This window comes from Anopheles stephensi, chromosome 2, assembly GCF_013141755.1.
Source record: "Anopheles stephensi strain Indian chromosome 2, UCI_ANSTEP_V1.0, whole genome shotgun sequence".
Lineage (NCBI taxonomy): Eukaryota > Metazoa > Arthropoda > Insecta > Diptera > Culicidae > Anopheles > Anopheles stephensi.
This window is the reverse complement of record NC_050202.1, coordinates 43,255,972-43,378,818: the sequence shown is the minus strand read 5'-3', so window position 1 is coordinate 43,378,818 and position 122,847 is coordinate 43,255,972. Positions and strand designations below refer to the sequence as shown.

The window sequence follows — 122,847 nt, the reverse complement described above, 5'->3', positions numbered from 1 at the left end:
AACCGAACGAAACAAAAATTAGCTACGCGCGGCGACAAAAAGAATGCACTTTCCCACACACACGCCCAGCGTACAAACCGCACCGAGCAAACATTAAACATCGAAAGTCGCATATCGGAAGCACCTCATTAGCGTGTCGATACGAAACACGAATCGGGTTCACTTATTTGATGCCGTGCCTTACAAAAATGCCGAATTCGCGCCTCGACCGTGTTCGATTATCATTTGCTCTCGTTCGAGACAGGGTGTGCGTTGCGTGCGTTGCGTGTGTTTGTACGGTGTGGGTGGGTGGCTAGAGTGAGTTCCGTGCATGCATTTTCCGCTAGCTTCTTGCAACGGACAAGGACTCTCAGCATACAAAGCTGGCGGGTTCTCACTCGCCACGATTACTCATTTTCCCCAAACTGTACGGTGCGCACAGCACTCAAGTGCACTCATGAGTGGAGCACTAGTTGGGTCTGCACCTTCGCCAAACTCCATGTGGTTCTACCGTCTTACAGACCATACAGAGATCGATCAAAACGCATGTTACGGGCTAAATGATCAGGATCTCCGAACGCTCTCTCACTCTCTCCGGAAAATTTCGCGTGAGCGCGGGAAAGAATTTTCCCAAAGTCCGGCACGTTCTTCGGCTGTCGCAGCAAAGCATCGGCTGCGTAACACACTCACAATAACCGCTCGGCCAACAAAGTAGGCCAACCGAGGTAAAGTGCACGAGCACGAGCGAGGGAGAAAAAGCACATCCGCAGCACATCGTCGACACATTTTGCACAGCGAAACAAACGAGGCAGCAAAACTGGCGTGGAACAGAACCAACAGTTACTTCAACCCGCCAATGTATGGAGATGAAATGCGTGTAAGTATTGCCGAGCCGGCGGAAGAAGAGCTGTTGCTCCAATGTGGAGCACATCAATTTAGTGGATTAACCGTTTCGTTCCGTTTCGTTCCATTTCTGCTGCACGGCACACACCGGAGTAGGTGGCCATGGTCAGTAATGCTAAGCTTCCCGGAACGGTAGCTTCCTCTCTGTCTCTCTCTCTCTCTCTCTCTCTTTGGTTGGGGGTGTGGAGAAACACATTGCAGAGTACACATCGACCACCGACAGTGGATGCTAGAACGCATCCCCGCGCATGAAGGGATGCGCGCACGTGCTGGGCGGAAGTGCAAAATGAACGAAAAATTTAAAGCCAAAATATTTAACTCCACCAAGGGAGTAAAGCTTCTTTGCGCTGGGACGGTTGGATAGGCTTTGTTACCCCGGGTGCTATTAAACGATTGACCACTGCTAGTTGTTGGCAGATAGCCAACCAGTCACCGGACTGTTTCATTGTACGGTTATTCTGGCAAACCGCTACCCCTATCCGTAAATCTGTTGCCCTATCTATTGGCTGATCGTTAGGCGATCCGGGTGATATCGGTGGAATCAAATAGTTTACGAACTTTCCATCCAATATCAGAAGTATCTGTAGTAGTCCTACGTAAGTAGCTGATCCATTACGACGAATTATGCTTGTGAGACTTTACTTGGGCAGACTAAGGAAAGTCACCAGGACTTCAAAAAACTAAGCTATACCTTTGAACAATTTCCAATACTTTATTCATACTATCTTCACCATCGATAGGTGATCTCTTGCTATTATTTAATATTTTTTTTAATTTCGATCTGTTTAATTTTACAGAATGTTTAATTTTTTGTTTTTTTTTTTACAGAATTACAGAATACACCCGGATTAGGGTCAATATGAAGACGGTAAACCAAGCTATGAAACAATCGAGATAATCTGCGATGAAGTTTTCGTTCACGGTGCGAGGGAGGAAATGTTTTTCAAACTAAGTGAAGGAGTAACTATTTGTAAATTTGTTTTAAGCAAAACGACCACACCAGATTGAATAAAAAAATACTTTAGTTGTACTGGAGACATAGATTTAGATTTTTTTTTTCTTTAGTACTACAACGCTGAAAGGTCTCCATTAACGGCTTCCTGTGACTTGATTTTACCTGAGACGTGATGGTCAGTCGTGAAGATAGATGCTACATAAAATTGGAGTTCAAGAGAGACCTAATTCTTCACTCAACTGTTGGAATAAAAAACATTACTATAAGAACAGCAAACTCGTACATCGATGATGATACTGTTCGTTAACTAGACAATTGAATCCAATTTATTTTGTATCAACAAACTACCTCGGTTGTTATGCATGTAACGCACACCCAAACCATATCGATTTGCGAATATGGAGAGCTGCATTTTAGTGTAATACTCCTTTAATCATCCAGCATTGTATGCATAGGTACAACGCGATCTTAATCAACCGGCGTATTAAATTTCATCAGTATTAAATTTCAACTCTCTCAATACAAAACATCACCTGTTATCAAGGTACAATCTTAAAAGAAGCAAAACCGAACACACAAATCTTGTGCATTCGAACGAAACACTTCAATACACTCACATGGTCGGCGATCGCAAACAGCTGATAGATCTGCAGTGACCTTGTTTCTCGCCAGCACGCATGCGCTACACGGTTTACTCGCGTGCTTTAGTGAAGACAACGGTAGAAACGTTGGATTTTAGAACCGGTAAATTTAGACGGTACGCAAGATACTCAACGCGAGCAATAAGAACAACACCAGCAGACAGACAGTTTTAGATACTGGTGAGATGCTGGAAGTTTCGCTCATATCAAGAAATAACTCTTGTTGGGAAAGTCCCCAATGCGTACGTCATCGACGCGTCCGGTGCAGCAGATCCTTTTGAAACATGAATATCACGACGACCCTGTTTTATAGAGTGCATGGCGGTAGATTATGGTTTAACTCACCTGGGGAATGGTCAACTTTTGTGACTCACACGCTTTATGTCATAGTGATGAGCATTTTCAAAATATTGGTTCAAGTGAAATGACTCACAACACAACCATTCCCTTGATATTGCCACTGTTGGGTCTGCTTATAATTCTTTTTCAACACAGTGCGTAGACTACGGATTATCGAACATGTTCCACAATCTTTTAACAGCATTATCGATTCTTCATACTCTGCTCTACGGATGTTACCTGGCTGAAGTAATGCATACTATCAGCGACTTGAAAAGCTCATTACTTCATCAACATCGAAAGAGCTGCCATTTATGACTCTCTTAATTTGATTCCATTTCCATAACTTGATAATGAGTCCTGCGTATGGAGTGCCGGGCCTGATTGAATGTTGATCCCTAGTCCTGGCGTATTTCCGGACTGACACCACTGTAGGCCATTCTAGTTTCAAGTAAAAATATTATTTTACCTAACTCTTCACTCTTGCTTTATTAGTTGGATTAACTCTTGGTTCTTGTTTGGCATGTCTTAAAAGAACGAATCGGTACAATGCTAGATGCAGTTTCGCCGCCTGTCTTCATACGGCAGGACTGGGGATCGAATCCCTTCCGGGCCGTCACGCAGAACTGACTCTCCATCTACGGATAACATAAAGTCAAAGGAAGCCAAAAATGGCAGGCCCATACTTTTCGAGGTTGTAGTGCCAAAGAAGAAGAAGAGAATAATATAATCCACCATTTTCCGTCTATTCGATAAGGCCATATCCTTTTTGATTCCGTGGCCTGTCAATGATTGATACATTCAAAGGGGTTGTATCAGTACTTTTGATTATTGTGTTGAATAGCTTAATCACCAGCTCTGGTGAATCTAAATGTAAGCGATCAATCCAAAACTTTCTACTGAAAACTCCACAATATTTTTACAATAGACTTAGCATAGCAGCTAAAATCTTACAAACAATGCGGCAAAAATGTATAATTTTTGCTGCTTCTTCTTTTGACTTAACGACCTACTGGGACTTGGCGTTTCAGATATGATGTGATATTCACTTTTTTTACATGATCAAGACCTGCGTTACTATGACCAGTCTTCAAGAACATCAAATTCTTCAAATGTCTTTTTAGTTAGTTTTCCGATGGTTGGTTCACCAATCAACCAAACAACAGCACAACAAAACATAATTTTCCTTTCATTGATATGTGCATGTTATGCGAAACATTTTGGGACACAGGTACTCGCGATGAGAATGTTGAAGCATACTTGTTCTATGTGCAGTGAGACAAACAACAAACGGCGACCATTTTTAAAAGAATTAAAAATTTTATCTAGACCATACGAATAAGGTAGGTCTAAGCAAGTTTTTGGCTGTTAAAAAAAGTTAAATATACAAAAAGCGATTAGACTAATAGAAAATGAAGTAAAAAGTGTAGAGATGAAGGGAATGCTGTTTGTAGTGATTTGAAGCTTCTATTTTTTCGGACCGGTACGGAACAAGTTTCTTTTCTGAAAGGAACAAAACGAACCTAGCAGATTTGTTTCACTTCAAATTTGAAAATATTTTCTAAAAACTATAGTAAAGGTTACAAAAACACTTAAAGTTTAGTGATAACAGCACATTCTAAATAAGGGCATATAGCTTTTCCAAAAACCATTACACTTGCTTTGTTACTTTGGGCTAAGATTTTGCTTCAATCTGAGCAAGAGAAAAAAAGACAACAAAATATTGTGATTATATTTGAACTACGGAACGATATGCCTATTGCCAGTTTTTTCCAGGTGATGGAGTTTTTTCAGAGAATTCATTTATTCTTCCTCATTCACCATCAAGAATCGACTCTTTTAACAACTCTTTTGAGGGTAGTTATAATAAAACTCATCATAGACAGTTTAACATCTCTTTTGCGGTTGAAATCGCAAAGACCAGTTGATGTAATTCATTCATTTGCATCATTCATTCATTTTTACTGAATCACATGATTTGTGATGAGACGGGAACACTCACACACAAAATCTCTACACAATTTATACTAAATTTAAGCTTTAATATTATCCAGAATCCATTGCATGAAATATGAAACTCTCGAGCTAATGCCAGGAACACCCTGCGTACCACAGCGTGGCCCGGCCGAAATCACACCGTACTGCACAAATCGGAAATTATACTCCGGTACCTGCGCCTTCATCGGACCACCAGAATCACCCTCACAGTGCAGTGTGGCATTGCCAAAGCCGGCGCAAATTGCATAGCTGCTTAAACTACAGGACACGGGCGGGATGCGTGCCTGCAAAAGAATCGGGCTAACCTCCAGCCGTTCGGTCAGACCCCAGCCAGTAATCCAGTACAACGTAGGATCGAACCCCATCAGACTGCTGGTGAACGGAAGGCATACTGGTGAGACGTCACCGGAACTGAAGTCGATCGTTTGATTTAATCGCAGCAGACCAACGTCATGGCCGGAGCGTACGATGCGCGTGAAGTTTGGATGATGTATAGCATCCTCCACACCGTACCGTTGAATCGGTGCAGCACAAGTGTCCTCTTCGCAATCGGGGTCTGTGCGCGTGTCAAACTCACCTATTCGTACATATCGCCTGTAAGTACACGGCAAACAGGTTGTTAGTCACAGGCAAATGGTACAAAATACCATCACCACTTACATTCGCTCCATCTGACCATCGATACAGTGAGCCGCCGTTAGAACATAGCGAACGTTGATGATTGTACCAGCACATTCGGCACTCTCCGTACCGGACGTGTTGGACACATACACGATCATTGCCATCCAAGGATACTGGAAAAGGCGCGCCTGTTGGCCAAACGCGATCTTGTTAATGGTGCCCGCAAGACCACAGTTCGATCGGTCGAAGAATCGAATGTTGGGATGATTAACCATGCTCGGGGCGGCGGGGGCAGCAGTAGTAGGTGCCGTTGACGGAGGAGCAGCTGTAGTAGTAGTTTGTACGGCTGTAACATCACAGCAAACATGATACCCGGTGGCCTACAATAAATCGAACATTATTGATATATTGTATGATATTCTGGCTGTCGTTATCACTTACGCCTTCTGGAGTAGTACAAATCGATGCCCGGAGAAAGCGTGCCTCATCCGGCGTGGCTGTCGTACCGCGGGCAGATATTTGACGCAGTAACCTTGCCACCGGCCCACACTGCGCCAGCGGTACACAATATCCAGGCCGATTGATGACCGTGGAACACGCGGGAAGATCCTCTCCGGCCCTAATTCCAAACTCAATCTGCGGTGCTACAAAACAAAACACATAAACAGCAATTCCGACCGTACTGTACACTCTTCCTACACACTGTACAACAGCTGGTTCCCTTGTTGATAAGGCCACATGTCACCCAGGGGTCACTGGTGAGTTCTTTCACCGTGGACTTTTTGGATTTGGTTGTTTGTTTGTTTGTGGAACGAAAGAAAAAGATTACTTACGCTGCTTGATCCGTGTCCGAGCACAGCACAAATAATCCACCTGCTGTAGGTTCGTGTAGCACCAGTTCTGCCGAACGTACACATCCTGTTCCTCGGACTCAATGAAATCCAAGCAGCGTTCCGACTCCGTACACAGACCCTCGCGCCCGTCCTTTGTTTCACATTCTTTGCCAGCTTCCTGGTCGAAGATGAGCAGTGACTCGGTGCAGCACAGCTGCGACTGGTTGCCCACTGGATCGCATCCGATCGTGAACGCTTCCAGTTCGGACGCGATCGTTTCCGGGTTGTCGACCATGGCGCAGCGGGCCGGCGGTACACACTTCCCATCGTCTCCGAACGGCGTCACGCAGGATTGCCAGCTGACGCGTTTGGCCAGTTGTCGGGTGCCTGCGGTAATCGAGTTCGGATACCGATCCGGATCACAGCACACGAATAGCTGGCCCGACTGTTCGTAGCAGAAGTTGTCGCGCAACAGTTTATGCAGACGACGATCGTACCGCTTCTGTAGTACCATGCTGCGACCATACACCGCTGGACAGTCCTCGATGGGTGCACATTCTACGGGACATTCGAGTGCCTCGTTTGTGACTAGCTCCGTCCGTTGCTCGGAGGCCGTCTTCCCTGTACAGCATACGTGCAAGGTCTGCCGAATACATTGAGCTATTGACTAACCATTAAAGCAACCGAAGCCCATCATACTTACACCGTCCTTTCCGTAGCTGCATGCCCGTTCGCTCAGAAACGCTTCGAACGTATCAGCAGACCGGAATTGCAACCGTAGCAGGTGTTGTTTGATGGCCGGACATTTGGCCACCGGAACGCACCGTCCTTGCAGCGGTTTGGCGGAACGTGTCTGGCATGGTCGATCGCCGGCAGAGACATCCACACCACAGAACGCAACAACCACTAGTAGCACCTTCCCAAGAGGCGTCAACATCCTTCCCGTGCCGAAATGTACGAAGAATCAGTTCTTGGTTGTACGCAGTTCGACAACGCGGCTACGACTAATGCCGGCCGAAGAGCGAAACCCGAGGACAACAACGCTCACAACCCATAACCTTCAAGAACGCAGCGGATTATCGCTCGGCAGGCATCGGCAAACGATTGCGCACACGTCCAGCATACAATCTCTCTCTCGCTTCGACTTCCGCGGGTTGACACACGCCCGTGTGGAAGGAAGAAGATCGAATTTCAAGATGAACAACATTGCTTCACCCTTCCGACCGTCCCGTGCTGCATCCTCCAATAGTCCGGTCTGGTCAACAAAAGCAACATCCCCAGCAACTGAGGTGCTCAACCGGATCGGCTTCCTCTCTGATATTCGACTTTTTATGTCTGCGTCACGTCACTCTGTTCCGAACGAGTTGAACGAGGGTTTTGGATTTTCCATACACCCCCGGCATCGTGTTAAGAGCCCATAAGCCCATTCTGACGGCACTTTGCGACGTTCGCACGGTCGTATGGGTGGTGTACGATTCTTGGCTCGTGCTATCTCAGGAACGAGTTTCACGACTCTACCAAACCGGAACCCTTCGCCGAACATTGGTCTTAACGGTGAGCAACCTGTGTCGCGGACAGAAAAGCTTCTTTCCGATCGAAAACAACAGGTCGAACGATTGCTTTTAAAGAACAAAAGGAACATTTCTTCGCGTTGGCGTCGTGTTAAATAGAACGGCACACACGCTCGATGGTCGAGAACACTGCCAATCGGAATATTTACTCCTTAACTTTAACTGATTTTTCTACAGATAAATATCTCTTATCTCTTACTAGCGCATTAATCAATTACACTAAATACCAGCTACGTTCTGGATTTTGAAATGATTAATCGCACCCCGTCCGAATCTTTAATATTTAATAACCCTTTCCCCGTGGCAGGAAACGATGAGAATACCTAGGATCAAAACGATTAATTACTTGCTGTGGTGATTTGTTTACACAATTTCCATTATAAAAACGCTGCACCAGAGGCTTTTGTTCTTCCGTACTCAAGATGAAGCAAACGCATTGCGCTGTCTTGCTGCTGTTGCTGGATTGCGGATCTTTCGGAGCCAAAGCATCGCTCGATGCACTGCGCCACAGTGACTGTCACTCGAGCACGGTATCGATGGAAACACAAATCCTCGAGAATTATCTCACCAACCAGCACACCGTCACAGTGATAGAATCGAGCAACGAAATTCCGATCATGGCGCCATACTGTCTGCGCAATCCCGTGCCTTTGAACGCTTTCACTCTTCATCGGTAAGCGAAGCTGACGCGTGTCGCGTGTGTCATTTTCGTGATAACATTTTCTCGCGTGATTTTTTTCGACAGTTTTCAACTATTTGTCCAGCAATCGTTAAAGAAAAACACCCAGCAGTTGGAGTACCGCATGAACGAGTGCTTTGTCGGATCCGGTATCATTGAGGAGCTGCTAACGGAGCTTTTTCCCTATCTGTCGCAGTACAATCCGCGTGCAAAAGTGCTCCTTATTACGCAGGACATGGTTGATCGAGAGCTGGTCGAGCTTTTTCACGTCGCCTGGTACAAGTATCGACTGCTGCAGATTATTGTGCTTAATCGCCACGGTAACGACACTATAGAAAGCTGTGTGTTTAATCCATTCCGGAAGGAACTGTCGCCGGAGCTGCAAACTTTGCCAACGTTCAAATCCAATCTGCACTGCAACCTGCTGGTGGATGGCACCGAACTGGAATCGTACAACCGAGAGTTGAACCTTTTCATCAACGACAGAGTGTACAATCTGAATGGATATCCGCTTAACATTGCGATGCACGTCAGCAACGGTTCGACGTCGGCCTACGACTGCATACTGGGGTCGGTTAGCTTCACTGACATCGATCAGGAGATTCTGTCCATTATGCAAAAGCTCATGAACTTTAGCCTGGTTCTACACAAAAATGAACTGGAACTATCGATCGGATACATCCACCAGAATGGGACACCGGTGGGGACGCTTGGACTGATCGAAAACAATTTGATCGATCTGGCCGCTAACTCACGCATCATTCACAACTATGATACAAAGAATTTGCTCTACCTGCACTACATATCCACGGAGAAGCTGGTATTCATAACGCCACGAAACTTTTTCAAAAATCGAGACAAAACGCAGGTCTTTATCAACCCGTTTAGCGTGGCGTACATGCTCACGAACGTGCTGCTCTCGTTCGGTGTGCCGATGATTATATTCCTGCTCGAGTGCGCCGCCTACAGGCTGGACGTTCCACGTGAAACGCAACACTCGTCGTTTGGTACCAAAGTGCTCAATTTGGTGGGCATTATCTACAACGTGTCGGTGAAATTGCCCCGGGCGGCACGCAAGCGTTGGATTATTGTTGGCCTGCTGGTTTACAACATCGTATCGTATCCGATCTGGCAGGGCGTTACGATCCGCTACCTTCATCCGAGCAATCAGCAGGTGAACAACATCAACAGCCTGGAGCAGTTGGTTGAAACGGACCTCGAGCTCAAGGTGTCCCACTACCACGAGCATATGGTGCGGCACGAAGGACCCCACCTTCTAAATCCCGTCTACAGCGCGCTATCAAATCGGTTGTCGACGAAAAATACTTCCTCATTGCGCGATTCCATTGAGCAGATCATCATTCACCGCAATTCGGCGCTACTGATCGCGGACGAATATGTGCCCCTTGTGTTGGCTGGCAATTACAAGTGGATACCGGGGAAGCCGGATGGCATATGGCCGATTCAGAAGCCGATCTACGAGTTTTATAAATCGATGGCCGTCCCGAAGACTTCGCCGTTCGTTGGCACGTTTAATGCGATTGTGCTGCACTGTGTTGAGGCCGGTATGAACGATCGGTTCATGCATCAGCTTGAAACGGTGGTTCAGTTAATGAAAATTAGACGCATCCGGGAGCATCCTTCCGTACCGGATTACATCGTCTTCAATATGGAGCATTTGTTGCCGCTGTTCATTTTCTACTTTGCGATGCTCTTACTTTCGGGGGGAATTTTTATCGTTGAGCTTATCGCGAAGCGGATCGAACGTGCGCGCTCTCCTCCACACGTGGTACAGCGTGCCGAAGAGTATGTACCGTTTGATTTTACCCTTTGAATTTAAATTTTCGCTTATACTATCACTCACAATGGAACAATATTATTATTTTAAACATGAGCAAATCATGCTTTCGGACCCTAGAAATACGATTAGGAATGTTCGACATGCTTCATTGTCTTATCATTTTATGTATTTCACTCAGTAAATTTCCAATCGATTCTAGTCACTTGATTATCTACATGTCCGGCATATACAAAAATTTGAATAAATTTTACCGCAAAATACCCGCAATAATGTTTTGCTCAGCTTGCTAAATTACCTTTCCGGCCGTACTAAATGTGTATGTGCCGTGCCGACGATTTGCATGTAAACTTTGTTACTTTCAAACCTGATATGAGTTCTATTCACCAAATGTGTTGTTCGTTTATCTAATACAAATTGTACGAAGGATAAGACACTGCTCATCCTTCACTGGAAATTACGGTGATGCCGGGTCCGATTGAGCAATTACAACGTATGTTCCTAGGTTCCTAAAAAACAACAACAAAGTTCCTCTCATTCTAACATTATACACGACAGGCAGACCGATTGCATCGCATCCGCTGCCCAGCAGTTTACATTTTGGACTGTAAATTTCATTCTTTGTGCTTTCAGCGTAAATTGCGGAGGAGTAAACAAACAGTCTTTTGAGGTTTCACAAAGTCACATCACAAACCTTTCGCATCGTTTTGCCCCTCCTTGCTTGTTTTGTCTTCTTAGCCACACACAATTACATCGTATGTGCTTCAAACAAACGTTTGCTTTTGGTTAAACGTTTGTTTGCTTTTGGTATCGTCTGGATAGGTGTATTGGAACGATCAAGATCCTGCCGCGGTGCTAAACCGGTACAAAAATGTGCACCTCTTGTACTATGTTCTGCAGTTCCGCCATCGTATCGTAGGGGGCTTGTAGGGAAACCAACCGCACACCATTGTTGTTTGTAATCTCGATGTACGACCGTTTCTGGAAAACTTTTAGGCAGTTTCGTACAGTGTCGGTGGATATGCTTTCACCTGCAAGTGAACGAATGCGTCTGTTAGTAAGCATACAACACCCTGTGCGGCATATTAAAGCGTATACCAACCATATTTGCAGTCTCCTAGCTCTACGCGGGTACTAATCTCTTTGATGCACAGGCGAATAAATTCGGATTCCACTATAGAATTACCGTCCAGCAGCTGATGCAACGAGGACGCCACTGCCGAGTATGTGTTCGTAAACGGTGCCAGTACCGACTGTAGCACAAGCCGATCGCAGTGCTTTTCTGCTGGGAAGTGTATCCGCGTATCGTCCTCATCCATTCCAAATCGCCCGTGCGTGGTGGAATTGTGCTGATCATCGAAATAATCGTCCAACTCTTCATCGTCCACATCCAATCCGTCGCACTCCAAATTTCGTGCCAGTTTGCGCGCCATCATCTGTTCCTCGGTAAACTCCCGTTCCGGCTGCAACAGGATCTCCCGCAGGCAGAGTTCCTGCAGTGTGTTTTCAATCACCGTTTCTAGCTTCTGGCACGGTTTGCATAGGATGAACTCATACATCAGGAGCTCGGCAAACTCCATACACATTTCTAGCAACGCCCTTCGTCCGACCGTCACCTCTTCCACGTGATCGTGCCGATCGGTGTTTGCTTTGCGCTCCGTTTCACGCTTCAGTAACGTTGCACACGTAACCACGATCGATTCGAGCGCAAAGTGAGGTATGAGACAGTTCGAATAGTAGGAAAGCTCGATCACGTTCGGAATCATAACTACCGGTTTGATGAACAATTGCCCATTGCGCATTTCTTTGGACACTAGACCGGGGCCTAAGAGATCGGCTGCGTAGCGTATGACGTCGTCGGAAGAACCCGTGAACCCAAGATCACGGACTCCATTCAGCACGGCACGCAGTTCATCGAGTGCCTCCACCAGAATCGAAAGTGGCGCTCCGTCACGGAAACGGTTCAGCAGTAGGAACGCTAAAGCATTTGTCGTCATGACAGATGTGGCACGGGCACTGTCGTACACCACGTGGCGTGCAATGTTGTCGATCAGTTGCCGTTGGTCCTGTTCTTCCTGCACTACGTCCGTACCGAACAACGAGGATGAAGATGGTTTGTGTTGTAGCCGTCTGACAAAAAAAAAAAACGAATAACATTTCAAATGATCAATGAACAACAATCCACAGGCTGCAAATTTCAACGTACAGCTGCATTTCTACTTACCGCATCTCTGGGGTGTAATTGTGCGCGGTGTCGGATTTACGCAACGACTTGACCAACTCGCTTAGCGAGAACGGTTCATTGAAATCAATCCTCATCAGTCCGTATCGGGCCTTCAGCACCTTCATGATTGCCGATGCCGCCGAAGCAAAGCTTTCCGGAATTTTCTTCTGTCCCAGCTGCTCTCGCACAAAGTTACCGTCGACCAGCTTTTCGTAGTTGATTGACACCGGTACGATCAATGCGTCCGAGATACTTTTGTCATTGAATGCGTCCACAATCACTGAAAGAATGCCACTCTGCGCAAGGAGAGTAATAAAAGATTATATTTACTTTATAGTACGTTATTTAGTTGCGAGCCACATACAATGCTACAGTAAACATATCACTGCGAAACCTACCTTCGGCATGCAGGGTTTACCCGTACGGGTACGACCACCTTCGATAAAGAATTCGACATTATGCCCGGCCGTCAAACACTTCTGCAGATAGGTGTGCAAAATTGCTCGGTACACGTGATCCTTTTTACCGGTAAGCGGGTCGATCTTGCGCTTAATGAAGAACGCTCCATCATAACGCAGAATGCTACCAAACACGGGAATGCGAAGATTGTCCCCACCGGCTACCAGCGGACACTTGATATCGTTGTTCAACAGAATGAAGCTAACCATAATGTAGTCCAAATGACTGCGATGAAGCGGCAGAAAGATCAACGGAACGTCTGGGTGTTTTTCGATCGCACGTTTTATCATTTCCACCTGCGCCGGATGGGCGGCCACACCGGACATGAAGCAGGGCAGCAACTTATACAGCACCCAGGAGGTAATGCGCAACACAAGGTTCGAAATCTTTGAACGCATACCGATCAAGATCTATGGCAAAGGTGAAGGAAAAATAAGCATTTATAAGTAAAATTATATTCTAGGCGAATCTGACAATCCAATGACAACATTCACCTTTCCTGCTCTTCGTTCATGATTCCGTAGCATCGCACTGTAGTAGCTATCTTCGTCAAAGCTTTCATCATTCTCCGCAACTCCTAGCTCGGCACGTTTATCGTTGATGGATTCTTTTGCGGCCATATCCAGGGCCTCCTGCACACGCTCATCGGGCAACACGGCACCGGCTACCTGCGGGTACGAGAAACGGCGCACGCGCGTGGCCTGAGCTAGATGCGGACACCAAACACCCCAGTCGAAGGATCCGGGATTGTTGACACGAGCGTACTGCTCTCCAGCGTGGGTTGTTACGCGCAGAATGTCTATCGCATGGCGTCGCCGATCGTCCGCGTCGAGCTGAGGACGCTGTTGAGTAATAGTTGGCGGTGGTCGGCAGGTGAGAGGATTAAGGAAAGCAAAACAAACCACAGATTAGATTCGGTTTGGTGTAATGTGTGATAGGAATGAGGCATCGCGATGATAACACCCTTTGCGCACCCAAACGTGATCCAGTTGATAGATACGATGCTGGCATCCGCTGCCAGCACTTGCGTCGGTTCCAGAGCGGTTAGATAACGACCACCTTGAATTCCAGCTTCCCGACGCCCACATTGTGCATTTTTACACCATCTGGTACTACACGATCCGACAAGATTCTTCGATTCTTTTGACAAAACTGTTAAAATTCACTTCACATGTAAACGTCCATCAACATTACATTTTAACCAGAGAGTTAGGCTAGGTGACCCACAAATGAATAATTTTGACAACCTAGACTTACACACTCCCATCTGTTTCTAGGGGAAGTAAAAATAGAATTTTAACCCGTGACAATCGAGAGCAATGCGTTGACTGCCAGTGCAAACGTTCCCGAGGGGCGAATCGGCCTCAAATCTCTCAGTTTCTTGGACGATGACTATCATCATCATCATCACCGCCATCGTCGCACCTTAGAAGTGATCATCAAACAGTGAGATTGTGCGAGAGAAACGGTATCATGTAATGCGCGTATATCATTCAAGGGCGGAATGCGAGTGAGAACAGAGTCGCGTGAATGCTAGACGTGCTAAATGGTAAAAAAAACCTGTATGTAAATGCGTTTTACTCGTGCAGTTGTTTTATTTTACGGGCGTAGACAAAAGAGTAGTGAAAGTCAATTGTCGCAAATTTGGAGATAAATTACAAAGGATAGAAAAGCTCCAAACCTACCAAGATTCATAAACCGCATGCAGATAAATGTACAAATATATCTTAAGACTGAAGGAAAGATTGTTTTACATCCTAACTAATATTGCATCACTCAATCAATAGAAGATAAATTATATAATAATAAATAATATAATTCGAATAAATCTCGAATTTGTTGTATTAGTCATGGAACACACACAAAAATACATTGATTGTGCAAAGTTATCACACAGTCTAAAAAGGTGTTAATTTACAACAATCGAACTGGTGATGCCCTATACTGGTGATACGCGCGTATATGGTCCAGAAATGTAAGCGGATGAACGTAGGTGATAGATAGGCTTACAAACTAACTTACGCTTTCTGTCGGCGAGCAGTGTGGACATGCCATGCCAGGAATTGGTTTCAATTCCGGTTGCACGTGCGTTATCGGCATTTCCTTTATGTGGAAGAGACTTTGCTGTCGCACCTGCGGCGTCGCAACCGTGTTGACGAAACATAAATATGTCCAATTTGCAAATCAATCCAGCACGTACGTACGTTCGAATAGAAGATGATCGTAAACCGTTTTTCAGCGGGTGGGAGCAGCGGATGATTTACGTTTTAGTGTGAGCGTGTATTGTACATGTAATGTGCAAATATGCATCGTGGATCGTGTGTGTATCGACATCAATTCCGTGGGTACAAATGATGAAGGATTGCAATTTAAAACAAAATAAAAGTTGAAAATTAAGAAGAAAAAAAAAATAAACAAAATCATATATAAGAATAAAAAACATAGATTCCGGCACCATCGATAGTTTGAGAGGATTGGAAAAATATAAATTAAAATCAAGTTATTCACAACCAGTTTTCACAGCAGGAACATAAAAAAGCACATACATTGTTTCAATCGGATTAGTTACACTGCAGGAAACTGTTCCGAATCCTGTACATACCTGACGGTCAATGTCAGCATTTAACTCACGCTGCCGTCTTCCAGCCTCGCCGAAACGCTTAAGCATCGAATAGGTCGAAAATCCTCCATTTTGTTGGGTGTCCGTTCCCGGTGCAAACATGCTCGGTAACCGGAAGGAGCCGTATGCCTCCTGAACGCGGTTCGATATGATATCGACCATATCGATTGCTCTGTAACAATTGAAAGAGAAGATACTGGTATAATAACAAGCAAATATTATGTGTTTCACAATAAGCCCATTTAAGCGATTGTTTGAAATATATTAAAGATGACTCTGTTCTGAAAAAATAACGTAAAGGAAAGATAAGATGAGAAGTCTTATAATTATCCACATCTTAATTTCCAATTTTTTATTTAAAAATTGTGGATACAAAAAGTGTAGATTTTGTGCACAAGTTAGTCAGCTTTTCCACAGAATTGATTAGTAATATGTTATAGTTACTAATCAAAACTTCTAACATACAGCACAGGACGTGTTTCAAAGTTGAACATCAACCGCACTGTATCCTTCAAGACAAAACTGATTATCCAGTTTTGGGAAAACTATAAGACAAGGCAGCACGCAGTGTCTGGGCCTCTTGAAGTTGTAGTGTCAACAAAAAGAGCAAAAAAAAATTCTTACACGGTAGTGCCTATACATTCGATTTATGGAACTGGAGTTTAGGCTTTTTGTTTAAAAAAATTCCGACCATAAGTGCTTCAAAGAATAATTCTTTACAACCTGCAACGCAAATAGCAAACAGATAAAGGACAATTTACCCACTCCAACCAACAACAGCTGCCTGAAGTATCGATATTACCCACCACTTACCATGTAGGCTCAATGGGATGGGAAATAAGAATTATATGATCCTCTTTTTTATTTTTATACCACGGCCTAATCTTGGCAACATGAACTTTGCACAACAGGAGGATTAGCCAGCGCCCGTGCCACTCCACGGGTATTGATTGAACACTCAAGCCTATCACCCGCACTTGTACTTGGGTATCTCATCAACCAATGTCGATAAACGTCAGGCAAAATAAGTCACCATTAAATCAAAGTCCAAAGTCAACCAAATCGTGCCATTGAACTGTTATAGGATAATGACCTGCAGCAGTACCCTGTCGCCAGGACAATACAAAGCACGTACGCCAAAGATAAACGCAACTAATTAGAGTAAATCCACTCCCCCAAACCCACAAGTCAGGTCGATTATCAACCAACCTGATAATGTTCCCGGGAAGTGTCAAGGTCGAAGGGTTAAGATCAGACCAACGCGAATAGATGGATATTTTGGGGCAGACAATTTGATACTAGATAAGGGAGCTTTTTTCCGCGAATTCGAAGCACACCACCAAGATAAGTGCCCTTTGCTAAGCGGATCAATATTTTTACAATAACGAGCAACGAAAGGGTTGGTAGCAGCAAACAAATACTCCTCCTCCTCTCACAACGGCAAGACACAGTTAGGAAGGGGTGGCTGATACTGCAGGTACTGATACATTTACAAAATACTGCTCTAACCATTACCCCTGGTTGGACGCTGCCTGTTTGCTGCTATTGTTTGCAGAGCATGCCGAGCTGGGCGGGGCGGAGAAGCAAACGGTTGAAGATGCAATCAATCGTCAATCAATCGATTTTCCCTTACACAGTTATCAAAACTTCTAATCTAATCCCACAAAGTGTTGCAATTGAGTTTTTTTATATACTGTTTGGTCAACAACATACAAATAATCACACACTGATAAAGCCAACTTCCACTTGAGATCGCAGAAGAAACTTGTATAGAATTCATCCACCTCTTTCGATATGTTTTCGTTGGTTCAAAGACTGGTGGTGCTGGTTCACTCTGTACGCCTCGGAGAAAGAGTTAATTTAGCCCTACGCTACGGGAAGAAAACGCTAAGTATCAATTGCATTACTGGGTTCGCTTAGCTGATTCTCTATTGCCATCGGCGGCCTTGACACTCTATGTACGCAACGGTTGCACAAGTGCGCAATGGCACGTTACGAAAAATACAAACAGCACAAACAAACGACACTATCTTTGCAACGAATCATTCCACTGATCATCAGAGAAAAACGAGTTTAATTTTGCTGCGTAAGTTCAAACCGACAACTGTAAGTATATATGAACTTATTACAATGCAATCAAACACCGGTTTCGTTTCTCTACTGACGTTCGCTAAATTTTACATAATAAACACGTGCGCATACACTCACGCAACTTGCAATGCAGTTGGAAGATTGCATTTCACTTGTTCCGTTTGTGGTAATCGTATTTCCTAGTTTTGTAAAATAGCGGTGCTCTAAATATGAACGGTGACCGGTTGGTGTCATCCACTGCATGCCTCATTAATGAAATCGAGCTAGTATGTCAGCGTTAGGCGTTATGCAAATGGCCTACTACAGTGCCTTTACGGTTCCATTATTACATAAAGTAAATGCAGATTTAATCACCCAAAAAGCTTGAGGTTATTAGCATCCGGAAGTGTTTGCTACTAGAAACATTACAAATAGATATATTTTTTAAGACAATTTCGCATCAACAAAGAACGCCGAATGCAAATCTAACAACGCCGGTATTAAGCAGCTGTGACAACTGTAGAAAGACGCATGTCAACTGCACACGGTCTCGCCGCATCGTGGGAAATTCCATACTCTTAAGATGCAATTGAACAAAGGGTAAGTGATTGGATTTCTTTGATTATCTGCATTCTAGAATTCTTTTGTCTTTGATAACCGCATTGAAAGATATTGATCGTGTTAGTTTCATGTCCACTTTAAGAAAAGTTTTTTTCTAGATTCTCATCAGTATGTAATGAATATGTATGTCCTTGCTAGAACGATTTATTTGAAGGATTTAATGATTTAACCCAGACAGCACATCTACGGTAGATGCTCAGATTCGCTTATTTTATGGAATTTGGTTTGCTGATGAACAGTTTAGTGACCAAAACAAATTAAATTTATTCTGACACCCAAATTATTCCCCCTACAGTGCGCTCACATGACTTAGAAACGACACACATTTACAGTTTTCCAATAACAAAACCACCTGAACACATAGACACACTCAAAACGTCTTAGATGTCATATACACTTCTTCTCCATAAACGCATGCCAGCATAGCATCGTAATGTGTCGTACAATTGAAGCAATTGTGAGTGTTTAAATGTTTACATCGACGGCACACAAAACACGTATACAAATTGAAATCCATTTCGTGACGCGGTTAAGTGAGTTATTCAAATTCACAAACGCACATTGTCCCTTCCCCTGCGAACTGTGCTGAAGAGCTCTGATTAATCACACAGCCGAACCAGCTATCACAGTTTGGATCCAATGGTGGCAAATACCAGGATACCAAGCGTACGATCTTACGCTTCTTTGACACCACTAGAAGCTGGACAGATAGGTGGGAACAGCAACCGTACGCACGTAGCATTCGCTTGACTGAATCCAATGTCACCGTGGCCCTCACAGGGCTTCCGAATGCACGTCCCCCCCATTGATGTTACCTTCGGGTGTGTCGAATCAATGCGCACATTGCTTCCAAATACCGCGCTGGACGGGTTTACACTCACTCCCGTAAAACGAGGTTTCGTACTTGACACGTACCAATCGACTCGTACACTTCCGAAATTTAGCCACCTACAACCACCGACCGTAGCTGCGGTGTTTCTGTAACCATCATCTGCAAATCTTTCGTTCCTATAGCCAATCAATTTTGAAAAATCTGCAAGGTTTGCAATCGATCAATTGGAAGACATAGGCAATCGCTATCGGACAACCAATCGACCGATCGATCAGTTGATCGGATGAAAATCAAACGCAAGGAGCGGAAGAAAGCAAACTACACCACACACGGTGGCTGACACAAGATCCCCCCCCACACACACACACATACCACTCAGGCGAAGATTTTTCAAGCACCACGCAAAGTGGGTGCACTGAAAGGTCAATTCAGACTGTCAGAACAACTGTTGATAACGAGGATCAGTACATGGTTGAATCGTTCCGCCGATCTGGAGCGTGATCACCCAAAGCAAGGTCTCATAGTAAAGCAATTCCAGCACCACTGATCAACGCATGATGGCTACTAGGCTACACTCGGCCATACCACATCCTTACCGTTCTTTGTTGAAAAAGTATCCTATGATGCAAAGGAACAGCAACACTTCCAGAATTCCCAGCATTTTGATGTGCGTTTAAGGTTTACCGCATCCAGCAATACAAATCACACGGTTCTGTTTTCTAATCAATGATCGCGAACGAGCGCAGTTAGGCCTAACGCTTGTTGACCGATCACAAGGACGAATGTAAATGTCCTTGCATATCCTATATGCACTTTACTTTGATTTTGCTTTACAATGCTTACACACAATCAACGATCATCACTAGCTTATTACTTTGCATGTCCTGTGACCAGGACTCCAAAGTCTTAGCGAAGGCACCCGCACGAGCCCAATCTAGGCGCAAACAGAGTTCTCCCTTTTTCCTTTCACTTTTAGTCGCTACCATCCGAGCATGACGTCGACAGGCTTGCACTACAATGACAACGAACACGGTACAGCACTGTCTTTTTGGCACCGGTTCAAAGCAAATGAAACAAAACCCGTATACAGAAATACCACAGTGCCGAATCTGATACTCGCGGGTGCCGAACACCGCGTGATCACCGATGCTTGCTCATCAATGGATGCACTTCATCGAATCGATCCACCTTCGATACATCAATCGGCCACACTAGCAGCTTGTTCGAGAAACGGTATCATCAATGGTACAGATACAAATGGCCGTATTCTTTCTACTGGGTTACGCTTCTAAACTGGAACAAAGCTGCTTCCATCCAGCTCCACTTTCACCACGCGCAACACAATCAGGTATGCTCGGAGAGACCAAGAACACTGCCAAGACACGTACTGGCACGACCCGTCGACTCACGCGGACGGGAACGTATAATCACTAATCAAGAAAACCAACTATCTCTCCCCGGTCGCGCACGCTGATGCCATTCGTCTGACCATATCCGACGACGATAGGAGAAGCTATCGAGTGACTGCCGGCACCGAGCGCCGTTCGCGATGATTTTGTTCGTCCACAATCGCATTCGCACGGTCCCGTCACCTCACCACGCGACCACCACCCACCCTCTTGCCCAGAAGGTTTTGATTCTGAGGCTTTCAAGCGAAAGATTACACGCCATCGCACGCACACTCTCGAAGGAGACCCTGCAGCTTCACAGCACCCACCCTTCCCTCTCACAAACGGGGCGGGCAGGCGGGCCCGAACGACGAAGTTTTCGCGAGCCGTGCTATTCATTCGCCGTTGGCCAACACACAGCCAGCCCGCCAGACAGTCAGTACACAGCACCAGTATGCTCGGAACGTCGATCGGTGTGCGTTCCGGCGCTGTATTAGCGGGCAGGTTGACTGATAACCCCGTGCGCACATTGAATCAGCCGCGGCGGGTAGTTAGAGTACTCTGGGAGACAACGAACTGAGCAAGGGTGGTGCTATAGATGGGGTCAGGCAAGTGGAACTACGGCATGACACAATGTACTCCCAAGCTACTAATGCTACAGTACACTCAGCATCGCCTGGTTAGCGTCTTCGCTGTCGTCTTTGTTCGTATCTGTCACACACAACAACAAAACAGCAACAACACAACAATTCGATAAGGACAGATGGATGGAACGACGAGTTCCTCGTACCAAATGGAATCGGAAAATAACGAGTCAAGAAAAACCCAATTTACAGCCGACAAAAACCAAAAGGTATCATCTTTTCTCGTAACATTGGTGTAAATTTACACGTTACATATTTACATTTACATGCATATGTGCATGTATAAAGATCAGAATCAAGAATTACCCCGCTTGGGCAATAATGGACATCCAATGTGTAATGGATAGAGAAGGAACCGACCCGGTGACGATCGAATAGGAAGTGCAGCTTTGAGCCAGAAGGAAAACACATCGTAAATATTGTTGGCTACGTCTTTGTGCTGCGTACGCAAAAAGCTAAAAATCTCTGCAACGCTCAATTCGCTGGGACCAGAGTCTATGAGCGTGATGCTGACCAACCTCAACCGCTCGTATCGTGTCCTAGAGAATCGTTTGAGGTTGCGATAAAAACAAAAACTAAATGACTAGCTACAAATAAACATTATGCCTACATTATTATGTCTAAATTGAATTGTTCCGCATAATATTGTGCTATTTATAAACGTTGAAGCAGTGTTTAATATCAATCACAAAGAACAGCTGACTAATCGCCATACATCGTTTAGATATAGATAAATCTGCTCATCCTCCATAGTTTTACACATTCTAATCTAAAACAAACTGATTAGGAACAATGGATGATCGTTGTCATCCCAACGTGCGATAATTGTTATCAAAAAATGATTTGCCAAGCAACAGCCACTAATCCCGATCGGCAAACGTCTACAAACGACTGATTTAAATCACACCAAATCCACCAAATTCCCCCATACATCACTGAACCCCTAGGGGTTTGTGCTTATCATCGATGGCAAAGGCGCACACGCCCGCTGGATGTTCAAAGTTCAGATTGCCCTTTTGCCACAGCACCAGCCCGAGGTTCAAAAAGTCAGGACACATGGAGTTAGCTCATCCAACAACACCACACAAATCCCAAGATGGTCAAAGCTACCTTAACAATCAGTGTGATTAGATAACAGAAGCAAGAGTACTTAAAACGCAGGCCTAATCTAAACGCACACACACACGCAAGGAGACGGTGTTAATCGACTTAATAAAAGCTCCCGAAAAATAAAGCTGGAAACAAAAATTGAATGGAATCACCCAGATCAATCGACCGACATGCAAAAGCATTACATGTTTCGTCGCAAACTAAGGATTGACCTCCGGTCCAGCGGACAAGATAAGATTTCCGCAGTCCGCTGAATTGTCGTGACGTAAATAAGATCGCCACCCTATCGCCGCCCTGTAAACGGGACGGCGTGAACCGAAGGCTCGATCAGACGCGAACACGGTCAATTGATACGTTTGCCGGTCGGCCAGTCTGTCGGTCGGTTGGTTGGTCGGCCGTAACACGAATGGAGAACCGCACGACGCGTGCTTACTTACTGATACGCCATCGCAACGATTTTCGCGGTGGCGTGATGCTCGGAAGCACATGCATAATCGTTTGCCTGACCATGGTTTAGTGTGTGAATACGTCGCGTTTTGGCATTTGCTGTGTAAACAATTTCAACCGCTTTCCGATTCGGCACTGATGACGACGCCGATCCGGCTGTCGGTTGTGTGGTCGGAACGAACGATCACCGATCGTCAGTAGTAGTGTGTGGAGGAAGCTGACAATTTGTACCAGTTTAGCATTCGCGTAAGATTATTTACGGTCGGCAAAACCTACAATAAGAAAAGACTAGCTTTTTAACACAGTAACTATGGTAAAGTGTTATACTTGAGTTAAACTGATTATTCAACTAGCTTACTTGAACTGCGTGGCATTGACAAATTCAATTTTTATGTATTTTTTCACTATTTCTTACACAGTGTAAATGTTTTTTTTTTTTTTTTTTGCAAAATAACGTGTTTCAAATTTTCCGATCAGCCGGAAAGAAAGTTTTCTCTTACGGAAATTGTTGCACAAGTGCAAGTTGCATCTGAAGAGCATCGAGGATCGGATCAGTAAGTCGCTTCATAGACTCACCGCTTGTTCTGGCTTGTTTACATATACCACCAAGGACAACAGCCCAGAAATGCAATTGAATTGTTTTTAAGCCCGAAAATACTACTGCCGCAACAGTAAAACCATATGAATTTTATCAAACTTACCTTGCAAGAACAGTTTACGATTGTCGAAACCAAGCCACCTACTAACCAACTTTTGTTTTGTCGGTGAAAGTTTTTGTTCAGCTTGCCCGAGGGAATCAACGACACTGCCGTGTACCATATAATACACCGGACAAGCACATGCAATTTCACTGGTTATTGTTTCTCTTTTTAATTTATCCGAATTTCCTTTGGTTTGCCACGTTTTGGAATGCTGGCGTGCGGATATGTTTTCACCGAAATAATTACAAACAATTTTTAACGAAGCTGTCAAATCGCTCCGACATTCAACGAAGCAAACGTCAAACACCGGGTTGTTATTTGACGAATGTGTCAAATGCGAGGCATGCGCGAGGGTGAGTTGAAATGTTGCTTTTCTGTTAAATCTGCAATAATAAAGTTACAGTATAAAATATAGTAACGGATCTGGATTTAATTTTGAAAACGAATGTGCTACATCGAAACATTATACAAGAAATAACCGATACTATTACTTAATGTCCTTTGTACAATTTGTACCTAATTGACAGTGGTGAACAGTGGCATGGTTCACGTGGGCATCACCGGTAAGGGAAATCCTGTTGTTTCCCTCTAACATCACAATTAGCGGGTCCTCAACTGCCATTCCGCTTGATTTGAAGGTCCCTTCAAATATCTTGACCCACCACTGAATTGAAATAACATTTAAGTATAATTTGGATCAGCTTGTTTCAGTAAAATACCACATCATTCTTTATTCATATTTCTTTATGAACCTGCACTCTGAAAACTATCACTGCCCAGCTGTGCGTACACAAATTTTTTTATAGATCCTTCTCATATTCTGCAATAACATAGCGAATCTTTTTGATTGCCAGCTCGACTTCCTCATCGGTAATATTGGTATAGATTACAATTCGTGCGAATGCCCAATCGCGAGCACTCACCTTCACGGCTATACCCTGTCCGTCCGCATCAACTACACCCGCCTCCAGTTCTCCGGCCGTAACAATAGCCAAACGGTGCGCAAAATCGCTCGAATGGACCTTCTTACTGACGATCTGCACCATCAAAATGTTGGTATGCAGATTAGCTAAATCCACTTTGAAAATGGGGCTTCCTAGCTGGTCAATGGCCTCAGCGATGCGTCTCGTTCGAAGATGATCATCCTTCAGCTTGGGAACAATTTCATCTAACGCACATAATCCGGCGGCTGCCAGAAATCCTACCTGGCGCATGCCTCCTCCAAGCGCCTTACGTAAACGATGTGCCCTGGAAAAATATAAAATTGCTTTAGTATTAAAAAGCAGTTACCGGTTTTGGCATATCTTACGTACTCTTTGATAAATTCCTTCGTTCCGAGCAAAATTGACCCAACCGGACAGGCAAGTCCTTTACTTAGGCAGAAACACACGGAATCCACGTCGCGAACGACGCGTGAGACGGGCAGATTCAGGTATGCAGCCGCATTAAACACACGGGCTCCATCCATATGCACTTTGGCACCCTTTTCGCGGCAAATCGCAGCCAACTTCTCGAGCCAATCCAAGGGGATCACCTTGCCACCGCACATGTTGTGCGTGTTCTCAACCATGACGAGCACCGTGTCTGGTTCGTGAACATCGAAGCCACGAAATTTGCGAACCAACTCGTTCAAACAGAACGTTCCATCCGGATTGTTTTTGATTGTGTTTAACAGCACTCCGGCGATCTGTGCCGCACCGCCCTGCTCGTACAGAAATCCATGCGCGATATCTCCGATGATGGCTTCCGTGCCTCGGCGCGAGCAATGGACCATCACTAAAGATGAAAAAGATGCAATTGTAAATCGTATTGTAAATCTTGTTTATGGAGGAATAAACAAAATGTGGTGTGCCATTTGGTGATTTGTTTCAAATTTTTGCATTACTCCTTTCACTTTCATGTTGTCTTTACGTCGGTCAATGTCTTTCTGTTGAATCTTTTTTTCTTCCTATCGAATAAATTCCCAATTCAAATTTTTACCCAGTTTGATTATTAATTTTCCTTCGCATATTCAATAGGTTAATGAATCTAATTTCTGCTTTTCTGGTGCACCATCTTTTTTATGATCTTGAAGAATCCAGAAACACTATTTCGATAGCAATTTATCAAAATATGGTTATTATTGTCCACATCAAATCGACTGTTACCACGCACAATTTATCAATGTCTCATAATAAACAATCATATCAGAAGTCAGATTCCTTAATCATGTTTGATTGAAGCCAATAACAGTCAATGTCTTATCAAATGCTATGCAATCAGCACAAACACCTCAAGTATTATTTTCCACAAGAAAAGTATTATTTTCCAAAACCTACTTCAAAATACCACAAAATAAACTTATTTTTAATTGAATTAAATAAACTTTAACTAACCAAAAATACGACCTGGCTGTTCTATTAAAATGAAAAAAAAAAACTCTATCCAACCACACGATCAGACTTTCAAAGGGCATTGGTAATTTGCTTTCCCATAATTCACTTGAGCGTAGTTAAGGTAATCTAAAACTCACTCGCCAATAGATTCGCCATCGTGCCAGAGGGCGTAAACAGTGCCGCCTCTTTGCCGAACAATGCAGCCGATCTTTGCTCCAGCTTGCGCACGGTCGGATCTTCACCGTACACATCGTCGCCTACCACGGCGGTGAACATTGCGTGGCGCATGCTCGCTGTTGGCACGCTGACCGTATCAGACCGAAAGTCGACCACACGCACATGGTCCGCGGCCCCGTTATCACTGGTTGCGCTTTGCGAATACATGATGATGATGATGAGAGCGCACTTTTCCACCAGCACAACGTTCACCGACACTGGCACTTGCTAGACTGAACGAATCCGAACGAAAGCAGGTAACTTACGACTATTTACGATACGCAACGAGCGTACATCAGGAGCATAGCGCGAGTGCGAAATCTGTTCGGTAAACAGTGCTGATAAGTCATAACAAACATCTGATTGAGGTGCTGTTAAGCTCTGTGTGTTTTTTACTATTAATCTAGTGCTGCCCAACTCACTGAACTCCGATTGAAGATTTCAACTGGGCGCAATAAACAGTCCGATGGTGATACGATCGTATGCTGCAGAGCATCGTTGAGCATAAAAATATGTGTTGGCGGCGGATAAAAAGAGAGAGGATAGATTGGGTCTATCGAAATATTCAGTGTTTGATGTTGTTCGATACGATCATCAAAAGCACTGATGTTTAACGCTGTAGTAGCAATTTAAGTAGGGCTTATACAATTATTTTTCCCCCAATTAAAAATACACAATATTTGAGCGTTAATCACCATAACGTACAAATATAATTTTTAATTTTATCCTATTCTTATCCTATTAAAGTAAAATGCACAACATTCAAAAGTTAGTGAACATGCAATAAACTAAGGTTAGTTAAAATGTTTTCTACGAACTCAAAATCGAGCATTCATCGACACACAATTATCACCAAAAGAGATCACATTTAGTTGGGAAAACCCGCTGGCACCTTTGGGGTTTCCAGATCAGTAATCAGCTGTAGCCTTGGGATACAGCTTTCGCTTATTATAGTGTTCTTACATTGCTCTTATTTTTATGAATTCTTCAGTTTTAAACATACTTTTATTACACTAAATTCAATAAAATATTCACACAGCAAGAAGATTGATTATCACTATTCACGCGAGCATCATTGGCTGTATGTAAGTTTTTTTTTTGCTTCTTGCATTGTTTACTTTTTCGGTTAGATTCTGCCTTCAGCCTCTTGCTCTTGCTCAACGGTGGGTCTTCGGACGGGAGTGGGATTCACACGGACTCCCGACTTGAGAATCGACTTTTGGGGAAGGGATGAATTGGGATACACCGAAGCGATAAGTTGTTCTGACGGAAGGCAAGGTGGTCTAGACTTGAACCATCGATGCTTGCCAGTCTCATTGTGCTAGTCGTTGAGGAAACAAGTTTCGAGCCATCAAGGTTCAGTAATGATCAGCATGTATCACGCTGGTTTGTTTGCGCTGGTGCTAATAGCAATCGTTGGCGCATCGCAAAGTTGTGAGTTAATCAGAGCTGTGGCTTGAAGCAAAGTTAATTAACGCTACTCTACTGTTCCTCCGCAGCTAATCCTCAGGAATACGATGGACGATCAATGTTGCAAGATTTTCGAAACCGTTTTTTGACTTACGAGCATATTGAGATTGATGGTAAGTTTGGCTTGTGGTGCATAAAAGCGTGCATACTAAAAGCATTATTGACATCGCTGTTTCAGAATGTCCCTTGAAATACCTTCGAACGGTGTACTCCGATTTCTGCCATGTGGCTTTGGTCAAGAAAAATGCTTCCACCTGTCTGGGAGTGTTGGTGAACGATTATTATATTTTGTCGACGGCCGATTGTGTACCGGAGGACTGGAAGTCGGTACAAGTGCAGTTGCAGAACAACTTTGATCTTCCCATCGCTGATCGCATCGTCTACCCTGACTATAAGGCTCTGAAGATCAGCAGCGAAAATACACCGATTCTGCTAAGGATAAACGGGACAACCGAGTATGTATATGTTGCGAGTATTTATGTGCAACGTGATTGATTAGATAAATGAAGTTAACATAGCATTTGCACGATTCCAGTTACAAACTACCTAAAGAAAACACCGCCGCTTGTCTATGGCCAATGGACAATCTTATCTCTTACTCTAAAGTGCAGGATGTGGCGTACGGTATGGTTGAGAAGCAAGATCGACAAAAATCAGTTCTGTATAATTTAACAAATGTCTTGCTTTTAGATTCCACCCTGAAACACCTCATTCAAAACACTACCGTCTGTTCGGCATCGATGCAAGAAGTTTGCCTAAACAAAACCTTCACACAGTGGTGCGAAAGGGTAAGTCTTGTTGTGTTATCAGCAGTAACACGTTTTGGCATAACAGGCCAAAAAATTATCATCCTGTGTTCTTGTGTTTCAGAATCCAATCGGCAGTTTGCTGCAAATACGCGATCTGGACAAATATTCCATGCATCCGATGGTGGTGGGACTGTTTTGCAACGAACAGCAGCAGCTAGTACCGGTATCACGGTACGCCGACTGGATTCGCGACGTTATTGCTCGCGACCGAATTTTATTCGCAATCCCGGACGCAGGACTAGGTGAAAAGTGTATCACCAAAGATGATAAGGAAGGTGTTTGTCTGCGCATCGAAGCCTGCCCACGGGTTTTCAAGCAGCTGAAAAGTTCGGCTCGGCATCTAACCGGTCTGGAACAGTGCGGCTTCGATGGAGACCATCCCCTGAATTGCTGCACTACCGACGATATGCTGAAAAGTGAGGACAAACGAGCGAAACTTCAAAACATTACGCACGAAGTCGAACACTGCCACGAGCTGTACGACGTGTACAGAAGAACGACCAAGGAACAGCAGCTCCACTCGCAGTTGGCTTTGATACGCAGCGAAGAAGGCAAAGTGGAATGCGTCGGAACGCTCATTTCGAAGCAATTTGTTTTGACTGCGGCCCAGTGTGTGCTACGGTGAGTTACATGGGACCGATCCGTATTCAACAGCAGTAAGCACCGCTAACTACACTATTATTCCATCTCGTTTGTAGAATAACGTCAAAAACCAGTACCGTAAAAGTTGGAATTACCGCGTTCGATGAAAAAGCAATCCAAATACGTAATGTGGTGTCGACTGTGATTCACCCCATGTTTGACCACCATTCTAGCCACTACAACATTGCTCTGTTGGCACTGGAAGCACCGATTACGATTGCGGAGCACAGTGTACCGGCTTGCATGTGGCCGGAAAAGGATCGTATGCCTGCGAAGCTCATTTCGACCGGATACGACACTGTCTCAAACGCCATCACCGTAAACAACGTTACCCCACTGTACTACATCGACTGTCGGCTAAAGTACTACTCCAATCTGACACTGACAGAGGCGTGTGTACTGCCCGATGCGGACGTTGCACACTGTGACGAGGAACCATCGGCTTGTGCAGAATCTGGCACTGGACTGTACGGCACCGTGTACATGAGCTCGGACTGGAGACCGGTAAACTACGTAATCGGGATCTACAGTATCGGAGCACAGTGCGCTCAGAATCAACCTGCCATATACACCCGTGTCAGCGAGTACTATCCGTGGATAAAGGCTCAGCTCTACCTGATGGCACAGGATATGTGAAAGATTTCCAGAAACATTGTTATTCATAAATATAAGGCACAGCAAGCACTTGTGTTTCGGATTTTCTTAACTAGATGGGGGTCCTATGAATAAGAATATAATTCGAACGGGATTTGATACCGGTATGTAAAGCACATAAAAGAGGGATTAATTCGGACTGCCGGGCTGCCCAATGAGTTGATTTATTTAATTCAAATATTTAAACGAATTCAAATCAAATGAATTCATCTATCAACCAAAAAGTTTAATAGTCAGCGATTGTGTAGGCTTGCTTAATCATATAAAAACAAGAAAAGCAATCTGAAACCTACTTCAACAACTTTTGTCTCATACTTTTTGTCTCATTTACCTCCTTCAAGATCATACTGATCAACTAGACCGTACGCCATTCAACCCTGACCAGAGCCGGTCTCATAACTTGTTTGTTTTGATTATACTTCGCCATTCGTACGCGCCGCGTAAGGTGTACATTTTAATGCCCAGCACAAATCACGAATACCAGCATCCGAAAACAGACCTACACAATAAAAGACGCGATCGCGATGCGTTATGTTTACCATTCCGCTGATCAGTACATCAGAATATGTGCATTTGGCTGCCCACCAAACAGGCTGATAGTGTTTCTTAGCGATGTGTTTGTGAAGCATCGCGTACGGTGACGGTAAAACCCTCAACAGTAGGTATTTCCATGAGCAAGCATATTCTCCAGAGCAACAACAGGATCGAGGTAAAAATTTCATAAAAGCCTACGAGGGCGTTGGGACCATAACTATAACGAGTCTGGCAGTCGATCGCCGCTAACGTTGCCTGCTGCCGGAGAGGTCTCGGAGAAATCGCATCGATCACTAGTGTTCAAATAAAAGTGTGTCAGAATGGTTGGGATACGTTTTCTTTCAGTTGTGGTTTCAGTGGTTTGCTACATTCAGGCAGGTATGAAAAATTTAGCAAATAGTTGAAACGAGTTTTTTGTATGCGAATGACGATACCAAGCAAAGACATGTGACAATTTGATTTTTTTTGTATTCACAACAGTTTCCGCAACACTGTTTCCAAAAAATGTTCCCGAACTAGATTCTTTGGAGGAGCTGATGCCAAATATAGAACAAAGCATTAAAGGTAAAAAAAACATGACTCTTTTTTAATTTTAATTAAACTAACAGAGTAGTGTCTAAACTTAAAGTACACTAACAAAATTACTGTGCATGAGCTATACAGGCCCATTTTCGTAAGTAGCCACGAGTGACTATTTGAAGGAAGGCGTAAAGCCATGCTTTGTTGGATTTTCCTAGCGTATTTTTGTAAGATGTTTTATTTTCTTCCCTTGTACAGATTGCCCATTCGGCATTTACGGTCATGGAGGATACGCATTGGCCAGCTCAATATTCGTTGATCGTTACGTGGATAAAACGTTCAGCCATACCGTACGAGTACTGAACGATAGTGTGACTTGCGTTGGTCTGATTGTGGATGAAAATCACGTGCTAACAACATCGGATTGTGCTTCGTCGGAAGACGATAGCCTACCACAGATCAAACTTGCCAATGAAACTCTGGATGCAATAGCCACAGCTGAAAAATTCCCTCATCCAGAGTACAACGTTACTTTGCTTCGTCTTAACTCATCCATCGTGTAAGTCGTCGTGTCGTGTAATTGAAGCATTCCTGTTAACATTATGAAAATAATTTTTGTTTCTTTCCTTTCTTCCAGTATTACCAAACTAGCCGTACCTACATGCTTTTGGGACACTGATTTTATAGATGGTTTTGACAAAATTCAAACAATTGTCGTTGGTATGTATAGGACTCGGGTGTTTCCATTAGTGGAGTATGTATGTAGAACATAGTTTTGTTGTGATTTTCCTAGCTACAAATGGAAGTCTCGTTATGGAGGAAACGAAGTGCACGTTTAAAAATCGTTTGTTGTGCATGAATGAGCTTATTGTCAAGAGTTCGCTGCTGCAAACAAGAGCGATCGCTAATTACCGCATGCACCCGTTTGTCGTTACTTTTGGCATCGATGAGTCACTCTTTGCTTTACCTATCATGAAATATTTCCACTGGATGAAAACCATAATCAACCGAAACTTAAGCTCGTCTGGTAAGAATATGGGTGTTGGGGTGCGTTGTCATCGGAAGGCACCTCTTGATACAGAATTTATTTTACAGAATGTACCGCCAAGTATGAGGAATATCGCGACTACGAAGATTCTATGACTTCCAGAAGCGAAACACACGAACAGGTGCAATACTCCAAAAGCCGCTTAACGACCACCAACATCAACCAGTACAGGGCGCGTATCATTCCAAACGCTACGGAAACGGAATCCAAACGCCACTGTTACGGTTCACTTATTGCGCCGAAATTTATTCTCACCGCGGCCAACTGCTTGAAACAGTATGAGGTGTAAGTCTAAACGGTTTGCGTTCGCGTTTGGTGTTCATTGCTTGTCTACTACTGACAACGTCCTCTCTCACGCACCACAGTGACAGCTACCAGGTGGAAATGGCACAGAAAAACGTTTGGTATCCGGTGCGACAAAATCAACTGAAGGTCCGTACAGTAGCAAACAAAGTGCACTACCATCCAGAGTACGATGCAACGACACTGGCGAATGACATCGCTTTGCTAGAGCTGGTGAATCCCATCCCTGAGTAAGTTTCGCAGAACGATAGCGGAAGTTTAGTAATCCCAACTTACACACAATCTACCGTTCCAGGTTTAATGAAACCATTGTACCAGCGTGCATCTGGACTCGAGAAAAGTTACCAACGGACACGTTCCAAACCAATGGGTACGTACCGTTCAACGATTCGATTGAGGACGAAACTGTACGAACCAGCCAGCTTTATGCAACATCCGATGTGTACGGCGAGTGCATCGATAAGGCGTCCGAGAATCAGATTTGTGTCGGTTTCCCGACTGCGCTTGCACCCAACAGCTGTCACAATAGCGTTGGTTCCGCAATGTCACACGCGCTGTACACCTTTGGCCGTTACTTCGAGTATATTTTCGCGATCAACAGTAAAGGAGAAAACTGCGGTTTCAATAGACCGAGCGTGTTTACCAAGATAGCGCCATACGTACAGTGGATCGACAGTATCATTTTTGCAACCAAAGGTAATGCGGTTGGCGATGTGCAGTTTTTAATTTTACTCATGCTGATTGCGTCTGGCTTTTCGTTTTCTTTTTCTATTTAGTCCGGTACGAGGATGAGACCAAGTATTACGGAGATCGTTGCCAGGATGAAAACGGAACCAAAGGTACCTGTGTTACTCTTCGCAACTGTCCAAAACTCGATCAGGAAGCGAAACAAGGAAATGCGGTAACTCCTTCGTCTTCCTGTTCGTTTGGTAAGCAGAAGGAAATGGTGGTGTGCTGTTCGGACGAGAACGTGCTACGCGATGAATCTCACTGCGAGCAACTGGCACAAGTGATCGAGGAGATAGACAATTGTCCCCAGCTCTATCATGAGCATAGGAAAAATAAATCTCCATACGATGTGGATAACTTCCCGACCTATCCGTACTTGGTAAGTGCTGCTTGGCTGATTGTAAACACTTATATGCAACAATTTTTAATGCACACTCCTTACAGGCCCGTATTCATAGCAGTGGCGATCGTTCCTGCAATGGCACACTGATTGCTAAACAATTTGTTCTCACCACTGCTTCCTGCTTCGAAAGCCTAGCCCAGGACAAAATCTCTGTTGTCGTGGGTAACAGAACTCAACAAAAGCTAGCTGTGCAACGTACCTTCACCCATCCAGAGTTCAACAAAGTATCAACGGAGTTCAACTTGTTGCTGCTGAAACTAGAAACTGCAGTCACGATCAACAACGAAACCATTCCCGCCTGTTTGTGGAAAAACCAAACGCATACACCTTTGCGGCTGGAAGAAGTGTACGCTAATCCCAACTTTACGCATCAGCACAGTTTCCCAATGTTCAATGCAGAGTGCTCGAGGAAGTACCCGGAGTCTGCTGTTACCAGTCTGCAACTCTGTGTAGAACGCAATAGCAAGTACTATTATCCGTATGTCCTTGTCGCGAATGATGCCGGAAGTGTGCTTGTAAATCACGCTGCACAAGGAGTCAATGAGCTTCAAGTAACCTACCTCGTTGGGCTCTTCGGCTCGGGACATATGGTCACCAAAGCTGCCGATGATGAGGATGAACGCCCTTTAAAACAATGCTATCATGTGTACCAAAGGATCAGTGAACATTACAATTGGATCAAAAATGTTATCTCGGTCGAGATGCAGAATAATTGAGTTTTAGAATTTCGTAACTTAAACAGTGATTAACCAATGTAAACACAATGTTTTATTCTAATGTTCCCAAAATAAAACCATGTCGCACAATAGCTTCCAATAGCATTTTTAAAGCAATATTGCGTGCGACGCAAGCAGGATTAGCGTACTTCCGAATGCAGCTAACATGCCGACCGAATGGACCACCGTTCCACCACCGGGAGGCTTCTCAGTTGTTCCCTCGTACTCTTTCTCCACCAGCCAAGAGGTTATATGTTCCGAGTGCTTTTCAACCCACTGAATATTCTGGTTCGCTTGCACAAGGGCTGCATCTGCAGCTGCTCTTGCTGAGGTAGACAACGTAGCTCCATACTCGTCCACAATGTTTTTCAGCTGAAATGTAGGAAATTACAAAATAAATAACAGCTTCAAGATGTGCCGGCTTAAGATGTGAGCGATAACGTACCATTTCGTACTGCAGGCGAGAATTAATGCGATTACCCAATTCTGTGAAGATCGAGGTTACGGAGGTCAGCAAGTACGTGACGGTGGAAAAATGTTCGTGCATGTAGCGTAATGCGGTCAAGCGCGTTGTCGGGCTACCAGTGATTAGACCGAGGTAGATTTTATTCCTTTGCTCGGCAGTTATTGGCAGACCGGGGTAGTTGTACGACGTCAGCGCCAGGTAGTACTCCAAGTCGGTTTCATTCTGAGCACACCCAATGCTTGTGAGAAACCGGTTAACCATCTCCAACTGCTGAGGAGTCTTGGCGGATTGTACATATCGCTCGAATAAATCCCTCTGCACGTTGAGTGCTGCAACTGGATACTTGTGCAGCGCACAAAACACTGCAGGTTGCACTTCCTCAGGAATGGTGTACGTGGGATCTTCAACAGCTTTCGTGGCTAGGGCATTTGCATCAACCAAACATGTTTGCACCCCAGAATAGCATGCGAGATAAACGGTGTTCCCACGATGAAGTCTACTAATGTGATCCATCGGTCCAGTTAGTAAGATGTTTTCGTACATGCATCCAGTAATTGAACGAATAAAGCTTGCCAATCGTTCATACTGCATTGCCCCAGAGTACATTCTATCCAGGAACAGCAAAGCGTTGTAGGCTGTGCTCCATGGAATGTACTCCGTTTCTCGTTCGAGATATTGCATCAGTGATAGTGCCACATTGTAGCCGACCTCTCCTGCACGGGCTAGATTCGCCACATCGTCTACAAGTTGTGCTCGATTTATCACTGGAACAAGCTCATCGAAACGATCGCTATTCAACACCGTGATCAGCTTGTGCCAGCTCTCCTCGTCGTAGTTCACACGATAGTATCCCGTCTGCTGTTTGTTCACTACAAGCCACTCGATACCGCTCTCGATGGAAATGGTTGTGGTAGGCTCTGTCGGTGTCAACCAGAATGTTGGAGCCGTATCCTCGAAGGTGCTCGAGGAGGACACACTGGAAGCATAGTTCAGCGGAATGTAGAAAAGTTTATTTTCCGGTGCAGTCTCTACTTCGTTTGGCATCCAAAAGCGCTTCTGGGAAGCTGTCAGTGTACGCTTGGTACGATCGACTGTAACCGTTACGACGGGATAGCCCGGTGCGTTAGCCCAGCTTTCGAAGATCGCTTCTACACTAGCCGGAAGATCGACAGTGCGGAACTTTTCAATGCTTGTGTAGAGGTATTCTGGTTTGGTGGTGAGATAGCTCCGTGATCGTAAATAATCGTTGAGAGCCTGTCTGAAGGTATCGAATCCGATTACGTTCTGTATCATTCGTATAACCGAAGCACTCTTGGCATAGACCACGTAATCAAACAGATCGTTCAGAATTGCGGGATCCGTGGCGTAATAGCTCATCATTCGATTATGGGCGAAACAATCTTGGGATAGTGCCGAATGCACATTGTTCACGATGAATTGTTCCCAAAGATTCCAGCTGGGCTCAAGCTGTTAATGTCAAAAGGCATAAAATGTTAAAAATATAACTTATCTTGCAGCTGGACTATGCACCAGAAAAATACCTGCGATGTGACGTAATATTCGAAGTATCTGGCAAAGCCCTCGCTTAACCACAGGTATGTCCACCAGTCTGGAGTAACCTCGTTGCCGAACCACATGTGAGTTAGCTCATGCGTGATTAGATCAGCAATGTTTTGTTTTGTACGGGCCGTCGTTACACCTTCTTCGTAAATCAGATACTGCTCTCGGAACGTTATAAGGCCCCAGTTCTCCATGGCACCCATCGCGAAATCTGGTATAGCGATGAGATCTACCTTTGGCAGCTGGTATTGGTGACCGAATAATGTTTCCAGGGTTCGCAAAGACTTTCCAAGAAACTCCAACGCGTACTCCGTGTGGGATACCTTGTGTTCCTGGGTTGATAGAATTGTCACACTTTAGGAAAGCATTTTCTCTCATACCACATTACTTACTGCAGCAAAAATTCTGAACCGATCCGTCTCTTGCGATATCGTTTTGAAATCCGAGATGACAAACGCCAGCAAATACGTAGACATTTCAGGCGTAGTGTCAAAAGTTGTTTCCGTATAATCACCCACCGTGGTACTGGAATACAGTCAAATGTTTATGAGCTAATGCCTTACAGGAAAAAGTAAGAAGTTTCAATAGTTGCAAATTTGTCATGTGTACCTGTTATATACGGGCATGTTGGATAGAGCAGTATACTCGGGACGGTGTCTTATTCGTACCTTGAAGGTAGCCTTGTACGCTGGCTCATCGTAGCACGGGAATACACTTCGGGCGTATGTGGATTCAAAGTGAGTTGTTGCTAGATATCTACAATCAAAATTGAATAAATCAAATACATACAATTCCTTTGTGCAAGGAAGAGTCAACTCTATAGATTTTTTTCAATAATATTCTAGCAGATACGTATTACTCTTCTTATCTTACTCTGAGAACAGATTTTCAGAACTTGTTGCCATATTAAACATTTTCATTGAATCGTAATGCTCCAGTTTCTTAATTTAAATGCATGTTTGCTTGTTAGCTTACCTCGTTGTATTACCAATGACGTAGCTGCTTCTGTACAGCCCCTTCAATTCAGTACCAATACTGTTGAGAAAACTAATTTGAATCTTGTAGACCTCTCCTGTTTGCAGTCGTTCCCCAAATCCGAAATAAATTTGCTCAAATTGTTCCATGTGGATCAGGTTAGCAACTGGTAGATTGGTATCGTCCGGACGCGTCACCTTAACGCTGCTTTCCTCAATCACCAGTCCATCGCTGTGCAGATAGAAATGGTTCTGATCGCCAATGTAGCGAAACTTGATCTCCACAGTTCCGGAATACGAATAAAAATAGTAATTGGTGATGTCAAGGAACAAATCGTAGGAAATGGGTTCTGACACTCTTTGCAACAGGTAACGATTGTCATCATGCGAATCACGAGCAGTTGGAATCCTTTCCACGTCTACGGGAGCTGAACCGAGGCACGAAGGTAGCCAAACGGCCAGGAGAACGCACACCCACCGGGCTGCGCGATACATCTTTATGGAACTGCACCAAATTAAGGACTGCGCGAATACGAGCGGTAAGGCTACTTAACGCTCTATTAGTTGCCCATTTATTGACACAATAAAACACTCGTGTGCGGGTTAGATTAATCGATTGCCAATCAGGATCACAAAGCAATCATGCGATATGGACCCTATCTTCGAAGCGTCACTAGATAGCATGTTATCATCTCGTCACTGCTACGCCCATTGATAGCGCTATTGTTAAGAGAAACACATGTACAACCGTCGCAAAGGTACATGTACTACCATAAAACGCTTCCTTCGCTTGTACGATTGTTTGCCACTCGCAGCACACATTTAAAGCAATTAAAATTTTTAGTATGGCCATGTATTCTCTATATTTCAAAACGACAAAGTACACACCATCCTTCAACCTCCTTATTGCATCACTACATACTCCACCGCGAAACAATGATAATCCCGGCCACTGCAAGTAATCCAACTGTAGAAGAAGCAACTATCGCCCCATTATTGTCGTCTGAGCTTCCGCCATCAAAGTTAGCCTCTGTAAGCCATTTCGCAACCGCACCTGTATTTTTATCTATCCAGCGCAAGTTTTGTTCCGCCCGGTCGAGAGCACGCAAGCCAGCTTCTGCCGATGACAGTACCAGCGAGGTTAGATGGGTTTGTACGAGTTCATTAAGCTGTTAGAAAGAAGTAACAGGCGCTTTTATTAAACTGATCTGCAACGTATTTCTTACGCTAGAACCTACTTACCATATCATATTCCGTGGGAGAATTAATGCTAGCACCAACAGCATCAAACACTGGTTCCAACTTACGGTCCAACATATCGGACACCACATCAAACCGTGAGCTAATGTAGCGCAACGCTGATATTCGCGCAGTGGGACTACCTTTGATCAGGCTCGTTAGAATGCCATATTTCATGCTCTTCGTAATCGGAAGTGCTGGTGTATCTAATTCAATCATTTGCAGATAGAACTCTGTCATTGCCCGGTTGCGAGAGCACCCTAAACCGCCGATGAACATATCGATCAACTGTTGATATTGATCCGTCGCTTGCCAGAACTTGGATAAAAGCTCTATACCGTAGTCTCCCTCAACGGGTAATTCGTGCTTGTGCAACGCGCAAAACACTGCTGATTGTAGCTCTTTAGGCATGGTTAACGTATCTTCGCGAAGTGCTGCCTGTACCGTATCGGTTGCCATCTTCAAACACGCCGGTACACCAAAATAACATGCCAAATAGACGGAATTGTCGCGATGCAAACGATTCAGGTGAGTACCTTCAGCACCCATCGTATTGTTGAAGACGTGCGAGGTTATGGATCGTCCAAAGCTTTCAAAACGAATGTATTCCTTGTTGCTTGAAAACATCTGGTCAAGATGCAGCAATGCAGTGTACGCTGTACCCCATGGAACGAACTCCGTTTCTCGTTCGAGATATTGCATCAGTGATAGTGCCACATCGTAGCCGACCTCTCCTGCGCGGGCTAGATTCGCCACATCGTCTACAAGTTGTGCTCGATTTATCACTGGAACAAGCTCATCGAAACGATCGCTATTCAACACCGTGATCAGCTTGTGCCAGCTCTCCTCGTCGTAGTTCACACGATAGTATCCCGTCTGCTGTTTGTTCACTACAAGCCACTCGATACCGCTCTCGATGGAAATGGTTGTGGTAGGCTCTGTCGGTGTCAACCAGAATGTTGGAGCCGTATCCTCGAAGGTGCTCGAGGAGGACACACTGGAAGCATAGTTCAGCGGAATGTAGAAGAGCTTATTTTCCGGTGCAGCAACTACCTCGTTTGGCATCCAAAAGCGCTTCTGGGATGCTGTCAGTGTACGCTTGGTACGATCGACTGTCACCGTTACGACGGGATAGCCCGGTGCGTTAGCCCAGCTTTCGAAGATCGCTTCTACACTAGCCGGAAGATCGACTGTGCGGAACTTTTCAATGCTTGTGTAGAGATACTCTGGTCTGGTGGACAGATAGCTCCGTGATCGTAAATAATCGTTGATAGCCTGTCGGAAGGTATCGATCCCGATAACGCTCTGCATCATTCGTATAACCGAAGCACTCTTGTCATACACTACATAATCGTACAGCTCATTAAGGATTGCTGGATCTGTTGCGTAGTAATTCATCGCCCGGGCTGAACTGTGGCAATCTTTCGATAGTGCCGTATGTACATTGCTCAGAACAAATTGTTCCCAAAACATCCACGAAGGCTCTAGCTGTGATGTAATGTAGTACTCAAATAAATTGGCAAAGCCCTCATTTAACCAAACATAAGTCCACCATTCCGGTGTAACCTCGTTGCCGAACCACATGTGCACCAACTCATGTGTTATGACTGAAGCAATCCTTTGTTTTGCGAAGGCCGTTGTTACTTCTTCGCCTTCGTAGATTAAATAATCCTCCCGGAACGTTATCAGTCCCCAGTTCTCCATGGCGCCCATTGCGAAATCAGGAATGCCAACAAGATCTATTTTTGGCATCTTGTTCTGCCGACCGAAATGGGTTTCAAGCGCTCGAACTGCGCGCACCGCAAAGTCATGAGCATAAATCGTATCGTTTACCTTGTTTTCCTACAACGATCGAGGGTGAAAAAGGCAGTAGAATCGATTATTTTTATACCTGAAATAAAGTTTGTCTTTGTTTTCACCGTACGGGGGCAAACACTCGGAAAAGCTCCTGGTCGGAAGATAATGTTTTCATCTCGGACACGACAAATGCCACCAGGTAGGTCGACATGAGGGGTGTGGTGTCGAAGGTGGTTTCGCTGTATCCATCAAACTGCAAGCTGCAATCAAACGGATGCATTTAAATATGTGCGAGGCACGCCAACAATTTCTACTCATTTTTACCTGTTTGTTACCGGCATATTCGACAAAGCCGTATGGTGCGACAGATGTCGAATTTTGACATTAAATCTTGCTTTGTAGGCAGGTTCATCGTAGCAAGGGAACACGGACCGGGCGTAGGTAGCGGCCAAGAATGTCGTTGCTAGGTATCTGAAAAGATTAAATATGATGAATAAGAGGAATAGCCGGCCGTGTTATCAGGTGCACGAACAAAACGCTCCGAAAAATCTTGCATTATGTAGTTCCTATTGAAAAATTCTACAAGTAGGAAATATTGAACTTAACATTGATAAATCGATGCCCTAGTTTACTCACTTAGTTTCACTTCCCACCCAATAGCTGCTGCGGTAAATTCCTTTGAAAAAGTCCGTTTTGATCTGGCCAGTAAAACCTAAATGTACCTTATAGGATGCATCCGTTTCTAGCATTTCGTCTTCCTCAAAGTGCAGTTGCTCGAATTGCCGTGAGATGATTAACGATTTCAATGGAACTTCGGTTCCATCTACACGCGTTACACGAACACTCGTCTCATTTATCACCAAATTCACACTATTAAACGAAAAGCTTGACCCATTGCCGGTGTACTTAATAGTTATGTCGACTGTCCCACTATAACTGGTGAAACTATCATTCGTCATATCAAGATACAAGTCGTAGTACAGAGGCTCCGATACAGGAGGCAATCGATAGTCACTAGATCCTATGTCGGCTTCTTCATTGTTCAGCAAACTCAAGTGTTTATTTTCACGTAATGCACTAGCTGTTGCAAACAACCAAAAGAAATACAAGCGTACTTTGTGAACAAAACATGCTGTAACACTTGACCAGACGGTGTCTTACAATCTACTGGTAGCTCTTCGGAGCTTTTCACACATCGCTCGCGTCGTTTGTTGCAACTAAATTCTACTCCCAGCGGTGCTCGTTTATCTGGCTTACTAGCTGATTGTGATAGCAATTCACTTATCAACACGGTGGAGCCTGTTTCACCCATTAAGATTATCACCAGTGCCTCGTACAATCAGTACCAAGGCGATGGTTGTAATTTTAGATCATTAACACCTTGTTGAAGCAAACAAATAAAACGTAATGGAAGTCGATGGTGCAAACCTTTAGTTTGTGATATTTTAGCTATACATATTGTTTATACATTGTATATTGTATATACATAAGTATAACATTTAAGGAGAACACACTACTGATTTTAGCACATTATTCTTCTGCAGATATTGAAGATCTCCAGGAATTGTTTTAGGAGTTTCTTCTTCTTCTTCTTTGGCCTTACGACCATTTAGGTCATGCCTGCCATGTCTTGTTTACCAGACTTAATTGTACCTCGTAGTTGGATAGTCAGTCCTCACTACGGGGGAATGGTCCGGATTGGATTTGAACCCCGGTCCTGCCGTATGAAGTCCGGCGCCGTTGTCGCCATCCCCAAAGAAGCTTACGCCGTAGTGAAAGTATTATATGAGGGATAGTGGCAATAGTCATCAAGGAAAGCCGTGATCGTGATCATCACCATCGACCTCTTTTATCGATTATTTTTAAAGGCTTTGGATCCCTGAGACCTACTTCGCTTGTGGTGTATGCGAGTATGGCTTAACTATTTCGTGTATGGCTCGTGTAATTGTAAAACTATTGTGTTATGAATGTAAATCTCTCGGTACAGGTTGCTGATGCGTAAAAATCGGATGAGCCGGTTCTGCTGTTACTTGTCGGGGGATCTTATGATAGCTAGGTAGGTATCAAATAGTCAGGGGCTCGGTATATAGTCCGTAATACGATCCGTCGCGGACCGTAATGTCGACGCCACAGAATTGGCAAAGTGCACCACCGGTTCTATCGAGAAGGTAAGAGGGTGTCAAGTGGGTATGACCGAAACGAAGGCAGGAAAGAACTCTTTAGATATGGCTGGAATCAGGATCATCCCATGATGCGATGGTGTGTTTTATGGAACGTTCGTAAAGGTTATGCCAGGTGGTGTTCCAGTGTTGGGCGTTAGTGAAGCGGATGGCGTCTTGACGTGAGAGTGTGCTATGTAGTTCGGCTGGACAGACAACCTTCGTAGGCCAGTATGTCGATCGGCCCTTTTATTTCCGTCTTTTCTGGAATCAGCCGGAGTCCAACAGAAAACACTTGCAAGGAGCTTGATGTAGGCATCTTTACATCATCATCGATTTTCTCATATGCTCTATATGAGAAGGCAGATTAAAAATCATGTAAAGCTTAACGATTCTCGAAGTTTTAAAGTAACCATCAATAAATATGTAGAATTGTGTAATTTTTTAAGGTAGCTCTGACACAACATAGATCAGTATTTTGTTTCTTCGCCTTCTTTTTGTTAGATACTACAGTTTCTAAAGGTTTACGTTTTGGAGGACCTGTTGTTTCTGGCGTGCATGGCTTTATTTAACCCTAGCTGCATAGCTAGTTTTGACTGCAATAGCAATATGCTTTCGACTTCATTTTCTTCCAAATTCACAGAATTCACATAAACGTATCCGAGCATCGATTTGATCATAACTGTTTTCCTCCAAAACTTAAGTTTCAATTATTTTTCTCGCCATTGTGTGCCACTTACCTGAAACGTATTTCATCACATTGTCTTGAAATGCATCAGCCCTACACCTTCCACCATTAAACGCTGATTGTGATCCCGTAATAATGCTATTCACTGTAGAACCGTAGCCCCCACCTTCACATTCTAGCCCGCTAAATATCAGACAGTCAAACGTAGGCAACGTAAGTGATGCCTCCATGCATCCTGCCCGGTAAACTCATCCTCACATTAAATATGAACTGTCGAACGCTGCCGACGGTTACGATATTTACTACAGCTAATTACCATTTAGTGTTTAACCATACCATGACACCGGCAGCAAAGCTTCCCGTACCGGAGATGCTTACACTGTCCGTAACGTTCAACCTACATCGTGTGCCGCGAGATAACGCGCACCGCACTTTGCGCGACATTTGACAAGCTATGAATAAGTTGCCCGAGTCGAAAAGTCTCCAGTTGCGACCGATCATGTGTGCAAGTCGCACTGAGTGCTAGTGAATTTTAGTCATTTAGTCTTTCGAAACCCAGTCTAACTCCCAATTTTACTATTCGTCAGTAGTGTACCTCGCATTTAAAAATAATTTATGAATCATTTACCCTTCGTCATCTAGCTATTGAGCACAGTCACTATCTCAGTGCTGTGAGTGGTTTTTTGTTAAGGGGATTTACAAGTGTGTTACGCGCAAATCATCAATCAATTCATTTATAGATTGATTGACTTTACAAGGTAGATTGGTGCGCGTGTGAACGCAAAGTGAGTGAGTGCCCTTTTGTCATCTGAATCGGAGATCCTCTTAAATCCTTCGCCGTGACAAAATATATGCCCCACTATCAACATTATCTTCAGCTGATGCGACGAAGAGATTTAAAGCAACACATTACTGATTGTGAACTTGAGTTCACGAAGAAAATACAATTCTTATCTAGCTGGGAATAACCAACCAGTGTGTGTGTGTCCCATTCATTATAATTGATATTAGAAAACATCGCTCTACCAGTATTACAGTAATTTGATTCACTTTCATAAACTGATAATTCACATTTACTCACAGTGTTGACTGTTGAGCGATAAAATTTAGAAAATAATTTGTACACGCACCACTGGTACACGAATGATAAAAAGAAAACATCCCGAAATTCGTGCCGATAGCGTCAATGGTGTTGTATCCATTTGAAAGATAAAAGAATAGGATGTACATCGCGCGCACCAGGGCAGGGCATTCTCTGTTACTGTTACCAATGGTTGTAGACAATTCGTAGCGAGAGTAATAAGCACTTTAATGCATTTATAACGCCGATAAAGCTGCGCTCAAGATCAGTTCTTCACATTCTTGCGATTGTTGCATTAACGTCTGCTAGTAGCTATACTTTTTGAAGTTGAAGGCTCTATAAATGTGACAATTTGTGCCGGTTGATTTCCAGTAGAACAGCAACAACAGCCGGATTTGGGAGACGTTCGAACCTGTCAAGTGTACGTTGGAGTGTGTAATCGCAAAAAAACCGCTAGGTAACGAAGTGACTTGTTCGTAGTGACAGTGAAACTACGAATCATTTGTCATACAGCATCGTCAGAGTTCATCGCTCACCATCGGAAGATCAGCAAAGCATGTCCTAAAAGTGTTAACGCAAGTTTCACAGTAATTTCAAACGGATTATATTTATTTATACCAGATTCGTGATTCAGCATTACCAGCATGAGTATGAGTGTCGGGATCGTCCTCTTGGCGATCGGTCTAGCCAGCTTCCATGGCAATCTTAACGTGCATGGTACACCACTGCAACCGAAGCTGTTCGGTACGGATGAGCTCGAACCACGCGCTCAACTAGACCACTATCGGCTAAACGATGACGTGTGGCCCACTCACTACGATATCGAAATCAAGCCATACTTTGAGCCAGAGCTCGACAAGCAGGCGTTCACGTTCGATGGCAGCACGGCCATCACTGTCACCGCGACGAAAGAGAACGTTACGCAAATTAAATTGCACAAGGCAAATATGAACATTGTGTCTTGGAAAGTAATGCGCAAAAGCAACAGTATGTTGGTGCGCAACGGTAATGATACGTACGATGAGGAAACGCAAATACTTACTCTCCATCTTAACGAAACTTTGCTCAAAAATGTGGAGTATCTCATGGTATTCAATTACGTCGGTGTGATGGAGGAAAATATGCGAGGATTTTACCGCAGCTACTACTACGAGAATGGGGTGAAGGTGTGGCTTGGGTCGACACAGTTCGAGCAGACCGAAGCACGACGAGCGTTTCCGTGCTTTGACGAGCCCCGGTACAAGACTACGTTTCAGCTGAAGCTCGAGTACAGACATCTCGAATATGATGTGTTCTCAAACACGCCAATCCAGAGCAGCTCCGTTATTGGGTAAGGACTATGGACATTCGGGGGAATAGCTAGTATCATTTAATGTTTTACGGTTTGTTGCTACGTTTTTTTTATACTGTGCAGGAACAATCGCACACTGGCAACGTTTAGTATCACACCGCAAATGTCCAGCTATCTGCTTGCGTTCATCGTTGCACCGTACAATACCACCGGAGATAATCTCGTGCGTGTTCTATCGCGCCCCGAAGCCACCAATCAGACGGCTTACAGTGTCAGCAAGGGTACAGAGCTGCTGCAAGCACTGGGTAACTGGGTGCAATATCCATTTAACAATGTAACGGAAATTACGCACATGTACATGGCGGCCGTACCCGACTTTGCGGCCGGGGCGATGGAAAACTGGGGTTTGATCACCTACCGCGAGTCAAGCCTACTGTATGTACCGGAGGATGCTACCAGCCTGCAGCAGCAACGCATCGCCACGATCATTTCGCACGAGTTGGCTCACCAGTGGTTCGGAAATCTGGTCACTTGCGAATGGTGGGACGTGACGTGGCTTAATGAAGGCTTTGCCACCTACTTCGAGTACTTTGGCACAGCCTTGGTTGAGCCGACCTGGGAGCTGTATCAGCAGTTCGTGGTCGAGAAGCTTCACACTGCCCTACAGGCAGATAGCTCACTGTTCACGCATCCGATGACGCATCCCGTGTACACGCAATCACAAGCGAGCGCCATATTTGATAGCATATCCTACAACAAGGGTGGAGTAGTGCTGCGAATGTTGGAGCACTACATGACGAAGGAAGTGTTTCAAGCCGCTGTGAGAGAGTACGTGAAGGATCGTCAGGTCGCATCAGCACGACCGGAGCATCTTTTTGCGGTGCTAGATAAATACAATGTCAGTGCCAGTGCGCTAATGGAACCATGGACAACGCAGCCAGGATTTCCGCTCGTAACCGTTACAGGCAGTGAACACGGATTTTCCATCACCCAGCAACGATTCCTTTCCAATGGAACGACAAGCGAAGATAAACTGCTCTGGCCACTGCCAATCACCTATGCGACCAAAGTGGAAGAATTCGAAAACACCGAACCGACGATTGTTGCTAGCGAGTCGTACAACATTTCACTTGCCGATGCTTCCAACGTGCAGTACTTCGTACTGAACAACCAACAAGTGGGTTACTATCGAGTGCACTACGATGAAGCGTTGTGGGAGAAGATCGGCAATGCTCTACGCAGCAGAGGCTTCGGCGGCATACACGTGCTAAACCGTGCGCAAATCGTCGACGATTTATTCAATCTGGCCAGAGCGGATGTAATGGGCTATCGGCAAGCGCTGGACCTGTTGGAATATCTTCGCGAGGAAACAGAGTACGTACCGTGGATGGCTGCTGCCAACGGACTGGCTACACTGTCGCTAAGGGTTCATTCCGACGATGAGCATCTGTTTTCGGTAAGTGTGTGTGTACACTGTGCTTTGAGTCACTGTGGTACTGACAATCCAATAATCCTTGCGTTATCAATTTAAGCAACACGTTTTGGACATGTTTGGCAAAATCTACGAGTATGTGGGATTTCAAACCCCTGCCCCCCAGGAGCGCCGATTGCACACCTACTTGCGACGAGTGGTACTCGACTGGACCTGCCGATACGGACACGAGGACTGTACTAAGAATGCGTTGAAGGAATTTGAAGCATTACGTGCCAATTCGAGTGCTAAGTGAGTACAGTTTGAGTGTGAACGATGAGTAGGAGTAATTCCGTTCTAAATTTTGCATCGGTTTTCCCACCCTGTAGGATTCACCCCGATCTACGACAGGTAGTGTACTGTGAAGGTGTGCGCCGAGGATCGATCGAGCAGTTTGATTTTCTGCTAAATCTTTACCTTACGACCAATGTGGCTACGGAACAACAACTCACGCTCCAGGGAATGAGCTGCGCCACGGAGGAAGCAGTAGTTCATGTAAGGGAAACATCGTACGACTCCGTTTGAATGACAACCGTATTAACGCGTCCCTTTTAACTGTACAGAAATTTATGAACCTCACAAGTTCTTCGGATGTCCGAAGCCAGGACAAGAGTGCTGCGTTTGCAATGCTGCTGAACAATCAAGGCGCACTCGAACCTGCCACATCCTACCTCGTGGAAAACAGTGCACGTTGGGCTGAAGCGTAAGTACATGGAGATGAACTCGATCGAGCAAAGAATTGTCAACCGTGCGTTCGTTCGATATCTCTTTCCAGTCACGGAGGCTACGAATATGTCGCGATGGCGCTCGGTGGCATCCTTTCGCGAGTGAAGAATGAAACCGTGAAGGCCACTGTTGCCCAATTTGCAGAAGCAAACAAACAGATACTGGGGCCGGATGCGTTCGAGCTCATCAACAAAGGACTGGAGGAATTTGACAACAATCAACAGTTTACCATGAATCACCGGGATGAGATACTTGGCTTTCTCACGTTCAAAGCTGCCAGTGGCACATCGCGGACCGTTATCTTTAACTTTGTTATAGCGATGTGTTTGGCACTGGTGGCGTTTTGGTAGGTGGTGAAATGAAAACTGATTTTGCTTGGCGGTTGTAAGTCGATAAGCATTTATTGCTTTTGTTTTCGGGGTTTTTTTTGTTATCTATGATAAGAAACATAAAAATAGCGTAAGTCTTTATTCCCGTGAGAGATCACTGTAAGATCAGAAAATAAAAACCATTCTACTTCGAATACCATGCGTCTTCTGATAGTTTTTATGCAGCAACAGAAAAGCACCATGCGTCTCCTTCTGCAGGGTAAAGCTAGTGTGTCAGAGCCTGAAGTGGCCCTAGTCTATTTTTATCAACATGCCTTGATTCTCTCTCCCTCTCTCTCTCTCTTTCTTTCTCTGTCGTTCTCCCTTCAAGACACGATCTTAACGCAGTTCAATCAGTAATGTTGTAAGAAATCAATCAAACCAAATGTTCACACCGTGCTAAGGCTTGCCAACTTGTCGGCGCAAACTACGATCACCCGTTCCAGCAACGGGTGGGTGCAGTGTACATCAACAGAACAACCAATATATAAGTATCGAAACAATTCGGCAACCGGTCAACACCGACCACCTAGCGCATCTCCATTGAACTGAAGAGGCTTGGCGGGAAGCTTAACTGTTTTATTGGGGAATCGCCGCAAACGCGTTGTTTCGCAATGACAAGAGCTATCGATGGCACACTATCGTATAATGCTGATAAAGCATGTCATCTTGATTCGATTTTCTACCTGTTTATGGCACCGTTTTGGTTGTTTTTTTTTATTTTTCTACGGTTCTTCCCACCCAACCGCATCAGTTGTCCTTTCTTTCTATATAAATTGTTACAGATCCGCATTGTGGTCAGTTGCGGTCTAGCACTTGAAGCAACCTCATCAGGTAAGGCGTGTGGCGGCATATAAGAACCTCGCTCTAGCAATCATTTAGTATACGGTTTCTGCCAGAGATAAGTGTGCAAATATGCAGTTATGATAAATGTGTCCAGTGATCTGCGTTAACAGTGTTTTGATGCGAAAAAGCAAGAAGTTTCTCGCAACTGTGAATCCAAAAAATTATTTAAAAAATAAGAAAAGGAGTAAAATTTGTGTAACTTCGTTTTAAAATAGTTAAACAGCAAGTTCTGTCATATGATGATGCATCACGTGAGACTTGAAAGTGAGAGTGATTCATAGGGACGCTGACATTTGGTGGTATCTTGCTAGATGCAAAATGTTTTTACATTTTGCTGAACTCAAGAAACAATTTTATCCGCAGTTTACGAATAAAATATATGAATGTGATAGTATAATCAGTTCCTTATTCTATGGGCCAGAAAATCGTTATACTCTCAAGGACTTCTAAATTACGAATTTGAACAAACTGTTTCATGAATTATGCTCCTTTGTTATGAATAATCAAAACAAAATCTTGAAGAATTTCCAGCAAAATAAAGCTCGCATAATATAGAAAAATTTAGCTGAAAACAGAATTCACAGGAGGTTTATGTGCGTTTTTGTGTGTTGTATGTGATAAGACAGTCAACCGTTTGGCTCTACTCCGATTGGGATGTACCTAGCACGTACACTTATCAATCGGCTGTCTTTATTGCCCATTCATACAGATTAATGTATCATCATAAGTTGTAAAACATCTCGCTCTTATCTGTATGATGATGTATCGTTACAGCATGACATTGGCGGAAAAACTAGCGCTGGTGGCAATAGTCACCTGTGCCTGCGCGGCGGTATCACGCGCCAGTCCACTAGATCCGGAACGTTACTTTTTGGTGGAGGTCGAACCACGTGCCCAGCCGGAAGAATACCTGCTGAACGATGATGTGTGGCCCTCACATTACGACATCGAAATCAAACCGTATCTGGAACCCGAAGGCAACAAGGCACAGTTTACGTTCGATGGCAGTGCGAAGATAACGGTCAGCACCCAGAAGCAGGATGTGCGCCAGATTAAGCTGCACAAGGCGCGGATGGAGATCAGTGCTTGGAGCGTTACACGCAAATCGGACAACACTGTGATACCGACACAGCAGGAGATGTACGACGAGGAAACGGAAGTTTTAACGCTTCCCCTGACCACAGCCCTGGAGGTAAACGTGGAGTATGTGCTGTCGTTCACGTACGTCGGCAACATGGACGACGATATGCACGGATTCTACCGCAGCTACTACTGGCAAAACGAGGTGAAGGTGTGGATAGGATCGACACAGTTCCAGCAGACCCACGCACGCCGTGCTTTCCCGTGCTTCGATGAGCCTAAGTTTAAGGCCACCTTCCAGCTAAAGATCAACCACAAAACGCAGTACAATGTGTACTCTAACACACCAATTACGGGCAGCATGACCCCAGAGTACGTAACGTGGGCATGCAATGATTGTGCATTGATGTATTTTAATTTTATCGTTTCCTCTTTCTTTTACACTAACCTACACAGAGTCGGTCGTAGCCTAACGACGTTCGGCATTACTCCGACCATGTCGTCCTACCTGGTAGCATTCATCGTGGCACCCTACGACGTGAACGAACGCAGCGGTATGGGCATTCTTGCTCGCCCGCAGGCTAAGAACCAGACGGAGTACAGTTTGAGTGTGGGGATCGATCTGTTGAAAGCTCTCGGTGACTGGATCGATTATCCCTACACCAATGTGCCCGCCATGACGCGCATGTACATGGCCGCTGTGCCCGACTTTTCGGCCGGTGCCATGGAAAACTGGGGACTGCTCACGTACAGGGAAACGAACATTCTTTACCGTTCGGATGATTCAACCAGCATGCAACAGCAGCGTATTGCAGCCGTTATTTCGCACGAGATCGCTCACCAGTGGTTCGGCGATCTTGTCACTTGCGAGTGGTGGGACGTAACCTGGCTGAATGAGGGTTTCGCCCGCTACTATCAATACTTCGGTACGGCACTGGTCGAGACGGATTGGGACCTCGAGGACCAGTTCGTGGTAGAACAGCTCCAGGGTGTGATGCAGATGGACAGCTTGATGTCCACCCATCCTATGACGCATCCCGTTTACACACAGTCTCAGGTCAGCGGTATCTTCGACAACATTTCCTACAACAAGGGAGCGGTCACGCTGCGCATGATGGAGCACTATCTCGGCACGGTCAAGTTCCAGACCGCTCTGAGGGCGTACATTAAAGATCGTGCCTTTAAAACCACACGTCCCGCGGATCTGTTTAACGCGCTCAATCGGTACGATCCGAGTGCCAGCAGCTTTATGGAACCATGGACGGTCCAACCTGGCTACCCGCTGGTTACCGTCACCAGCCGTGACGGTGGATTCACTCTCACCCAAAAGCGCTTCCTCGTCAACGAACCGGATCACACCGATCAGTCGACCTGGCCCTTGCCAATTACCTATGCAACTGATGCGAATGGATTTTCCAATACGGTCCCTGTCATTCATGCCGACAGGGTGATGGAAGTGGATCTGCAAGGTGCAGCCGACGTTGAGTACTTCATTCTAAACAATCAGCAGGTGGGCTACTACCGTGTCAACTACGATGCCATCCTATGGGGAAAGATAAGCAAGGCGCTGCACAGCGAAGGATTCGGCGGCATTCATGTACTTAACCGTGCCCAGATTGTTGACGATCTTTTCAATTTGGCACGCGCAGACATTGTGCCGTACGGAACGGCACTGGAAATTCTGGAATATCTTAAGGATGAAACTGAATACGCACCATGGTTGGCGGCCATCAACGGGCTTACCACGCTGTCACGCAGGGTTCACGCCGACGATGAGAAACTGTTCGCGGTAAGATGACCGTTGAGTACTTCACGAGCACATTGAAACACTTTGTTGTTCTTTCTATCTGCTTCTAGCTGCACATCTTGGACATCTTTTCTAAGGCATACGACACTGTCAAATTCCAAGCGCCAAGCGCGACCGAACGACGAGTGTTCACGTACATGCGCCAGAATGTCCTGCAGTGGGCCTGCAACTATGGACATGACGAGTGCAGCAAAGCTGCGGTAGCCGAGTTCGACAGATACCACAAAAATCCATCCGTGAAGTATGATCGGCTTACTGAGTAAATTTAAGTAAACAGAGTTCTCTAACATATGTTTGGCCATTCTCTCTCTTTCTCTGCAGAGTACATCCCGATCTGCGTCAGGTAGTGTACTGCGAAGGAATTCGTAAAGGTTCTATGGAGCAGTTTGAATTCTTGTGGAACGAATATTTGACGACAAACATGGCGACGGAGCAGATTCTTATCCTGCAGGGTCTGAGCTGTGCTTCAACGAGCGAACTGATTACCGTAAGTACATATGGTGTCTGCTGATAAGCGTAAGTGACACTTGGTTGTATCGCATGTCAATCTAATACCTTTATTGCAGATTATGTTGGATGCCATCGTTTCGCCACACGTTCGTTCGCAAGATAAAAACAACGCTTACACGTACGTCATCAATAACCCGTACACGCTTCCATACGTTTCTCGCTACCTCCAACAGCACCATGCCATTTGGGCCACAGCGTAAGTATAGTTAACGAGAGGGTTTGTTGGTTCGATGCCATACCATAAGTTATTGGGACACTGACCATTTCTCTACTCAAACAGGTTCGGAAGCTACTCGAATGTTGCATCTGCCTTTAACAACCTTCTCACCCGTTTGAAGAGTGACAGTGAGCGGGATGCGATCAGTGCTTTCATCGAGACAAACAAGAATACTCTCGGTCAGTCGGCATACGATTCGATCAAGAACGGATTGGCGGACTACGAAAGCAACAAGCAGTTCACTCTCCGTAATCGCGGCGAGATCAGTGAGTTCCTGGACAAGAAGATCAATGGTGGTGCTGCCACGATGATTGCTAATGTGTCAATGATTGTTGGACTGTTGATGCTGGTTCTTGCACGTTGGTAATCCGTTGATGATGCAAACAGCTGAGCAAAACACTGCACAGTATCGTGGAAATATGCTTTATGTTTTTAGAATTACGTTAAACAACAATAAAGTATAATAAAACAACAGGAATAAATGGAAGACGTCCTGAAAAGGATAGAAACAGGAATATATGGAAAATTATAGCAAGCAAGGATCTCCTGGAATGTTAGATTGTTAAGATCACCAGCAAAGCTTGACTTATACGTCATGCAACACAAAGCTGGCTCAGGTATTTTGACAATTATCTTCTTTTTCTTCTATGGCGTTTCAATCTCTAGATGTTGAGGTCTTCAGTATCTGGATTCGTTGAATTAAGTTACCCGTATCGGAGCAGTCACTCCTGTGCATGGGAAAATGATCTGGGTCATTTTGATGAAATCACCAATCCACCCTCTCTCCTCCTCTAGATCATCCTCTATATGTTGTCTAAGGCCTTCGTAAAATTATATAAAGATGCTTTAAAAACCTTGAAGCGCAGCTACTGCCAAGTTTTCCTCAATCGTAGCTCAGTTAATCATACTATTGACAACAATAAGTAGTGAATTTATCAGTACCCTGCATTTAGAGACATCTTGAAGTGGCCTTTAGGTACTGAAATTCAATGAAAGCCCCAAGAATTTAGTTCAATAGGTTTTGGAGTTGTTGGGCCAAATGTTTGAGTGTTTCAGCTACTGTCGACTGCGCTGTTGACGATGTAACTCAATTTATGTCTCATGCTCTGAAAGAGTTAAGGCCCTGCTTGGAGTGGTCGTACCATTTCTATACTTATACTGCCAAGTAAGCTACCTTTCGTGAGTATCGTTCCCGAAGATGTACTAAAAACACGTTACAATTACAATACAGCCCACATTCTTTATCGACGCTACAATCTCGATACCTGGCAAAGTAGGATTCCTCGCGTACTTTGAAGCTTCGTAAAATCTAATTTTCCGGCATTCGTGACGTTATTACCTGCCGTCCATTGACGAATTATCAGTCTTAAAAACTATTAACCGGCTCAAACCTTTGTTCACCGAGAACTTCCGTGATACCGCCTTCCATTCTGAAGTGTTGTACTGCATCTGTTGCCCCTATCCTAGTTGCGATCTTTTGATAATCGATGAGGCTGAGTGTATGCTTGCTGGAAAACCTCGTGGCTGGTTCTGGTGTATTAAAAGGGAAACAAATCTAACGTGTCCAACTATCGCAGTATTTCATCGCTTTGTGCCAGTTCTTAGTTTTGTCGAGCTCCTGAAATAATAACCATTACTCGCAACAACATTGAGCTATCTCAGCGCTGCTCTAAACGAATTTGTAAGCCTTTGTCACAAGATGCACGACAATGGTCTACAGGTTGATGTTTGATTAATAATGTTCAATGTTTAACTAAAATGATCTGTAGAAATCTGGATACATGGGACATTTTCTTTTGGTTCACGTCCGTCGATCTCTGGAAGATAAAAAACGTAAGTAGAAAATGCAACCCTTTATGAATGGTCTCTGTAAGGTGTTAAACGACACACTGTGACTGAAAGTGATTGCTAAAAATCCAAGAAAAATATCCTTTAGAAAAACATGCATTTTCACCAGAAAATCATAATTAGATTAGGTTTTTCTTTTATCTGGACCATCATTCCTTTACATCACCGCCACATCCGAAATAAAGCAATAGACGATATCGTTCCAGTTTATTTTATCTTAAGTACGCTTATTAAAACTGCTTGCCACTAATTGTGTTACTTGCTTTTCGAACGTTCGGGCTGGAAATTTCGTTCGAGGCCAAAACACGTAGGGTACTTCAAATTTCATTCAACCAATTAACAATTGGCTGTGCGTTGCGGTTTAACCAGGCGATGTTCGACTCCGTCCATTCGATCGCTTGCTGTATCGTGCGGCCGCTGTCTTTTAAATGAATTTCGGCAAACTCCTTCAGCTAGAGAACGGAGTACAAATACCACAAATGAATGTTATTAATTAAGCGAATATAACAGTTGTATAGCTTGGTGTGCTTACTTCCAACAGCTCCGACTCGGTGTTGAACCGCTTGGTGCAGTACTTAAGAATAATGTTCAGATTCGACATCGAAGCACCGAAGCTGCAATTAGAAATATTAATTAGAATGGATTAGATAACAAAATAGCCGAACTGGCCGTACTAGCCGGTGCCTTACTAGCTCTTCATTTTAGGCCAATTGTTGCGCATGTAATCGAATGCAATAGGCTGACCGATGACGTTATCGGCCACGGATATAAACACCCGGAATGCGTCTTGCTTGCGGATACCGTACTCATCAGACATAGCGTTCTCTAGGTAACGGGCCAGTATCCAGGGCACGCGGGAGCAACCCATCGCGGAGAGCAGAATTTCCTTTTCGCTAGCGACCGTCGCCTTCTGAAATCGTTCCCACGCAAAGTCCCATTCCGTTTCATCGCCATACTTGATCGCTGTACAGTACACGGTGCTTTTCAGATTTGGCGATATTCTGGCGAGATATTTAAATAGAAACCAATGTAAATGGATCTGCAATCAGTTAGAAACAATACGTACGGATTGTTGATGTCCGGATTCGGTTGATGCATCCATTCGTAGAACTTCCTAAGGCAGTGATTCACGCAATCCTTATGCCCTAGGTGACATACCGCTTTAAGCACGCTTATTCGCTTGTAAACCATCAACAGTGGGCTGTCCCGATGATCCTCAAAACCGACCTCCCGGTAGATGTTTTCGAGCAGGTCCATCGAGTATTTCTGAACACGCAAATAGCTAGTTAGTTTTCAATCAAGCAAATCAAGCAAAGCAAAACAAAAATCATATACCTTAAAAAGTCCATAATTGCGTGTGCGTATTAGCATCGAGTCAATGTAGTTGAGCGCGGCAATAGCCGCCTTCCATGGCACGTAATCCGTCTCGTGGACGAGATACCTCGTAACGTTTAGGGCAACGGCATAGTCAAGATAGCCAGCGCGGGCCAAATTGAGCGCATCGTCGATCAGCTGAGCCCGATTCGAAGCAGCAATCGTTTTATACTTGCTCTTATCCTGCAGATGCTTTACGATCAACTGCCAGTTGCGTTCGTCGTAGTTCACTCGATAGTAACCTGTAGAACGATACACACTGTCAATTGTGACAGTTCTACATACTTTCTTCCATGCTTACCAGTTTGCTGTACATTTACGATCATCCAATCGTGACTGGGAATGTCATGATTGTTGATCACCAAAACTTCCTCCGCCTTCATCCAGATGGCTGGCTTAGTCTGCTGGAAATTACTGTCACCCAGGGTGGTGTAAGTAATTGGAATCCACCACAGAAACCGCTCACCCATCGGGACAGGATTGGACCCATTCGTGCCACTTCCGAAAGAGAACCGTTCCTGTCGAAACTCTATGCTGTCCGACTCGTAATCTCGCTGGACAAACACCACGGGGAATCCCGTCTGCAACGTCCACGTGTCCATGATCTCTTTAACCGATGTATGCTCATCGAAAATTCCACCTCGCCGTGCTTCGTTGGTAAGATATTCCCAGAGATCGTCCTGGCTAGCACTCTGATATTTTCTGTGCAAACAAGTGAAAGATTACAGCTGAAATTCTAGATAAGCCATACGTCTAACGAACTCACTTGTCGTTCAGGTAGTTGGTCAGTCCTTGTTTAAACACGTCCGTCGTGAGAAAATGATCCATCATGCGGATAATGGTAGCCCCCTTGCCATACGATATTTTGTCGAAAATTTCATGTATCTCTTCCGGGTTGTGGACCTCCACCGATATTTGATGCGAAGAGGATAGCGCATCGAGTGAAAACACATTGTGAAGCTCATTTACCACAAACTGCTCCATCGACTTCCAGGCCGGTTCCACTGCGTCCACACCGAGATATTCCATGTAGCTGGCGAAACCTTCGTTCAACCACAAATCGGTCCACCAGGAAGGAGTCACCAGATTGCCGAACCATTGATGTGCTACGATCACACACAAAAAGACAGAGTAATGTTGATTCAAACCAATTTTAGTCCTGAAAACAACGCTCACCTAGCTCGTGGGCAACGACCGTAATGACGTGCTGCTTATTGCTGATGGCGGAAACATTTTCCTCGTACAGCATTGCCGTCTCGCGGTATGTTATCAAGCCCCAGTTTTCCATTGCACCCGCACTAAAGTCTGGCAGCGCGATCATGTCCACCTTCGGCAGTGGGTAATCAATGTGGAAAAAGTCCTCAAGGAATTTCAGCAGCTTCGGTCCAACGCTCAGTGCATAACGTGCCGATCCGATGGCTTCGGCCCGAGCCCAAACGGCAAAGTTACCCGAGGTAAGGTTGTGATAGTCGCATACCACGAACGCCACCAGATACGTCGACATCGGGACGGACTGTTGGTAAACGTCCCAAACGTATCCTTGCAGTTCCGGCTCGCTGAAGGTGAGATGATCGTACACAACAAAGATAAAGATATTCGTCCAAACAAGCCTCACTTACCTAGCTTCATACGAACGCAACCGTGGCATATTGGACAGCGATATCATGTCCCTGGTGCGGGCGATACTGATATTAAATCGTGCCTTCAATGCTGGTTCATCGAAACACGGGAAGGCACGCCTTGCGTCCGTCGGTTGAAACTGTGTCGTCGCGATCCATCTGCAAATGACAGTGATGTCCAGAATGCATCAGCGTGCGTGGGATATTTTCAAGAGTTTACCATCAGAAAGATACCTTGTTTCATTGTTTGCAGTGTATGAACTCCGGTAGAATCCTTGCAAGTAATCGTTAAGGACACCTTCGTACGTGATCCGAACCCTATATTGATCGCCCTGTCGCAGTGTCGTCTTTAACACCAGGACATAAAACTGCTTGCTTGCCACTGTTATGTTGTGATCGGTTTCCACCATTTCCTCCAGCGTTTCAGCGTCATCTGTTACCGTAACTTCATTACCAGCTTCGGTATCGGAATCTCCCGGATGTATTTCTTTTCCGGTTACTCTTCGCTCTAGCGGAACACGCTCTACACTGGCACTGTGAATGTTGAGTGCGGCTACGTGCAGGGTCACGTTGTTGCAATTCTCGAGCACGTTGACTAGAATTTCCACCGTACCGAAGAAGGTAAAATTATCCTCCACCAGCCACGGTATCAGCCGTATGTCATATGCAACAGGTTCGATCGATCGTGGCAATCGTAAATCCTCCCGCACCGATGATGCAACCGTCCCGTCTCCGTGCTCCTCCGTTATCGCCGCACCTGTTGCATCGGTGTTCTGATTTTTCTGTACCTTCTTTTCCGATTCCGAATGGTTGGAAACATCCTCACCGGCCCTCGAATTGTTTGCGTGCTCCGACTCCCGACCGGCAGACGCCTCGATAAGCGTTTTGTGTGTCGAAGTTGTGGCCGTCTGTTCTGTGATGGGAGCATGCTGCTGGTGCTGGTGGTGGTGTGGTATCGAATGTTGATGTTCGCAGAGTGTTGTATGCTGGAGACTGGAGGCGTGATGTTCTTCGCACGATGCGAAATGATAGATAAGCAGCCCGGAGCCTAGCAGCAGACAGGAAAAAATGGCCACCGTTGCCAGCAGGGTCATTCGTGTAATTAGGTAGCCCCGGTTACTCTCCACCGTGGTACCGTCCAACTCCATCCCCAGGGATTCCCTGATTTGCATTTTACTATTATTGTTCATGGTGTCTCCCGCCGTTCGTCGAATGTCACCGGGTTCGTTGATGAACCTTAACTCCCCCACTTTACGGGCGCGCTTCTTGCCGGGTGGTTGGGTAAAAAAATTGGGGTCGGGTTTTATTTTCACTCCCAGTCTACAGTCTTTCGCCGATTATCTGTCGGGAATGAAATGTAAGGAAGGCGCTCGTCCCACGGAACGAGATGAGCGTTCTTTATTAATCTGGATTGTATCAATTTGAATCGATTAAAATTTACAGCGGAAATGTGGAACTGTTTTGTAGTGGTGTGCCTCAGAATATGTGGAGCTGTAGTCGTTTTAAGAGCGTTTGCGCTACCATCAGTGAGCACCATTTTAAAGCTTTTACGATACTGTACATCAAAGACAAAAATATGCACAAAAAATATTTATTAAAAAACAAATAGGCAGAATACGCACCGATGAAGCATAACACAATATTTTTTTAGGTATTCTATAATCCTTCATTAATATTCCTTAGAATAACATATTCTTTAGACCCTTTACAAGATCGGTCATGATCGGTTGTATAAAAAAAATCCCGAAATTCTGTTACTAAAAAAAAGGGAAATTACCGTTACATCCTATCTTCATCAAGACCCCGTTCTTTTTTCAATATTTAACCCCTATCACGTTCCGATACTGCACCACAATATTACCGCACATCCCTTAAACATCCCGTACATCCGGCTCGGCAATGCATCACACACATAATCCGATCAGATCGTTTCGCAAACGTTTTGATACTTTCTTTGTCTCAGTTGTCCTTTTTTTCTTCTATCTGCTATTCTTTGAAGCAAAGTTTTCACTGAACTCTGAAGGGGATACAGAAGCATATGTGAGATGAATGATCGTTTTTAAAATTGCGTTTCATGTCACATCTTGGAACAGACCGGAGGGACCGACAGGCAGACATGTCCTGTTGACTTCGGGAAAGCGATAGATTCGCGCAAAAGAGCAACCCAAGAAACTAACACTCAATTCCCATATGGTTGCCGCGGTGCTGTTGAAAGCCGGACTGGCGTTGGTCGTTTTTTTGTGCCCAATTTCGATCCGTAACAGCAACTGATCCATATGGTTTCGCATGTTGCTTTAAGATGATACTGGGATTATTGTGTGGATCCATTTCCGACGTTTGATCGTGTAACAGATCTTTTTAATTAATTAGACCTAAGCTATCGTAGAAACGTTAACATAAAAAACGCTTAATTAAGATTAAATTTCATCTATTTTGGCATTCATAAGATCTAGTGGGTTCGAGTTGTAGTTTGAAGCCTACGCACACACGCATAAAAAACACTCCAAATCAAATCCTATTAAGCGGCATGCATCCATCAATATATGGAACATAGCATGAAATCATTATGATTATTCACACTTTTGCTGATAATTAGCACAACCTATGGTTCACCGATCACGTCAGCGATAGCCGGACCAAGGCGAGGTTCGTCTTGCTCGCCCAAAAAATGGGGCACAAAAGTTAACAATACATCTGCGTTGTGCTGGCTACCTCCTGGCAGAGTATCCCGGGACCGTCATCATTTGCTACAGATGGAGTTGAACCGTGAAACGTTGATAACGTACGTCCGCTGTCACGTCTTGGGCGAAAGAAGGCGAGTATCAAACCATGCTGCTCGTCATAGGTTCACCCCGTGAATGGCGACAAGACAAACAAAATCCCAATGCTCTTCCTTCCGCCAATGCTGCCCACCTTTCCGGATGGCATGAATAGAAGGGATTCAGGGATGGCGTCTTCTTTTTACTCTCCATATTCGTACAAGTTTCCAGTATACGATTTGGCCCCAGATATACCATACGGGCGACAGTGCACTCTATCATCTTTTCTTCGATTGCGGGAAGCCGAATCGAAATTCTACACCGGATCTGTACCGATTTGGCCACCCGCACATCACATGAGCCGGGGACGGATTTTGCACCAACGATTGCAACCAACGTTGCAAACCATGGACTCATGTGTGCGTGTGTGAGCGAGCCTTTGACTGAGGTTCGATTACTGACGCAGGGCCACTCTGCTGGCATCGTAAAATATTTCCAGATTAAATTACCAGCCTTGTGTTCGGCGCTCTTCGGCTGTCATCCGGTTTGCGGAAGACTTTGGAAGAGATTGAGAGAAGTGAAAGAAGAAAAAAAACACATGCACACACAATTTGTGGCTCGATATCAACTAAGGCCGAGGAAGGAAGGAAGCACTTCAGGAGATGCAGTGGTTATTGAAGGAACAATCACGGCCTGCACATCGATGCAGAGCGTGGAAATGGTGGTAGCTACCAGTGGCAATTTAGAACTGTTTCAACTAAAACAACGCTCTTTGTTGCATGCTGGTTGTAGCTGCTGGGATACTGGGAGAGTTTTAAAGTCTGTATTGATATCTTCCTCTGGACGGAAAAGAGCAGGGTAGCTACTGAATGCCTGCAATTGAGTATTCTCGGAACGAAACAATTAGCCAGCATAATTACTAGCCAGCATGGCGCAGTACAATGCATTCCTTCGAGACGTTTAACGCCAAATAATGAGCCAGACGCACCATCGTGCACCGATTCAACAGGAAGCTACAATTTAAAATCCCAAAACCTTACCGGATGTGGCTGCGAACAGAAATAATTCTCATTCGCATTTTGTACGCTTGACTGATTTTTGTACCTTTGGCCTAGTCACACGTTTTGTTCCATTTTTCTAGCCATTGTAGAATACGGTCGCTCCCAACGGCTTCTCACTAAATATTTCAAACATTTAATTTTTAAACGCGTACTCACCATCCATTGTCCTCTGCGCTTTAAACAAGCTAAAACCGGCCGCTTCCTGGTCGGTACTACTCTCGCTTTTCTTTAATATTCTATCACGATTTTATGTGTCCCCGAGCTCCCGCCCCGTAGACGGTGCGATAAAGATTTGATGCTCGATTTCGGAAGTCTTTTCCCATCGCGGTCTATGCATAGCAGCCGGGTTCGGTAAAGGCAATTGTTATGCTAGACTCGTCCAAAAAACTCGCTCTCGCTCGGATGTGGCGTATTACCATTACAAAACGGAACGCAAGCTTACGCGGTGCGCCGGTCAAAGTTGATCCTCGGCGGGAGTTGACGTTTGTACGTATGGTGCCGGGGCTAACCGACTATAGCTAGCCACCTTAAAGGGTCCCAATTGATGATGATGATGGTGATGACGGTAATGATAAACGGGCAGAAAGGAACCGGGGGAAAATCATAACGTCAACGACAACGGCCCGCTAGCAACAATTGGCTCAAGAAAACAACACAATAGCTAAACAGATATCGTGGCGCTTGCCTCGTGGCGTCTTATGGTAGTGTCATGTTTGGATTCTTTTTTCCCTCTTTATCACTTTTTCTCTCTCTCTCGACACGCACACATACCTATACCTCCGGTTTAAATCTCTGTCCTATCCGCGTGTTACGTCGGTTAGTCGGCGACAATGTCATTGACCGCCGTACTGAAAGCCAATACACGAAGGCGTTAGAACTGGATTGGGCCTATGGTTGTCACACGCATTCGACAATTAATCCAATCCCATCCCAATCAGATTCGTTAACCCTACCCGCATACCAATGAAACGATTGGGCCGGATCAACGCATGGAGCGCCAGAGAACGTCAGAAAATGGTCGCAGCAAAACAATCGTTGCAATCGATGATTGAGATTCATTAAAACGTGTTGCCTGAGCATATTAAATGAAGGAGTAGCAGGTTGGTCAAATTCTGATATCGAACCAAAATTATTAGTGTTTTCCTTTTTGTATTGTTCAATGTCCAAACCCCACCCCAAAATTGTGCTCTCCTTAAAAAGTCCTTCTGTGCTTTCTCCTCGCCTTCTCCTTAAAGAGTCTTTCAGTGTTAGTTGAACGGTGTAGATTTTTTAGGTAATTCAAAATAATAATTAAGATGTATAGTCTACAAATAATAGAACTGATGATTACTAGATTAATACAACCGTGCTATAGATACAACTTTATTACGAACAATTTCCATTCGTTTATGTTTCTCTTTCACCTCAAGATTTAATTCAATTTCTAAATAGTTTCTCCGCGCGCTATACGGTGATCACTCAAGAACTCGAAATGCTCCTGATGGGCTGGTCGTTTCATGAGTAAAGTCCTTTTAGGTGGTCCACATGGACAGAAGAAGGTATGATATACCAAAACTGAGATGGAATGATGGTGTCGATGCGTCCGCCAGAAACGCCGGACCGAGGACTTCTGCAGCAGTCCAAAACCTCGAAGTGATTGTTGAGCCTGATAAGTAATAATTAAGTAATAGCTAGGGGGATTCATCCGAAGATTCTTCAAAGCTGCTAAGCAAAAGTAAAGACTAATGGATGATAACACGAATTCATCGATAATAAATCCTATTTAGATCAACGACTAATACGCATGGACACCCAGCAACACCAATTCCATAGCTGAAAGGATAAAATCAATTAAAGATAAAAACGTGAAGGATTCTTTAATTTTAAAAACGTGAAGGAGTTTGTTACCATTTACGCATGTATGCATTACGGTAAGCAATCGAGACTGGAGCAAAGTGTCAGACCAGCGCCCGAGGTGATCGTGCAGGAAGCATCAGATAAGAAGAAAGTATCTTTCACTTTATTTATTTTAGAGACGATTTTTTTCCCAAGATTTAATGTCTCCATAAACTTATCAACCTCTATTTTTTCACAAGGCATGGATGCAGTGAAATCTCGTCTTCTTCTTTCAAACTCTTCAACCTCGAGTGATCTCGACCTACCGCATTTTTGGTTTTCTGTGATTTGATTTTTCCGGAAAATCATCACCCTTGTGCGGACGGGGAGGCGCGATCTGGATAGGATTTGAAACCCGGTCCTGCCGTGTGAAGACCGGCTTCCCTATCGCCTCGGCAACCGAACCTTCTCATTGATCGTCCGGGATCAATAGGCTCGGAAATTCCTAAGAAACAAAACATAGGACTCTTAAACTTTTTCCATATCATATCCTAAACATTCCCTTAACATGTTATAGCAGTAAGCGGTGTCTAACTACTGAAACTAACGTAAGAAATCTTTTCCATGTTGCGGATGAATTTTTCTGCCGTTTTAAATGAGAGCAAATCAATATATAAATATCAATCAGCTGTCGTGCACTACTGAGGCTCTATAGCTCTTCAGCATTTCCTTACTTATATTTATTTTGTCGATCATTATTGAGCATTGAAAATATTTAATCAACAAACAACCGATTTGCATTAGATACACGTCTGGCTTGGGGCTATCCTCCACGCCAGGCCAGAACGTTCAGCTCTGAGAAAGGCAACTGCAACAGATACCGTACCCGACTGCGTACAGCATTGGTCGCCAGCATAATTTGAAGCAAAACACGTGCGCAACCGTTTCGAAGATAACTTTTCTTCCGATTAACAGCATACGGCAACAAAGCACCAGTGTGAAGCTCCTGGAAAGAAAAGCAATTATCTCATCCAATCAATGCGTCCGACGAAGAAAGACGCATACCGAATACAGTCGGATTCGCCCAATCGAAACCACATTATCCTTTCGATTATTGGATTAATGCTGAACATCCCCTTCACCAGCATAGCGTTATCAGATGTCATGCTAAACTCAACCCCAAAAAATCCCTCACGAAAGTTCCTATTCCATCCATGCGCCCTATTTCGATTGGTGTTTGTGCAAGGCGATTTTTATACCTCGCTATCGGATAAAATATTCATCGTCTTTCAAACTTTGAGATGTGTGCGGGAAAGCAAAGCTACATTCCCTACTAGCTAATCCGTGTGTGTGTGTGTGTGTGTGTGTAGCTGAGTGTATGTTACCGGTGCGACCTTGCCACACCGTGAGTGGCTGCCTCTAATGCAGTTTAACACTTGGAACGCTTGCAAAAGAACATTCATCGGGATGGATCGTCCGTCTCTTGCCTGCGATGGCATCACGTATCCGCTTGACGAATGCTGGCGGCGCTGATCGTTTGCAGCCATGCCATATGGCGTGTGAGGCTTCAAGTAACGTTCAAACATAATTGATTTATCAAATCAGGGTCGCGTGAAGAGCGAGCGAATTGCAACGGCTGCTAGAGCTTGTGTGAGCATCGATTACTTAGCATCCTTGTCGAGCAACTTTTCCCCATTCCCAAATACAAACAAACTTCGGATGCACGGGATTCGGGATCCATATCTACCGTATCTACCCCGACAGAGGAAGCAATCTTGGGGGAACAGGCTAGCGGTGAAAAAACTGATGGCGAAACGACAGATAACGCTGGTTGGATCTACTTTGTTTGCTATCGCACGCCTCCCAATCCACTCTTTCACTCTTCTTCCGGTGTTTCCTCGTGATTGGCTACAACCGCGATTACCAGCGAAGCATCCCCATGGAATCCGGGCAGGGGTGGAATTTAAGATCGCAGATTGGCACTAGAATTGATTCAAGGACAGCTACGCGCACGGAACCGCTTTTGTCTTGTGGGATTTAGTACTCGTTAGTACAAGCGCTCTTGGCGTATCATATGATCATATGATGTAGGGTGAACCGACACACGGACGCTACTCGCTCTACTACAAACAACTAATGACACACAAATGTTGCAAACCCAGTTGTTTACTCCACAGCACAAAGATGGGGAGCCGGAGATATCAGATTCACCGGTCCCGCAGGATGACATTAACGCCTTTTAATTAGCCACCTATTGATTGTTTGTTACAATTTTGACCAAACAGACAGACAGGTACGGTGCAAAAATGCACATTCGAGGCGAGACAATCGAGCCATAAGCCCCAACTGCAACTGTCGGATCGAACGATGCGCAATTGATCGATGGGCTGTTACGTTCTAGCGTTTATCGAATTTATTACACCTTTTGATACGGCCCTATCACCATCTGCGCGCTCGGTCGGATATAGGGTTCGGGGCGGTAAAGCTCGATATGGGAGGGTAAATGAACAGACGCTACATCTAGCATGAAGCCGCTAATTGACGAACAAGAGTCACCATCGATCTATCCATCATCCAATCCATCATCATGCACTATTTTTCTCCGGCTAGCGGACTACGGCCTGGGACAGGCCGTGCTTGGCTGGGAGGCTGTGCGTATTTAATATTCTCATCCACTTAAAATTAATATGTTGATGCCAAGGATGAAACTGTCGCTTCGGCCCTTCGCGCCATTCGAAACCTGGTCGAAACCTCCTTATCAAACGAAGTGCACAATATTCGTACTCACCTTCACCAGAGCAGCAAACGAGCAATTTTTCCACGCGCGTTTTCTTTTTCTACCCACGGTCACTAGAGCAATAGGTCAACTTAACGCTCAATCTTTGTAACATTAACGGTGCTCATGAAAATGCCCATAAATCACACATTTTATTCTGCCCCGTTCCGAACACCACGCTTCCATCGGCCGCAGCACGTTTGTACGAGTTAAAGTTTATTTATGCTATATTATGCAGCAAATCGTACGGACTACCACCGTTTGCCATCGGCTCACCGCGGCTTACTCGCTTACTGTGGGCATAACAAATTATTTAACATGTCACGACGAAACTGCCGTGGATTCACGAGAAACACAAAAAACCTCTGATATGGTGCCATCGGGTAGGTTAGATAGGTATCTCTCAAACCGTTTCGTGGTGAAGATTCCTGTCGCTTTTTTGTTTTGCTTTGGGTGGTTTGCTTTTATTTTGTTTTGCACGTTTGCTATTTTCGGCACATCGGGATTGATTCACTTGACTCGTTCTGCTACACTTTTGATCGGTTTCAGCAATGATGCTTGAGTTTAAAGAAAGTGCGTGTCTTTCCACGGTTCTGCACAGGTCAATAGGTGGGCAGACAGGCGACCGCGATTACTAGACCCGGTAATGCTCACACGCGCAAAGGCACACAGACACCACGTTTCGGTCGTTCGTGTTGTTTATTCGAACGTGCTCTATGCTCTACGAACGGCCAGGAGCAACTCGTACGAACCAGTCGGTTTGAATGCCAGCACGCAACTAATCCAATTCTCGCACCGCACATTCTGTACCAGCGGCGATGTACACAACATCAGCTCTCAGCAGCATGGATGGGTGCGAGATGTTTGGCGCGCTGTGAGAAGTTCACTGTTTGCATAGTGAGAAGCTTTGTTTGTTGTGTACATAAGAATACATGAGATGTAATGCTTATCATAATGATGAAATGAGTATAAAATTAAAGATTTATTGTTCAAAATTTAAACAATACGTAATAAGATGATTGATGCCGTTTTGTTGATGCATTTGCAAATTTTATCTTATACGGCTTATGGTTTATTCGATTTATTATCAAATCAACGAAAAAAGTAAATTGAAATGAATAGATTATTTTTAAAAAAATAAGCAATTTCACAAAATAGTAACTTCCAATCAACAATCCGGTGACACGGTGGTAAAGTCTATAGCGCCGACGGTTGAACACGGTAGAAACGGGGCTTGAACCCCATCCGGACCGTTTACTCCTAGTGAGTCCTGACTATCCAACTACAAGGGATCAAGAAGTCTAACAAGTAAGGAAGTTATTTAGATGGTTGGCAATGCCTAGCAGGCCGCTAATAAAAATATTTATTTTTTTATTTATTAATCATGACGGATCGATGCCGTATTGTCGGGCCGCTAAAAAATAAGTAGAAGAAATTTATTTCTATAAATTTCAGCCGATAATTGTTGGTATAAATCAGACGTGATTCTACTATCAAATGATGATGTTGATTCTACTAGCAAAGAAAGAAGCGTCATCAATTTGAAACAAGACAGGACCGGTATCGAATCCCATCTGACCAGTTTATTTAACATACTTCTTCTTCCTAGGCACTACAACCTCGAAAGGTCTCGGCCCGCCATTTCTGACTTACTGTGACATGATTTTACCCATAGCAAGGTAATCACAGCCTTCCGTAGTGGGAGGTGTTTTGAAAAGGATTTGATAATGTTAAATTAATTAGTATAAAAGCACATTTTGAAACCTTATGCGAATAAAATTGTCAATATAAAGCCAGAATGGTTCAACCCTCTAGGATTTAAAGCAACCCTGTACTAAAACCGTCTCTCCCCTCAGTGCTTCGATCGCACAATATAACAGTTGGTTTATTTAAATTTTGAATTTGAATGCCACCAGCGGTTGCAAACCATCTCGTCTCGTGTAATACAGAGACAGAGTAGAGGACTCTCTCTCCTACTCCTTTGAAGCATCGATGTTCCTATTTGGCAAATTATCCTATTTGTAAACAGTGATATTTTACTTTAATTAGGCAGAATGAACGGAGCCAAGGTTTTTCCGTCTTTCTCTTTTTTCTAAATTTCTTTTTTTATAATTTTTTTCTTTTGGTGGGTAGGTCAATTGAAGTAGTTCATCACAACATCTACTTTAATCGACTGTTGGAAGCAGATAGCGTTGTAATTGTTTTGAATCAGATCCATTCTCCTTCCAGCCCGTTATGATGTAGCGGTTGTACTCTGTAACGATTTCGCTGTTCTAGAGTCACCGGAAGACAGATTGATTCAACGTGATCCTAGCTAGAGTGGTTAAACGAACGAGCACTAGCTCATCCTTGCGGAATATCTGATCCCCTGAAACAGTCTGCACCGTGGAATTACAGTTGTTAGAACCGTCGATTCGACCGCAGCTACCATCCAGGGGTATTGGTTGCAGATGGGTTAATTCCTCTCATCGAACTCGTACATATATTGATTCCGTCCACAGTCGGATCGATGATTAGTCGTATGTTGGGATGTGCTAGGATCGGATCACCAATTGTGCCGTTCGGTGGGATGTTGGGATGTGCTAGGAACGGCTCACCGATTGCGCAATCGTATTTGAGCACGCATCAATCATACCATTTGTGTATCCAGCGCAGAATGCTTTTGAGTTTAAAAGTTTTCCAAAAAATACACGATCACTTGCCAGACATGTCATTCAATCAACCACCGGCAAATGGGCTTCATTGAGAACCTTTGCTAAACGGATTGTCGGCCGGAAGCCCACGTGCACGATTGTCTCTATCGCATTAAACTCCTTGGCGTGTTCCTACTCCTCATTCGACAGATGGGATCGACCCAACTTTAGTAACATATTTTCTGTCGGTATTTTCGGTCGGGAGCGTGCTGCCTTTAGTATCAGGTACCGGTGCACAATGCTACATCTAGAGGCATATTCAAACCCGGCACTGTTAATATTTCGATGATAGAGAGCCACGTGCCACGACCAGTCACCGGGCCGTGTAGGATAACCTCCGACGAGGCGTTCCCATTTTACTAATCGTTTTTCCACACTGGTAATCGTCCAAATCGTTTGTTTGAAACTCGTCCTGCACAACGTTGGAACAAATACTTGGATGCAACGATATCACAAACAAATAATCTGAGCATGGGTGAAACATTTCATGGAGCTGATTTCGGATGATCTTCTCGGACTTACGGTCCAGACTGTTGGTAGAACTTACTATTTAATTATCAGAAGGTTGCAAACCTAAGGAAGAAGTTGCTTAACTTGTCCTGAGAACGGTTGTTTTTTATTTTGTATGGGTCTGCTGATATCCTAGCATAATAATATTCATAATGGTGGCATTTTCTTCGCACGAAATCGCATGCATACCACTGTATTTGTTTCATCATTTAGCAAATTTAAAATCGGTGCAAAAATGAGTCACCTTGTGTTAATTGTGGTTTTTGTATCAAAAATACATTTACATTAACATGCCCCTGATTAGATCATGTTATGCATGGATAAGAATATTTTCGTACGTGGCGTTTAATTAGGATTCGGACGATACAGTGAAAAATCTTATACACGAGCTCAGGCTCGTCAGTGAGTATCATCCAAAACATTCGTTCAATTGGTATTTTACATCAATTCTTCTTTTCAAGATTTTTTTCTTTCAAAATGCCTGCCTCAAACCGTTATTTCAAATCCTTCTTTTTCTTCTTCTTTGGCACTTCAACCTCGAGAGGTCCCGGCCTGCCATTTCTGGCTTTTTGTGACTTAATTTTTTCCCGTAGTAAAGTAGTCAGCCTTACGTCTCAAATCCTTACCTTTTCTAATTGCAATAAAAAAAACTTTTTAACAGCTTTTCTTAACAGAGCATCTCCATTTTTTGTACACGTCCCAAACGACGCAAAGAACATGTTTCATGTTCTGATTTTGGTTTGAGTTTGACGCGATAAAACTTTTAAGGTTAGTGTAAAGTTTAAATTAACCAAGTTTCAAAGCCTTATTATTCTTATTAATCTTTCGCCGATTTCTTTTACTGAGAATGTGAGAAGAACTAGCAATTTCCGATCCTCTCCCTGTAGGATATGCACTGTGTCGCATTTTCTTCACACTTTTCTAGCTGAAGCGGAAGCATTCAAGACATTTGGAATGACGATCTTACCGGCTCGGCATGTTTCTGTTACTATTGTTCGTAAGTCGTGCGATCATCCGTACGGTATGGAGTGTTGCAACAGTATGTGCCAGCCGATGCAGTTCGAAGGAGGTTTGCAATTCCAGTTGCAAGAACTCCTCACCTTCACGAAGTTGGATTTTAATCTTCAGTTAAATGTACTTGGTGACGGTACATTGGTGAAGGTGGACTTCCTGCATTTATCTTACCAGTTTCCGGTGTGTAGTGTTTGTGCTTGCCTGTGAGGTTCTTTGAAATATACAAATAACGGCGCATTCAAACGACCTACGAATTTTACTGCAGTAAATTTCTGTGAGCTTTTGTTCTAATACAACTGTCAACATGTCCTGCTTTTAGAACAAACATCTCAAAAACTTATTATTGATGCATTTTACCAAAACAACATTCGATATGTTATTATCGGTTATGAATAATCAAGGAATTTCATTATTCGCTATCAATTGCTTTTTAATCTACAAGACATTGATGAATATTTGAATTACATCGCTGTGCCCAATTACGTACTGAAAACGTCAACCATCTGTACCACGAGCCTATCACTCTGTGCGATCGATTGAGCTTTTGCAACTGTCATCGTTGAGCTGTCAAACATTGTTGATAAATAAACGCGAGTACGAAATAAAAACTCGGCAAGCAGCTTGCCCTACCGTGTTCGAAAGGTTTTTGTACTGTGAAAGTCTTTTCAGGTTAAAAAACATGTCTGCAGCATTCAAGTTGGCTAAAAAGAAATACTCGCAGCAAGATCTGCGGCGTATAATGAGCGAAACGAAGGCGTCCAAGCAGCAACAACAATCGGACGGCGAATCGAACCGAATTGATTCACCCCTAGCAAAATATCCTTTTCCTATGTTATTTTTATTCTAAATGCTATTGACTATCGTTTGTTAAGAATTGTTATCTAACCTAAACTACACAGCGTATTTTCCTTAACTCATTTAAACCTATATACGTATAACGATGCAGGTCAGCTTATGTGCGTCCTTTGCCGGTCGGTAGTGAGGTCTGCAGCGGTATGGAAAGTACATCTAAACTCGAAGCAACACAAAGAAAACGTTGAACTAGCCAAGAAACTAAAGGAAGGTTCTGCAGCCAAAGTATCGGAGTCTTCAAAAACCAGCCTTGCGCCCCAATCTCATTTGAAGCGAGCCGGAACTGAACAAAGCACCGCCGAAAGTGTGCCAGTAAAAAAAATTAAAGGAATATTGAAGAATTCAGCTCAGCCGGAAGTGACACAGAACGGATTGCCGGATGACTTTTTTGACAGTGGCACGGGGAATTCCGCTAATTCCACTCCCTCCTCCATACGTAAGGATCTCGTCAACATCCGACTTCCCGACAGGCACCGTGAACAACAGAATGCCGAATCGATGGATGTTGAAGAAACGGCACCTGATGCGAGTGGATCTATGTTACCAACAGATGAAGAGAAACTGCCGGAAGGATTTTTCGATGATCCCAAGATGGATGCCAAAGCGCGCAATCAGGAATACAAAGACCCGAACGATGAGGAATGGGAAAAGTTTCAGAAAGAAATAAAGGAAGCGACAAACGTGTCCATGGCTATCATCAGTGAAGAGCAGGAGGAATCTACGGCCGAGCGGCAAATAGCGGAGATCGATGAACAAATTCGCAATTGGTCCCGGGTGTTGGATCTGGAGAAAAAGAAGGAACAAGTTAAAACGATGAAGGGATCTATGGTATCCGAAGGTGGCACGGATCATCCCGCAAACACCGGCCAATCGATTAAACTATCAGCCGAGGAAGATGAGCGGGAAGATGACGATGATGATGAAGAGTTTGATGAGTTCTTAGATTGGAGAGCGAAGAAATCATTCAAATAGAGTAGTGATAGAATAGGTGAAACCAGAACCGGAGTTCATTTTGAGTTGAACGAAAGAAAAAAAGTTGATTTATTGCGGTACTACAAGTGTAAGGTTAGTATTACTATCTCCTATACTAATCCAATCTATCAACAGCGAAACTGTGAATAATGCAGAGATCGAGACCGTTTTATTTTTCAACTCCACTTGCAAGCAGATAACATTACACGATAAGCTATTAAGCCGGTTCAAGAAAAGACACTTACGGCATAATAGTCGATCTGATAAAAATGGTGATGCATCCGGCGGCGGATTTTAGTCCTTGAAGGCCCCTTAGTGGAATGAAATTAGGGCGAGTGAGCACTTTGTGCGTTCAGGCCCCTTGCGAACTCAGTTGTCCGCTTAGTCCATGTACTGTTAAACCCGCCTCTGGGTGAAGCACTAGAACAACAAATTCGTCAAATTACTATGTAGGTAAAGGAAAGTTAAAGAAGGTAAAGGATAGTCAACGACAAGCTAGAATGATTTTTTCCTTACGTTACAAGATCAACTTTTCCTATTCATCGAAGAGATACATGCCACCGCAAAAGGGGCTGAGCCAGGGAGATGGCCTTGTCGGTCTTCTTTTTAATTTCACACCACCGAAGGTCATCCGAAACTTGGAAGTCAAAGTTTCTGGGACCATCTTCTATAAGCCAATTCAGGCTCTGCTAAACGCTGGTTTAATAGACATCAATGGCCTATGTAGCAAGTCATCCAAAACTTCACCTCATATGTCAGCATGGACAGCAGGAACGTTTCGCCTGAGCTGGACTTGTAGCTGGAAAAGACACTGAAGATCGGCCCGAACCTACCCCCTTTGAGTAGATTCAATGTAGTAAGAGCCCATACCTATCATTTCGCTTAGGGTCTCCTAGGTGCTAACTGTCTCTTGGACGACCCTAACTAAGATAGTGTTGGTAAGAATAAATATTGCAGACGATACCGCTGGTCCATGAGCAATATCGTGGACTTCTGCAGTAACCCAAGACCATGCATCTAACGTGTTCCTTTTAACAGCGTTCGAGAAGGAAATGCTCAGACTGATTTTTAGCATCGTTTGGAAGAACAATGAAGAAACCGTTACAATGGTGAACTTTGTGAGCTGTAAAGTGATGTCACCATCGTGTTTTAGCAAATTAGACTCGCCAGGTAGGTTGACCATGTCATGAGAATGATAGCGGACGACCAAGCTCGTTTGATCATTATATGCGGTCCACGTGGACAGAAAAGCCTTGATAGGGCCAGGTTGAGTTGTCGAGATGCCGACGATGCAATGTCCGAGATTTTCCATTAACCACCGACGGCGATAGACCCTGAACGGTATCGAGAAGGAAGCACCTGATAAAGCAAGTAAGTAGTATCGCTTAAGAGCACACTCACTATTGTCATCATTTTTCGGCAGCACAAATTCAAAACAAACTCCCATCCGGCATTGTGGTTTTGTTTAGTTTATGTAAAGTAAATAAGTTTCATTAAAAGATTTTAGGTTCTGTAAAGTGATACATCTTAGCTAGATTTTTCATTCATCGTGTTTTGTTTTGTTTTTTTGTTCATAGTAGAGTTGTCGCTCATTATTTTAAGTATGCATGGTTAGGTCATCATCGTACGCAGAGTTGGATGTACATGCGACATGTTGCATCTTCCCGTGCATTAGCGTTAGCGTCACATCATCATTGCTTCATTCAAGCAACCCAGAACGGAACGTTCGTACTGCGCTTAAGAGAGCCTAGCCTGCTGCTGGGTACTGTGCGTCTGCTTTGTGTATGGCGGCGTGTGGTAAGTGTGTAACCGTATAATGTTTAAATCTTCCTCTCGAACTGCTTTTATTTGCATTTCTTACGCCGTGTGTGGTGTTTTAGTGTGGACACAACGATGAGATACAGTGTTTAGTATGCTTCAATGCAAATTGTGTGTGTGTGTGCTTCTTTCCATGTCACAGACGAATATTTCCACAGTAGCCCACTAACTCTGACGGAACCGGAATAGAAAAGGTAGCGGAGTTGAACCAGCACAGGAGGGTGTAAAGCGTCCTGCAATGTTCTTACGCGTTACATTCCCTTTCAGAGAAAGAGAAGACCATGTATAATAAATAGGAGATAGGACAGTACGAGTAGTGAGTGTGCTAGCGAGCGGGTGCGAGCGAGCACAGCACCTTCGAAATAGTTTTCCCCAAAATTACACGCTAATGGTAGGCGTTTCGATTAAACTTCCGATACAATTTTATTTCTCGGGTTAAGTGGCTGTGTCGTCTACTGCCTATTTGCCTACGCTACTGGTATCTTCTGGTTGTGTCTGGCTACGGAAAGGAATATAATGTTTCGAAAAAACTTAAACACGTTTAGCGCGTTGTACACAGTTGTCGTCGTTTCATGATTATTTCACTAATGATTTTTGGTTTTGTTTAACGGCACTACTTACTTCAATCTACCTCACTACTAACGGCTACAATCCATCTAAATGAGTACTGAAACAACTATTGTCTACATTGTTGGGCGTTCGTAGATCAGAGCTGGCAACCGAAGAATGGTCGCCAATTGATGGCCAAAAACTAAGACAGTTTCGAGCGCGTCTTCAAAAATTGTGCACGAAAAATGAAATCTCGCCGGTAGCAACAGGAGCGGTAAATTTATGTGGAATGTAGCCAAATCCTTATCCTCAAGAGACATATCTCTCTCTCTCTCCTTTATAGTATCATACAGCAAAACGCGAACTAGTCTTTGAAATTCTTCCCCAAATTTCAAATTACCAGGCGTTTTAGCGTCCTTCCTTCCACCCATGTTTGCCACATCCACCGGATTCACCGTGTAATTTGCATACTGAAAATGATAGCCAAGAACACAACAATATATTCGCTTCCCGGCGACAACAAACAAACAAGCGCAAACTAACTACCAGCAGCTGTTTCAAAATGTCTATTGATCTTCTATTGATCTCTGGTACCGTTGTTCTTTTCCCCAATTTTTTGTAGGCTAGTTCTAAAGATTAGGTAGATCAGGAACTGCTTACATTTCTAGAGCATAGTTTTTGTCTTACGTTTTTGGTTGTTGTTGAAATCTCGCTCAATTGTTTCATTTGCGGTTTTTTTTAACTCTACCGGTTATCTCCTATTTACTACTACTTGGTTTTGCTACAGTACACCGTTCCATTTGTGTTAGGTTCCTCTGGCGTCCTTGTGTCTTTGTTGTTTTTTTCGTCCATTATCCAGCATGTCTGCTGTTTCCTTTTTTGCGCTTTGTTCATTTAATTAGACCATCTCCTATGTAGAGCGAACGTCCAGCCTAACGTATACGACTGGTATTGCAGTGATGTTTGCGTACGTTTGCTGCCGTTCCGGATGGTTGGTTCTAAGAGATAGATGGATGTTGCATTAAATTCTGATACCAACTGTGTCTATGCAGATGCAGGCGCCATTTGTTGTAAGTTTTAAATTTAATTTAAACATCCTCCAAAATCTATCCATCTACGGCGATTAGTTTGCTATGTGTTTGGTTTTGTTAAATTCTAAGCTTGTTCTTTTTTTTTTGTATTTTATATATCTGCCTTTCCTTCGTCATCCTCTCAACCGTACTTGCATGTTTTGGTTTGTAGTGTGCGCATTCAGTTTAACTACGGTACTTATGTTTCTTAATGCAGTACGAATAGATCAAGAGATTTTCTTTGTATGTATGTACTCATACGTGTTCTGTGTGTGTGTGTGTGTGTATGTGTGTATATATAACCTTCAATATATAATATTTTGTTTTGTATAAAGCCATCCTATTAATTGTAAGTTTCTTTCTCGCCGCCTCGCCACTTTTCTCCTACACATACATGTATATTAATATTTATATGTATATACCTCGAGAAAATTATTTCAAGTACATTTTGATTATTTTTCACCGTTTCTGTTTTTTTTTTTTTTTTTGTTCATTTTGTTTAAATTTTGTTTTTACTGCAGAAATAGGGCTGTTTTTTTGTGCATCATCACTGACACGGCACATGATGCGCAATTTTAGTATTCGAGAATCTAAGTTGCAGATAATGCCGTTTTGCAACAACTACAGTAAGAGAATGTTGATGCTATTAAATGTACGGTTCTACGATCTTTCCAATCACCATCCAGAGGCTTGCAGCGTGCCTTCTAACTTTACTGTTCCATTTCCTTTTTTGTTTCGTTCAAGTTAAAGCTTTTGAATATATATATTTTGGATGTTTTTTTTTCTTCGCCGTAAGCTCTCGTGCACGCCGCTACGATTTAAATAGGTTATTTTGGAAATATATAATAGTTACTGGGTTGGGTAAGATGTGTTCAATAATACGGCACGATTGCACTGTTGTGTTTGTTCTATTCCTTCCGTGTGCTTTTGGCATGTACGATACCTCGGGATTTTGCTGCACTTTTCGATGTAGAAGTGTATTGAGTATGTGAGTAATGTAGTAGATGCAACACAGAATATGCTCCGAATATTTTTCCTAAAATCTTCCCCTATTTTACGAAAAATATTCGAGAGATTACATTTCTGGCTACTGCCGTGCTCGTTTGTGTAGTTGCAGTGTTTGTTTCCCAAGGTGATCGGACTATCCAGGTGCGGCGCAATTATAGTGTGAGAATAGGGAGAGCTATTTTTAAAATATTTTCCGATTTTATTGTTTTTTTGTTGTTGTTATTTTTGTCTTTTTGTCTTTTTTCATATCATTATTTCATTTGGCAGCGCTTTGCTTGTAAAATTGAATGGTTTGTGTGTGTTGCTTTAAGAAAATAACGTTAAAAAGGGGGTTTTATTAAGGGAATTATACGCTACGCTTTGAGATGAACTTCGCTACACTTTGTCAGTTCGTGTGATAAGGAGTATATAAGTGTGAGTGAGATGTTTTTTTTGTTGTTAATTATTAAATATTTTTTTCATGTTTTTTGGTACTTTTTCGATAGGATTTGATCTATACTTGACTACGACTTTAGCTTCTAACAGCCTAAGCTTACGAGACGATGTGTTCTAAGCGAACCGTTCGTTCCGTTCATATCACATGCAAGTTGTGGTTTGTAGTTGTGTCGCTAGAATTTGGCTAGAACTCTAGCGTCTGGGCCTTTTAAGGAATTTTAGCAGCTTAAATAGAGCAAATATAGGGGGCTAGCGTTCCTTTTTTCTCGTACAAGCCACCCCATCCAAGCTTCCCTGTACCTGTATGGTCAAGTATAAGGTATGATGGGAAAACAGTACACCTATATTTAGTAGTAATTAAATGACTTTCTTTGTTTACAGCAAAATGCACATTCAAAACCAAGATCACACTTAACCGACAAGCATATGAGAGGTGGTTGTTGGTGTGTGGGTTCAAGGATCAACCGTGATCCTCAAGCACGTCAAACGGAAACAAAAGATCTTTTTACGCTACTATCTCTACACACGCTACTGCTGGTGGTGGAGAAAAAGCGTATCTTAATGTCAGGTTTTAAAGCATTCGATGGTGAGTAGTGTCATTTCTTGTCTACACTAATGTTCAATACAGAACATGTACAAATGTTAAGTGCGCCATTTTGTAGAGCAAATATTATATCTCAAAGGGGGCTTTTTGTTGTTGCAGCTGAATATAGTTGAATCAATCTTACCTACTACATTATGTATTAGTATATTTTGTTCGCTAATCAAACAGCTTTATCTTGGTTTCGTTCTTCCGAACCTCTCCAGTCTGGACTTCTAGGGCAGATCACATATTTGCGCAAGATCTGATAATTTGTTTCTATTTTTTTTGCGCTTTACAGAAATGGACCATCGATTTATAGGGCCAGATATAGGAATCTAGCGCAGAGTCAGTAGCAGATGTAGTAGCAGTTACTGAGCCTGCTTCATGTAAATCGCCAGCGCGCGATATTTGTTGATGTTTCCTTGTAGCCTTGTCTCGTTACTACATCAGTAATTCATCATCAGAATCTCTCATTTTATCACGGATGTTTCGTTCTTCCTCCCCTTTTCCTCTATATGTGTGTTGCACGGCAAGCTGTTCCCCCCTCTCTCGTGATGATCTCATATGATATTTGTTCGTCGTTCTTCCTCAACCCATGTCTTCGATTGTCTTATGTCTTATGTGCACTTGCTACACGTGGTTTTCTTTATGTGTGGTTTTTGGTTAATTTTATCCATCCACCCGTTCACTCTCTTCATTGAGTTGTCTGTCTTGAACCGAAAGCTTTAAAATGCATCCTTTTGAAAAGGTGCACTACTACTGGACATATTGTATTTCACTCCTCCGTCCTTTCGTTTTCTCGATGAATTCTATATTCCCGTTTCGCTTTAAGCACGAAAAGGTGAGCCATTTTTTTGTTTTGGTTTTTTTTTGTTTTTTTTTCACAGAACTAAATGCCTAGAACTTTTGCAAACTATTCACGATCCTGCTGGTGCTGCTGCCAGTGAAAGGCAAAAAGTTTAAATTTCGATTACTCCTTCCGTTCGTTTCATCATTAGTAGTTGCACATTTTTTCCTCCTTCTACACCATTCACCTACTTTCATCATCATCATCCATCATCACAGCAGCTAATATTTCTCGAAGCAAATATCGACTAGTTTTTCGAAAGAGAGAGAAAAAATTTCCTTATTCTGTGCGCAAGTGGAGCTAGAGTTTTGTGCACTGTTGCTAGCTTTCGGTAGTTGCATTGATTTAAATATTAATTGTGCTGCGCGCTACGGGCTTTGTTTGTTTGGGCTCTTTTGTGAAACTCTGCGTCTGCGTCGATTAATGGTCCCTAGGAATGGTGAGTTGTCGGCGAAACCGACGCGTACTTTTTTGTTTCTGTTTTTTGATTCGTTTGTTTCTTTGCAAGCTACACACAGTTAAAGGAAAAACCAAAAAGAGCGCGGTGGAAAAATGAACCAAAACCAAAAACTTCCCTTCCAGTCAAACTTTTGGCGCTTTTCTGCATTTTGATTAGCTTTGCACGTTATGCTTCACTTCAAAACTTATGTCTTAATTTCCGCTATCTCGACCGTCACACTCTCGTTCGGGTGCGCTGTGCCGTTGTCCTTCGAATGGTGATGATGGTTGCCGCTACGGTTGGATTTGGTGGAAGTGGCCGATGCATTACTGCTACCGCGGGATCCTCGCCGTGAGCCTGGTCACGTGTGAGGTGTTGCAGATAAAGAAGAAAAAAGGAATAGGATAAGACCAATCTTGAGTTTTGCGTGTAGTTTTGCATATGTTAACTTAGTTTAGAACACGAACCATCAAGTATAAGAGACTAACAAATTACGTGTTGATTACGCAGTTTTAATTCAGCAAAGAGATTCTATTCTCTCTCTCTCTAAAGATAATATAATAAGGTTAAATATGAGGATCACTAACAAATTTCAACTTCAACTAAGATGGAGAAGATTACAGTGTGAGAAATTTAGAATCCATATTTTTTGTAGTGTATGGTGCATATTTAACCATTTCTTTTTTTCTTTACACATTGACACAATTTCGACAGGATAGATGTTGTGTTTTACATTTAATAGCCCGAAAGAGTTGCGAGATAGACTAAAAAACACATAGCACAACATTGAACAACGGAATGGCAGAGAAATGTTATAACGGCTGTCCCAATTAATGCATCCGGAAGTAAATGATGATTGATAGCGTAACTGAAAGCATGCGAATAAATCATAAGCAATGTGATTTGTGTCACCTAAGTAGTACTGTGAATTACACTAATTGTTAGATCAGAGTAGTAGTACTCCACGCTCAGCTTGAGCACAACTACCAAGTTAGAAGTATAGGACTATTTAGAGAAACTAATGTTATAAGCAAAACCCCCTAACGGCAATAGTATTACGGTGATACAAGAGATAGCGCAACTAAAGTAGATAGTATTGCAACTGTTTCAATGTAAGATACTGCAACATTACTTGAGAGCTGTTAAAGCAAAGGTAATACCTACTAGTGAGCACAACTTTGCATTATTTATTATCTGAGCAGATGCGTTAAAGCTGTACTGTTTTAGGATATCTTATTAAAAATTTCCCGGCGCTGTTAATAGGGAGCGTCATTTCGGTGTTTGGTAAAAGGTGCCGGGGCGTGCATCAGCGGTCAGCATAGTTCCCCAGAGAAGCAATAATAACCGACAGCACTCTATATGTGCATGCTGCATCTTTGCGGTTATGCGTCGATCATCCCTCTCCGTGTATTCGTGTCCACGATGTTTAGCATTAGTTGAGCAAAAACAAAAGGTTTGGCAACAACACCGCTTTCTCTCCCTGTCTCTCTCTCTATTGTTTCGTTTGCTGGCATATGCCCGGTGGTGGTGCCGCGGTCGCTTGATCTTGCTGCTGCTGGCCCTTTTTGCTATGCGAGTGTGTCTCTGTGAAAACGAGGGACGAGGAATAGAAGTTTGGCCGGGTTTTTGGGGTGTTTGCAATGTTTAGTCTAACAAGCTTCGTCATTTAGTGTATAGTACATATTGAAGCATAGATAGCATAGATGCTTTGCTTATACTCAGGTACCACGGTACGATGTTGTATGATTACTCTTATATTTCCACCTCATGTAGCGGATACAGACTGCCTGCACAGATGTAACAGAAAGTGGTAGTAAAAGATATACATAGAGAAGAAAAGAGAAAAAGAGAGAGAGAAAAAGAGAGAAAAGAGAAAAATACAAGCAAGAAAGAAGTAGGAAAACTCTGAACAAAAATTGGAAAAAACAAGGGAATCACGCTACAAATATTTTAGATTTTTTTTTTTGTTAAAATATTTCTTTAACAATTAAGAACTTATGCTTAAAGAATTGACAAAACAACTATCATCAAAATGTAACTTAAAAATAACAGAACAAAACAGCAATGAGTAAAAATTAGTAGCAACAAGAAACAGCTTATGCATGTCTTTGAAGAATGATTTCCGTATGTTAAGCAATGATGTGAAGCACATTTTGTGCACTATTTGCGCATGTAGTATTTTGCAAAGCTTTAGTATATGAATGTTCGAATTTTGTATAAACATGAACAGAACGAATTAATGTTGCGTATTTTTCTCTTTCGCCGATTGAGAGCTATGTGTTTTTTAGCCAATCAGAGTCGAAGTTTGTGATTTTCAATTTTAATTACTATTTAAAAGGAAACTGATTTCGTCAGCTTTGTAGTCTTTTCTTATGCATCGCTAGTATACTATTTTCTAAGGTTCTATAGCTTGAGTGTGACGCATCGAGGCTGAGTTTACATGTCCAGCATAGAAGTCTAGAATCATCTAGAGCACTATCTAGAGCGAAGAAGCGATTTTGTGCGAATTGTAGTTCATGCCGAGCGAAGTAATCAATTAGTCCATTAACCATTAACCATAAGTTTGCTGCTTGAGCTTGAAACACTATTTGCGCATATTCCGGTAGAAATGTGCACCTAATCTGTTATTCCTGAAAAGAAATCACTAGCTCACTAGTTACGAGTTCTTGAGTAAACTTATTTTAAAATGGAAAACGGTTGGAGTATTGCAGCAGTTCACTTCATTTTTTTTTAATCTCGTTGAAGCTTAGATAGTTTTTTAAGTTAATTTAAACATTTTTTCAGATCAGAGAAGTGAACAGAAAAAAACTCATCAACGAGTAACAATTTTAAAACATAACTACAAGAACCGGTTAAAGTGAACGAAAAAAAAATCGGAAAAACACTAGGTTTAGTAAAAGTTAGACAGTGGCCAGGAAAACGACAGAAATTGAAAGAAGTAACGTCAACTACGTCCAAGCCAAGGCAGTACGGAATGTGGACGGGGGACATCTTCTCGGGTGGAAGCTTCTCCCATATACAGACCTATCTTACCTATCGATGCATTCGGAGAATGCGGTCGAAGTGAGGCCATGCTCGGTTGGCGGGACGGTAACCGTACGGACATGCGTGATCCTCGCCGCTCTTGGCCGTGCAGTAGCTTGTTGTCGCGTAGCAGCGACACATTCATTAGTCGTGGGTTCGGTGTGTTGAAGATCGTTCGATTTTCGCGCCAACGTGCCCTGTACGGATGAGAATCGAGAAAAGGAATTAATTACAAACGTCCTTAATAAAAAAACCAGATGTGGGATTACTTTATTAATCCAACTAAACCCAGGATAACAGACTGTGCGTGCTTTGCCGGTCACTGATAAATATTGCTCAGTGAATCATTACGGCGTGGTAGAGGTAGAGAAAACATTGCACAACGTTGAAAACATGAGTTCGTTAGAAGATTTACTAGCAGTTCTTAATACCACATTACTTTCTGTTATGAAATAGAAACTTGTCCCTTTCTTCGGTGTGCGTTTGTATCAGCCACTTGGAGGCAAATCAACATGACAACGGTGCTTATCAGTATGAGACTTCGCGGCACCACAGGCAGAAAGATAACATTGTACAGTATACATATGCGACAAACCGCAGCCATCGGAGTAAATGTTTTTAGTCGTGCTTAGACATCGGTGCTAGATGGTGGTGGTCTGTACCGGTAAGCATTTCTGTAGGGTACGAAAGTGCACGATCGATCGAACAACGTCACGTTCCACGTTAACCAATTGTTTTGGCATAAGTCCAAGTGCGTTTTAACCGTTACTATGAACCTGCATTGTTCATAGTGAGATTTGGCGTACTCTCTCCGGATGCTTGCGAGAAAAAAAGAAAGAGAAAGAGAGCGAAAGCGCGTACGGGGAGAGTTTCCTTGAGCGAGAGAAGCTGTCATTGACAGCTGTTTTTCTGTCTGCTGCTTGCTGTGTGCATTGGTGCGTGCGTACGTGTGTGTGTGTGGATGTGTTTCATTGTTTGCCATTCATTCATAATCTAGCCGCGGTCGTGGACGGATCTGCCGAGCGCGGTAGGTACGTTTCTGCAGTTATTGTTGTGGCATAAATTTACTGACAAAATGGCATTGCTTGTGTGAATGTGTGAAGCCCTATCTAACGCAAAAACCTACCGGTATGATACCGAGTGCGTTAAGTGCCGACAGAGGCGAGAAGCAAAAACAAACGTAATGTGTCCGCTCCATCGATCAATCAAGGGTGATTGAACGCGCTAAGGGTGTGTGTTTATACCGCGTACTTCAGATTCAGTGGAAGTGTACGATCGAAGGGACGGACTTGCCAGCATAAAACTGTATGAATCTGCTTCGTTTCTTGGTGATTCTCTCGATGCATGTGTTTAAGCATCTTCTCGTAAGACAAGTGTTGTGAAGAGTGTTGCGAAGCGTTCCCGGAGACGTTAACTAGGTGCGGTGGTGTTGAAAAGTGTGCTGGTGTATTGATTGAGCACTGTTTACGGTTGGCCTTCGACCTGGACTGAATTGGACGTTCTTTGTCCGTTGCTCTGCCGAGAATTTAAGACTTTAGTCATGGCCCATAGCAACTGTAGTACGCTAGAATTTATGCTCATAGCCGCGGGAGCTGGATATTTTTAGTGTAAGCGTTTTGAGGATACTAGATACTAGAGCGATTTTGATCCCCAATCCTAACGATTGTCCAACCAACTCAATTGTAAGCCAAACAACGTACAAAGATCCGTTAGGTACGAAGGAGCTAAAATTTGCACGGAACAACGTTACAAAAATTCCCCCCTCAATAGCTCAATAGAAACATCCGCGCGCGGCTTTGGTGCGAACACATCCGCAACGGAGCAGCTATGGGCATTTCTCCGGTAAACTCGATAATAGCGAGGGCTTCACACGCACACACCGGAAAAACCGGTTCCCGCCTCTCTTCGCATTGCTGTGGTGCTGTCTGTGGGGCCACAATGCTCCTCCTGCGTACTGTTTTGATGTCAAACATAATGAGGGGGATACGGAATCAGTGAAGCGGAATGATTAGTTTGGTCAGGCCCATTGTGCATACAAACCGTTCTCCCGCTAGACAAGAGTAACAGTCAGTAACCCATTTCATAACTCCACATTTTGCTGCCCGATCTCGTTACAATCTGAACCAGAACGAGTGGAAGAGATGATCTACTGATGATCAGAAATATGTATATTTGTTGCCATCCATTTTTAATATTGTTGTTATTATTTTGATTCTGCATTTTTAGATCACGCGGAAACCCCTTACAACTGCTCTGTGTGCTACCCGATGGGAGTAGAGGTGAAGCTGATGACTGACCGCAGCAGAAACAATCGCACGAAACATTTATACATCACGATCAACGATCAACAAAACGGCTGCTAGTAGAGAATGAACCGCGAAAACGCATTCAGCAGCGGGAAACAAAACAACCCAATCCAAAATGCTTCCTTCTTTTCGAGACGTAGCTTCTGGTGGCTACGGGAAATGTTCCGCTACGGACAACGTAAAGAAATTACGGAGGAAAAACTGTACGCTACCCTGCCCGAGCACAGCAGCCACAGGCTGGCGGAAACATTCGAGCGGCTATGGTCGGAGGAGGAACAGCTTGGACCGGACAAGGCTAGCTTTGCCCGCGTTTACTGGCGAGCGTTTGGCAAGGAAACGCTGTTCTGGGGCCTCATGTTTTCAGCCTTCGAAACGGCGAACCGCGTCGCGCAACCACTGTTGCTGGGAGAGCTGGTATCCTACTTTACCCCCAACCAGGACACCATCAGCGAGCGGGACGCATACCTGTACGCGATAGGTGTTATCACTTGCTCGCTGTTATCGGTCATCTCATTCCATCCGTTTATCTTCTACATTTTCCAACTCGGAATGAAGTTTCGCATAGGCGCTTCGTGCTTAATTTATAACAAGGTAAGGCTTTGCTCGAGGATTAACTCGGCAAGATTTATGATAGTGTGAGGGATGGCCTAGTTTCTGACATACTTAACACACCTGCTTCGATTTACAGGTACTTAAACTCTCTAAATCAACCACGGCTGGTGATGGACTGAACGGGAAGATCATCAATCTGCTCTCGAACGACGTCGGCAAATTCGACATAGCACTGTGCTTCGTGCACGATCTCTGGAAGGGCCCGATGGAGGCCATCCTTCTCGGGTACTTCATATACTGTCAGATCGGGTTCTCCGGCCTGCTCGGAATGGCATTCCTGATGAGCTTCATTCCGCTGCAAGCTTGGGTCGGCAAGAAGACGGCAACCTACCGAATGAAGGCGGCCAAGCGAACGGATTTGCGAGTGCGCTTCATGAACGAAATCATACAAGGCATACAGGTGATCAAGATGTACACGTGGGAAAGCTCGTTCGCCAAGATGATCGAGACGATCCGGCGGAAGGAGATACAGGCAATCCGGGGTGGTGCGTACGTACGGGCGACACTCATATCGTTTTTTACCGTATCGCGTGTGTCTATTTTTATCAGCCTGCTGTCGTACACCGTCACCGAGAACGTTATCACTGCCAAAAAGGTGTTCATTGTAACGTCGTTCTACAGCATACTGAACGACTCGATGGTACATTTCTGGCCCATGGCTATCACCTTCTGTGCCGAGGGGTACATCTCGCTCAAGCGTATACGCGACTTTCTGCTCACTCCCGAAGGAAAGCCGTCGTCTTCGGTCGCTGGGCGCACGCAACCGGATGAAAAGGGTAGCAAGAGCGGTGCGAAAAAGGCAATGCGAGCGACCGGCGATAAAGATGGCACGAGCGACAGGGACGAAAGCAAGGGAATCAAAGAAAACACCCAGCAACAGAACGGCAGTATCAAAGCGGGAGGAAAAAGTGATGAGAATGATTCGGAACCCTTGCTACCGAAACGTCTGGTGCAAACGGTAGAGGGCGATAGGAAAGGCATCGTACTCGATAGCGCCACAGCACGTTGGATGTGTCCTTCGGCAGCAGGAACGGCCGGAATCGGCAAAGATGGAGGAGATGGACCAGATGAAGTAACAAATGTTGGAATAGAATCCGTTAGTTTGACGGTTGAGCCAGGCCGGTTGTGCGTTCTCGTAGGACCCGTTGGTTCGGGAAAGTCTACTCTGCTTCAGGTGCTTCTAGGAGAGCTCGAGCTCGACGACGGAAGGGTAGAAATTTACGGATCCGTCAGCTATGCAGCACAGGAACCATGGTTGTTTGAAGGCAGTGTGCGAAATAACATCCTCTTCACGGAAGCTTACGACGAGCGACGGTATTTGCGGGTGGTACGTGTGTGCGCCTTAGAGAAGGACTTTGAACTCTTCCCGCACGGCGATCAAACGATTGTCGGAGAGCGAGGAATAAGCTTAAGCGGAGGACAAAAAGCACGCGTCAATCTCGCCCGTGCCATCTACCGAAAGGCGGACATCTATCTACTGGACGATCCACTGTCCGCCGTCGATACGCACGTGGGCAAACATATCTACGAGCTGTGCATTCGGGACTTTCTCGCCAACACGGTGTGCGTGCTAGTAACGCACCAGCTGCAGTACCTTAAAGACGTTCAGCAGATTGTGCTGATGAATGGGGGACGGGTGGAGGCGACCGGTAGCTTCCGTGAGCTGAAAAAATCAAACATCGAATCTATCATGGCACTCACACCCGACGAATCTCCGCTCGAAAGTCCGATCGAAAAGGAGCTGAAAAATTTGCGTCCCCGACGTACTAGCGGTTCTTCGACCGGTTCGCAACGTGACGACCTACTGATGGATCTGCTGCAGCAAGAAAAGCAAGAGGAAGAAAAAGAATCTCAAGGTGGTACGGGCAGTGTGGGGCTATCCGTCTACAAAACCTACATCAAAGCGGTCAATAGCTGTGGCTGGGTGTTTTGGTTGAGCGTGCTCATGGTGCTGTCGCAAATCGTTGTCAGCGGGGTGGACATTTTCGTGGCCGAATGGGTAAACTGGGAGGAAAAGGTGGCCGGCATTCCGCCGGAGTTTGATCTGAACGATAATCACACAATTCTGAGCTCGCGCGACGTGCGCATTTTGCTCAAGGAACAGACGGACGTCAGTAACTTCATCGAACGGCAGCAGTACATCTGGATATACAGTGGTTTAATCATTCTACTCGTCATCCTGGTGGTGCAACGATCGTTCTCGTTCTTTTACGTGTGTCTTCGCATTTCTGTTAATCTGCACGATCGTCTGTTCCGAGGGTTGACCCGCGCGACGATGCACTTCTTCAACACGAATCCTTCCGGCCGAATCCTCAATCGATTCTCGAAAGATATTGGAGCGATCGATTCTGCGCTGCCCATGGCACTGTTAGACTGTGTAGTGGTAAGTTTTCGGCGAATATTCCGTAAAACCAATTTACTCAATTCGTTTTCTCCTTCTTTTTGCTGACAGTTTTTCCTGGAAATGATCGCGGTAGTAGCGGTGGTATCGATCGTCAACTATTGGTTCCTTCTGCCGACTGCGATCGTCGCGGTCGTGATGTACTACATTCGGAAAACCTATCTCAACACATCGCGCGTGGTAAAGCGCATCGAATCTGTCAACCGGTCGCCCCTCTTCTCACACACAAACGCCACCCTGCAAGGGCTTTCCACCATTCGTGCGTGTGGCGCACAGTCCGTACTGCGGCGCGAGTTTAACGAATTCCTGGACGTAAACTCTTCCGCCTGGTACATGTTTATTGCGACCAGCCGTGCGTTTGCACTGTGGCTCGATATGGTATGCGTTCTGTATATCGGTATCGTAACGATAAGCTTCCTTGTCGGCAATAGCCAGCAAATGCTCGGCGGCAGCGTTGGGCTGGCCATCACGAAGACGATTAGCCTGGTCGGTATGTGCCAGTGGGGGATGCGGCAATCGGCAGAGCTGGAGAACCAGATGGTATCGGTGGAGCGCGTAAACGAGTACACAAATCTACCGTCCGAACCGCCGCTCGAAACTGCGCCCAAGCATCGGCCCCAGCGTAACTGGCCCGAATTTGGTACGATACGCTTTACCAACGTCGATCTACGCTACACGGAGGATGGCGAGCGGGTACTGAAGGACCTCAACTTTACCATTCGCTCCAACGAGAAGGTTGGCATCGTGGGACGAACCGGTGCCGGGAAGTCGTCCCTCATACAGGCCCTGTTCCGGCTGGCCCCGTTCGAGGGAAACATCGAGATCGACGACATAGACACGAAAACATTGGGATTGCGCGATTTGCGAAACAAAATATCGATCATACCGCAGGATCCGATCCTGTTTTCCGGCACGCTGCGCAGCAATTTGGACCCGTTCGATCAGCGCAAAGACGACGAGCTATGGAATGCGCTCGATGAGGTTGAGCTGAAAGAAGCGGTATCTTCGCTGGCCGGCGGACTGGAGTGTCGCATGTCGGATGGCGGGAGCAACTTTAGCATGGGCCAGAGGCAGCTGGTGTGCCTTGCTAGGGCCATTTTGCGGAACAACAAAATTCTCGTCCTGGACGAAGCCACTGCCAACGTTGATCCAGAGTAAGTAGCAATTGCCATTCGGGCAATGTGTACCTTCGCCACACGTGCATTGGTTTTGATACGTATTTTTCCCTCCATCGTTACAGAACCGATAAACTTATTCAAACTACTATCCGTACCAAATTCGCCCACTGCACAGTATTAACGATTGCCCATCGATTGCACACGGTGATGGATAGCGATCGTGTGTTGGTGATGGACGCTGGGCGCGTAGTCGAGTTCGGCCATCCGCACGAGCTTTTGCACGGCCCGATTGGATACCTTCGCCGGCTGGTGGATCAAACCGGTGTGGCTACGGCGGCAATGTTGATGCGTACGGCTGAGGATAACTTTAAGAAATCAAGCGCCAGACAAACGGAAGCAATTACGCTGGGACTGTCGTAAGCAGAGGGGTTCCTGTCGATGGTTGAGATTATTTCTTCCGGTGCAACATTTATGACGCTTTTACATTTGTTAACGTGTATGGACAAAAAAAACAATAGGGGCAAGCAAAGCAAGTGGAAGGTTTTTGATCACAAATGCAAATTAGCGCTGCTGCACGCACGATACTTAAACAATAAAACCGTGACTTTTGTCATAAAAGTAGTAAACAAATGAAAATGTTTGATTAAGTATGATGATCCCATCATTTGCTATTTACTGACATCTTTAAATAACATTTTCATTGCAATGGTAAAAAGAAAGATAATCCATGCTCTGCAACACTTGGTTCTCTTGGCCGTGGCAAAACGAGCACTGTAAGTATATATGTGCATAATAGTCGTTTGTGTAATGCCGCCCTCCCGGTACCGGCAGCGGTTTCAGCATCATCATCACACTGCGAGAAATAGAAAAAGGGCGCAATGCGGCAAGTGACCTCATGAATTTCACATCGCACAAGGGAACGTCTAGGCGACCGCCGAGACCGTCTCGCCTAGTGGCGAAAATCTTGCCGCTCAAACTGAAGGGACAACATAGCGTATGAAATTGAGAGCAGCACATTACTTTAGCCGACGCCAGCCGATCTTTGCAAGTGAGTAAAATGAGAGACTAAAATCTCCCAACACCAGCCGGCGTTTTTTGTTGCAGATTTGCAGGAATAAAGAGAAAGGAGCTCCAATACTCTATTCTGTTTGGATTTGCTTAAAAGTATGCAAGTTGAGGATGTGTAATATTTATTTAAGTAAACTATAGCTAGCACATACAAAAGAACATGAAAAGAAATCCAATATCCGATGGTGGAAAAGCAATGCGCTTGGCACGTTGACAATTAAATTGGACCCAATTCCCCACCCAAGTTGAACAAATGAGAATTGAGCAAGTTTGTGTGTGTTCCGGAGCGTTGCGAGAGAACAGCAATGAGAGTGGCGATTAAAACGTGGTTCTATGCGTGGCGCCACAGCACGCGGTCCGCGCTTTAGTTCGAGTAAGTTTGCGGACGGAATACGCGCATCGTTGCTCGTGCCAATTTTGGGCCCATTGTTTACGTACCGCCTGGAAACATTCTACAAGTAACGATCCGAAATCATCGGCTTGTATACAGCAAAGCCGAAACGATAATTGAAGCAGCCATCGGGAAGGGAAAAAAGGCAACAAAAAGTGTCCAAACAAATTGGGTCTGTGTGTGTGTGTGCTTCATTTAGCGGGACATTAAATTCGTTCAATTAATCTGTGGCGAGAAAATGGTGGTTTGACCTGCCGAATTGACACAACGAATCAATTGGCACGCAACGGGAAAACGGCTCAAGTCGAAAAAAACCAACATCCCCGTAGTGTCCTCGGTGGGAGCGCGCGATGCAGAGTGATTAATCGGGGGCAATGCCACCACTAAAGGAAGGTACCGGGAAAATGTGTGTGGGACGTATATGCGGCTTGCTCTCCCATTTGTTTCCTCCCCATTCTGGCTAATGCTTGCCTGGCAAACAAAATCATTGACGACGATTGACCGTGAGTTATCTTTGTTTTGATTCTGTGTGTGTTTCTCTGTCTCCCGTTCGCTTCCTTGTCCTGCCGGGCAGATGTGGATGAGAATTAAACTTCGTTTTGTTTGGCGTCATCATTCATACATAGTAGCGCGAGCCAGTTTCAGTCAGTGCGCCGCCATATCACGGCGTAAGCGGCGCGCGTGGTCCAGTCTATTTCGGAGCGTTGCAAATACGGTGGTGAAAATACATCGGTGAAAAACGTGGCGAGTTCAGGTCGCAACGAGAAAAAAAAGTTGTACTTGCTGAGTGCTTCACAAGATAATTCCTGTTTGATTGATGAATCGGCACGTGGATACTACGGGTGTGATTCATTATGGCCCTTTAATCTTAACTTTTCCTCATTTTTTATAATGCCAATGTTTCGGCAAGCATTTCTGATTGCTAGAAAAAATCCACTTTCATTTCGTTTTCAAATGACCTCCACCGTAATGTTTTCCAAAGGATTACGAGACACCAAGACCTTGCGGTGATAGTGACGAGAGATAAGAGTGAAGAGATTTCTTAATCGTCTCGGAAGCGCCTTGACGCCTACCATACATTTTAGTGCCCTGAACAAGGCGTGAGACGCTGGATGCCGTGATCTCGTGTGTGGAGAGTGATGCTTTTAAACAAAAGAAACCAGTCTGCATTACTTTTGATTTTTTATTGAAAATTGTGCATCATTATCAGTGTGAGTGAATTTCATCGATCGAATTGATCAATCATACGGCGCATGGTAAGGCACGCGTGGTTATGGTATACAGCGTGTGAAGCTCATCCTCTATCATCTAGTGGCAGTGACAAGTTAAATAACAGCAATGTGGAATACCATGAGATAGCTAATGTATGCTTAGCTCATTTGCATACATAATGCGCGTGTTCGCGAACGTAAAAAGATCTGTGCAGTGTTAGACTACTGATAAAGCGTACCGGGGTCCAAAGCGACAAAGTGATAAGTTACAAGTGTGCGCGCTGGCTTAGAGTGAAGGAATACCTTTTTTTGGCAGTGTTTGTTCTTTCCAATTTTTTATTTGGTACTAGTCCCATCACCCATCCTAGCACTCACAATGAATCCGGCACAGTACGATCAGGACACAAAAATACATGATCTTCGCCGCGAGACGAACCCGGTATCGAAGGCGGGCCCACTGTCGTGGTACACCTTCTGGTGGTTGAAGGATCTGTTTCGGACGGGGCTGAAGCGCCCGATCGACGAGACCGACATCTATGAAACGCTTTCAAGCCACCAGAGCGCTCAACTGTCGTACCAGTTTGAAAGGCACTGGAAAGCGGAACAGAAAGGCAACGATCGGCCCAGCTTTCTGCGGGTGATATGTCGAATCTATTGGCGATCGATACTCGGTTACGGATCGATATATACCATCGTTGACTTGCTGGCAAGGTATGACTGGATACCGTTACCATTATCACGACAAAAGTCCATAAGCTTCCTCTTTTTCTAGAATCCTGCAACCGCAATGTCTTGGTGGGTTGGTGTCCTATTTCGCTCCCGGACAGCAGGATATTGGCAAGGAAGAGGCGTATTACTATGCTATCGGAATCATACTCTGCTCGCTGGTACCGGTAGCCGTCTTTCATCACTTTATCCTGTACATATTTCAAATCGGCATGAAGATTCGTGTCGCATGCTGTTCGCTGCTCTACAAAAAGGTAAGTGTATCAGTCGGCAAAAACAAAGCGACGAGAAAAGCGTTCATCGGTTGATGTCTGGGCAGCATGAAAGAGCTTCGAAAGCGGTGAGAACGAGAGCTCATATTGTGAAAGGAATGCAAACATAAAAAAGCATATACTGGCGACTGCATGGCGTCTCCGTAGACCCTCCCCAAGTGCAGCTTTAACATGCACAATTTAATCAATTATGCAACAATTTCCGCAACAAATCGGTGGCGCCACAGCGACCATTGAGACAGCATCCTGCTTTTAAGTCGGTTTTTTACTTCTTTTATATGAGCCAGAAAAGCTTAACGGCTAGTGATATTCGTGCCAGCTATCGGGTTGAACTAGTCGACGCAATTTCCTTTTGCATTTGCAGACCGTTTGTGAATTCTTTGCAGGCAGCCACAACCAGTGGAAAGCCCAAACGATAGATAGTGTTTGGCATACATTTAGTTGCTCATACATCATTTGCGAAAGATTATTCAGATCGGTGTAGCTCCACAATTAATTTATAGGATGCTGCAAAAAACAGAATAGACGTGAATTATTGCGATTATTGCGTGACACGGGTCAGCCCGTGTGACTTATTTTAGTTGGCAATTGCTTTGTTTATGGTTACTCGTAGGTACTACTTCTGAGCATTGATATCCGTGTGAGAAGGAAGCCAACTTCATCATTGACACTACAACCTCTAAAGGTTTCGGACCTGCCATTTCCGGCTTCCAATGACTTGGTTTTACCCGCAGCTGGAAAGTCCGCTATCGCTTTGCCTACCGGACCGCCTCTAGGAAGCCAATGGCTCTGAAAAATCAGAGCAGAGAATCATCAACCTACACACAACTTCAGTGGCCTGGCGGCCCGATGGTAGAGGCGACAACGGCACCGGTCATCATACGACAGGACCGGGGTTCAAATCTCATCCGGACCATTCCCCATAGTGACCATACTAGACTTAGTGACTATCCAACTACGTGGTATCATTAAGTCTAGTAAGCCAAAAATGACACACATGACCTAAGAGGTCGTTTGGCTAAAGAAGAAGTAGAAGACAACTTTAAGCGACAAGCAAAATTTCGTCGGATTGCAAAATGTGTCTTTACACATTTCGTATAAGTACAAACAAATGGGCAATATCATTTGTCTCCGACGATTGACTCAGGCCTCGAGGCGCTGCTCAGCATCACTAATGTCTTTTACAGTTCACAAAGATCGCTTCATTCTCCAAACAAACTTTGGAATACTCCCGTTGAAGTTTAAGGTTCAAAGTCGCAAACATTCGATTAGAGTTATGATTTTTGGATTGATGGCGTCCTAGCATGCCGCCCGTTTTGATTGACATTGATTTTTGATTGATACTACCCTAGGTGAAGACCAACTGATTGCAAGATCAAAACAACGTCGTACAACAGGATGGAGGCGCTAATTCACAAGCCTAATCGGACACATTAATGGCAGATGGAAAACATGAAGTTTTCGCCCGAGGCTTTGAGGCCCGCTAGCAGTCAACTTGATAATGTTCAAGAATATCGAATTTGGGTTTAAGTGGAGGCATAAACCTGGAAAACTTTTCGAAGTGGAGTGATGTCTTTGCTGGTTATTATAACAAGCATGTGACAGTCGAGCGTCGTGTTCTAGCTGATGGCGTTATTTAAAGAACATTGTCGTTAAAAATTCGGGGACACTTACAGTATTTTTTTTTTATTTAAATGTGTTGCTAATATTGCTTGATAATGAAACAACTCGGTATTAATCGTTTTTTAATATTTCTCATTGCCCTTTCCATGCGTTATCTGATTCCTAGGCACTTCGCATCACGAAAGCAGCCGGAACGGACGGTATGACCGGGCAGGTCATCAATTTGATGTCTAACGATGTGGCCAAATTTGACACAGCGACCGGCTTTGTGCACGACATCTGGAAAGGATTAATTGAGTTGCTGGTGCTGGGATTCTTCATTTACCGACAGATTGGCATATCGGGACTGTTCGGCATTGCCTTTTTGCTCAGCTTCATTCCTTTACAAGGTAAGTTTGGTGGTTCTGGTTGGGTGACGAACAACTTTCTAGTTAGTGTCACATCACGTGATCTGTGCGTAAATCCTGATGCATTATCTCGTTATGCACAACGCCATCAAGCACTAACGGCCATAAGATTTGCCATAAAATTACGTCCGAACAGTCATCAGACGTAAGAAATTGTACTGAGCACGCGATCTATCTACGTGCGTTGGATGTTTGGTCCACGTCATCGGGTTTTCCCCGAAACTGGCGAGGAGTTTTGCATGTAGGGTGACATTGGTGAGAACCTGTTTTTTTTAGATAATTGGTTGCTGGGTAATTTGTTAAGCTATTTGTTTAACAATGCAACACGGGAGTGGTTACCGTATAGGGCATCAAAAATACTTTTCTTTAAACTTCAACTTTAAAAAGGCGAAAAATTTCCATACCAACATACTGCGGCACAGGCAAATCAAATGTCGATTTCCTTCTTTTTCATAGCGTGGCTCGGAAAACGGGCGGCACTTTTCCGTCTTAAAACGGCCAACCGATCCGACCGCCGGATACAGTTCATGAACGAAATCATACAAGGCATTCAAGTGATAAAGATGTACGCCTGGGAGGAGAGCTTCAGCCAGATGGTGGACCGCATCCGGCGGAAGGAGGTGAACGGGATACGGGGAACCCTATTTATACGCGCCGGACTGCTATCGTTCAATCTCGTTTCACGTGTGGCCATCTTTCTCAGCTTAGTCGCGTACGTCCTGTACGGAAACGTGTTCACCGCCAAGCGGGTGTTCATCGTGACCTCCTACTTTAACTGGCTGTACAGCTCGATGCTCCACTTCTGGCCGCTGGCACTGACATCCGTTCACGAGGGACTGGTGTCGATAAGACGGATACAGGACTTTCTGTTGCTGGACGAGCGAAAGTACAGACCGGCGCGGACCGACCACCCGGCGACGATGCACGAGACTGCGTTGGACGAGAGTGCCTGCGAGTTGCTGGCAGAGGCAAGGAATGGCAATGGAGTGGACAGCACAGCAAATGCAGCACCGGAAGGAAAAGCCCGGAGCACGGTTAAGAGAGCGCCGTCTCACAGCAGGCGATTCATTAACAGAAAAGCGGTAACGCGGCATGGAATTTTTATGCGCAACGGTACCGCTCTCTGGGAGAAGGACTTGCCAGCATCCAGCGGTGAAGTTAATGTACGAGGTACTGTACATTTTGGCACACTGGTTTTGTAATCTGGTCTGGCAGAAGTGGGAACTCCTACTTGCATACTCCGCACCATCTTGCTACAACATTTTGCTTTTATTTGCAGCTAGCGGAATCAAACGCGTAACACTAACCGTAGACAAGACGAACCCGTGCGTAATCGTCGGTTCGGTTGGAAGCGGTAAATCGACCATGCTGCAGGTTATCCTCGGCGAGCTCGAGCTGGACGAGGGCCGGTTGGAAATCAATGGCAATATTAGCTACGCTCCACAGGAACCCTGGCTGTTTGAGGGAACGGTCAAGAACAATATCGTCTTCACCGAGGATTACCAGGAGAAGCGGTACCGGGAGGTGGTGTCCGTCTGTGCGCTGGATCGAGACTTTCAGCTGCTTCCCAGCGGAGATCAAACGATCGTGGGTGAGCGGGGCATCAGCTTGAGCGGAGGGCAGCGGGCTAGGATCAGCCTGGCGAGAGCCATTTATCGGCGGGCTGACATTTACCTGCTGGACGACCCACTGTCCGCAGTGGATGCCCACGTAGGCAAACACATCTTTGAGGAGTGCATCGTGAAGTACTTAAAGGTGAGTACTGGCCACTGCCTAATGTGTTTTGAACATGATTAATTTCAATTATAAAGTAGAAGATTCAAAAACATAATTTCAATTTGTTTGAGCTAGAATCTAAAGGTCTAAGGCTATCGGCAGGTGCAACTCTCTGAAAAAATCTGGAATCTGTTTAGCCTTGTGGACAACAAGACCTCATACATTAGAATATTAATCACGAGGCCTTTAGTAATCTCCCACTTTTAAACCCTTTTTGTGGTTTACTGATTGTGTGGTTGGTTGGTTAAAAGATGAGCAAAAATGAGAAATACCATTTGTATCATACACGTCGTTCCCTTAAAGTCCTGTTACTCCTTCTGCATGATGATTGCAAACAAACAATGCCGTACAAAACAATAAAACCACTCGTCGAAAAAATACTCGTGAACAATTTTTAAAGCTCTGGAACGAACTTATTTAAGGTTATACGCTGATAAAAATAAATTATTACAGGGGACACCTGAACAACCTATCACATCTTCAAAATATTTGTTTTATGTTAAAAAGCGGAAAAGGATGAGGAATCGCACAGACGAGATTTTGTAATCATGACACGGAGACTTCAAATAGATAGATTCCAATAGGACTTAATTAGGACCATCAATTAGGACCATCGTTTTAAGGCCAGCTTCATTTACATCTACTTAATAATTTCATAATTTATTTCAATAAAAATAGGTGCTCTTATTGCTTTATATGGCACTGTATGAGCAAGATGTATCCAATACTTCTAACTCCTTCAGGACGCTATTTAACTACACACTATCGATTACACAGTCACTTTGATTTTTCAGTAACTCAAAAGTTCACGAAAACCCTTTAAACCGAGTATTCTTTATGAGAGTGTTTTATGAATATTAGTTGAATTCAAATCAACAACATATCTTATACAGAAAGACTAGGCGACGCGTGCTTCGTCGACGTTTGCCAAACGAAAGCGTGCCAAGCGCAACTTTTTAGCAACTCACAATTGCGCTAGACGATTCGCTAGAACTTCTTTGTATGCCACGCTCGCCACACGGGAGGCTTCGAACACTGTTCGTTGTTTAAAAACCACATGCATATGTTTCTTCTCGCACGGGGCCTCATAAACCATGAAGAATGGCAAAAAGGCCGTGCTTCATGTAGGGGATGGTTTGGTGAGGCGCAAAAAAGCTTTTCCACGCGCCTTCCCCGTCACAGCACCGTCGATAGCAATCATGAAAACCTAATGCCGCAGTAGCTGTAGCTCACACACAAATTTTCAATTGCAGGAAAAAGTTTGCGTGCTAGTAACGCACCAGCTTCAATACTTAAAGGACATGGAGCATGTCGTGCTAATGAACATGGGCAACGTGGAACAGCAGGGACCATTCCGCACGCTGGCAGAATCGGGGCACTTTACCTCGCTGAACGCTGAACAACCGCACCACGCACCCGATGGCCGGGACCGGGTGCAACAAAACAACGCACCAGCGCCGTCTGATGGCGCGTCGAATGCGCTGTCCTCGACGGTGGGACAGAACCCAGACAAGAGCTCGGACGGACAACAGCAACGAAAAGTCGATAGTGTTGCGAACAATGGGATTGAATATGATACGGCCATCAGCAGCATTGATAGCAATAGTAAAACCGAGTCGCATAGAATGACGGTAGGTGTAACATGCTATTTTTGCCCGGAGTGTTTTTTTTTTTTACTTTGCTTTATCTATGTGTCGCACTACTTTCGTCCGGTGTGGCCCCGCAGGATATGGCCATCGGCTGTGAATTAAAAAAAAAGAGCGATTTCCTTATCCGAGTTTAGATCGGTGACCGCATCATCATGCCCGGAGCAAGGGTGTGCGTGTGTTTTTTAACTTTTCAAAATTGAAATGAATTCGATTTCACTCATCCATCCAACGAAGGAGCGGCTGCACTGGCATTGCTTCCACCAGGGACTCGTTAACTCGCTGTTCCCTGCCCGTAATTTGAATATTTTATCACGATAACTTAACGCGCGGTAGCAACAGCAGCAGCAGCAGCAGCAGCAGCAGCAAGAGTCCCTGCCGTGCGGGGATTTATAGTGATGCGTTTATTGAATATTTAAATGCACAACAAAACCGTAATTGTTGCTGTGTAATATGTTATTATGTGGCGTGAAAAAGGGCTTCTTCCCGATGTGTTACACCATGCCCTCCAACCTACACCAACTTTTTTTTGCCAGTTTTTCATCATTCCTTTTGCTATCCCATCAGGAACGAAGGTTTTCCATCCATCCAACCCCGGCACAACATCAACCGGCGCATCAACAGCACCAGTCCATCTACCAACCGTCACCATTCTCATCTAGCAGCATGGTTTTTGATGGGTACGATGACCGCGACGAACGTGGCCGTGGTACGAAAAAACGATCTAACCCATCTTCGCAAGAGGACGGCCCGTCGAAAGACGATTCAAATCACCTCCATAAAGAATCACAACTAACCGGACGTATCGGGTGGCGCGTTTACAAGAGCTTTTTCGTAGCCGTGCAAAGCAATCTGCTGCTGGTGCTGGCCATCGTTCTGTTCCTGTTGGCGCAGGCCAGCATGAGCGGTATCGATTACTACATCTCCCAGTGGTAAGTGTAAATTAATATCAATATTAAGCTCTGCAGAAAAAGTGTGGAGAGGGGGAAGGATGTGTAAGCTTTAAGATGTTGCTGCTACGTGTCGATTGGTGCTAATAACCAGTCGAAATGGACATACGGAGAGGACATACTGCTGCAAAAAAGGATGTTGCCGAGTGAGAGTAATTTAGTGATGGACGTGACCATTAGGGGACTTAATACTTGCTGCTCGTTTTATTGGAACCCATCACGGCGCCTAGAGCCCTAGATGGACTGCCAGCATCTCGTTTTATCGATCCGGTGTTGGCCATTTTCGGTATTGAAAATTCTTTGCTCATTTAAAATACTCTATGCGGCAACAGTCAAAGTAACTCCTTAAACACTCAAAGACTATCCCCGCGAGTAAGCGTTAGCGAAGGAAAATAAAATACAATTTGAAGTGCTATTTAGTGAGATTAGCCATCTCCACTTTCATCATACACTTGAGACGTGATGTTCATGCAGCGCGAAAGGATTATTCTCATTCACCTTCATTTGGTTTTGTCCTGCACCTTCTATCCTTCTTTCCTTTCGATTGCAGGGTAAACTGGGAAGAGTACTCAAGCGCTCTTGAGCGGTTGAAAAGCAATCGAACCGAGATGGGAGCGAACGCCCATAACAGCAGCGACTACGGCACCTTACTTCCTATCCCTCCGAAACTACAAGGAAGTATCTTCACACGTCTGTCCCGCCACCAGTATATACTGATGTACGCGATAGCGATGCTGTTTATGTTTGTACTCTCCTTGAGCAGATCGTTCCTGTTTTTCTACATCTGTCTGCGGGCCACAATACGTTTGCACGATCGCCTTTTCCGTGGCATTACCCGTGCCACAATGTATTTCTTCAACACAAACCCATCGGGACGGATCTTGAACCGATTTTCACGCGATATTGGATGCATCGATACCTTTCTTCCCTTTGCGATGATGGACTGCATACTGGTGAGTGACGCAGAAAAGTCTATACAACTGCACCTTCAAGAAAGAAATTACGCATTTATTGTGCTGTTCATCACGCAACCATTGCAGTTCTTTGTGGAGTTTTCCGCGATCATCGTGCTGGTTGCGGTGGTAAACTACTGGCTTTTGTTGCCAACCCTAGTGATGGCCATTGTGTTCTACTTCTTGCGCCACATCTACACCAACACTGCCCGCAGCATCAAGCGAGTGGAGGCATCGAGTAGGTTCCGAATAATGAATGTATAAAATGTTTTTCCGAAGATGCTTCTTCTATTTGCTCCCTTGTTCTGCTCCCGTTCTCCCGCAGCAAGAAGCCCCATATTCTCGCATGCGAATGCGTCCTTTCAAGGTCTCAGCACCATCCGTGCATTTGGGGTGGAAAAAATTTTGGCAGACGAGTTTGATAAACATCAGGACCTGAACACGTCGGCCTGGTATCTCTTTCTGGCCACAACGCGCGCCTTCGCCCAGTGGCTGGAGCTGGTGTGTGTGCTGTACATCGCCGTGGTTACTTTAAGCTTCCTGATGGTTGAAAACTGTAAGTGGTACATTAAACGTGATGTCCTTTTTTTTGCCTACCATCCAATCGATTACTACAACTCTTTTCCGCTCCTTTTCGTCCTTGACACGATGCAGCGATGAGCGGCAATGTGGGGCTGGCTATTACACAAGTGTTTAACCTGATCTTCATGTGCCAGTGGGGTATGCGACAAACGGCGGAGCTAGAAAATCAAATGACATCCGTCGAGCGTGTCGTCGAGTACGCCGAGGTCGAACCGGAAGCATCGCTTGTGTCAATCGGCAAACACAAACCGCCCGCCGACTGGCCCGCACAGGGATCGATACGATTCGAGCACTTTTCGTTGCGTTACGCTCCCCAATCGAGTTTGGTTCTGCGCGACCTCAATATGTCAATAAACGCGGGCGAAAAGATAGGAATTGTCGGCAGAACGGGTGCTGGCAAATCGTCCATCATTCAGGCACTGTTCCGGCTAGCGGTTAACGAGGGAATAATACGGATCGATGGCGTTGACATCGGTTCGCTCGGATTGCACGATCTGCGCAAACGGATCTCCATCATTCCACAGGATCCGATCCTGTTTTCGGGCACGGTGCGGGAAAATTTGGATCCTTTCAAGCAGCACGGCGATGATACGCTCTGGAACGCACTGGAATATGTGGAGCTGAAGGAGGTAGTGCGGGGCATGGAGGGGACGCTGGATGCTAAAATGTCCGACGGTGGTGCCAACTTTAGCATGGGCCAACGGCAGCTCGTTTGTTTGGCGCGAGCGATTCTCCGCAACAATCCTATTCTCATACTGGATGAGGCCACTGCAAACGTCGATCCCGAGTATGTTATGCCACACTTCAATTTCGAATTGTTTCGACACATATTTACGAACTTTTAATTGTCTCTCTTTCCAGGACCGACAACTTAATACAGAAAACCATCCGAGACCGGTTCGCACGGTGCACTGTTTTAACAATCGCCCATCGTTTACATACCGTAATGGACAGCGATCGGGTGCTAGTGATGGACGCCGGGAGAGCGGTCGAGTACGCACATCCTTACGAGCTTCTGCAACGTCCCGACGGTGTTATGAGACGGCTAGTGAACGAAATGGAAGAGTCTACCGCGCAACAGCTCACTGGTATCGCTTATCAAGCTTACACAAAACACGGCTGACGCAAGCAAACGCACCGTCCCGAACCGATTGTACAGCGGCGATTGTGAATTAGAGTGCGAAGATACAGCGAACGATCAATTTGGATAAGGGTCAATACAATCCGCATCCGCAGACGGTCGATTAACCAATGTACCTCACCAGCATGTGCCAACCAGAATGTAATGGTCCCTTGCTGGCTTATCAACTAATAAACGAATATCAACGCTTTGTCAGTTTTGGCACGTTTTTCTGTCTCCCCGTTGTCTCAAGGCACGACCGGCTGATAGCCACGGTTGGTACCCCGATAGTGATACGCATGATAGCGCACCTCAGATAATGGATCTTTCAGCCGTTAAAACATTGTAAAAGAAGTCTCGCGAAACCGTTATCACGCGCCCCGCTGAGACTCCAGACACGAAGATACGAAATACTTCCATTGTAATTTTTAACGCCCGATTTGTTCGCTAACGCCAGTCTGCCGCTGAACGCTCTGGAGTTTGGCTGCAATCATTCGAGTCAGGATCGATCGAGTGTGGATTGGTTTTAGTTTTAAGAATGGAAACATCTGAAAAAATCGAAGAACCGGACATCAAATATCCACGGACAAAAATACATCCGTACGCTTCCTCCAACGCAGTTTCACGCTATTTTTTCTGGTAAATTGTTCAAAAACTGCTTATCGAGCTATCGAGAGAAGTGTAACACAAGTTGTTGTGTAAAATTGTTTAAATTTCTTTCTTGGTTACTGTGCAACAAATTGTGCAAAAGGTGGCTCCGGGACTTGCTTCGAATTGGCGTGCGAAGACAAATCGTACCGAACGACATTTATGACACGCTCGAACCACATAAGAGTGCACTAATCGGTGCATCCTTTGAGCGGCAATGGCAGCGCGAATCATCGCGCCACTATACCCTTCAGCCGGGATCAGTGGATGGCGGGCGCAAAACGCAAGCCGGCGACACGAAAAATGAACCACAGTCGGCAAAGAAAAACAAACGACCGGTGCCACGATGGCTTCTGTGGACTATATTACGCATGTACGGGGTTGGAGTACTGGTGTTTGGATTTGTTTACAGCTTCATCGAATCAACCTGCAGGTAAGCGATATAGATTCGTAGCATTCTTTGGGTAGGAGAGTGTTGGTTCCTGCCAACCATCTGCCTGTCGCAGCTGTTTCGTATCGATGTTCCTGTGTTTTTTGGGGTGCCTGGCGCAGAAAACACACCGGCTTTGATAGTCCAATAAACGTGGACAGCATTGCTTTGGTTTGCTAACGAGATACTTAAATCCACCAACCAGACGCAAGTGTTGGATGTAGCAGGAGAAAATCAGAAGCGAAGGAATGATTCGATTCCGTTGAAGGCATCATCATTTGCGGTTTCGTGTTTGGGCTTCGGGATATTTGATGTTTTGATCATATGCTACTGTCCGGAACGATTGTGATATATTTTTATGAATTTCATATTGAGATTGGGAAGGTATACTTGGGACGAAATACGCAAAATTGTCATATTGAAATACATGCCAAGGAATCCCAGTAAAACAGTAGAGTGTTCTTCGTATTATTGTTGTGGTTGTAAGCCCCTAGGCTGTCCATGAACCATAACAGCAGTCTCAGCCATGGCCCGTCTTATCCATTTCTTATTTAAAATTTAAAAAATCTTGAGATATTATTATTCATTGGATCGAAAAGATCACACATGGATCTGGACATGAAGTAAAGTTAGTTATATCGTATTGAATGATTCCCTATAAAGCGTTCAGAACAATATCCTACGGAAAATTCCGATTTTCACCATATCCACGCTGCCTTTCTTGAGATGTACGTTAAAATATCTAGAAATTCTCGCGAAGCGTATACATGTCGTATTGTAACAATTCTTTCCTAATATCACAATTCCAGAATAGGACAACCATTCCTTCTCGGCCAACTAATCCTTTACTTCGATTCACAACGCACCACTACGAAGGCAAACGACGCATCGGACATATCGCTGGGAGCAGCCTACGGGTATGCAGTCGGGATTGTGATGACTGTGCTAGCCCCGCTAGCTATCTTCCACTGCTATCAACTGTATTTGCTGCAAGTGGGCATGAAGATTCGTATCGGTTGTTGTGCACTGATCTATCGGAAGGTATCGGCAATATCGCGCACAATGTTGCAGATTTGACGGCAAACGCATTTCATTACATTCGCGCTATCTTCTCGCTTCATAGATACTTAGTTTGAGTAACACTACCGACGGATTGTCTGGAACGGTAATCAATTTGATGGCAAACGATGTTAGCCGTTTCGATTATGCGGTAATCTTTTTCCACGATCTCTGGAAAGGCCCGGTAGAGTTGGTGATTGTCGCCGTCCTCGTGTACCTTGAGATAGGTGCCGCCGGGTTGATTGGGATCGGATTTTTACTGCTGTTCATACCGATACAAGCCTGGCTGGGGAAGAAATCGGCTGGATTCCGAATGCGGGCTGCATTGGCGACGGACGAACGTGTACGCTTGACGAATGAAATCATTCACGGCATTCAGGTCATTAAGATGTACGTGTGGGAGCAACCGTTTGAGCGGATGATGCGCAAACTACGACGCAAGGAGGTGCAGGCTTTGCGTGGCAGTGCATTCATCAAGTCCGCACTATTTGCACTTCGCATCGTTCCAAAAGTGTCCATCTTTCTAACGTTGGTCGCATACGTGTACTTCGACAATGCCATAACCGCCCGGCGGGTGTATATGTTAATTTCGTTCTTCAGCGTAATCCATCATTCGATGGTCGAGTTTTGGCCACTTGCTGTTACGTCCGCCGCAGAAGGGTGGATATCGTTGAAGCGAATACAGGAGTTTCTACTTCAGCAAAGTGTGCAGAGCTTAGGCCAAAAACAAGGATCTCGTAAGCTAAGCTTAAACAGCGCCCCGTTTGTCGAGTTCAGTTCAGTGCACAGTAGCTGGCCAAGTTCTAGTTTCTCACTTCAGGATATATCGTTCAAGATAGACGCCACTAACCACCGTACGGTAGCGATCGTTGGTTCGATTGGTGCCGGAAAATCCACACTGTTGAACCTCATTATAGGAGAGCAAACTGCAACTGAAGGGACGATCACGGTAAACGGCACCATTAGCTATTGCTCACAAAAACCTTGGCTATTCGAGGGAACGATCAAACAGAACGTTATCTTCCTGGATCCGTATGACGAAACGCGTTATCGCACAGTACTGAAGGTATGTGCATTGGAACACGACATTGCGGAATGGCCTCACGGGGATCAAACAATGGTTGGCGAACGTGGGTATAGTTTGAGCGGTGGACAGAAAGCGAGGATCAATCTGGCCCGTGCATTGTATCGCTCGGCTGACATTTACCTGTTGGACGACCCACTGTCGGCCGTCGATGCCCATGTAGCAAACGTATTATTTGAGCAGGCTATAAGGAATTTTTTGGACGGAAAGCTTTGCATACTAGTGACGCATCAATTAAAGTACATCAACCAGGTCGATCATATCCTCATAGTAGAGAATGGTAAAATTCCTGCCCAAGGCAACTATGGGAAGGAGTTGTCCGAATACTTCCCATCGAGCCATTTCTCAAAGCACGAAAATCTACCGGAAGAAGAGACCGGAGAACGTGGAACGAAGGATGAAGCAAGCTTACCAAGCAAGAGCCAGGAGCAGTCATTATCGGCAGAGCACAAGGAAAAGGAAGGACAAGAAGATGGTACAGTTCAGTTTAAAGTATACTTAGACTTTTTGAAGTCTGTCAATAGTGTTTCGTTTGTCGCGTTTACGGCATTGCTGATGATAGGATTTCAAGTGGCTTGCTCTGGAACGGATTACTTCGTGTTCATATGGTAAGTGAAGATCGCTAGTTTAAGGCACCAAAGAGACTTTACTACATGTACATTTCTTTTTTTGTTCAGGGTGGATTGGGAGGAAACGGTGGCGAACACACTTGAAGCGCGATGGACAACGGACGATCATGTTTTGTTCTACGCTGGTGCCATTATCATCACCATTCTGTTAACCACCAACTCGTTTGCCTTCTTCGAAATGTGTCTTAAAGCATCGCTACACTTGCATGCGGCACTCTACCGCGGAGTGTCTGAGACTTCCATGCTTTTCTTCCACCAGAATCCATCGGGCAGAGTGATGAATCGGTTCTCGAAAGATATCGGACTGGTCGACACCAGCCTACCCACCGTTATGATCGACAGCCTCTACGTAAGATACCCTTCAAACGTGTCTTTCGAATGTCCTCACCTTCCAAACATGTGTTTCCAGTTTTTTCTCGAACTTGCTGGCATCATAGTAATAGTGGCGTTGGCGAACTACTGGCTCCTGATTCCGACAGCGATCATGGGAGCCGTCTTTTACGTGCTACGATTTGTATTCCTCCGAACGGCACGAAATGTGAAACGCGTCGAAGCCATCAGTAAGTGTTTCGATCGATCGGTAGCGGGTGTGAGCAGTGTGTGAACTAAAGGGTGCATTTCATTCGATACGATTGCTCCCGCACAGCCCGCAGTCCAGTGTTCACGCATACGAACGCCACGATTGATGGGCTGACCACGATACGTGCATTCGGTGCGGAACGTTTTCTGGAGGACACATTCCACCGGTACCAGGATCTGAACACTTCAGCTGCGTTTCTGTTCGGTGCCACGACGCGTGGTTTCGCCTTCTGGCTGGACGCGATTTGCCTGCTCTACATTGCGTCAGTTGTTCTGAGCTTTCTGGTAATTGGGAATGGTGAGTAATCAGAGCGGTGAAGTTTCGCCGCCTCTCCGTGCGGCCATTTTTTTAAATCCCAGCCCCCCCCCCCAAAAATGGCTGCATTCGCTGCTTTCAGACATCATTAGCGGCAACGTCGGGCTGGCCATAACGCAGGTGCTCAACCTCATCGGAATGTGCAACTGGGGCATACGACAAACGGCCGAGCTGGAAAATCAAATGACATCCGTGGAGCGCGTGCTTGAATACGCCCAGCTCGTACCCGAAACGGACCTGGTGCCGGGTGTCCAAACAACCGAACGCACCGAAGCGTGGCCCAAAAATCCCGGCATAACTTTCCGCGAAGTTTATCTACGCTACTCACCCATCTCGGATCCGGTCCTGAAGGGGTTGAGTTTCGACATAAAACCCAAGGTAAGCGTCACACCCGGTTAAGCAATCGATTTCCATTCAGTGGGATCCTGGTCAGTAGCGCTCGAGCTAGACCGGCACAGGTCCACCATTAACCACCAAAAGTTCTTTCCAAACGAAACGAACGAACGGCACCTACCACATATAAGTTTTACTGTTTTACGTGCACTGATTCGAGCAGTTGGCTACCGCCCCACAGAGGAGGTAGTGTTTCGGACGTTTCGTACTCGTTAGATGAGCGGCATAAAAACAATGGCAATATCCTGAATAGTTTAAAACACTAACCCACTGCGTGCCGAGGATTATTTTTGCACACGGGTGCCTTGGCAGTGTCCTTGGAATGTCTTTGATTTATAATTGAAAAACATACGTACACATCTCGGGACCCAAAACTGGGCGCGTGTGATTGGCCCCGAATTGACTCAGTTTATCTTCGGTTGATTAAATTATAGCCATATCTGTCCATATCTGTTTGGTTCGATCCGATTTTTAGTAACCCCCGTTTTCCGCATGATCCGCTTTCGTCGACGTTATCAAAGGATCGTCGCAGGGTTGCCTTTTGTTCTTTGTCGTACATTCAAAATGATTCTGGTTTTAGGTGTCGGCGCTTGCTTAAAATAAAACACACATCAATTCTTCGGCTTCGCTCGTTCCTACCCTTATCAAAGTTTCGCCCTAAGCTGGCGTCTCAATTTGGGAGCATTTTACGAAACGATGCAGCAACACGAAAAATGAAGGCACTGGGTGGAGGAAATAACAGAACCGTCATTTCATCACCGGTCATGTTCTTTCTTTCCGGTAAATGTCCCGACTCTGGCAAACTAACCGACCAACCCGCCAAACCACCTGGTCGTGAAACCGTGCGCAGGAGCATGTTGGAATCGTTGGACGTACCGGCGCTGGCAAGTCCTCAATAATTCAGGCACTCTTTCGCCTAACACCGTTGCACGCCGGCGATGGTATCATCGAGATTGACGGAATCAATATCGGTTCGGTGCCGCTGCGGCAGTGTCGTGGCCGCATCTCGATAATACCCCAGGATCCGGTCATATTCTCGGGCAGTTTGCGAAGCAATTTGGATCCGGACGAGCGGTTGCCGGATGAGCAGCTGTGGAAAGCGCTCGACCAGGTAAGCACCCGGCGGTTGAATATTTAATCGCAACACATTTCTTCACCAATTTGAACGTTTAGCAGATTTTTTTTGTACATACGCCCGCTAGTACTTTCTCGACGCGTTTCACCCTTTTTGTCGGGTTTCATTTTGTTACTTACTCTTTTTTTCTTTTTTAATGAACATCCCGGCCGCCCGGTTAACCCCGACCTGGAATCGAACAGGTTGAATTAAAACCCGCCATCACCTCACTTGCCGGAGGTCTCAACACGAAGATGTCGGAAGGAGGCACCAATTTGAGTGCTGGCCAGCGGCAATTGATCTGTTTGGCCAGGGCAGTGTTGAAGGGCAGTAAGATATTGATACTCGACGAAGCCACGGCCAATGTGGATCCGAAGTAGGTTCAACAAAACGGATCAAATAAAGTTTCACTGCTTAATTAGCCACCACTCTTTCAGAACTGACGCACTGATTCAACGCACGATAAGGACGCAGTTTCACGATTGCACCGTGCTGACGATAGCGCACCGCTTGCACACCATACTGGACAATGATCGGGTGCTGGTTATAGACGCTGGTCAAATGGTAGAGTTTGACAGCCCGCAGAAGCTACTCCAAATCCCAGACGGGTTCTTCCGCAAATTGGTTGAAGAACATGGCCATGAAGGAGCACCGAACCGAAGCACCGGTGCGGATCAGCAATTTTATAACTAATAGCTTCTGTATTGGTTTTGAATACTTTCTATAGGAAAACTGATGTATATAGGGGTTTTGTTTGAATGACTTACTTGCTGAACAAGCGAAGTACTACGCAGATGATGATAAACATGACTGCCATTGCCACCAGAACACCAATCATTGCCGGATCGATGTACTTCTCCGGCTCTATCGGCTTATTGATCGGGGCTGGGGATGTGGGGAAATGAGAAGAAGGTTTTGCAACACAGTTAATAATGAGAACCGTACATCATCCTTATCCTATCCTACCTCGACACTCGACGCTTCCATCCGGCTTGAAGAAAGGGTTCATCTCGAACAGGCAGATGCACCGTCCATCACGACATTCCGTCTGTTCTGTCATCGCTTCGCACTGTTCACTGAAGAAGCATGTTTCGTTCACTTGCCGTTCTAAATAAATTGGAAAGAATGTTTAGGATAATTTGCATTTGTTTGAATTGTAGTAAAGAGAAAGGAAAATCTTGGTTGGAGTTCACCTAATTCATCCCTTTGCTAATTTTTCAAGAAAATTGTACGCGTCGGCAGTTTATCAACATTTGGATGGTGTAAAGTCAACAGTGTACCAAAATCAAAAATCTTGCTTTGTTTTCTTATCCACTGTTATCACACACACATGCAGCGCAGTGTGTATTCTGTGCGTAACAGTTGATATGAAAGTTTATTCAAGTTTATCTCGAAGAAACCTTTCACCTCTTCTTCCTCGCTCTCCCCGACAAGGATTCTTCCACTGCGTGTAGAAAGTGCTGCAGGGGACACTTTTGTGAAAATGTGTCCACCCCCTGCTTGTTTACACAAATGTTTACTTTAGCTCCTGCAGTCAAGGAATCTGATTTTGAACACGCAACCTCAAGTGAACCGTTCATTCTGCTGTGTTGTCGTACTCCCGCAAAGGTCTTGCTGTGTTTCCTATATTTCAAAGATTTCAAAGCTCGTGTCCTGCTCCATGCGGGATATTTTTTGTGTCCTGATCGCAAACCTACATCGTAAGGCTGTTGATTTAATCTCGACAGCAAAGTTAACGGCTGGGATAGCACATTGAACTCCCAACATTATTGGTGTAAACCGTTGCAAGAAAGTGGTTCACATATGTAAGATTGTGGGTTCAAATACTGTTTAAATTTAATATTCTGCAGCGCGTCTCACAGAATAGAAAAGTAGTTCTTAGAGGTTTAAACCACGATTCTGTCCAGACAATAAGGTTTTAGGTGACTCATGATCAATTTTCTTTCTAAAAAGAAAATGTGAAATGAATTCACGTGTATCCCAACATCACATCCTTTTATACTGAAATTGCTTCCATACTAACAGCTTTTTCAGTTAGAGTACATATTTTAATTTAGAATACATTTTAAATGAAATAATTCATACATATTCCAATTTGGGCGACCATAACATACTTTATTCAAATGCCAAAATCGATTGACACGACGAACCCCGATGAATATGGTTGAAATAAGAACTTTCCCTAACATGTACCTACCCATTTGCCTACCAACGAATATGTAAAGCAAGCTAGGGTGAAACAAAAAACGAAACAATCCCAACACCGATAGCGATCGATGTCACGACATTAGGGTCGTATCACGATAGTTTAATCGTACAGACGTTAAAGCATCTTTTACCAAACCAAACCACACCAAACCGAGCGGTCTACGGTGCTCCGAAGGAAAGGCTCAGTGAGTAGTGGCTTCAGTCTTGTCGATCAACCACAAAACAAACCCCTCAATTTAGCTGCCGGCTTGTTCTGTTTTGGTTTATTTTTAACTTCTTTCTGTACACAGACGCCTCGTACCCTTTAGCACGAAAAGTAAAGAAAGTAAGACAAGTTAATAAGCTGCTGATAATCTTGTCTCGTGTCAATACGGTTTAGCATCGATCCTTCGACAAGCGTAGCACCATTCAACTGCGGTAATGAATCGGGCAAGGAAATGCTGGATTTCCATTCTTTAGTCAAAGGTGAAATGATTGATCCCTATCATTAAATATTTAGTTAAAAAGCTGAATGTTAGTTCAAATAAGTTAAATTACAGGGTGATAATACATAAAATGAAATGGCCGTAACTCTAAAAGTAATGTTTCAAATCGATATTGAAATATGGCAAAACTGTTGTGGAACTTTGCAAACAAACAATGGAATCCTACATGCGACTGTAAAGTTTTGCAATCGCCTGTTGCAAAAAATGTATATTAATTCGAAACATATAATAGAACTTTTGAATCAGTCGGTTTACCGTTTCAACTGGAAAAAGGAATATTGCAATCCCATTGTAGCATGTTGCAATCATACGATGGAATGTAGAATTTAGTTAAGGGAACTTTGCAACTCAGATGTACAGCTTTGCAATCAGCTGTGAATGAAAAAGTTAACTAATTAAACAACTAATTGGGTTGGTCCGGTATCTGAGGCGACAGCAGCGCCGGCAACACACTCGGAAAAACCGGGGTTCAAATCCCAATCAGACCGCCTTCCCGTGCCCAGGGCTTGTCTACCTTGCTACGAGTAACATCAAGTCACAGAGAGCCAGAAATTGGCAGGCCGATACCTCTCGATGTTATAGTGCCAAGGAAGAAGAAGAAGAGCATAAAACAACATTTCAGGCTGATTTCCTCGTTAAATCCGCATGAATGTGAATGATAGGGCGTGGTGATGTAAACAGACAATCCAAACACTCGGGGCAAAATCCACAGCTGATTGCGAAATTCCACAGCCATGCTTCAAATCTCCCTTTTTTGTTTACAAGATTCCATTATATGATTGTGAAGTTCCACAACGAGCTTACAATATTTCAACACCCATTTCTAAAATGCTTATGGGAGATTCAAAGGTCCCATTATATGGATAAAAATCCTGTACTTACTTACACGATGTTTTAAAACATAAACGAATCGCTAATATCTTGATAGATTCCCACCATTATTAAATTATTAAAATAAACAACTTTATTTATGCGTTGAAACTACACGAAAACATCGGTTTGGTATATTACAGTAAAATGATATAAACTAATAAAACATTCATGTCACGGTTTTGCGAATTCACGCAGTCGATCGAGCGCCGGAGTGACATTGCCGGAATTGGATAATCGGAGGCGATTTTTGCATTTCCTACAATTTTCCACACCACATACATGGCGCGGTCGCTCATACAAACCAGAACATTGCAATATTTATCACACGCCGGATGTGTGAGGCCACCGTGCCGGAGCGGTTATGTTCATGTTTAATATGCGACAGCACAATTTTCATTTTCCAAAAGGGATTTGTCAGTGTGTCCGGTAACGGACATAAACGTACGTATGGGGACGTAAATGATAGACGAGACCCATTGAGAGAAACGCAACGGTATCTTCGCTCACCAACCAAAATAACCTGAATTTTATAAATCTATTAACATATTTCATTCACATTTTATTCCTTTGGACGTACCTATGCTGTTTTCATCCTCTTACTTCCACTATAGATATAATTAATAATACAAACGCGGTACATTCCGGTAAGAAATAAAAGACATCAAGAACAGAAGTTGATGTACCATGCAACCGAACCAAAAAAGAATCCTTTCGGGAAAATTTATTATCCTTTTAAATTGTATCCCGCTTCTGGAGGGTATATAAAATGAAACTTTCGTGGCACTTTCGCGCGATAATGCATTTATTGTCAGTTGACACACCCTACAACTGCTACCAGAATTATCTTTTCCTCCTTCATGCCAACATCCGAATGCACACGGGCAATATGTGTACACTAGCGGTAGGTAAAGTTGTGTTTGACAAGCACACCAACTACATTGACAACACAAAGGCGCATCCGAGAAACATGTAGATTGTAATCGAACGTGTACAAACCGCTGGTGCATAATGGTATCAGGCGCACAGAAGAAAAAAAATCTCACACACACACATATAATATACATATGTATATATTGAGTTGCGCACAGCTACATTTATGGATAAAAGCTGGCTTAAAACCGCACATTTGCACAGCACAATCGGTAGCGTAAAATGTCTGTACGTATGACGATCATGCAACACCTACCCAGCTGCCTTCCAAACATAATCCCTAGATAGTGGGAACAAAAGTAAAGCGTCTGTCTTTTTTATCCTAGACAGCTTTCAGTAATGATGAATGAAGCAGGAAACTGGAATACAGGCTATAGCATGGCAGCATCCGGCAGCAGGGAGATGAATTTCCACCCATTTGTCGATAATGGTCGAGCTGGGTAATAGGAAAACGATGTTGGCAACGGATGAATGAGGGAAAAAGAATCCATTTTCAAACAGCATGACACTGTAGTTTATTGAACATTATCGACAGCAACGAAATTATTGCTTGCATCATTTAGCTAATGTCGAACCTCTCGGTTACCGTGAAAGGATAACGTACTGAAGTTTCTTATTGAAAAGAGTTGAGTGACGTTCACTAAAAACAAACTTAAACGAGCTATGCAATTATTAAAATAAAATAGAGATCATTTGAAATTTACACTTAAACGCTACATGGAACATGGTTCTACTTACTTTTGCCACACTTGTCAATGTGATTGGTTGCTGGTAAATCGACAGTACACTGACATGTATGCTTCTTCGGATCGCAGAACGATCCGGCGAAGCCACACTCAGTGGTGCTCTCGCATTTATCACCAAACTTTTTGTTGCCACGGGTTGACGCATCTGTAATAAACAACGGAAAGTGCGTGTGTAAGAAAACAGTTGTAAAAGTAAAGCCTTATAACAAAAAAAACAGATAGATCATTAAGCACACCTTCAACGTCATCCTTTAGCATGGGGAAGCAGATGTGTCCCTGCTAAGCAGTAAATTCTAACTTTTCCAAATTTGTCGTAAAAATTATGTTACCAAGGACTTCATGGTGGATGAAAGCATGATAATAAATGTGACATGATGAAGATGTATGCAACAAAACACTCGACTTGTCCTAATGTTTGCTGTGAAGTACAAGGCGTCTCCTTCAACAGGAATAACATCGAATAAATGATACATTCCAGGAAAACGCTTTATACAAAAGGCAATTTGATATGTTTTGAGCTACATTTTATCTCAGTGGTAATCCGCACAATCGAAAACTTGAGTATATGCGAACAAATCTATAATTCCAACACTAATAATTGTTGCAACACAACTATCGATAGCTTTAATTTCATGTTGGAAAAGATATTATGGAACAGAAAGCTTCAAATAAATCGGCCACGAATAGAGACACTTAAAATGAGGCTAAACACCCAAAAGAACTGTTGCACATTTGCTCAGGTAGTAAACATATCTACACAATGATGGTAAACCAAGTGACTGCTCTACATTTGCGGAGAAGATATTATATCCTTCACCCTATAATGCATGATACTCTAGTTTTAAGCATCCCACGTACGTGCCTGAAGAGAATAAGCTCAAAGTACACGGTAGCCAACCGCTATCTGCACGGCAGGAAAGCATTTAGATTTTTTTTACTCACAACCATTCCATTGCATTCCGCAACATTTCCATGCATGTGGGATGACTTACCATTTTACTTTACCGTTGCACTTTGCGACAAAAAATGTAGTTGGAAAACAATGTGTTTCCAAAAGAAACAAATAAAAATAAGGCTCAAAGTATTACAACCTTACTTAGCCGAGGTTCCTTAAATTATGACAAAGGACACTTTTGCACATGAACCTGCTGCAGATAAAACCTCATATTAACTGCTTCTAATAAATCAAACCACCGTTTAAAACGGGAAACTACGGAAACTACCAGAACAATCGCAATCCACTCGAGCACAAGAAAAGGGTTCCCGGTTCAGTGTCACAAACACACAGCTAGGAGAGAGTAGATATCTAATTAAAATTTAATGAAGCAACCAGCTCCGTTTTCCGAACAATTTATGTAGCCGGCTAGACTTTATTAAAATATTCATTGGCTGAACAAACTCCATACCATGCTTGGAAGCTGACGGGACATAGGACAACACCAACCATACTAAAGAAGCTGCCGAAACGATCGAAACAAATCATCTGCATCGAAAATGTCCAAAATCCCTCGATCCCTTGGTCCCACGGCATCGGTATTGGTAATAACTATGAAATAAACCATGAGCATGAACAAGATCGAGGACGCACGTCGAGCAGCAGCAGCTGCATGGTAAATAAGCAGATAAAATTGAACCAACTCTGAAAAACAAATAGCATTATCGGCGTGAGAAATAATCAGTTTCCTGGCATTAAAAATTACTGCAGAGCAAGCAAGCGTGGTTGAGATCCCGACAAAATATTGTTTACATTCGGTTGTTTCAACAATTTGCCTGTACATTAGTTTCCACAGTAAAAACCGTGCGCTGCAGCTTTCGTGAAACTCCTCCAATTAACTAGAACAAACTCGACGATCGTTAAAACGCGCTTGACATCGCCGGTAATGAGACAAACTGTAAACCAAACCGAGCAAATGGTTGCTTTCTGTGGTTTGATGATAGCAAATAAATCTTTTCCAGCTGCGGCTGCTGTTACCAAAACTACGTCAGTGTGCTTTCTCGACAAAAAAGGGTAATCGACAGAAATGTTACTAAAAGCACGTCAAAGTTCAAACGTCTAAGATGGGCACAGTCGGGGGGGTAAATGAAAGTACTTAGTTTTAAATATTTTACGCCTGTAGAAAGCGTAACAATAGTGGGGCCAAACCAGCGGCTGGGCCCATCTCCCGGGAAAATGGAATGCGAAAAGGTAGAAACAATAAAATCAACATCAAACGTGCCCAAAGCAATAGCTGTAATCTCATGTAAATTTCATGGGAACCGTTCTTCTCTTCATGTAAAAATCTGTGGAATTTTGAAGAAACCTTACTCTACGAACGCTATCCAGATTTCGCTTTCATCCCTGTAAAGGAAGGAAAAAAGTGGTCGGGCAGTATCCGTTAGCACCCTCGCGTGGCTACCCATCGCCCACACACACACTCTCACAAACACAGGGTCGGAGTTTTTATCCCAACACCTCGAAGTGTTTCCATTCCCTTTTGGCCTTAGTTGGGGTTTTGAAGGTGCCAAAAACAGCAACATAATCCTCGTACGGTCGTATTGGCTCACACGTGCTTAATTCCGATGCTCGGTTGATACACACGGCAAAACGGATGCATATCCTGGGAAAGGTACTTCCCCCGGCTGTGTACTTTTTTCAAACCATTCAAAACCTAAGTTTTTTTTCGAATACGCTCTTTATGGTGTATCTTTTTCTCTAATAAGTCCCGCACGCGCTCTCCTGGATTCGTTCGCTTGCCCACGGAGGGCACAGCAAATTCAATCTAGCAAAGTGTTAAGCGTGGAGTCCCCTTCTGACTTAAGAATAAAAAATGAATCCATTCCCTGCCCTGAACCGACGATCGTGGCTATTGCTGTGGATAAGAGGCGGCGTTGGTTCCTGCTTTTAAGTGGCTTCAGTTTTGATACATTAAATATTAATAGTTCATATTTTGGCTTACCGCGGGGAAATATAACACTAGCAAAACCGTGCGAGTGTACATTATTTTGAAACGAACCGGATTTTCCTAGTGCCTTAGAGATATAGATGTTAGCTTAGGTATTAACATCACAGTTTTCTTATATCTTTATATCCTTAGGTCAATAGTATTGTTTTGTTCTCTTCGAGTTGATTATACCCAAATTCGTGAAAACTACAATTTGAAACAATTAGTCCTTGAGTATGGGGCGATCCGGAGTATGGGTATGGCGGCAGCGACGACAACGGCGCTGGTCTTCGCACGGCAGGACCGGAGCTCAAATCCTAATCAGACCGCCTCCCCGTACGTAGGGCTGACTACTTTTCTGCGGGTAAAATTAAGTCACAGAAAGCCAGAAATTGGCAGGCCGATACTTCTCGATGTTATAGTGCCAAGGAAGAAGTCTATGAATATGCTGAAGAGCGTGTATTCTAGTGGTCTGCAAACTTCTAGGGCATACAGCAAAAATTCATTAAAAATATTCGCCGATTAATATAACCGATTTTTACCACACCTTGTCTCTAAAGATAAATAATAATATTGAATCGAGCTTGATCCTGGTCATTTAACAATTATGTACTTGTACAAAATGTGCTAGTAGAGGCTGATGATATTGAGGACAAGATAAACATTACTATGCAAAAGCCAATGCGAATTCAAAGCCATCTAATTCTAAGCGAATTTCATTCTTATAAAGATCAACTTAAGTAGTTCGTCAAATAAGTCTTGGTGAGGATGTACTCGTTCTCGATAGAACAGACACCCAACTTATCTAAGATGCTATCACTAGAACATCAAACGGTCGTCACACAGCGGCGCTAGCCTACACACAACACGACCGGGTTAAAATCCCATCCGGGCTCGTTATTCCTGAATGACATAGTCGAGATCGTAAGACTCTGTTTGATCACTGACTATAGTCGGATTGGCTTTTGCAACATCCTCTCTTTCTCTTATGGAGAAAAGTAATTATATTGAATCGAGTCTGATCTTTGTCAAATCAATCCTTGTTTTTAAAAAATCGAAAGATTGCTTTGCTGGTCAGGTTATGGCTAGGGATAAAATACGTGCACGTGTCGAACGGGTTTATAATGGTTTTATCAGGTTCACCACACGCAAAACCCTTGCAAACGCTCCCCCAAACTGCGGTCACGTAATGACCACCTCTGGGTTGATTTATATACCACGCAGCAGGTTAATAAGCTTTCATGCTACTTAGACCGATCTGTGCAAAAGACCGATGTGACTACCAGTGAACCTCAGGAATAACCCAAATAAACATGTATCATTTTCAAAAGGTCTAAAAACGATGGGAACCAAACGCATTTTAGCCATCAATTTTAATTAGCCATGCTTTATACAAACAACAGTAGCTCGTTTATCCTATCAATCACCACCACCGAAAAAATGCAGCCTTTTTCGGCAAAAATGGCATCTCCCTTGCTATAGTAGTTCAAACAACAATGCATCATAATGCGGTAAATGATTAAACCGCATTTCGATCGACAGTAACCTGATTTGTATCATTAGATCGACATTAGGAGATCGATTAATAAAATACGGGACAATGTATAACTTGCCAAAAATTACAGCTTCACTAACATAATTAAAAATAGATGACCCTTCAATCACTGTTGCAATTTCGAACATTTGACGCAATAAAACAACCTTTGAAACTCCGCAAAGCTGACAGATACGACATGTCATTAAATTTACCTTGCCTGTTGAAGCAAGCATAATTATGAATGCTATTATTTGGCCATCTTTTTTAAGGCAATCGAGAGTAAATGATAAATACAATCGATAAAACAACATTTTTATCACCTTCTGGCGCAAATGTTGCCTGCCGGGTGGTAACCGAACATGTTCACGTAAACGATTGCACATGATGCGCCGAATCCGGCATTATTTTGCACCACACGTTTGATGAAGCCTTTTTGACGCCATTCGCACCACACTTTACTGCTGCATCAACGGCACGGTCTAATTAAGTTACAAAACATTTTTCTTCCGCGGGATTAACACGAGTAAACGGTCCGCCTTTTCGGGGAAGTACCTTTCCTGCGGCTCTTGATTCTCGGCTATCGATACCACCGATTCGGCAACGGCAACCGCTTGGCCTTCCCTTGCGCCGTATGGTAATACAGCTTGGTCGCTTGGGGAATGAAAATTTTAAATTACAACACCCCGCCCACCTCAGTAGCTCTGACCCAACCCACACCCGTGTCCCGTTTTCAGTCTACGAACGTGTCGAAAGCTTGATACAGTTTGTGCTTTGAAAACTCATGCCAAAACCAGTCAAGTGGTGAAATGGTGTCGAGGGAGGCGGTTTGCATCATGATGAAAATTTATGTCCCTCCACAAGCATACACCTGGGTGGACGAGACATATAGCCGCGGAGCTTACGCCACATTTATGGTAAATTGAGGAAAACGCGAAAATTCGCTACCCAGGTCTGCGCCATTCGCTGCTTCGCCGTCTTATTTCCGTCGGTGCGTTTTCGTACTACAGGCAATTTTTTAATATTTCTAATGAATTTTCCCTTCATCTGCAGACTCACAACGTGTTAAACGGATTTATTTGCTTCCTCGCGCTTGCAACAAAAAAAACTGGCGAACATATGGTGGCTTAAGGTTTTCTGAAGTTTTGATCAATTAAGGAAGTTGCAGAGGAAATTGTGTAGCGTGTTTTGTAGCAACAAATCAAATTATGTCGTAAGCGGGAAATGCGAGATACAATTTAGATATTTTTTTGAGCGAAACTTGCCAACTGCTGAGTTCCTGAGCGATTTAAAGTTTGTAGCTATCCTAAGGATGCTGTTTCTAAGCATTTACATTGACTTTTAACTTATTTGTTAATGCTTTTAAGTATTTCCAATATTATTGTTAAATAGCGTTAGACCACAAAATGGACACACATGGACTAATAAAGCTCAAAGATTTACTCATTATATTAGACGAATAGAAATTTAATAGAAATACAGACGTAGCACATTAACTTCACTTTTTTTGCCGTTTGATAATAAAATCCGCTTTGACATTATCTTGGAGTCTTTCAAATGACTTTTGTCATAACAGTAAGGATTTTGTTGGATATAATAATTAATGTATTTGGGGACCTAAAAACTCTTGTCTTGAACCACATTTTTGTTCTAGCTTGATCTAGATCACATTTGAAAAGCAGACTAGATTGTTGAATACTCATAGGGTCGTTAAATTAGTTGATGTCTTACGCATTAAGCCTAAAGTCCTTAGGTTAGTGTTGTTTCAGATATCTACTAGGTGTGTATTGAAGGTTAATGTTATAGCTAGGAGGATTTTTCGGCACAGGTAACATGATTTTGCTGCGAAAATATCTCATAATTAGAAAAACCCCTATTTAAAAATGTGTCAAGAATAAGTTGCAATCCTCCTAACTCTTCCAGCTCTTCAAGAATGTATAAAAAAAACTTGCAGTCCGTTACGGCCAAGACAAAACAAAGAAGAAGACAACAAATTCTTCCAAATGTTTGTTTACGAAACTTTTTTTTGAAAACTTCATAGTGCTTTGTGCACATGGTACCGGCAAATGTTTAACAATAGTTATAGCTTCCTGAAGGCTGTGTCAGTTGAGAAGTAATTGTGTTATATTTTTTGTTGACAAAGGTTGAGGAAAGTTGAATACTAAATGACATTCCAAAACTTGGTTAATAAAATTTAATTTAATTTAAAAATATGCCTTACTCATCTCATAACACTACAACCTCCAGAGGTCCTGACCTATCATTTTTGATGTCTCTTCTTCTTCTTTCCCTAACGCCTTACCATCTCTTAGGTCAAGCCTGCCATTTCTGGCTTACTAGACTTAGTTATGCCTCACTATGAGGAAACGGAACAGATGAGATTTGAAACCCGATCCTGCCGTGTGAAGACCGGCGCCCCTGTCGCATCTACCAACGACGTGGGCGGGCCCCTTTTTTTGCATTTTTAACGAGCTTGACTTCGTTTAGCCCGATGCCGGAGAGTAATTTGAGTGACAATCGATTCCCAGTTCCATCATGTGAATGGCCATCAGTGTTCCCAATGTACTTCTAGCTTGCCCGAATGATAACTGACCACACTGAAATATAACTGAGTTTCTTTAACTTTTTTATGACCACTTTCGTACAACAACATACGTCACAGCCAATTATGGGAAACAATATGTCAACATCCTTTCTATGGCAAATAAACATCCTCTCACTGGCAAACTGTCTTTTCTATATTTCAATTGCACGGCAAGCAGTAAGGACCTAATTATGTTCAAGCATGACACGTCAATGTGTCGCAGCTTGGATGTATTGGACTATTAGTGCTGATCAACTTATTGAATGATATTGCGAAAGATAATATTTATAGCAAGCGTAAAGCTTCCCAAACACAGCCCAAAATGGACCAAAATCGGTGAGGGATTTTCCCACACCCCGCTCAATACCCGCTTAACATAAATTATGCATTAGGTTTTGCGGTTAATGTGTTCACAATGTTCACGAATCATCGATGATATCGCGGGTAAAGTAATTGCTGACTCATTTTCCTTCTTTCACAACCATTGTCTACGGTGGGGGGACGGGATATTCGTGGTTTAATTGAAATTAGATTACCAACCGCACGTCAAAATCAATCCCCCGCTAGGCTAGGAATAAATTTTCTCATGCATTTTATACAGCTGGCGGAGGTGAGCGTAGAGTCTCCGTTTCAATTCGGGCTAGGAGTTTCGTAGAAAAGTAAATTAAAATAACTGACTGTTACATAAATCATATCAAAAGTCTCGAGGGAGGTGCACTAAGCGCATTGATTCACTAATAAGTTAGTTCTCGACGCCCACGTACCGGACCAGCAACATTGCAGAGTGATAGAATGGAACAGAGATTTAAGGCGCTAAATGGTTGGAAGAAGATGCGATGCTCGAAGCGACTTATCATTAATCATAGCCTTCGCCAGCAGGGACAGATGCTGGAGAGGAATACCTAGAGCATCCTACGGTCGTACTTACCGAATGGAGCTGCTTCTCCCGTGCCCACGTTTTCGTTGCTGGACGTGGTCCATGTTTCCTCTGGCGGAGCGGTCGTCACTTCATCGGCCAATACACCGCCCCCATCGGTAGCGCCGCTCAGATACGCAAAATCGCTGAAGAATGCTATCAACAGCAACGCGATCATCGGTACGGTCGCGGACAGGTGGTTGGCGAAGAAGCGACGTGAAAGACGGAATCTTCCGGAAGGTCGCTGGAGCCTGCTGCAGGTCATCTTGGTGCCTCTTCTACTGCTGCTAGTGATGCTGGTGCCGGACCGAATCGGTGTTCGGTTGCTACTGCTACAATGGCTGGTGCTGCTACTAAATCCCGTGTCCGGCATTGCCCACGGCATGACACACGGACGCTTCCACGCTGGGGGCTCTCGAGCCCTCACACGATTGCTCATAGCTTCCGTTCCAGCTCCTCATCCATAGCGGATAATGCCGCTGTGGATGGCCGGGGAGAATTGCGAATGGACAACCGTTGTCTTACAGTTCCTCGTTTGCACTCTGGCTCGCTTGCGTGCGCCACCGTTTGCTTGATTTGTTCCCCCCTTTTAGCTCCGACCTTTGCACACACTCCCCCCTCTCTCTCTTTCTCTCTGTTTCTCGGTCAGACGATAATAGCTTCTTGCTCCTGTGACCGGTTGGTGCACGTCCACTTGGTCCAATCGGTTAAGGCATGCGACACAAAATCGCTATAATGTTACGATTTGCCGCTGGTGCGGTAGAAAAGCAGGACTTAGTGAGACTTATTCTGTCGCGTTTCTCTTTGCCCAAAGTCTCAAGGCAACAATGTTTTTCTTGCAACAAGCGCGTGGTCCCGATTTTCGTTTCGGCTCTTTCCGCTATCAGCTATAATTGTTGATCTCACTATCCTCTGTTACGTTGCTTATCTGAAAAAAAAGCCAAAAAAGGGGGACAAACATTAAAGAAAGCGATTAAACTAACGAGAAGCGTAAGTAAAGTAAACAATAAAACACTACAAAGGAAGTAAATGGCGTTTCTGCACCCTGCCTACTGTATAAATTATTTAAATATCTGTTTCAACTCCAACTGCCACCAACAGCCTGTGTCATGAGGGCTTTTTTTTTGTTGCAAATTTTTTTTATTTCTAATCCCTTTTTTTCAGCCTTTACTTCGAGCCCAATTTCAAGCACGGAACTTTGGATACCCTCGTTTTAAAGGTGCGTGCCACTGAGTTTACTGTGAAAGCAAAGAAAGATCAACCAAGTTCGGGTAGCTCTCAACAATGGAGCATTAACCGACTCCCGGCTGGTGGTGGAAATGGCATTTCATCACGCAACCACGCACGAAGGCTTGCGGATCAAAAGCCGAACATAAGCCTCAAACTGGGTTACCACCACATGCGGCACGGTCCACTCGAATGCTGGTTTCTCATGCTGGTTTCGTCGGATAAATTCCTTGCCGGCAAACACTCGGTACGACATATTCTTTCAGGTTTTCTGCTGCTCATGTTAAATTCAAAATATAGTTTCATGAATTTTATTTTGGTAAAATACTGCAAAAAAACATTATACGGAACATCTAATGACAGGCAGGAGAAGATGAAGAATTCATACGAAGTTAGTTTAACATATAGGAGACATCGAGAAGCGAAAGCAATTTCTCCGATCTGCATCCGGAAGCATCTTTGACTGGTGAACAATGCAACGAATAATTTGTCACCCATTTAGTCATAGTGCCACTCTCGCACACACGTTGGACACCCGTTTGCCTTGGACACTGTACGGGTGTTAAGAATAAGTATTTCCAATTCAAAACTTTCTCCTCTTTCCTTTGCCAGTGGCGTGCTATCGTGGAAAAAAAAGGACAAACATGAGCATGTCATCTCCTGTACCAACGTGCATTTTCGAAGCCATCGTTCCCACGTTTTGTTGTTGCACCCGTTGGCTCCTTGCTTTGGTGCGATGTCCTATGAGCATCAGACACTTAGCCGCTACTGTTCCTAAGAAAGATGTCACTTCTTGACTGGATATCTTTTACCGTCACTGTTGTTTCCCGCGGGCCCAAAAGTGTCTCTATATAGAGTAAGGCTCAGAATTCTGAACACTCCGTGTGCACTACTATACCTGCGAGCCGTTGATGCGTAGGCGACTACACGACTTTCTGTATATATATTTGGTATTCATGAAAAGCAAACAAATAAAACGGTTTCCATTCGCTTCACACAAAGCGTCAAGTTTGATTCGCGCTCTTTCTTTCTCTCTCTCTCACTCTTTTTCCCACTGTTTTTTAGTATCCTTGGGGAGTTTTAGTGAATGTGCAAAGAAAACCAACAACAGGGTTATGTATCCGCCCTCCAAATAGTCGGTGGAGCCTACAACAACGACACAATAAGTTTGGCGGACGCCGAGTCGAGAAGACTGTTTTGAAAAGCACCTTCCCGAGAAGTTCACAAGGGCCGCTGTATAAGCGCTTCAAGAAAGTTGGCAGCGCACTCCCCGCCTCAAAAGGTCAGCGGCTAAAGGTGAGATTAGCAAATTGAAATGAAATTTCATCGCTGCTCTTAAATAACCATCAACTCTTCCGCCACACTCAAAGTTCTTCGTGCTTTACTTGCCCAACTTTGAGCTACCTTAGCACCCATATACACAGGGTGAAGGAAATCTTCATGTGTGAGACCGACAGGCGAAACGGTATTTAATATCTGCGCAAAGTTTCTCTGCCAGCAAAGGAATAGTGTTTTGTAGAGAATATAATCCTGATCGTTTTAAAACAAACTTGATCCTCGTGCATGATCCAACGACCTTCGCTCGGCTTGCCTTATCTATGACATGACATCCTGATGGGTAATTTTTTTAAAGAAAATACGCCATGTTTATGGTAAAAAATAAAAAAATACAATTACAGTGCCACATTAAACTTGATTAAGTAGATGAAATGAGCTAACAAAAAAACCCAACTCCATTTAATCTAATCATTCGCCGAAAATTATTTTATCACCGAGTACCGAATCGGTCACATTGAGCATGTCGATAGTGCA

At 44.2% G+C, this 122,847-nt stretch overlaps 12 protein-coding genes and 1 long non-coding RNA gene across 25 annotated transcripts; 8 read left to right on the top strand and 5 right to left on the bottom strand.

Annotated features, from left to right (window-relative positions):
• Positions 1-4,591: 4,591 nt before the first annotated feature.
• LOC118507525 (serine protease 7-like) lies at positions 4,592-8,286 on the bottom strand. Its single transcript, XM_036046091.1, has 5 exons — positions 6,973-8,286; positions 6,270-6,912; positions 5,878-6,080; positions 5,476-5,816; positions 4,592-5,409 (listed from the first exon to the last, which is right to left on the bottom strand). The coding sequence occupies exons 1-5, from the start codon at positions 7,204-7,206 to the stop codon at positions 4,851-4,853; spliced, it is 1,980 nt and encodes a 659-aa protein (XP_035901984.1). The 5' UTR covers positions 7,207-8,286; the 3' UTR covers positions 4,592-4,850.
• LOC118502380 lies at positions 8,263-10,353 on the top strand. Its single transcript, XM_036034601.1, has 2 exons — positions 8,263-8,513; positions 8,586-10,353. The coding sequence occupies exons 1-2, from the start codon at positions 8,263-8,265 to the stop codon at positions 10,351-10,353; spliced, it is 2,019 nt and encodes a 672-aa protein (XP_035890494.1).
• A 111-nt stretch (positions 10,354-10,464) lies between these two features.
• LOC118507522 (glycerol-3-phosphate acyltransferase 1, mitochondrial) lies at positions 10,465-23,676 on the bottom strand. Of its 6 annotated transcripts, none has more exons than XM_036046083.1 (8): positions 19,740-20,732; positions 15,603-15,792; positions 15,023-15,133; positions 13,495-13,842; positions 12,940-13,410; positions 12,542-12,837; positions 11,420-12,447; positions 10,465-11,348 (listed from the first exon to the last, which is right to left on the bottom strand). In XM_036046083.1, the coding sequence occupies exons 1-8, from the start codon at positions 19,802-19,804 to the stop codon at positions 11,173-11,175; spliced, it is 2,685 nt and encodes an 894-aa protein (XP_035901976.1). In that variant the 5' UTR covers positions 19,805-20,732; the 3' UTR covers positions 10,465-11,172. The 6 variants fall into 6 exon arrangements, with proteins under 6 accessions (XP_035901976.1, XP_035901979.1, XP_035901978.1 ...); XM_036046086.1 differs by lacking the exon at positions 19,740-20,732 and adding an exon at positions 23,434-23,676 and having other exon boundaries at positions 10,471-11,348; XM_036046085.1 differs by lacking the exon at positions 19,740-20,732 and adding an exon at positions 22,723-22,748 and having other exon boundaries at positions 10,471-11,348.
• LOC118507529 lies at positions 22,880-23,672 on the top strand. Its single transcript, XR_004905662.1, has 2 exons — positions 22,880-23,045; positions 23,210-23,672. It is a non-coding gene; the product is annotated as an uncharacterized LOC118507529 (long non-coding RNA).
• Positions 23,677-24,130: 454 nt separating the features above from the next.
• On the bottom strand, positions 24,131-26,413 carry LOC118507527 (probable low-specificity L-threonine aldolase 2). Its single transcript, XM_036046093.1, has 3 exons — positions 25,946-26,413; positions 24,747-25,209; positions 24,131-24,681 (listed from the first exon to the last, which is right to left on the bottom strand). The coding sequence occupies exons 1-3, from the start codon at positions 26,190-26,192 to the stop codon at positions 24,234-24,236; spliced, it is 1,158 nt and encodes a 385-aa protein (XP_035901986.1). The 5' UTR covers positions 26,193-26,413; the 3' UTR covers positions 24,131-24,233.
• Positions 26,414-27,252: 839 nt separating this feature from the next.
• LOC118507526 (serine protease snake-like) lies at positions 27,253-29,633 on the top strand. Its single transcript, XM_036046092.1, has 7 exons — positions 27,253-27,458; positions 27,524-27,607; positions 27,673-27,949; positions 28,030-28,118; positions 28,185-28,282; positions 28,365-28,924; positions 29,002-29,633. Exons 1-7 carry the CDS (start codon positions 27,389-27,391, stop codon positions 29,579-29,581), a joined length of 1,758 nt encoding a protein of 585 aa, XP_035901985.1. The 5' UTR covers positions 27,253-27,388; the 3' UTR covers positions 29,582-29,633.
• Positions 29,634-30,319: 686 nt separating this feature from the next.
• LOC118507524 lies at positions 30,320-33,943 on the top strand. The gene is made up of 10 exons (XM_036046090.1): positions 30,320-30,511; positions 30,614-30,697; positions 30,911-31,211; positions 31,290-31,372; positions 31,446-31,679; positions 31,748-31,985; positions 32,066-32,233; positions 32,299-32,699; positions 32,780-33,111; positions 33,177-33,943. Exons 1-10 carry the CDS (start codon positions 30,454-30,456, stop codon positions 33,849-33,851), a joined length of 2,574 nt encoding a protein of 857 aa, XP_035901983.1. The 5' UTR covers positions 30,320-30,453; the 3' UTR covers positions 33,852-33,943.
• Positions 33,868-41,038, bottom strand: LOC118507528 (aminopeptidase N-like). Its single transcript, XM_036046094.1, has 10 exons — positions 40,524-41,038; positions 40,212-40,358; positions 40,015-40,147; positions 38,357-39,932; positions 36,853-37,279; positions 36,487-36,633; positions 36,270-36,402; positions 35,859-36,209; positions 34,297-35,784; positions 33,868-34,223 (listed from the first exon to the last, which is right to left on the bottom strand). Exons 1-10 carry the CDS (start codon positions 40,844-40,846, stop codon positions 33,960-33,962), a joined length of 4,989 nt encoding a protein of 1,662 aa, XP_035901987.1. The 5' UTR covers positions 40,847-41,038; the 3' UTR covers positions 33,868-33,959.
• A 3,126-nt stretch (positions 41,039-44,164) lies between these two features.
• LOC118502379 lies at positions 44,165-52,636 on the top strand. The gene is made up of 13 exons (XM_036034600.1): positions 44,165-45,145; positions 45,230-46,562; positions 46,639-46,829; positions 46,907-47,072; positions 47,141-47,280; positions 47,353-47,652; positions 48,494-48,505; positions 49,292-49,969; positions 50,054-51,386; positions 51,455-51,645; positions 51,726-51,891; positions 51,971-52,110; positions 52,195-52,636. The coding sequence occupies exons 1-13, from the start codon at positions 44,460-44,462 to the stop codon at positions 52,496-52,498; spliced, it is 5,640 nt and encodes a 1,879-aa protein (XP_035890493.1). The 5' UTR covers positions 44,165-44,459; the 3' UTR covers positions 52,499-52,636.
• A 1,516-nt stretch (positions 52,637-54,152) lies between these two features.
• On the bottom strand, positions 54,153-66,163 carry LOC118507521 (aminopeptidase N). Its single transcript, XM_036046082.1, has 11 exons — positions 65,396-66,163; positions 57,207-58,313; positions 56,973-57,131; positions 56,530-56,909; positions 56,120-56,459; positions 55,655-56,055; positions 55,315-55,595; positions 55,046-55,245; positions 54,669-54,980; positions 54,512-54,593; positions 54,153-54,431 (listed from the first exon to the last, which is right to left on the bottom strand). Exons 2-11 carry the CDS (start codon positions 58,160-58,162, stop codon positions 54,297-54,299), a joined length of 3,246 nt encoding a protein of 1,081 aa, XP_035901975.1. The 5' UTR covers positions 58,163-58,313; positions 65,396-66,163; the 3' UTR covers positions 54,153-54,296.
• A 4,009-nt stretch (positions 66,164-70,172) lies between these two features.
• On the top strand, positions 70,173-71,452 carry LOC118507518 (zinc finger protein 830). The gene is made up of 2 exons (XM_036046078.1): positions 70,173-70,416; positions 70,533-71,452. The coding sequence occupies exons 1-2, from the start codon at positions 70,280-70,282 to the stop codon at positions 71,422-71,424; spliced, it is 1,029 nt and encodes a 342-aa protein (XP_035901971.1). The 5' UTR covers positions 70,173-70,279; the 3' UTR covers positions 71,425-71,452.
• Positions 71,453-81,727: 10,275 nt separating this feature from the next.
• On the top strand, positions 81,728-88,270 carry LOC118507513 (multidrug resistance-associated protein 4). 8 transcript variants are annotated; one of them, XM_036046057.1, is made up of 5 exons: positions 81,728-81,861; positions 83,424-84,094; positions 84,192-86,498; positions 86,568-87,670; positions 87,757-88,054. In XM_036046057.1, the coding sequence occupies exons 2-5, from the start codon at positions 83,567-83,569 to the stop codon at positions 88,052-88,054; spliced, it is 4,236 nt and encodes a 1,411-aa protein (XP_035901950.1). In that variant the 5' UTR covers positions 81,728-81,861; positions 83,424-83,566. The 8 variants fall into 8 exon arrangements, with proteins under 8 accessions (XP_035901950.1, XP_035901955.1, XP_035901951.1 ...); XM_036046062.1 differs by lacking the exon at positions 81,728-81,861 and adding an exon at positions 82,033-82,132; XM_036046058.1 differs by lacking the exon at positions 81,728-81,861 and adding an exon at positions 82,104-82,224.
• Positions 88,271-89,541: 1,271 nt separating this feature from the next.
• Positions 89,542-107,749, top strand: LOC118502378. The gene is made up of 24 exons (XM_036034599.1): positions 89,542-89,596; positions 90,655-91,015; positions 91,077-91,284; positions 93,092-93,314; positions 93,789-94,502; positions 94,612-95,087; positions 96,362-96,739; positions 97,322-97,686; positions 98,255-98,657; positions 98,745-98,895; positions 98,983-99,213; positions 99,312-100,026; positions 100,101-100,359; positions 100,811-100,998; positions 101,111-101,440; positions 102,247-102,478; positions 102,561-104,188; positions 104,258-104,558; positions 104,619-104,769; positions 104,856-105,086; positions 105,187-105,482; positions 106,348-106,608; positions 106,815-106,987; positions 107,049-107,749. Exons 1-24 carry the CDS (start codon positions 89,557-89,559, stop codon positions 107,302-107,304), a joined length of 8,571 nt encoding a protein of 2,856 aa, XP_035890492.1. The 5' UTR covers positions 89,542-89,556; the 3' UTR covers positions 107,305-107,749.
• Positions 107,750-122,847: the final 15,098 nt, after the last annotated feature.

Bases quoted from the DNA above. Each gene is read 5' to 3' on its own strand.
- LOC118507525 (XM_036046091.1), bottom strand. From the start codon at position 7,206: ATGTTGACGCCTCTTGGGAAGGTGCTACTAGTGGTTGTTGCGTTCTGT. The intron at 6,913-6,972 runs GTAAGTATGATG...TGTATTCGGCAG, and splicing joins GCAGCTACGGAAAGGACGGT to ACCTTGCACGTATGCTGTAC. The intron at 6,081-6,269 runs GTAAGTAATCTT...TTTGTTTTGTAG, and splicing joins TCGGACACGGATCAAGCAGC to CACCGCAGATTGAGTTTGGA.
- LOC118502380 (XM_036034601.1), top strand. From the start codon at position 8,263: ATGAAGCAAACGCATTGCGCTGTCTTGCTGCTGTTGCTGGATTGCGGA. The intron at 8,514-8,585 runs GTAAGCGAAGCT...TTTTTTCGACAG, and splicing joins AACGCTTTCACTCTTCATCG to TTTTCAACTATTTGTCCAGC.
- LOC118507522 (XM_036046083.1), bottom strand. From the start codon at position 19,804: ATGCTGGGAATTCTGGAAGTGTTGCTGTTCCTTTGCATCATAGGATAC. The intron at 15,134-15,602 runs GTATGTACAGGA...GCGACGCCGCAG, and splicing joins ATGCTGACATTGACCGTCAG to GTGCGACAGCAAAGTCTCTT. The intron at 11,349-11,419 runs GTTGGTATACGC...GTTCACTTGCAG, and splicing joins GCTAGGAGACTGCAAATATG to GTGAAAGCATATCCACCGAC.
- LOC118507527 (XM_036046093.1), bottom strand. From the start codon at position 26,192: ATGTATTCGCAAAGCGCAACCAGTGATAACGGGGCCGCGGACCATGTG. The intron at 25,210-25,945 runs GTGAGTTTTAGA...TTTCATCTTTAG, and splicing joins GATGGCGAATCTATTGGCGA to TGATGGTCCATTGCTCGCGC. The intron at 24,682-24,746 runs GTACGTAAGATA...ATATTTTTCCAG, and splicing joins ACGAAGGAATTTATCAAAGA to GGCACATCGTTTACGTAAGG.
- LOC118507526 (XM_036046092.1), top strand. From the start codon at position 27,389: ATGATCAGCATGTATCACGCTGGTTTGTTTGCGCTGGTGCTAATAGCA. The intron at 27,950-28,029 runs GTATGTATATGT...GCACGATTCCAG, and splicing joins AGGATAAACGGGACAACCGA to TTACAAACTACCTAAAGAAA. The intron at 28,925-29,001 runs GTGAGTTACATG...TCTCGTTTGTAG, and splicing joins GCGGCCCAGTGTGTGCTACG to AATAACGTCAAAAACCAGTA.
- LOC118507524 (XM_036046090.1), top strand. From the start codon at position 30,454: ATGGTTGGGATACGTTTTCTTTCAGTTGTGGTTTCAGTGGTTTGCTAC. The intron at 31,986-32,065 runs GTAAGTCTAAAC...CACGCACCACAG, and splicing joins TGCTTGAAACAGTATGAGGT to TGACAGCTACCAGGTGGAAA. The intron at 33,112-33,176 runs GTAAGTGCTGCT...CACTCCTTACAG, and splicing joins TCCCGACCTATCCGTACTTG to GCCCGTATTCATAGCAGTGG.
- LOC118507528 (XM_036046094.1), bottom strand. From the start codon at position 40,846: ATGACGAATGATAGTTTCACCAGTTATAGTGGGACAGTCGACATAACT. The intron at 36,403-36,486 runs GTACACATGACA...ACTGTATTCCAG, and splicing joins AACATGCCCGTATATAACAG to TACCACGGTGGGTGATTATA. The intron at 35,785-35,858 runs GTATTTTTCTGG...TGACATTAACAG, and splicing joins AATATTACGTCACATCGCAG to CTTGAGCCCAGCTGGAATCT.
- LOC118502379 (XM_036034600.1), top strand. From the start codon at position 44,460: ATGAGTATGAGTGTCGGGATCGTCCTCTTGGCGATCGGTCTAGCCAGC. The intron at 46,830-46,906 runs GTGAGTACAGTT...CCCACCCTGTAG, and splicing joins CGTGCCAATTCGAGTGCTAA to GATTCACCCCGATCTACGAC. The intron at 51,892-51,970 runs GTAAGTACATAT...CCTTTATTGCAG, and splicing joins CAACGAGCGAACTGATTACC to ATTATGTTGGATGCCATCGT.
- LOC118507521 (XM_036046082.1), bottom strand. From the start codon at position 58,162: ATGAACAATAATAGTAAAATGCAAATCAGGGAATCCCTGGGGATGGAG. The intron at 55,596-55,654 runs GTAAGCATGGAA...ATCGTTCTACAG, and splicing joins CGTAAATGTACAGCAAACTG to GTTACTATCGAGTGAACTAC. The intron at 54,594-54,668 runs GTAAGGCACCGG...TTCTAATTGCAG, and splicing joins TGGCCTAAAATGAAGAGCTA to CTTCGGTGCTTCGATGTCGA.
- LOC118507518 (XM_036046078.1), top strand. From the start codon at position 70,280: ATGTCTGCAGCATTCAAGTTGGCTAAAAAGAAATACTCGCAGCAAGAT. The intron at 70,417-70,532 runs ATATCCTTTTCC...AAACCTATATAC, and splicing joins ATTGATTCACCCCTAGCAAA to GTATAACGATGCAGGTCAGC.
- LOC118507513 (XM_036046063.1), top strand. From the start codon at position 83,567: ATGAACCGCGAAAACGCATTCAGCAGCGGGAAACAAAACAACCCAATC. The intron at 84,095-84,191 runs GTAAGGCTTTGC...TTCGATTTACAG, and splicing joins CGTGCTTAATTTATAACAAG to GTACTTAAACTCTCTAAATC. The intron at 86,499-86,567 runs GTAAGTTTTCGG...TTTTGCTGACAG, and splicing joins CACTGTTAGACTGTGTAGTG to TTTTTCCTGGAAATGATCGC.
- LOC118502378 (XM_036034599.1), top strand. From the start codon at position 89,557: ATGCTTGCCTGGCAAACAAAATCATTGACGACGATTGACC. The intron at 98,658-98,744 runs GTGAGTGACGCA...CAACCATTGCAG, and splicing joins CGATGATGGACTGCATACTG to TTCTTTGTGGAGTTTTCCGC. The intron at 106,609-106,814 runs GTAAGCACCCGG...GGAATCGAACAG, and splicing joins TGTGGAAAGCGCTCGACCAG to GTTGAATTAAAACCCGCCAT.